General features: G+C 58.5%; 7 protein-coding genes across 21 annotated transcripts; 4 read left to right on the top strand and 3 right to left on the bottom strand.

Moving 5' to 3' along the window:
* The first annotated feature begins 2,651 nt into the window (after positions 1-2,651).
* Positions 2,652-8,200, top strand: CDHR5 (cadherin related family member 5). Its single transcript, XM_063095207.1, has 15 exons — positions 2,652-2,736; positions 2,817-2,992; positions 3,358-3,408; positions 4,578-4,670; positions 4,779-4,880; positions 4,970-5,080; positions 5,173-5,343; positions 5,446-5,536; positions 5,700-5,797; positions 5,932-6,132; positions 6,224-6,337; positions 6,417-6,501; positions 6,622-6,979; positions 7,420-7,644; positions 7,813-8,200. Exons 1-15 carry the CDS (start codon positions 2,652-2,654, stop codon positions 8,198-8,200), a joined length of 2,349 nt encoding a protein of 782 aa, XP_062951277.1.
* Positions 8,201-9,101: 901 nt separating this feature from the next.
* On the top strand, positions 9,102-12,376 carry IRF7 (interferon regulatory factor 7). Of its 2 annotated transcripts, XM_063093885.1 has the most exons (11): positions 9,102-9,137; positions 9,348-9,702; positions 9,784-9,946; positions 10,037-10,244; positions 10,573-10,631; positions 10,717-10,897; positions 11,179-11,268; positions 11,341-11,427; positions 11,505-11,894; positions 11,983-12,101; positions 12,172-12,376. In XM_063093885.1, the coding sequence occupies exons 2-11, from the start codon at positions 9,683-9,685 to the stop codon at positions 12,325-12,327; spliced, it is 1,473 nt and encodes a 490-aa protein (XP_062949955.1). In that variant the 5' UTR covers positions 9,102-9,137; positions 9,348-9,682; the 3' UTR covers positions 12,328-12,376. The 2 variants fall into 2 exon arrangements, with proteins under 2 accessions (XP_062949955.1, XP_062949956.1); XM_063093886.1 differs by lacking the exon at positions 11,179-11,268.
* A 611-nt stretch (positions 12,377-12,987) lies between these two features.
* PHRF1 (PHD and ring finger domains 1) lies at positions 12,988-40,833 on the bottom strand. 6 transcript variants are annotated; one of them, XM_063093550.1, is made up of 18 exons: positions 40,804-40,833; positions 37,292-37,407; positions 36,771-36,890; positions 32,846-33,051; positions 30,899-30,982; positions 29,209-29,327; positions 26,754-26,839; positions 26,294-26,472; positions 25,319-25,448; positions 21,605-21,732; positions 19,502-19,683; positions 19,072-19,188; positions 18,290-18,444; positions 14,975-17,632; positions 14,618-14,760; positions 14,227-14,487; positions 13,851-13,979; positions 12,988-13,370 (listed from the first exon to the last, which is right to left on the bottom strand). In XM_063093550.1, exons 2-18 carry the CDS (start codon positions 37,383-37,385, stop codon positions 13,173-13,175), a joined length of 4,989 nt encoding a protein of 1,662 aa, XP_062949620.1. In that variant the 5' UTR covers positions 37,386-37,407; positions 40,804-40,833; the 3' UTR covers positions 12,988-13,172. The 6 variants fall into 6 exon arrangements, with proteins under 6 accessions (XP_062949620.1, XP_062949616.1, XP_062949617.1 ...); XM_063093546.1 differs by having other exon boundaries at positions 19,072-19,191; XM_063093547.1 differs by having other exon boundaries at positions 19,072-19,191; positions 26,294-26,466; positions 36,771-36,893.
* Positions 40,834-50,468: 9,635 nt separating this feature from the next.
* RASSF7 (Ras association domain family member 7) lies at positions 50,469-54,825 on the bottom strand. 2 transcript variants are annotated; one of them, XM_063094493.1, is made up of 5 exons: positions 54,800-54,825; positions 52,213-52,343; positions 51,318-52,030; positions 51,052-51,180; positions 50,469-50,977 (listed from the first exon to the last, which is right to left on the bottom strand). In XM_063094493.1, coding segments are annotated over exons 1-5 (1,086 nt in total). In that variant the 5' UTR covers positions 54,802-54,825; the 3' UTR covers positions 50,469-50,866. The 2 variants fall into 2 exon arrangements, with proteins under 2 accessions (XP_062950563.1, XP_062950564.1); XM_063094494.1 differs by lacking the exon at positions 54,800-54,825 and adding an exon at positions 52,932-52,997.
* Positions 54,826-55,257: 432 nt separating this feature from the next.
* Positions 55,258-59,010, top strand: LMNTD2 (lamin tail domain containing 2; the record flags this gene model as incomplete). The annotated part of the gene is made up of 11 exons (XM_063095208.1): positions 55,258-55,403; positions 55,767-55,854; positions 55,937-56,092; positions 56,411-56,482; positions 56,566-56,654; positions 56,905-57,190; positions 57,446-57,808; positions 57,889-57,960; positions 58,043-58,239; positions 58,467-58,659; positions 58,830-59,010. Coding segments are annotated over 11 exons (1,794 nt in total), but the record flags the coding sequence as incomplete, so codon positions are not given.
* LRRC56 (leucine rich repeat containing 56) lies at positions 58,963-77,387 on the bottom strand. Of its 6 annotated transcripts, none has more exons than XM_063095921.1 (14): positions 77,074-77,387; positions 73,702-73,775; positions 73,402-73,540; positions 73,017-73,199; positions 71,657-71,744; positions 69,777-69,837; positions 63,583-63,679; positions 63,310-63,510; positions 62,340-62,523; positions 61,780-61,956; positions 61,635-61,699; positions 61,247-61,389; positions 60,958-61,076; positions 58,963-59,870 (listed from the first exon to the last, which is right to left on the bottom strand). In XM_063095921.1, the coding sequence occupies exons 4-14, from the start codon at positions 73,191-73,193 to the stop codon at positions 59,542-59,544; spliced, it is 1,641 nt and encodes a 546-aa protein (XP_062951991.1). In that variant the 5' UTR covers positions 73,194-73,199; positions 73,402-73,540; positions 73,702-73,775; positions 77,074-77,387; the 3' UTR covers positions 58,963-59,541. The 6 variants fall into 6 exon arrangements, with proteins under 6 accessions (XP_062951991.1, XP_062951989.1, XP_062951990.1 ...); XM_063095919.1 differs by lacking the exon at positions 77,074-77,387 and adding an exon at positions 75,131-76,306; XM_063095920.1 differs by lacking the exon at positions 73,402-73,540.
* On the top strand, positions 76,621-79,901 carry HRAS (HRas proto-oncogene, GTPase). Of its 3 annotated transcripts, none has more exons than XM_063095924.1 (6): positions 76,621-76,704; positions 77,777-77,913; positions 78,158-78,336; positions 78,470-78,629; positions 79,365-79,490; positions 79,638-79,901. In XM_063095924.1, the coding sequence occupies exons 2-5, from the start codon at positions 77,803-77,805 to the stop codon at positions 79,482-79,484; spliced, it is 570 nt and encodes a 189-aa protein (XP_062951994.1). In that variant the 5' UTR covers positions 76,621-76,704; positions 77,777-77,802; the 3' UTR covers positions 79,485-79,490; positions 79,638-79,901. The 3 variants fall into 3 exon arrangements, with proteins under 3 accessions (XP_062951994.1, XP_062951997.1, XP_062951995.1); XM_063095927.1 differs by lacking the exon at positions 79,638-79,901 and adding an exon at positions 78,721-78,802 and having other exon boundaries at positions 79,365-79,454; XM_063095925.1 differs by lacking the exon at positions 76,621-76,704 and adding an exon at positions 77,554-77,636.
* The last annotated feature ends 32,863 nt before the right edge of the window (positions 79,902-112,764 follow it).

Here is a 112,764-nt window from a genome sequence, read left to right on the forward strand (position 1 = left end):
ACGGCCGCGGGGGACACGGCCAAAGGGGTCACGACCGCGGGGGCACGGCCAAGGGGGACACGGCCAAAGGGGACACGGCCGCGGGGGCACGGCCAAGGGGGACACGGCCAAAGGGGTCACGGCCGCGGGGGACACGGCCAAAGGGGTCACGGCCGCGGGGGACACGGCCAAAGGGGTCACGACCGCGGGGGCACGGCCAAGGGGGACACGGCCAAAGGGGACACGGCCGCGGGGGCACGGCCAAGGGGGACACGGTCAAAGGGGTCACGGCCGCGGGGGACACGGCCAAAGGGGTCACGACCGCGGGGGCACGGCCAAGGGGGACACGGCCAAAGGGGACACGGCCGCGGGGGCACGGCCAAGGGGGACACTGCCAAAGGGGTCACGGCCAAGGGGGACACGGCCAAGGAGGACACGGCCAAGGGGGACATGGCCAAAGGGGACACGGCCAAGGCGGATATGGCCAAAGGGGGACACGGCCAAAGGGGGACACGGCCAAGGGGGACACAGCCAAGGGAGCACGGCCAAGGAGGCACGGCCGCAGGGGGCACGGCCACGGGTGACACGGCCGCGGGGGCATGGCCAAGGGGGACACGGCCAAAGGGGACACAGCCAAGAGAGCACGGCCAAGGGAGCACGGCCGCGGGGGCGGGGCAGGCCGGGCACGCTGCCCCCACCCGAGACGTCCCCCGCCGACTCCAGGACTAACTCTGATCTGGGGCCGGGGCAGCGCGCAGGACGCGGGGAATGGCACCGGCCGGGTCCCTGGCGCCGAGCGGCGGCTCTGCCTGCTGTGGTCGGACGTGCCCGTCCCGCGGGCCCGGTGAGCATCGCCCGCCCAGGACCCCCTCCAGATCCGCCCTCCCGCCTCCCGGGGCCCCGGGGTCAGCACGGGTGACCAGAGGAGGCCGTTTGGCTAGGTGGGCTGGGACCTAACGTGCTGGTCTCTGCAGGATGCCCCTGAGGACCCTTCCGGACCTGGCCTGGTCTATCTCGCTGCCTCCTGAGCCGACGTCTGAGGTCACGGTTTCCGATCCAGCCAGCACCACTGCCCAAGGGTCCCGGGGGGCCCAATGACCCTGAGGAGGAAGGACCCTCCCCACCACTGAGTGGACAGCGAGGGGGCTGGGGGGAGAAGGGCAAGGGGTTGACCTTAGCACCAATAAAGGAGGCGTTCAGACCCTGGCCCCGTGTGTGCGCCTTCTCAGCACAACCGCGGCTGTCGTGCACAGTGGGGCTGTCAGATGGCAGCAGGGCCTCATCCATCGATTCTAGGACCGTGACCACACCCAGCTGCCCTTTAAACTGGGAGGCCCGGCCACCCCCTTCATATCTCCTGCCCCCAGACCCAGCTCCCCTGAGCCCTGCCCCACCCCTTGTCCACCTAGCAAACATTTAGGGGCTCAGGGGCAGCTCAGGACGGACTGGTTCCTGTCCCAGGGGCCATGTGGTCAGTGTTTGTCGGGGGGACAAGGAGGCTTAGGCTGGGCAGGAAAAGGTGACAGGTGGGGGGTGCCACCCAGGATTCCACTCCAGAGTGGGAGAACTTGGTGTGGTCTTGGCTCCCATATGTCCCGGTTGTGTGGCCTCAGATGAGAGGCTTGACCACTCAGAACCTGTGAAGCAGGGACGGCAATGACACCCACGAGGGCAGAGGGGTTGCAGGATCACGTGGGCACACTGCAGGGTCAGGAAATTGAGGCAGTGTTATGCAGTCTCCAAAAAGAGAGACCAGGAGCTTCAGGGAAGGTGTTTCAGGCACAGGGAGTGGCAGGTGCAAAGGCCCAGGGGGCAGCGGGCTCCACTCCCCCATCACAGCAACCCCTTTCCTTCCTCCTGACCCTACCCAGTGGCCTCTCCCCAGCTGCTGGAGGTTTGGGGGGCCAAAGAAAGGTCAAGGCAGGTGGGGGCCTGCACTGAGGAGCCTCACCAGGAGCCCCTTCTGTCAGGCACTGGGGTCCCCCAGGAGCTCCCAGCTGCCCGCACAGCCGTCTCCTTCACCATGGTGCTGCCCAGCTAGCTCCACCCAGGGAAGCCAACTTGTTTTCAGGGCAGGCAGGGGGGTCCCCAGGACACAAAGAGCCTTTTCCTGCAGGACTTAGATGATGGGTGCAGGGAGAGAGGTGGACTTGGAAGGGAACACGTGGGGTCTGAAACTCAAGGAGTAGCCCTGGGAACTTTGCCCTAAGGAGATTCTAGAAAAAGAGCCAGCAGAGGAGCAGCCTCATTAGGGGGTGGGTGCGGCACACCCAGAAACCAAGGGCTGGGCCCCTTCCCAGCCCCGAATCCCCCAGCCTCTACCCTCAAGCCCCTGCCCATGCCCCAGCGTCCCCCACCCCCCAGCATCTAGCCCAGGCCATGACAACCAGGGCACCTCTCAAGCTCCTTTCCACCCTGTGTTTTGGTGTCTGGGGCTGAGCCCCCAGTTGACCCCTGCACATGGCCCAGCTCGGGTCAAATGACCACCCTATGTCCTGCTCCTGATGTGGGCTGGGCCCTGCCGGCCGGCAGGAGCCCCCTTGGTGGAAGTCGTTGTAAAGGATCATAAAGCAGGGCGGTGCCTGGCAGGGGCGAAGGTCGAGGAGGGAGGATCTGCGCCAGTCCTGGACGCAGACCGGCTCGGACCCTCCCGCCAGGTGACGGCCGCCAATATGGGGGCTTGGGCCCTTCTGTGGCCTCTCCTGCTGCTGCTGCTCATCGAGCTGCTGGGTCAACTCCCGGGGGCCCAGGCCCAGGGTACATGCTGGACAGAGGCAGGTGGGGGGCAGACGTGGCTGGGGGCTGGGAGGCACCAACTCTCCCCTCCGGCCTTCCAGCCTGCACCGTGAGTGAGAACTTCTTTGAGGTCGAGGAGAACACGAATCTCACCGAGCCCCTGGTGAACATCTCCACCCCGGAGGGCTATCAGGTGACCCTCGGGTCCTCGTCCACACCCTTTGCGTTTCTGATCCTGAGGAACCAGCTGTTTCTCAATGTGATTCCTGATTATGAGGTGCGGGAGACAGGTCGGGGTGGGGCGTGCCCGCTGCGGCACATGTGCCGCTTCCACACTCCCTCCCTGGAGAAGGGCTCTCTGGGGATTTTCGGATCACAATTTCTCCAGAGGCTCTAAGGGCTCTGTGCCCCCAAGACAGCAACTGACCCCTCTTGGGCCAAGCACGAGGCTGTGCCTGGCCCCAATGGGGCAGGGCCATTAGGGGATTAAGCCGCCCAGCCCCGATGCCCTCAGGACCTCCTGCCCACAACAGGGACCCTGGGCAAGCACCTGCCCCTCCTGGCCTCCAACCCCACACCTGTGGATGGGACAGTGTGCTGTGGCCATAGGGCAGGTGGCTCCCAACACCCATCTGCCCCCAGGAGAACTCGATACTGCAGGCTGAGCTGGAGTGCAAGCGGGGGGAAACGCTGGTGAGTCCTGCCCGTCCCCGGGACCCCCCAACCCCCCCCATGTCAGGCCACCCAGGGCTTGGGCCTCAGGTGATCTACTGTGCCGGGTCCAGGGCCACTCTTGGGTGACTTCACTCAGTGTGTGTTTTTAAGCATCCCCCCTGCGCTGCTGACGCCCACACTCCCTCCAGCCCAGACTCTGCCCTGAGCTGCAGACGCACTGACAACTGCCCAACAGACACCTCCAACGTGCCAGGCGTGCCCCACACTCCCCCATGCCCCGCCGCAGGGGAGGCGTCTTCACCCATCGCTTGGCCTGCTCAGTTCTTGCTCCCGACCCACATCCCCCCCTCAGCAAATGTGCTGGCTCTGCCTCGGGTAGACCCGGATCCTGACCTCCATGTCCCACCAGGGCCTCGACCACCTGCTTCTCCTCTCTGGAACCTTCCAACTGATCCTCTTGCTCCCCTCCTGCCCCTGCCCGCCCATCCCCCTCTCTGCATGGCAGAGCAGCTGGACCCCGAGCCCCCCTCCCCAACACCACAGCACGACATCCACGATGCCCCAGCGCGTGCCTCTAAAGGACCCTTCTTTCTGGGACGTAGCTGTTGTACCAACATCACACCCCAGAAAAGCAGTAGCTGCCACCACCCTCTGACATCCGGAGCGCTGCCTCTGCCCGCGGCCGCAGAGGCGTCTGGCACAGCTGCTCGAGTCGGGATCCAAGCCAGGTCCACAGCCTGCAAATGGCTGACGATTCTCTCAAGTTTCTGTTCGTCTTCAGGGTCCCCTTCTCTCTTTTTACTTGGAAATTTGTTCTTTTTTTTTTTTTTTAATACAAACTTTCTTATTTATTTTTATTATTTTTTTTACCATTAGCATGTTCATTATTACATATCATGATTTGGAGATTTGTTCTTGAAGAGCCTCGATTGCTCCGCGGTTCTCCCACTTGAGGTTGTGCTGGGTGCTTCCCGGGGACCGGTGCTGTCTTTCTCGCTGTACCCAAGTCCCCTTTCACGTCCTGTCTGTAAGTCCCCGCCAGCGCAGGAGTCCGCAGGGTTGGTCTCTTACGATCACGTCCTGGCACCTAGAACTGAGACCCCACTCGCTGGGCGCTCACCAACGCCATTCAGTGAGGGGGCGCCATCGGGGACATCTGCACAGCCGGACGATGACCCCCTCCCCAGGTGACCCAGCTGAGGGTGTTCGTGTCTGTGCTGGATGTCAACGACAACCCCCCAGTGTTCCCCTTCACCACTAAGGAGAAGGCCGTGGAGGAGGTAAGTTGGGGGAGGCCAGGGCCGTCTGGGCTGGGGTCTGGGGACTGCGAGTCCAGGCTGAGGGGCCTGAGGACAGAGAACTAGTGACCCACCCTCCTCTGCCCCCAGGACACCAAGGTGAACTCTACCGTCATCCCTGAGGAGGAACTGGAGGCCGAGGACCGCGACAAGGACGACATCCTGTTCTATACCCTCCAGGAAGTGACCCCGGTCAGTGCCGCCGCGACCCTGGCCCCGCACTGGCCCGCACAGGCCTCCCTGTCCTCCCAGGGTCTCACACTGTGCCCTCCCCTCCCCAGGGCATCAGGGACTTCTTCTCCCTGGTGGGTGCAAACCGCCCCACCCTGAGGCTGGACCAGCGTCTGGACTTCTACAAGTGGCCGAGCGTGACCTTCCTGCTGCTGGTGCGGGTGAGCAGGTCACTCTGGCTCTGAGCCCTGGACACGGGAGGCCCCAACCGCGCTGCCCCAGGGCCTGATCCGGCAGGGGCCGGCTGTTCTAGGACACTCGGGAGGAGAACGCAGAGCCCAGCCACACGGCCACGGCCACCGTGCTCCTGGAGGTGCTGCCCGCCGACCTGCGGCCCCCTTGGTTCCTGCCCTGCTCCTACTCGGATGATCACGTCTGCATCGAAGCCCAGTACCATGGGGCTGTGCCCACGGGACAGCAACTGGTAATGGGGAAGGGAGGGCAAAGGCCACCCAGGGTCAGGCTCCAGTCTAAGCTAGGGCAGATGCACCAGCCCCATGTCCCTCCTGCTCCACTGTCCCTGCAGCTGCACCCCCTCATCCTGCGTCCCGGGCCCGTCTACGCTGTGGATGGAGACCGAGGCATCAATCAGCGCATCCTCTACAGCATTTTAACAGGTGACTGAGGACCAGCCCTCGGCCCCACACACTAGACCCCACCCCGAGCCTCACCTTGCGTTGAGGAAGCCCCAGGGGGACCTGCCACGTGGGCAGAGCCAGCTGGGAGCTTGGGCCTCAGCGGGAGGGGACCAGGGGCTGAAACTCCCACCCATCCTCCCAGGAAACGTGAACAACACATTCGACATCGGTGCAGACACAGGCAACCTCACCATGAAAAGTAGTGTCCCCAGCCCCATGACCTTCCTTCTGGTGGTGAAGGTGGGTGTCAACACAGGGTGGCCGGGCAGGGGTCCCCTGGCCAGGTCCTCACTGATCCTTCCCAAGCCCCCGGCTGTAGCACCAGCTTGACCTTTAAGCACCCGCTGGTCACTGCTGCTTCTGCCACCCCCCAGGGCGAGCAGGCCGACTTTGCCCGCTATTCGGTTACTCAAGTGACGGTGGAGGCCCGCGCTGCCAACGGGAGCCTGCCCCACTTCCCCCAGAGCCTGTACCACGGCACCGTGGGGCTTGGCTCCGGAGCAGGCGTGGCAGTCAAGGACGCAGATGACCCCTCTCAGCCGCTGAGGATCCAGGCTCAGGACCCAGAGTTCCCGGTACGTGACACCGCTGGTCCCTGGGTCTGCTTGGGTTTGGGGTGGACGCTGAAGGCAGCCCTTGCCCAGGGCTCACCGTGGCCATGTCTAGGACCTCAACTCTGCCATCACGTATCACGTCACCAACCACTCATACTTCTGGATGAGCGGGGAGACCATGCTGACTGCCACGACCCTGACAAGAGCAGAAGTCTTCTATGCAGAGGTGAAGGGCGGGGCAGGGCTCCCTGAGAGTGGGGCTTAAAGAGGGGCCTAGGAGGGACGAGCCCCCCTCCTTGCCCCAGGTTGAGGCCAAGAACACAGTGACCTCGGGCACAGCAACCACAGTTGTCGAGATACAAATTTCAGAGCAGGAGGCCCCCTCCACAGGTGAGCCTCCGGGGATCCCCCAAATGAGCCCCTTTGGGGTCCCCCCGGGCAGGGTGGCTCCTTCCATGGGGTTGGTAGGCTGGGAACAGAAGCAAGCCCAATGCTGTCCCTGGCCCCCAGGGCCCCCCACATCCCCAGAGGCTGGAGGAGCAACTGGGCCCACGAGGAGCACCATTTCGGAAGCCCCCAGACCCCCAGGGCCTTCTCAGGGACCCTCCATGACTGCCTCTGGCGGGGGCACTGGCCCTCACCCACCCTCAGGCACAACTTTGAGGACACCTGCGTTGCCCACCCCTGGGGGGCCCCCCAGTTCAGGAAACAGCACCTCCCCTCCACCAGCCACACCAGGTGGGGGCTCAGCACAGACGCAGAAGCCAGGAACCTCTCAGCCGATGCTCCCTGGTTCCAGCAGGAGTCCCCCGCCCTCAGGTAGCACCCCACCCCTTTTCCTGGAGCGCTTGCTGACTCAGGACGCCGGGTGATCTGGGGAAATGCTGTACAGGACAGGGTCTGCCTCGGGCTGACCTGGCCCGGCCATGCTGACCGTGAAATCCCAAGGAGGGAGGCTGTTCTGATCAGACCGAGACAGTTCCAGGTGTGGGGGGGGGGCAGGAAAGAGGCCAGATGTGGGATCTCGCAAACCCCACAATTCTCAGGGCCATTCACCCCACTGGTTCCCAGTGCCCTTGTGCCCTTCCATTGCACGTCCTGCCTGGTGTTGGCAGCAATGGCCTGTTCCTCTTCCTGCGTTCAGCAGCCTGGCCTCCCCAGGGGTCCCACGGGCTCTTGCTGGGACACACAGCTCTGTAGTGCCCGCTCCCCAGAACCTTGGCTCAGAAGATGGCTCAGGCCTGGCCTGTCCTCAGGGTGTCCCAAGCCCAGCGTAAGTCAGCATGGGAAATGCTTGGCGTGTTCTAGTGGCAAGTGGGCGATGGTGTCTTTGGCAGGGATGCCGGCAGAAGGCCTTGCCCAGGACCGGCGCTTCTCAGTGGTGGACATGGCGCTCCTGGGCGGGGTGCTGGGTGCGCTGCTGCTGTTGGCCATCGCTGGGCTCACGGTCCTGGTCCACGAGCACTACTGCCACCAGCTCGGGTGCTGCTCCCGCAAAGCTCCTCTGGTGAGGCCCTCAGCAGGGCGGGCCAAGTGCGAGAGCAGAGGCTGCACAGGGGGGCTGGAGAGCGAGGGGAGGACAGGCGAGGACAGGCACCAGGGGCGGGGGACGGGCCGGGGGCAGGACAAGGCCAGGCCGAGAGAAGGCGAGCTGGCCTGGCGGGGAGTCAGAGCCCTCGACCCCCCATCCCAGGTCGACAGCGAGGCCTTCCAGACCCACGACGAGGCCAACTGGGCACCGGCCCCCAGCCCGGAGCCCGGCCCCGAGTCCACGGAGGCACCGCCCGCACCCGCGCAGCCCCCGCCCCCCACCCGTGCCCTTGGACCTCCCGCGGCGGCCCAGGCTGGGGACAGCCCCGCGGCCGTGCGGTCCATCCTGACCAAGGAGCGGCGGCCCGAGGGCGGCTACAAGGCCGTGTGGTTCGGCGAGAACATCGGGGCCGAGGCCGACGTGGTCGTCCTCAACGCGCCCACCCGGCACGCGGACGGCGCCAGCGACCCAGGAGGCGAGGGCAGCGGCGACAAGGACTCGGGCCAGGGCGGGGGTCCCCACGAAGTGCCCGGCGCGCGGGCCCGAGACTACATCTAGCGCGGCCCCGCCGCCCCCCGCCGACCCCCGGCCGGCAGCTCTCGGCACCCCCCACCGCACAAAATAAAGTGGCTCCTCCGAATCCGGACCCGAGGCGCCGGGCGTGCGAGCGAGCCCAGGCGGGGGGGCTCCGTCCCCGCGGGCCCCTCGGCGCACGCGCGGCCTGGCCGGGCCGTCCTCCCCCCGCGCGGCGACACTTCCCGTAAACCACCTGGGCCGGCTGGCGGCCGGAAGTCCCTCCTGAGCGCAGCCGGGGACCCCGCGCCGGGGCCTCAGCTCCCCGCCCCCAGGCTCGCAGGGGGTCGGCCACAGCCGCCTTCCGAAGTCCGGAGGCCTGGGGGGACAGTGAACGCCCCGGGCGCCGGCGCGGGGACACACGGGGAGGGCGGCGCGTCCGGCTGCGGCGCGAGGAGCCCCCCCAGGGGGGAGGGGACAGGCCTCCTGCACGTGCGCCACTTGCGCGCCCCCCGGGCTGCACTTCCGTCCCGACGGCCCTCGCCCTGCCTCTCGTGGGTCCCCGGCATTTGTCCTAATGACAAGGGGCCATGAATTCCTTTCCAAACGTTTTCGAGTTCTCGTCCACACGATTCGCTCGTTAACGATCCGCACGGTGCGGCCGCCGCTCTGACGACGCCCCCCCGCAGCCACCCACCTGCGCGCAGAATAAGGGTCCGGTTTTGTGTGGGGTCCCCGGCCCACCCCACCACGCCCCGTCCCCAGCGCGCAGGGGTCTTCCCTGAGGGCCCGGCGGGGACACTCGACCGGACGCCCCGCCCCCGCCCCCGCCCCCCACGCGCCGAGCACGTGACTCTGCCGCCCCGGGAGCCCTCGGGCCCCGCCCCTCCAGGCCCCGCCCCCGGCCCCGCCGCTATAAATGTGCCGGCTGCGTCCTCCTCCGGGAGAGGAAACTTCCCGTCCCGGCGGCTCCGGCTCCCAGGTATGCGGGGCGCGGGGGCGCTGGAGCCCGCGCTCGCTCCAGAGTGGGCGGGGAGGGCAGAGCGAAGGCACGGGGCGGCCGAAGTGGAGGCCGGGAGGGAGGGTCCCGCGGGGTCGGGGAGGCGCCTGCTGGTTGGGTTTCGTTTCTCCGGCGCGCGGTTTCGTTTTCCCCGAGGCCGCCCCCACCCGGCCATTCCGCCTGTCTCCGCAGGGTCCAGCCTGCGACTGCCTGTCCAGGCCCGGACGCTGGCCCAACACTTGTGACTTCACGTGTGCGCGCGGCCACATCTGAAGTCACACTTACAGCCACCTTTGCCAAAGAATACACTTAGGCAACGTCAGTGGCTGCACACGCTCAATCCACATCTGTGACCCCCAACACCTGTGACACCTGGGTCACACCTGTGACACCTGGCCGCACTACCTGTGGCCACAGCCTGACACCTGCAGTGACACACGTGTCCTCACCACCTCACCTGTCACAACGCCCGAGCTCCACCTGTGACCGCAGCCCCTCACTGCCCGGACAGTCCTTACAAAGGAAGCATGGCCTTGGCTCCTGAGAGGTGAGAGCCAGGCCGCCCATCCAGATGTCCGTGCCCATTCCCCTTGCCGCCGGGCCCTGACACCGTGGCACTTGCCTGCAGGGGTGCCCCGCGCGTGCTGTTTGGAAAGTGGCTTCTGAGTGAGATCAGCAGCGGCCGCTACCAGGGGCTGCGGTGGCTGGACCAGGCCCACACGTGCTTCCGCGTGCCCTGGAAGCATTTCGGGCGCAAGGACCTGAGCGAGGCTGACGCGCGCATCTTCAAGGTGGGACCCCAGCTCCGCCCCGATGGGGGGACCTGACCAGGACCCGGAAGACCCTGCCCCGGTACCCACATCTTCTGTCCCCCACCCCAGGCCTGGGCGGTGGCCCGCGGCAGGTGGCCACCCAGCAGCAATAGAGGTGATCGGCCACCCCTGGAAGCTGCGGAGCGTGCAGGCTGGAAAACCAACTTCCGCTGCGCTCTGCGCAGCACGCAGCTTTTCAAGATGCTTCAAGACAATTCGGGGGACCCCACCGACCCGCACAAGGTGTACGCGCTCAGCCCAGAGCTGGTGTGCAGAGGTGAGGAGCACCTGGGGCCAGGGAAGCAGGTGGATCCGGGCAGAGAAAAGCCCTGCAGGGGGCGCTGGGGCTCTGTTCGCTGGCTGGGTCACATCTGTGGTTTTAGAACATCAGGCCCAGGGCTCTTGGAGCTCTGCCCCACCGCCCCACCTAGACCACAGTCCTGGGCTGGGCGTGGTGCTAGGTTGTTGTGGGGGCAGGGAAGGGAGTTTCAGCAAGGATGCTGTTGGAGGCTATTGGGACAAGTGAACCGGAGGGACTACTCAGGTATTCACAGCCAGGTCTCTCCTGAGGTCCTAATGCATCCCCCAACTCCATTCTCCTTCAGAAGGCCCAGGCATGGACCAGGGGGAGGAAGAGGCCCTCAAACATGCCCCACCCACACAGGTACAGTCTCTCCTCACCTTGCTCCCAGGCGCCACTTCCCACCAGGGCTGGGGAGCTGCTCAGGGTGACACTGTCTTCCCTGCAGGGCTGGCCTCTGAGTCCATTCCTGGCAGGAGGAGATGTTGAGCCTCCAGCCCTGAGACCTTTTCCTGCCGATGACAGCGAGGCCCAGGACCTCTTGCTGCAGGCTGTGCAGCAGAGTCATCTAGGGGACCATCTGCTGGAAGCTGCCTGGAGTGGGGAACTGGTCCCCCTACAGGCTCCTGGTGAGAGGCAGGAGGGGCTGGCCCTGAGCCAGGGCTGTGGTGGGAGTGAGGGGTCTCTGCCTTGCAGGGGAATGTGCCTAGCGAGAAGCAGGCAGGACAGCAGAACCCTTTGGGGGCGGGATAGGGGGGTATTGCACCAGAACTGACTCTTGCAAAGTGGGGTACCAGAAGCAGGGCTGCAGGCCCCAGGGGTGGGACTAGGCACCAGGGCAGGGACAGTCCTGCAGGAGCGTGTTGGACTGCTGAGCCAGTTCTCCTGCTCACTGTGGTCCTGTCCTCAGGCCCTGGGCTCCCCACTGGGGAGCTGTATTCCACATGGGAAGTGGAGGCTGCCCCCAGGCCCAGGCCCCAGCACCCAGTCCTGATGACAGGTGAGAGGGGCTGGGGCCCATGGTGGAGTAAGGGGGTGGGCACATGGTGCCAGCTCAGATTTTGTTCCCCAGATGCAGGCCAGGGGCCAGCCCCCACGCCCCCGTACCAGGGAGAGCCCCACATGGCACCCGCCGCTAGCACCTGCACCCCAGTGGGAGGTGAGTGCCCTGGAGGGTGGGAGTGGGGGAGGCCCTTCCCATCCATCTCCACTGCTCACAGCTTGGTCTGCGCATAGAGCCCGGCCTGCATACCCTGGACGTGACCATCATGTACAAGGGCCGCACGGTGCTGCAGGAGGTGGTGAGGTTCCCAAGCTGTGTGCTTCTGTATGGAACCCCCAGCCTGGCTGTCCAGGCCACAGAGCCTCAGCACGTGGTGTTCCCCAGCCCTGCGGAGCTCCCTGACCAGAAGCAGCTGCGCTACACGGAGGAGCTGCTGCGGCATGTGGCCCCCGGCCTGCAGTTGGAGCTGCGGGGGCTGGGGCTGTGGGCCCGGCGCATGGGCAAGTGCAAGGTGTACTGGGAGGTGGGCGGCCCCTTGGGCACCGCCAGCCCCTCCACTCCTGCCTCCCTGCTGGAGCGGAACCTCGATACTCCCATTTTTGACTTCGGCACCTTCTTCCAAGGTTAGTGAGACCCCTGCCTAGAAGGCTGTGCCCAGGTGGGCCCTGGAAGCACCTGCTACCCTGTGCTCACTTGCGCCTCCTCCTGCAGAGCTCAGAGAATTCCAGGCACGGCAGCGCCGGGGCTCCCCACACTATACTATCTACCTGGGCTTTGGGCAGGACCTGGCATCTGGGAGGCCCAAGGAGAAGAGCCTGATCCTGGTGAAGGTAGAGACTGGAGCCCTGGTGAGGGGAAGGCCCCACAGCCTGGCTAACCTGACAGTCATTCTCCCCGCAGCTGGAGCCCTGGCTGTGCCGGGTGTACCTGGAGGGTGTGCAGCGTGAAGGTGTGTCCTCCCTGGACAGCAGCAGCCTCAGCCTCTGCCTGTCCAGCACCAACAGTCTCTTTGAGGACCTTGAGCATCTTCTCATGGAGCTGGAGCAGCCTGCCTAGGGCCAAACCCTAGCCCGTCCCCAGACAATAAAAAGAATGCAAACCACCAGTGCTGGCGTCCTGACTGAGTGGGCTGAGGGGGGCAGGGTGGAGATGGTCCAGGCCTCAGCTTTGGGGACTGTCAGGCTCCTTTGCCGGCAGCACGCTGGCTGGACATGGCAGGGGCCTCACACCCAAGTGTATGGAGACATCCCCTGCACACTCTCCTGTCTTCACGATGGAGAGACTCAAACCACATGCTTTAGAGTCACAAAACTGCTCAAAGAGGGCAAAAGCCCTTGAGACAGCAGGCGTCAGAGAGGGCAGCTCCTGCCAGGTGTGCTGGGGAGGGGAGCATTGCCTGGGACTCCCCCAGCCCCATGAAGAGCCAACTCTGTCTGTGTTCAGCTCCTGTCCCCAGTCTCCAGGACCCGCCAACACTGCCCCCCGCCTTGCTGGAGGCAGCTGAGTTGAGCACAAACTCTAGCAACTATTCCCAGCAACACAACTGGGAGACAACACGAGGCGAACTCCCAGTTCAGAGACACGGGTGGGGGGGGCCGCTGCGAGAACGGTCAAGAAGCCACCCGACACCAGAGGGTCCCGCTGACCACTAAAGGCTTCACCTTTCAAGTATTGAGTCAACCGACAAGCTTCTAAAGATAATCCGTTTTTGATAAATTAGAACACAATGGAAACTATCTATAATATACATATAAAAAAGTTCAGTTTTCAACTGTGAACAAGCAAGTGCACAAGCCAGGAGTCACCACAGGAACCCTGAAGGGAGGAGCACTGGTGTCCCCAGTTTTCTGCCACTCCTGGCAGAGCCACTTGGGGACACAAATGCCAGCAGCCACTTGACCTCAGCCCTCGGCCGCCTGGGCCTCCTGGGCCTCCTGGGCCGCCTGGGCCTCCTGGGCCGCCTGGGCCTCCTGCGTGGGCAGCTCCTCCCCAGGCTCAGCCTTCTTGTGCCTGCGCATGTGCCTGTACTTGTCCACGTAGGCCTTCACCAGGTTGGCCACCTTCACGGGGTTGATCTCACCGCTCTTGCTGTGGCAGATCTGCAGAAACAGTTGCAGCCACCTAGACTTCCTTTCACATCCAGACATGCAGACTCCTCGCCCTGCCCTCCCACTGTAGGACCCTGGGCCATGTGGAGACAGAATGCAGCAGGCCCCCTACAAGGGTCACAGGCTGGAGGGAAGCACGGACAGAACTCAGATCCTGGGCGTCAGCCATCGATACAGATAGCCCCGCTTGTCTCTCAGGGCCTTGTCTCCCACCTCTAGGCTGGGTGTGTACTGGGCGAGTGTAGATGTCACCTATTATCTTAGTCTATTTAACACGCAACAGAAACTTCCACGTGTCTCATGGACACTGTGTGCTCTTCCTGAACATCTAATGGGTCTAACGTGAGGACTGACCCGAGCCCTGCAGCCACTATGTGGCAAGGCTGCCCCCCAGACGTCTGTTGACAAGAAGCGGTGCTGAGTGCCACACGTGTGGTGACCAGCCCCTGCGTACGGCACCGCGCTGCTCACCTTCTGCACGGCCTTACGCAGGATGTCCTTGTACTCGTCCTTGGTCACCTCCCTCTTCTGGTAGAAGGGCTTGATGGCCAGCTTCACCTCCTCCACAGCCCTCTCCTGCATGTGCAGCTTCTTCATGTACTAGGACGAAAGACAACATGTGTGACCCTGCCGGGTGGGACAACCAGGGCAGAGGCCTGGAGGGCCCTTTGGCGAGAAGCACCGGGGCCCTGGAACATCTTCTCAGCCCCAGGAGCAGCAGGGGCGGAGCTGCCTGCTCTCCACTGTCCTGACCGGGGCCCACCCACGCTGCTCTGTCCCTAAACTCAGCCTGAGAACATCAGTTTCAAAGCGGGATGAGAGCTGGGAGCCAGAGGGCAGGACTCACCTCCTCCTTTCTGGTCTTCTCTGCGGCTGCCCTGGGAGTGGCGGCCCTCTCCTCCAAGCTGTTGGCAGTGGCGGCTTGGCCGGCAGGCTCTGAGGCTGAAGTCAGGACAGTGGGCACTGGGGCCGGGCTCTGGGCCACCCCGCAGCCCGCCAGCGGAAGGCTCCCCTGCAGGATACACTGGACGATGGGCTGGCTGACTGGCACACAAGGCGGGATGCTCGTGGGCTGAGCCGGGGTGGGAGGCATGCTGGGCTTGTAAACCTGGGAAGAACAGCCTCACTGAGTGCAGAGCCCCAATGCCGGCAGCCCCAGGGCTCAGCGCTCCCTGTTCCTGAAGCATGATGGGGGGCGTGTGAGGCCTCTGCGCAGCCGCCACGACCCAGACACCCACCTGAGGGGCACCTGCGGCTGGGACCCCCAGCTCCAGAAGCACATGGCTGGGAGGAGGCGCCTGCTTGACCACAGCACAGCCCTCATCCTCCACTTCCCAGGGCTTCTGCGGCCTATGTGGTGGCGTCCCATGCGGTGGCGTCCCTGAGGGGAAAGACAGGAGGTAGGTGCTCAACGGCCACCTGCAGACCTGCTCCTGAGGAGTGGTCCTCCAGGGAGTGGAGCCCAACCTTGGGAGCCAGGGGGATGGGCCACCTCCCTGTCCCTCCCCAACCCCGACATCAACCACATGGGAGGCACACAAGTGGTCCCAGACAGCCCTGGAAGCATCCTCGCAGTGGCCAAGACCCCTACTCACTTGGGACTCTGTCCTGGGCCAGGGCACTGCCCTGCGACTCTTGGAGGTTCCATGTGACTCTCTTCACGAGGGCTCTGGACCGCAGCAGGGGGGTCTGTGATCCTGCCTCCTCAGGCCTGGCCACCTCCTGTGCCCTCCCACTCACAGAGGGGCCGTCCTCCTTTCCCATGGGCACTGTTGTGGTCTCGGCCACATCCTGCCTGAGTGTGTGCTGTTCTTGGGTGCCTTCTGCCTGGGCTAGGGGCAGCAAAGTGTCTTCACTGTGGATTAGTGACACCTCCGTCTGGATGACAGGCATGGCCAGGCTGGCCTCATGCAGCTGGCTGGCAGGGGGCAACGCGGGGACTGGCAGGAAGTCTCGCTCTGGGGAGGAATCTGTGCTTTCAGGAGAAGGTGGTGAGCTCATGTCATCAAGCTGGATGAAGACAGCCTCGTTGGAGAGGTCCTCAAAGATGTGGCCTGCCTCCACGGACGCACCGTAGTCCAGGTCCTCAGCCTCACATTTGGCTGGCCCCTCCAGGACAGAGGGAACCTGTAAGGCTGCCTCGTCAGCCACAGCCACCTCTGGCGAGGTGCCCGCTTCTGTGGAGGCCGGTGGCCTGGCCGGGTGGTCTCTGTCCCACCTTGGCTCCCCCTGCAGGGAAGGGTGTGGGGAAGCCTCCCTCACAGCCCTCTTCCTCTCTGGGGAGCGAGACCGGGGCTGCAGCTGCTTGTCACGAGAACGTGGCCGCCAGGACTCCCGTCCCCTGTGCTCTGAGCTCAGGGACCGGGATCTCCACTTCCTGCTCTCTCTGGGCCTGGCCGCACCCTCCTTGTCCAGCCGCTCACGGCTCCGCCCGCGCTGGTGCTTGTGCCTCCGGACCCTCTCCAGGCTGTGGGGAGAGCACTCCCTGCCCCGAGACCTGGGCCCCGACCGATGCGTCTTCTTCCTCCTGCTCTCGCAGTGCTCGTGGGGGGAGCTGCCGGGGCTCCCTGAGCGTGAACGGGGCGCCCTCCAGCCGCGGCCGCAGGAGCCCCGCCTCCGCTCCTTGCTCCTGCCCTTGGCCTTCTCCCTCTTGGCTCTCTCGCGGCTGCTGGAGCGGTCGCTGGAAGACCTCCGGCTCCTGGCCTTGGACCGGTGCCTCTTGGTGTGGTGCTCACCCACCGATGGCGACACTGACCGCGAGCTTCTGTCCCTGGAGCCAGAGCGGGACCCAGAGCGCGTCCCGCGGTGCTCCCTGGCTGCCCTCTTCCTCTTGGCTCTCTTCCTGCCATGGGAGCTGGAAGTGGAGCGGGACCGGGTTGGGGACGGCAGTTCCACAACCCTGTGGGTGGCTGCCCGTGGCACACCTGGGCTGGGTGGGGCGTCTGGCTCCAGCACAGTCACACAGGTCACCGTCCTCTCAGAACCAAAGAAGATGCCGTGGGATACCCTGTCTTCATCGTCCCAGGGCTCTGGTGGGGACAGGTCCTGCGCCCGGGCGGCAGTGCCACAGCTCTCTGCCGGCTCCTCCTCACCTAGCCCCTCTCGCTCGACGTCAGAGGCGCCCTCGGCGGCCCCCTCACCCTGGAGCCTGACCGTGCCAGAGGAAGACCCGCGAGAGGGCTCAGGCTCTGTCCCAAAGACACCCTCCACCGTGTAGGAGGTAACGCAGCGCACAGCCTGGAACGTTGGTGCCTTGGGGCTGCTGATGGAGATGGTGCGTGTGATCTCAGAGGGCAGGAGGCCGGGGCCGAGACTTTCGGGGCTGCTGCTGGGGGGGCTCGAATCGGAGCCAGTGGGGTCAAAGGGGTCGTAGATCTCACTTTTGAGCTGCTTTGTCTTTCTGATGGAGAAGAGGGCTGAGGGGCCGTCCTTCCTCTGCAGCTTGCTGTCCACAGGCCGGAACGTGTTACAAAAGCCGGGGCTGCACAGCCTGCCAGGATGTGCTGTGTTTCCAGGAATATTGATCCTGAAGCTCTCGAAAGTCGACCCAATACTCTTCCCTCTTGAGGGTCCCAGCGGGGCCAGGCTGCTATGGGAGCTGGGGGCTGGGGGCTGGGGACCACCCACATGTGTGCTGGGCTCCTGTGGGCCCCTGCTGCGGGGCTCACGCTCAGCCTGGACTCCTCGGCCTGGCTGCCCAGGCCCGCCCCTGCCTGTCAGTCGGCTGATGCAGGCGCTGGGGATCTGGACGCTCTGCCCACGGGCTGGGGCTGCATCTTGCCCGCAGCTGCCTCTTTGGATCTTTGGTATCCTGGGCAGCTCAGAGATGGCGGCTCTTCTGGGAGCTGGTTTCAGGGGATGTCCTGGGACAGTACCTTTAGGTGGAGAGTTGGAAGAGCTGCTGGCGATCTTTGACAAAGTGGTGCCAGGAGGCAAAGTGTGCTTGGCGACACCATTGAGCCGTGGGCTGTCACTCTGTCCTAGGCCGGGCCTGCTCCGGCTGCACAAGTTCTCAGCCTGGCCTGACCCAGGGGTTGCTGATGCATCCAGCCTCACGGGTGCCCCTGGCATGCGGGCAGGGATGCAGGATGTGGCCGGCCTGCCCTCGCAGCTCAGCTCCACACTCTGTGGCCTGTTTCCTGACAGGCGCTTGGACAGGCTCCCTGGTGATGCTCCAGGCTGTGGGCAGGCCCTGGACCTGGGCCCTTCCCCTCTTGATGGACCAACTGAGTTTCGCTGAAAAGAAACTGGAGCTAAAAAACAAAAATCCAATGGCAATCATTTCCCACCCACTTCCAAAACGTGGTACTGACAACACCAAGGCCACGGGTTCAGATCCCTATATAGGGGTGGCCGGTTGCTCACTTGGGAGAGCGTGGTGCTGACGACACCAAGACAAGGGTTGAGATCCCCTTACCGGTCATCTTTAAAAAAAACAAAAACAAAAACAAAAGTCGATGATTTGTTCAACTTTTATCAGACTGACTTTCTCTTACATCATGCATCTTAAATCCCCCGTTTGCTGTGGAGTGGACACGTCTGTGCCATATCCACGCCTGAGGAGCTGTGGGAGGGGCTGGGTGCCACCCAGGCCCCCCTGTGCCTTGTGTTTCTCCAGGGCTCAGCTGCTGAGGCAGGTGTGCTTTCTCTTTTGCTTTCACGGTGACACTATTTGTGAATCAGAAAGTACCCATGCCAGTTACCAACACTTCACAAGGGTTGGGGTGGCATGGGGGTGCTGCCTGACTTGCTGGCACCCCGTCCTCCACTGGTGGAGATGCCTCGAACCCTGCCAGGACCTACAGAATTTGCCAGAGGGAGCACATGATTGCTTCTGGGGGAAGTGTGTCTCCATTTCCAAAACCGTAGAAGAAGGGGCAGTGTCCCATGGGCGGTATGCGTCACCTCACCTGCCCTCTTGGCGCTGAGGGAGCCGTCCCGGTGGATGATGATGTCGGCACTGCTCATCATCAGGAGGCTCTGGTCCGACAGGATGCTCCCCAGCAGGTCGGGGACAGGGGCCTCGTCTGCATCCAGCACCGGCGCCACAACAGGGAGCTGCCTCCTGAGGGCACAGATGCAGGGCGGGGCTGCCACTGCTGCCTACTGACCCACAGCTGGGAGTGTCAAAAGAGCCCGGACTAGGCAGGTGCCCAGCAGGGCAGGGGGGCCGGGCCCTGGCTGCTGTCCTGAGAAGAGGCCTCTGCAGGGCCTTCTGCAGGAAGGAGGGAGCCCCCCCAGCAGCTCCCACTACAGGGAAACCAGGGGTCTGGGAGACGTGACCTCCGTTGCTGCTGCCGCCCCGACCCCCCGACCCACAGGCAGGAGGTAGCATATGAGCATCTCTACCCATTTTGTTGGTTTAGTTTTTTTTTTTAAGATTAGGCTGTCGTTAGGGCCGAGGGGTGACTGGCCCTGACGATAGCCTGATTCCCCAGGGCTGCAATTCCCTTTCCAAAGACCTGCCCCTTTGCGGGTGGGCTCTAAGGCCATTGTGGGCAGGAGGAGGCCTCAGCAGCTGTGGCCGGCAGCTCCCCAGCCCTGGTATGCACCTGGCTGCAGCCCTCCTTCACGCAGAACAGGCTTCACGGTGCAGAAGCAGAGGGCCACAGAGAGTGCCAGGCCTACAATGGCCCAACTGCGACCCCCGCCCCTGCCCTTGTCCATCCCAGAAGACCCTGCTCTCACGCACCTGGAGAGCCCCACGGAGACGGGCCTGGCCACGGGTTGGTGAGACTGCAGGGCCGACCGGGACAGAGCCCTCCTCTTGGCACTCAGAGAGGAAGGAGGGTTTGTGGAAAGTTCTTCACTGCTAGGGGGAGGACACAGGCCAAAGGGCGCAGGTGACCCCAAGCCCCAAACTCAGGGAGAGGTCTCTGGCTTCGGGTGGCCACGACAGTGCTTGTGAAGGGTGGCCTAAGCACTGCCTGCAGGGGTGGTGGGGCGGGGTGAGCTGCCAACAATGCCAGGGTGTCACAACTCTCTCTGCGCTCGGGACGAGGATTCACAGAGCTCCCTGCTGCACCACCCAAGTCTAAGAACATCTGAGGTAGGGAGCATGACCCCCTCACACGTGGCCCTGGACTGGGGCATGCCGGTGCAGGACCGCCCCGTGCACTCACCTGTCAAAGGGGTCCAGCTCATAGGGGTCTCCAAAGAGAGACAGGGAGGCCGCTCCAACCTCTGCTCGCATTAGCCCCAACGAGGGGTCTGCCGGCTTGTACACCGCAGGGGTGCAGGTTCCGCGGACAGGCCTACAGAGGCCCAGCGTCCGCGCGATTCGAGAACGAGCTGTGGCTGTATTCTGAACCAAAGTAACAAAGAAAAAGAATAACTGAAAGATAGGAACGAAACTCAAGGGTTCTAGAAATGCCACAGGGGACGTTAACTGACAACATTGCACACAGGTTAAGTCACCCTAACCCAAGGCCACGGGGCTCTGTGTGTGTTGGTTATGAAGTCTCAGAGGTGACACTTGGCCAGAGTTGACAAGGATACTCAATGTCACACCCATCAGCACAGGACCCACTGCAGGTTGTCGGGTGGCATCACATGAAAACTCACCAAGAGGGAAACAGAAAACCCAGCTGATGACTGACAGTTGTACGCTAAACCCACTCGAGGAGTGGCACAGGTCTTCAACCTTCTCAACTGTGGTTACTCCTAAATTACTAAAAATCATAAAAGGGTTCCATGCTACTACTGCCTTGTGATCCTAGGCACAGAGGGGACAGACAGACACCTCCCCCGCAGCTGGACCACATCTGCACGACCTGACAGCAGGCACCAACCCCTCCCAGGGGAGCGTGCCCCCCACCCACCACTTCTGTTTGCCACTCAGGCAGTAGTCCCAGAACACTCTGTCTGCCAGAAGAAGAAAGAAACCACAGAAAAATCATCTCCAGCCAGATGAAGAAGGTAAGCTCAGGACAGAGCCCAGGAACATTCTGGAACATTCTGGGCATGGGGATGAATGAAGAGGAGGCACATGACCAGGCCCCACCCAGGCTCAGGGAGCAAAGGGTTCTGTGCAAAGTGAAGCGAGCCCTGGTGACCACAGAACTGGGAGAACATAGGCCTTCACCCAGCAAAGGTCCACACGTGGCCCCAGCTTCATCTACTCCTCTCTCCAGAGATTCTGTCTGAACTAACAGTCAGACCAGATGTTCAAACACTCCACTTAAAACTAGAGTACAGTTGGGCCGGCCCCGTGGAACACTCGGGAGAGTGTGGCGCTGGGAGCGCAGCGGCGCTCCTGCTGCGGGTTCAGATCCTATATAGGGATGGCCCATGCGCTCACTGGCTGAGCGCGGTGCAGGTGACACCAAGCCAAGGGTTGCGATCCCCTTAATGGTCGCAAAAAAAAACAACCCAAAAACTAGAGTATGGTTTAATGTGAACATGCATCATGTGAACTCATATCCACTAGGAAGCGAGGGGAGATCTCGACCACAGATCCACGGGGGACGCCACAGACACTTGAGCAATGGCTGCAACCCAGCTGCTAGTGTCTCACAGCTGTGCGCCACTGATGACAGGACACGGTCTGAGCTGTGTGCGCACCCCTGGATGGGCAGCCTGCTGCACACCAAGGCTGTATGGAACAGCCATCATCATCTGTGGGACCACTGTGGTATATGCGGCCTCTCGGAGATGGAAGCGTCATTATGCGGTGCACGGCTGTGCATTAAGATGTTTTAAACGTCCGTTCCAGGACCGCAAATGAGGATTAAGTGCATGGGCAGAGGCCTGCACAGTGCAGCGCTCACATGCACGGAGGGGCACTCCCAAGGCCCAGTGAGGGCAGAGCTGAGGAAGGACAGTGTCCAATCCGACATCTGCTGGCAGCACCTAAGCCAGACTGGGACCTGCTGCACACGCAGGGAGCCTCTGCTCGGACGACTTCCACTCAGCCCAGTGCACCCCTGGATCCTGTTCTCAGGGAACCGTCAACCTGCCACTCTGACCAACAGTGACGACAGGAAGGCAGCTCAGCCTTCTGGCCCAGCCCGCAGGCTCCAGGAGGTGCACATGACCCCTCAGGACTTCCAGCTCCATAGGGCCTTCGAAAACACCTCGTCTCAACCCTGTCTTCAGTCTACACTGCAGAAATGTATGCTTTTATCTAAGTAAACACATAAAAGAAGCTACTAAGGCTCCTACTACTTAATCACACAAAGGGACTAAAACTAGCAGAACGTCTGATCGATACCGTCAAATTTTACCTTTATCTTTTTCCCTTTTCTCTTCTTGACACGATACTGGCGTTTCTTGGATCTTGTCCCTGAGCTCTTACTTTTCACAGATGACCTGGAACGGGTTTTCTTTCTTCCCAGAACCTTCTTCCGTCTTCCTAAAAAGAAGGTGTTGAAGGTCTGTGCCCACCTTGTGCTGGGCTCTCCCACCCTGTACCTGGGGGTCCCGGCCGAGAGGCTTGGTGGGAGACGAGGGCCCCGCAGGACCACATGTACTGGCCTGGGTTTTCTAAAACGGAGAAATAAACCATAATTTAAAAAGAATACATCCTTATGAGGGGAGAGGAGGCACGCAGGGGTGCGGCTTGACTTTTCTGAATATACTCTGGTTTGTAGATCTGACTTTTAGAACCACTAAATACTTTATATACTTACGAAACGAAAACATATCTACTTGGTGGTGTAACCACAGAGAAAACTCTCCCAAGAGACATTAAAACAAATGAGTTCACTGTGCATTTGTAGTAACACATACTCTAAAGATAAAATAAAAAGTATTTTAACTGCAGAAACACAGTGTTTCAATCCCAGTCAGCAGTGCTGGGGTGTTGCCGGTCTGGTAGGGATGAGCCAGGCGCAACCGTACGAGTCCTCACTTTGCGACCCCAGCACCCAGGACATTCACCAGGAATCCTGGCATGCGAGGGGGATGCCAATTCAGACTGAAGAGATTAGCACTTGAGATGCATGTTAGTAAGACACACCAAATATATGGAAATTCATGAGCTTATCACAATGCTAAACCCCAGTAGATCGCTACTGGAGAGTGCTATTAAGCAACTCAATTATTTTGAAAACTGGTAAGTCAGAAAGACCAGGGTGGGGCCGAGCCCGTGGCGCACTCCCGCCGCGGGTTCGGATCCTATATAGGAATGACCAGGGCACTCACTGGCTGAGTGCCGGTCACGAAAAAATGACAAAAAAATAAAATAAATAAATAAATAAATAAAATAAAATAAAACACTCCTTGTTAACTGAGCTGAATTTCTTCCTTTGGACTTGATAATAAAGGTTCTTAAAAAAAAAAAAAAGAAAAAAAAGAAAGACCAGGGTGTTACCCTGCTCTGTCTGTTCTACTGGGTAAGTGAGCAGTGGACAAGGGCAAATTTCTCCCTATAGAAACGTATAGCTAACCAAAGCAGTTACAGCGGGACAATGTCGCTTTCCAACATCAATGCATTGATCGGTCTGAGTGGTCACAGCAATGGCTTTCTGATCTGTGCTTTCTGATGGAACAAACCAGAACCCGAAGGTGCCCTTGCAAACAAAAAATCAGACAAATTGAACTCACACCTGACCCGAGCAAGCCTCTAAGCTCCAACTAACAATCTGTAGACTGGAGCAGAGAACGGGGACCTGCTGACTCTGCAGAGCAGTTGGCAACACTGCACTGATGACTCTCCAGGACAGACAGCCAAGAGCAAGGAAGGAGGGACGCCTTGCAGACACAGCCACCGGTCCCAGTACGGGTCTTATTTGAATCTTGATTCAAATAAAGCATTTCTTTTATTTCATCACATTTATGACACAGTTGGAACTTTTAGCACTGACCAGCTACTCCATGGTGCCCCTTTCCTCAGGTCTAACAATGGTACTATGGCTGTGTTTGAAAAAGACTCCCTCTTTTGGGAATATTCCAAAACACTCACAGATAGTGACGATGCTGTGAAGGACCGCTGCGAAATGACGGCGCGGGGCGGCGGCTGCGAGAGGAAGCAGAGCCAGCCACGTCCGCTAACTCGGGTGCTGGGACAGGGCCACTGTTTTCTCCCTACATTTACACAGGTTTGAGTTTGATGTATGGCTAAAAATGTAAACAATCACTGGCAAAGCCAAAAAAAAAACCCCCCAAATCTCAAGCAAGTGAATCAAACCACGCAAGCGATGCATACACAGCATATACTGAAGAACTCTCTGTCATTCGTGCGAGTGACCTTGGCTGCGTCATCAGTGGGACACATGTTAGCAACGACAGGAGACAAATGTGCCATGACGTGGCTGGTGTTGAGAAGCGGGACTTCTGATGAGAAGAGACACAGATGTGCGGGAAGCTGTGCAGAAACCCCACAGTCCTGAATTTTACTCGCAAGTATCAGTAAGACCTTCCGACGGATCTCCTCACAGCATCACCAAAAAGGCCTAGGGACAACGGCCATCCACGAGCACCCAACAATCACAGAGTTCGGAGTGTTTTCTGGAGCAGTGCTGGAGCCACCGGAGGCCACACGAGGTGCGGGAGGATGAGCCCGGGACCTGTCACCACACTAGAGAGCAGCAGAGCCCCCAGCACCACGTGCAGGAAACAGGGCCCACCCACCACAAGGTCCCTGCACATGCCCACGCGAATGACAGAAATAAAAGCTCCAGTGTTCCGAGTGCTGGTGAGAGTGTGGAGTAAGCAGAACTCTCATGTATCGCTACTGGGAGGACAAGATGGCACAGTGGCCTCGGACAAGGCTCGACAGTTTCTCACGAGGTTAAACATACATTCCCCAGACGACTCGACCGCTCCACTCCTGCACACCCCAGGGAAGTGGGAACGTCTGCCTGCACAAGGGCCCGCGCCGCAGCGCGCACAGCAGCCGTGGTCTTGGCAGCGCACGCGGGCAACAACCCACGCAGCACCCACAGGCACGCGGACGGCGGCAGTCCACGCGATGGGACACTTCCCAACAATACGAAGAAATTAACCACAGACCACACAGCTACCTGATCCAGAAACGCCGTGCACGCAACTGGTCAGAGCACCTGCAGCCAGGCCTTACTAGCGACTTGTTACAGCAAGTCCAAGGACCGGCAAAACGACGCACAGCGATCAATGACACCACGGCTGCCTGGCGGGCGCAGGAGGGCACAAGCTCCAGTAAGTGGCCTACACAATGGCTGGGGTGCCAGCCACGTTTGCCAAAACTATGCAGACATTTGTCAAACCCCGCTTAAAGGGGGGGCATTCACTTTACTGTGCGTTTATCTCAAAGTTAATTTTTAACAGACCACAGATTATAACCCACGGAGTGAACAGGAATCCGTGAGTCCACACTGACAAGAAATAACTGAGTGGGAGAGGGGAGGTCGTCCGCAGCACAGGGCGCTGACTGCTGCACACAGGAGGGGCGGCTGCACAGGGCCCCCGGCGGAGCCAGGCCAGCGAAGAGCCAGACACACATGCGCGCCCGCAAGTTTCTCCCCAGGCGTTGCCTGCTGGTCACGAGGGAAGACTCGTAACCTCACAGTGGATACCGCTTAACCAAGTGGCCGAAGGTCACCAACATCAGGATGGACAACATTACCAAAACTAACAGAGAGAAGGATTAGGAAACCTGACCAGAACTGAACAAGAAAAGAAACTGAATCAGTCACTTAAACTCTTCCCAAACACAAGCGCAGGCCCAGAGGGCTTCGTTGGTGAATTCTGTCAAACATTTACAGAAGAAATAGTAGCAATTCTTCAAAAAACCCTTCCAGAACACAGAGATGGAGAGGGCACTTCCTAACTCCTCAAGGCCAGCACCAGCCTGACACAGACGCCGGAACAAAGCACCACCCAGGCTCACAAATCCAGCCCAGACAACACAGCCTGGCTCCCTGTGGCACTTCGGGATAACTGAGAAAGCTCAGCTGCGGGAGGAGGAAACGGAAACCACCCCTCCCCGGGCTCCGCACAGGCGGCTGTGCCGGGAGTACCTGTCTTTCTTCTCCGCTTGGCGGGGGCTCGAGGGGCCGTGGGGCGCTGATACACGGCACTGCTCAGGCCGGTGGCGACAGCCTCGATGGTGTCATCCAGCAAAGAAGACAGGAGGTGCCGCGGCACATGCTGCAGGGCAAAGGGACAGTGCTGGCCAGTGGGGTGACCCAAGCAGAGCCACAGCGAGGGGACAGCATCACGCAGCCCTCACCCCAGCTGGCCAGTCCCCACCCCCTTTCCTTCAACACAGGAGGGGCTGAGCAGCCCACAGTGAGCCCCTCAGGGAAGAGGGTCTGGGAGGGCCACCCGGAAGCAAGCTCAGTGCGAGAATGTGGTGGAGGCTGGGCAGGCACTGAGGTGCACAAGGAATCCCAGGTGGGAGGAAGGAGTGGCAGGCGTGGCCTGAGGCGCAGCAGAGCCACCTGGCCAGCCTGGGGCGGGGCCTGCAGCTGAGGGGCAACAACAGGCATGGAGGAGGGGTGGAGAAGCCAGAGGGATAGCAGGTGTCTGTGGTGGGACTGGGCACAGGCAGGGCCACAGATCCCTACAGACTCCCCCTGCCCAAACGGCTGACTTCAGAGAAAAAGAAAATGCCACGCTGCCCCTGCCTGCCTTGCTTTACAATGCCTGCCATGGAGAACAGCTAAAACTGGGTCCCAGAGCAGCATGCGAGGACCGTCCTAGGTGCCCACCAGGAGGAGAGGGGGAGCTGATGTGGGGCCCGGGAGCATGGGAAGGAATGTCCAAGACCCATTGGTCCTGCCCACCTTGGGCCAGGCCCCCACTGTCTGGCACATTTGACATGAGCTCATGGCACCTGCTGCTGAGAGGCTCCTAGGGCTCCGTCCTCTTACCCGAGTGACAACAGTGCACCCACTTCCTACACCAGGCTGCCTGTACCAGGGGCCTCTGCAAGCCCAGCCTCTCCCACCCTCCCCCACTGCAGAGACTGCTCTGGGCAGCAGAGTGCCCACCTGGACCCTGTGTGCCGTGGAGATGCGGTTCTGGTTCACAGTTGCTCGTACTCTCTCACTCTGCCGGGTCCTGGCAATTGCCCGGGTCCTGGCAATTGCCCGGGGCCGGAGCCTGCTGGTGGTGGGCTCCACGTCGGCCAGGAGCAGGGACACCTCCTCTTCACTCGTGGAGCCTGCATCTTGGAAGGAAGAAAAGCCTGGGCTGTCGTACCAGAGGCTCACAGACCACAGCCCTCACACCCAGAGGCTGCCCCACGTGGAGGTCTGGACGGCTCCGAGGACCAGACGCATTGCACGCAGCCTCAGCCCCTCCAGCTGCCATGCAGGGTGCATCAAAAGGCCATTCTCCTCGATCGAGAGTCCCAGAAGCCCTCCCACACACCAACCCTGACCCCGTGGTCCTTCTGGGACTGTAGAGCCGGTCGTGGAAGCACCGCAGTACCCCGCAGCAGCATGTTACCAGCAGCAGGGCCAGCGCACTCTGGGCAGAACCACTCGTCCACCGGCACCTCCTGGAGAGGGGGGTCCAAGCACTCCATGTGGTACCTGCAGGAGCAAGAGGGCATGAGCATGTCCAGGCTGCTGGTCACACAAGCGACCCATCTCAGTGCCCAAACCCTGCGCCGAGCAAGCTGCAAAGCAGCATCCAACCATGCCCAGGCTGGCGACAGGCCAGTGACGGACTCAACTGACCCCAGCATGACTGCACTGGGAGGGGACCGCTAAGGAGGAAACCAGGGTTAGATGAGGTCATTGGGGTGGGCCCTAACCTGACAGGACTGTGTCCTTATAAGGAGAGGAAGGACATCAGGAGTGTGAGGACACAGCAAAGAGTGGCATCTTGGACTTTCAGCCTCCAAAACTGTGAGGAAAACAAGTCTTGTGGTCTAAGCCGCCCAGCCTGTCACAGCGACTGAGCTGACCAGGACACAGCCCCGGCTGACTGCAGAGCCCATGGCTCCCGCCTTCCCTAGACGCTTGTCCTACACACCATCAGCACGCGGAGGGGCCGCGAGAGTTTCAAGTGCAGGTGCCTCACACTGGCTAATGAACAAAGAAGAGGGTTCCTGCTGGAGGCGAGTGACAGGTCGCCTGGCCACAGCCTTGCTTCCCAATCGTTCTGTCGAGCCTTTCAGGAAAGCAGTTCGGGAAGGGCTTCTGCTGGCTTGGGCCATCTGTGCCAGAATTCTTTAAACTTCACCCCAAAGACCCCAGATGGCCCCGAGCTAGGCAAAAATAAACAAGGGAGGGAAGCCCAAATGTAACTGAGATTAGCTACATTCACTAATCACACTGTCGAGCTGTTCCAGGGTCGGAGACACAGGACTGAGCCAGGTAAGACCCACTGTCCCATGAATCCTATGTCTACGGGAAGCAGTGGGCTGTGTGGCCTCCACTGGGACCTCACATGAGGAAGGGAGGTGACCCCCCCAGAACACAGCATGCCAAGCCAGGCTGGCACCGAGCACTGACAAGCAGCCAAGAACCCTCAGCTCAAGATCCAAAGACCAGGGGGTGGGGGAGGGAAGGGGCAGACTAACAGGTACAGAGCTGCGCTGTCTACCCCAGGTGACTCGCTGTGCGGTGTGTGCATGTACTGAAACAACACCCTGCAGCCCACAAAAATGCACAAGTAGATATTAAAATAAAAACCACTAGTACTACACAGTCAGTTTTGGTTAAAGCTCAGTATATCTTTACAAAAAAACTGTAACTCTTCATCCTCTTTGTTAGGTACAAAGTTCTAAATAAATCTTAATTGTTATTTTTTTAAAAAAAGATCTTAATGCTAAGAACTGAGCAGTGACTTCTTTCAGAGGATGCCAAGGATCCCACATGGTCAACTGATGTCCTCCAGGCTGAGCTCCAGCAGCTGGGAGAACTGCTTCTTGACCCCAGGGACCCAAGCCAAGGTCACTTCTTCATGAGAAGGGGCCACCAAGGGCCAGGACAAGCCTGTGTCCAGCACAGCTCACTCCAGAGAAGAGGAAACCAGCTGCAGATTCCAACACAAGCATGTGGACCAGGGGAGCCATGAGACCCACCAGTTCAGTGCCAAGGTCCCGGCGCAGCCACAGCAGCAGGGGAACAGCGTGCTGCATGGTGAGCTCCTGAACTGTTTCCCTACTGAACACACACTTTTAAGTTAGGTTGTAATTTTTAAAAAAAACTCAGAAATAATCTGTTTCTTATTCCATGTAACATCAATATATACAGCCTTATAATTTCATTTTAAAATAAATGAGTACTTTTAGACTTGTGATTTTTAATTTGAAAGACTTAGCTATAAGAAAACTTAGCAGACTGCAAATATTACCAGTATGGGATGTTTAGAAGGATGACAATCACTACATTTATCAGTTTTAAAGTTTTAGATCCATCAGGATTTTTATATACTTAGGATTGCTTTATCCATTAAATAATTCAAGTACATAAAAATCAATATATTAAATTTATAAATGTACCTTACAATAATAAAAAACTTTAATGAAGTTGCAAAAATCCCCAAGAGTCACTGTTAAAAGTTACTAGAATTAAAAGCAGATACTGATTCTAAAAGTTAATGGAATTAAGAATTGTAGGCTCGATGTAAAAGCTTGAAGAAAAAACTGGGCTTCACAAGGGAAATCTTCGACAGCCCCATCAGCACAGGGTCCTGCGTCCAACAGCGGAGCACTCTGACAGCAGTGTCAAAATAGTTTTTGGAAAAGTGCGGAGGTGTCTGTGCTAATTACAGAAGCCTGTGTGTGCGGTGCCTGTGCCTGTGCACGGAGGGAGCTGCTGAGGGCAGGCGCACTCAGCACCCAACGCTGGGACTCCTGTCATGGACGGGGTGCCTGATGAACCTTCCCCGTGCTGGCCCACGCAGCCGCAGTGCACCGCAGGGCATGTGCACAGGCCCCGATGTCCCTTACCCCGCATCACAGCCATCGCAGAGCAGGAGTCTGTCCTCACGGTCACTTCGGCCGCAGACCTCACAAAAGGTTGGGTCCTCCTCCTCATTCCTGTGGGCTTTGGGGTTCTCCACTGGAATCTGAAGACAGAACCATTGCTCACATACCAAAATAACCCAAAATGCGAGTGGCCAACTCATATCAGAATTTGCAGTTAATCCCGACAGATCTACCAGCTTAATTAAGATCTATACGGGATGCATAGGCCCAGACGTTCTGAGTTAACATGTGCACAGTGGTTTTCATGTTTTCCACCATTTCAGGTTAGTTACCTAAGAGGAAAACAATGATTCAACAGACAACAGAGTATGACACATGAAAGAAGCAGGGAAGCCCTGTGGCCCTGAGACATGACACCAATGCTGGCAGGGAGCATGTCTGAGCACTGTAGAATGTGGTGGCAGACACATGGGACAGAAAGGCAGAACTGAAGTGGCGTGCTTTCAAAGACCCAGAGACACACCTGCCAAGAAATGACACTCAGGTGTGCTGCTCTCCTGAGACACTGAGAACACACCCCGCCTCAGTCACTCTCAGGGCATGACTGGTCACCAGGCATCAAAGCCTCCAAACGTGCGAGGTCTGTGGACACGCCTCGACTACCCGCCCTGCTCAGTTCTGGCAGAACGCTGCCCCCAGAGGTGACTGCAGACTGCCTTCACTCTGCGGCGAGGTGGGGCTGCGTCGTCCCTCCTGCACTGTGTCTCCTCGGACGCTTCTGCAGAACTAGCTCGCTGTCATTCCGCCTCTGCGGCTCACCTCACATCTGCCTTCACGCAGAGGCAGAGCTCAGGGTCTGCATACTTAATCAGCAGCTCCTTCAGGTAAGTGAAGATTGCCGACATAACAGGAACGCTAGCGGAGACTGCCAACGCATCCCAGAGGCCTCAAGCTGCCCGGGCAGAGTGCATAGGCAAGCAAAGAAAGGCCTGCGTCGGCAGAACCGAAACTGCCACACAGCGCGAGCCACAGGCCATGGTGCGGCAAGGAGGCTGCAGCTCAGGAAAAACACACACTCGATGGCCTGAGTCCCAGCACATCTGCGGCTTCCCGTACTTTGTAGCTAAAATCAGCAGGTGTGTAGCTCCATACTGCCCTTTCTCGACTGTCTCAGGCACATTCCTAGGGGTTGCCCTAGTGCTACTCATAACAACAGGAGAGGTGGGAGGCCTGCAATTCTCTCAAAAGCAAATGAGCAAAAGCAAGAGCACAGAAAAACACCTTCTTACTTCCAGCTGTAATGGTGAATAGTTCTGCTAAGCATTCTCTGAGATGTGGTCCCAAGAGGACTGGCCTCCACTCCACCCCAACCCAACCTTCCAGAAGTGCTCCCCTGTGGCTGTGCGGCTCAAGAGCAGAGGGGCCAGAGAGAAGCTCCAAGATGTGAAGGAGTGTGGAGTGGAGTCGCAATCAAGTCCCAGGACCCGCCAACATCTCTGCACCGCCTCCCACCCGAACCCACAGCCCCCAGAACAGGCTGTAACTCGAGCTCGGGGCCCTGCTCCCGGCTGCAAAGGGCACTCTAGTCGGTTTCTAAAATGCTTTTGACTGACACTCGCTTCAGGAGAGCGAGTCACCTTGAAAGCATGCTCTCCCACAAGACAAGGGCACGGTGTGGCTGAGGCTTCTCCACAGCAGCATCTACACTCACCTTCTTTAAGATTTTACCACCAAACTGGGCTCGGACACAAATACACTTAAATATAGTTCGATCAACTGGACAGGAATTGGCATTCTGTAAGAAAAAAACTGTGTAAGAATCCTATAGAATCACTTTCACTATTAGACCTGCATTTCAAAATTCACTTAGAACTCAGTTAAGAATGCACTTAGAGGTCAAATCAAACATTTACTGAATGCCTGTGTGCTAGGCCCTACTAGGCTGCAGGGACACAGCAGTCAGGAGACAGACAGGAGCCAGTCTGCGGAGCCACCGTCCGGGTGTGGAGGAAGGAAGGAAGGCCAAAGGAACGCATGCACACGCACGCAGCGTCCTGCTCATGAGCCAACACACACACAGAGCTCTGTAACAGCCAGCTCAAAAATAAAAAATAAAAGGAGAACAGGCAGCAGTGGGGTAGGGGCATCACTTCAGCCAGCACAATCCATGTTCACTGCTGTTCTGGGGCTCCTCTCCCGCAAGCCTCTGCTTAAATCCTTCGTCAACTTTTCCATGAGACTTTTGGGCACTTCCTAGTAAGTTTTTAGAATTTCTTCTCATAGTATGGACACTAATCAAATATGTTGGAAATATTTAATTCTTGCCTTTATTAACAGTGTTTTGACACACAAGTTCTTTGTTTCAAATTGCCTTTATTGAGGTGTACTGTGCACAAAATCCACTCATCTTAATATAAGTATATTTCAATGAGTTCTGACAAATTTATACCATGTAGTCACCACTCGGAGTCCCCTGGACACCACCCCTCCACGGCCCTGCTCCCATCACTGCAGGCCGTATGGCCAGTGCGTCCTCCCTGAGTGTCCTGTGAATGCACTCACAGCGTGGACCCCGCCCGTGGACCCATTTCTGGGAAGTGGTCTTTTTTCGTTAGGTCACAGCTGTTTTGGAAAAGCTCCTTAAATGATAAACATTATCTGCAAATGCTTTCTCCCACCCAACACTCATTCCTTTATTTTTATTTTTATTAATCCAATAAACACCCAACAGAGAGGCATGGAAATGCCCCATCTTATTCGTCAATTTAAGTGAAGGTTTTGCCAAAAGAAAGACTTAACCCTGAGTGTAATCTGGGCCATAGGTCCACGACAACACAACAGGAGCAGGAACTACCAGAGGCAGAGAAGCACATCAGGTGACATCGCAGCGTGCTGTCACCAGCAGCATGAGCAATGTCTTGGTCCTACTTCAAACTAACTGTGCAGGGGCATTTCTGAGCTCTCTGGGGAAAACGGAATGGAGTAGGATGGCACATTAGAGGACACGGTCACTGCTAACCCTGGGTGAGATCCTGGCAATGTAGAGCTCTGCTGACAACACATGGGACCCGTGTGAAGCGGTGGGGATGAGATAAAACGAGAAGGGCCGAGTGCGGACGGTGTCCTCAGCCGGGTGACGAGTGGGTACTTCCACTCGTCCTTGCACTATTCTGCTTCTTGGGAATCTTTTATGATAGGAAGTGTTTTTTCTGGTTTTTTGTCGGGGGGGGGCAGGTTACTGCTTGTAAAGTTTCATTGTGAGATATGAAAACACTGTGTTTATGGTGAATTTCCTTCATTGCTGGTTATCATGACTGAGAGCAGTCATCTCTGCCTCTTCTGTATCTGCCAAGACCATCGTGCATCAAAGCAGCAGACTGCCCCAGAGCTACGGCCCACGTGCTCCTCGCATGTCATGTAGGGCTTCTGCAACTGGGTTCCAGGTGCCCAAGCCCTCCTCATCAGCACATCACAGACACACCACCCACAGCCTCAAGGCCAACGGCGCAGGATGGAGCAAAGTCCAAGTCAGGACTCAACCCTGTGGCACAGCAGAGAGAGCCAGAATGCCATAAGAGGCTGACGCAAGTTGGGTCACATATAAACGATGAGGGGCCAGCCCAAAGGGAGGAAGAAGCCCAACAAGAAGCCGACTCACCTTGGCCCACTCCATGATACAGTCCAGGCAGAAGTAATGGGCACAGTGCTCCGGCGTCCCCACGGCCTGGTCTCTGAACACATTGAGACAAACTGGGCAGCTCTCCACAACATCATCAGAGCTGAACGCGCCACTGGCCTCCATCTCCCCCTGAGCATCCACTACCGCCACTGATGTTTCTACATCGTCTTCAGAATCTTCAGAACCTTGAGAAAGAGGAGACCTTACCACCTTAGTGGAAAGACAGAAGTGGCTGTGAACTGGAGCACGGGGCAAGCGGACCCAAGCTGCGTGCAGGTCCCACCTGCTGGTGGGCACACATCCTGCCGTCCACGCTAGCAGCGTGTCCATGACCCTGAAGTGTCCCTCCCTGCAGCCTGCCAGGTGTGGCCACCACTGCGCCTCCCTGCAGGCTCTCCCACCAGTGGCTTCCATGCTAAGGAGACAGGGACGCTGCTGAGCAGTCACTCAGCAACTCAGACCCAACCCTCAGAGTAGGGCCAGCGCCCCCACGAGGCACAGCAGTCCCAAGAGCCTGCACAGGGGCCAGCGCCAGCAGGTTGAGCACTGAGCCTCTGTGTGCCCCTCAGCACAGCAGCCCCGGATGCCTGCACGTGTCCCCAATGCCCTTTTCTCAAAACAAGATGACAACGAACCATGTGCCTTCAGACGAGGCCCCCTTTCTCGGTCTCTTATTCCTCTTGCAGGGTGCAGAGTGCAAGTTCCTAGCTGGGCCACTGGCCACAGCAGTCCCAGTCACCTTCTGAGCTGTTCTGAGGCTGGGGTTTGACCAGCACAAATAGTAAGGAGACGCTTGCAGTCAAACACGGCAGGGTCAACATAGGCATTTATTTTCTCTCCCTCCCAAACTCCACTAACACAACACTAAGATAAGAAGGATATTAAGTTCCCATAGGCAAGAGAAACAGACTCAGAGTAGCAGGCAGATTCTTAGCTCCCAAGACTCCCACCCTTTCTAATCCTGAGTGTGGGCAGGACTGTTGACGAGGCTGGGACGTCAGTTCCAGAACCCTTTTGTTACTTGGCAAAGGAAATCATCCCAAGTTGGCCCAATCTCATTACGTGAGCTCTTTGAAAGCACAGTTTCTCCAGCTGGTTGCAGAGAAAGAAGTCAGAGAGGTACGCTCCTACAGTTCTGGAAGAAAGCAGAGAGCTAACATGCACTGCTGGGGACGGTCCCAGCTGACAGCCAGCCAGGAAGAAGGGACTTCCGTCCTGACTGGTGAGCTTGGAAGACCCCGAGCCTAGTTGGAAGCACAGCTTGGCTGAGGCCTGGCTATCTGCCTGGTGAGACCCAAGCAGAGGACCTGCCGACCGGACCCAGACCCCTGCCCATGGAAACACCAAGATGTGTGTTGTTGTTTTTCTTTCTTTAAATGTGCTGTTTTTAAGCTACTAAATTGGTGGTAATTTGTTACACAAAAGAAAACTAATAAAGAGATATCCACATAATTTTGGAAGATGGTATGTGAGAAGCTGAATGACAACCGACTTCAGCTTCCTGCTCTGCTAAGGGCTTGCAGCAGCAGAGGCAGGCAGAGGTCAGGTGATTCCATGGAATTCAAGAAGGCAGAGAACAGCCACCTGAGGGTCAACAGAGCTCTAGACAGTGCTGCGGCCACAGAACAATGCCTCTGAAAGCTCTGAAGCACAGTGACCCCAAGCAACATGAGGGTGGACAAAGACAGGTACAGGTGGGCAAGGCCCTGAGCAGCCCCCCTGCCCCCACCCTCATTCCGGGGCTGCTGGAGGGCGCCCAGAGAAATGAAAGACCACACCAGAGGGTGCAGGCGAAGCCGGGCTCCCAGGGAGGGCATGCCTCACACAGGGGCTGCTCTGCAAGGAGCCGGGAGCCCACGGGGCTGAGCCAGAAAGGGCTGTCACAGCAGACGGGCTGTGCATGAGGGCTGAGCGCTCACAGCAACGCACAGACAGAAGGACAATGAACAGTGTCTGGAGAGGCTGGGAGAGGCAAGAGCCGCAAGTGCAGGAGGTGGCAGGGAGGAATTCTGAGCTCTCATCTTTCACAGTAAGATCTGAAGAGACCATGTCTAAGGTTGGAAACACAACAAGCAGCAACATAAGCAAGCAATTTTCAGGAGTGAACACCAGGGCAGGAAAAGTACCAAGAGAGAAAGGCCACCCCGGGAGGGCCTGGAGAGCACCAGGCCTCAGGACGCAGGCAACGGCCCGTGAGGGACTCCCCTCTCAACAGCTGACTGTACTTGCCACAGCTAAAGAGACATGGCTACTTCTTCAGGTTTCAAAAACTGGCACTGGAGGAACAAAGTGGGTGTTCAGTGATGTTTCACCTGCCTGCGGGCTGCAACCAACACCTCTCCAGTACCTTCCCAGCCCAGTCCCATATCCACCTCTGCCTGGCTAACTCCTCCTGTCCTTCAGACTGCAGCTGAGATGGGTCTTTCTCTGGAAACTTCTCCTCACCCTTAGGCCCATGGAGCCTTCCCCTCCGTCTGATGCTCGCTGTTCTCAGACTCTATTGCCTGGTATCCTGCCTGCTGCTTTATGCTGCCTTTGCTATTAGAAGGTGCACTTGGGGACAGGGGTGACCCCCACTGAGCTGGCTCCCACTCTCACTCCAGCCCTCAAAACATCCAGTGGGCCCTCAAAACCTGAAGGAATAAATGGCAGTGAGTCACCTGATAGCACCCGACATCCTCTGCCTTCGGCTCTGGCAACACCAGTGGCTGTGCTGACACCTGCTGCAAGTAAGCCAAAGCCCCTACTCTATGCTGGGAAAAAAGCAGAGAGCCATGTCTAGGACCTGCAGACCCAGGACAGAGCCTCGCATCCACACTCAGAATTAAAAATCTAACTCGGGAACAATATGCGCTTAGCACACACAAAGCTGCAGACTCGCACAGACTCAGGCTGGGTCACTCCTGGCCCTTCCTGAGCACTGTCCCAAACATATGGGCTGCCTTTCCGGAACATGTGAATGCTAACAGGCACAAGGCTATCTTGAAAGACTGTGATATACCGATCATGATAGGTGCTTTAGGACCACATATCTCCTGCCCTAAGGACTATGTCAGAAGAAAAGTAAGCGGTCAGCCAAACTTCCCAAGTAGAGCTGAGCCCTCCCCGAGGAAGGTGGCAGTAGCTAGGGCTGGGCCACCAGCCTGGGGACCTCGCAAACCATGCACCAGCCAGGTGGCAACGAGGAACATGGAAGGAGGCACCACCAGTGTGTCTGAAGTAGGTCTGCCCTTTCAAGCACTGCTGCCTGCAAAGAAGTTTGAGGGCCCGCGCACCGACAGGCACAGGCGGGCCAAAACCTCCTAATGAGACCACACGGTGCGCCTGCTGGCTCTCTCAGACCAACAGGAGGACCAGCCACAGGACACAACTGCTGACATGCCCCAGGTCCTAGTCAGGTGGTCCAGGGCCACAGCAGCCTCAGATCATGCTAAACCTGTCCTGTCCTTGTGCACAAAAGATGATAATGGCATGCCCTTACGAGGATGTGGAGGCAGGGCCTGCCAAGACCTTTCTGCTCATTCTGCCAGAAATTCCAGTCTGGTTATGACCTCCTTAGAAACACTGCAGTCCATGCTGTTCAATGTTCTCAGACATTTTAATCTTCTGTCCTCACCAGAGAAGAGACCTATTGAATGTCCTCCAACTTAACTTTGAAATGCAGACCTACAACAAAAGGGAGGCACCCTCCCAGCTGCAGTGAAGGCTCACCACGGGGAATGCCAGGGGGTGTGAGCTGGGACACGGAAGCTGTGCCAAGGGCTTTCTCCTCAACCTTTACCACACCTCACTTAGGCTGGTTGTGGGCAAGGCAACCACTGTCACAGAGGACGCTTGATAAAAGGCTGTCCCATCACAGCAGGAGGAGACACAAGGACGCCACGCTGGAACCTGGCCATCTCACCCGATCTGTCCTGCAGGTCTTCCTCCTCAGACGCCCCCTCCTCGTCCTCTCCGTCTGTGCCGTCTCCACCCTCACTGCCTGTGTCCTCCTCGGAGTCCACACTGTTACCATCACTGCTTTCTTCTAGAGCACCAGGGACAAAAACACAGACCCCCAGGGCAGCGTCACAACTGAGACAGCAGATAGCCAGGGTAGCTTTGCAAATGCAGAGAGGTGTTGAAAAGGACACCTGCCACAGGGCTACCAGTGGCTGCCTTGGGCTGGTGAGGTGGGGCTAAGGTGGTGTCAAATGTAGGAAAAACCTGCATCCTTTTTACTCTGTGCTTGTGTTGCTTGCATTAATAACGAGACAAAAGAAACAAATGTACTACTTCTGCAATTTAAAAATCAAAGAATAATTGTTTTAAAAGATTGAAAATTTGAAATCAACACACAGAGACCACCTCTGGAAAAGAGCTGACAACCTGGAGGAAACCCCAGGTGACACTGGGACACCGCCCTCCCAGCACCAGGCAGCTCACCAGCATCACTGGCCAGGTCCACAGGGCTGACCCTCAGGTGTCCATCCAGCCCTGGGCTTCGAGCCACAAGCTCATCCAGGTTGTCTTCATCCATGGCTGCACATTGGAGTTCAGATCTGAAAGAAATCAGAGCCAGGTAATTTCCAAATTGTCCCAGGCTACAAAACCCCCTCTGAGTGACGATCACACCCTACATGTCACATCCCTGAGGTCGTGTCCATTTCTATAGCACCTGGAGATTGAGTTGTGAGATATCACACACACAGAGCAGCCCCAACCACAAAACTGTGCACAAGTATAAAAAAAGATGCTGATTCCTATTCATGGAGCTATGTTCAAAGCCAGATCCCAGTTTATAATAACTGATGACATTTTTGTACAAATGGGCACCTGTGGCACCTCAACACCCCCAAGGAATCCTGACACCAGACAAGAAAAAAACTAACTTAGCCCGAGCTGAGCAGAGAAAGGCTTTTCCATTGAGGGCTGGTCACCAGAGGGCCTAGGTGATGAGCAGGGCCTTCTCCCTGCCTCGCCACTGGCACATTACTCTCAGCCAAAGCTGGCCAGCCTGGCCTCCACTCACCTGACCACTACCAGAAGGCCATAAAGCTTAGCTGAGGCTCCTCTGATCTCACCCTGAGCATGTCCACCAGGCCACTGCTGAGTCCTTGTGGTACCCTGGGCCACGGAGACAGAAGGAACAAATGCCAGCTCTGCCTCTCAGCTGCAGAGTCTACCTGCTCTTGGGCTCCCGACCTGTCGGACATTTGCCCTGCTCACTCTGCAAGGCTAGCACAGAACATCTGCACAAACAGCCTCAGAAGCATAGCTCCACATGATTCTCCTTCTGCACCAGGGCCTCTGACCCTGGTTCCCAAATAAGGGCCAACGTTCTTAGACATGCACATAATTCGTCTTGTCAGGGCCACTCACCTATTTCCCAGGTAACCCTTAGAGGACACTCTCATGAAGGAGTCACTCAGGAATTCAGTGAGGCACAGTGAGGCCTGCCCTGTAGCACCACACGCTTCCCCGTGGTGGGGCTAAGTCCAGCTCAGAGCCCAGGACTGCCTCAGTTCCCCACTGGACAACAAGGCACCACCTAGCCCCAGGTTCTAAGACGGATGTTTTCTGAAACAGTGAGAGCATGTTAATTTGACGAAACTGACAACGGCTATATGTTGCTACTACCTGGAAATATGTTTCTCAGTAAACTGAGAAGTAGTTTTGCCAAATTACTAATCTTTCTTCCACCTGCTGCTCTAAGGTTGAGATAACTGGCCATGATCCCCACTTAACTGAGTCCGCACCCCCATTGCCTGGTGGAACTCAACAACTCAGCAGGAGCTCCCTGTTTGTCCTGTGCTCAAGTCCTGGCCATGACTCCTGCTGGAGACACTGCCTCTAAAAGGACGCACAGACAGATGGTACAGTGCCACCACCGCCCATCCAGGAGGGTGACGTCTCTCCCATGGGGTGCACCTAGATCAGACCTTACGGTGGACATAGCTCTCAAATAAGGGAACTTATAACTCTCTGGCCATAGCTGTGACCATTCCCACAACTGGATTCCACATCACCTGGAACACCTGCTGCAATACCTACTCTGCCCCTACTATGTGCAGCACAAGCAGAACGTGTAGCCACTGCCTTGCAGAAATGCAGCTGAGGGAGGGAAGTCAAGACTCATACCCATGAATCTACCAGGGAACACTTCAAAGTCACCAGAAAACGTAACCCCCTGAGACCACCTAGGAGACAAGAGAACAGGGCTTGGGGGAGTTCTAGGATCTGACTGCCTAAGTGCAAACTCTCACACTGATGATGTGTTTCACCCGTGAAAAGTCAAAAAGATAAACAAATAACTCCTAGCTTCTCCCTTGATGCACCGAGACTGAGGGCCACCTGTAAGGGGCAGTGCAGGGCCTGCCTCAGAGGGCTGCCATGAGAGGTCAGTGGGGCAGTGAGGGAGTCAGACACTTTGGAGCTTGCCAAAAACACCAGCTCAGGAATGTCCCTGAGTTCCAGGTGTCCCAAGGCCCTCTGTTGGGCCTTTGTATTACTCCACCAGCACTGGTGAGGAAAACCTCCAAAGCCGTCTTGCCCTCCCCTGCCACGGCTGCCGGAACCCACGAAGCTTTTGAAGGTGGCAGAGCAGGCACCAAAAACAAGACCATGATTTGGGACCTCCAGCATCTGCTTTCCCCATCAGGAACCCCAGAGTCAAAACACCGTGTTAATGAGGATGCCAGATCCCACCAGCAGCCCCAGCTCAGACATGCCCTGATTCCCCATCCCACCTCTGTCACATGTCCTAGTCCATGGGCCAGGAAACCATTTCTGCAGGAATGCCCACAGCCCTTCCCGCGGCTGGCTGCCTTTGGCAGAGCTGGCAGAGCTCTGGGGTGAAGCGACTACTGTGGCTCTCCTGCTCAGCCTCCAGGTTTGGGGAGGTTGAAGGGGAAAAGGAAAAGCAGAAGGAGTATTTGTCTCTGTGTTCAAATTCAGGGGAACCAGTGCACTTGCAATTCCACCTGTTACCAAAGACCCAAAGGGCCTCTGGTGCATGGCAGCTGCAACCCTGCCAGGACCAGGATCCACGCGCCATCGGAGCACTGAGCCAGCCTGCAGCAAGTCCAGCATCTCAATTTGGGCTGGCTTTGTCATTCCTTGTTCATCATCTGCCACATGGACTATTGTGAGACCTCAAAAAAGTATAAACTGCAGTGGAAGTCAAAAAGCGAGGGGCCCACCTAGGCCTCCTCAGCGCTGCGGAGAGGACCTAAGCCAGGTTCCTCATGTCAAGGCCTTGCCACCAAGCAAAGCACCGTGCTGAAAGGTGCTATCTACGGTTACTCTGACCCAACACTCTTCATAGAAAGAAAATCGAGTGGTCCTGGGGCGGGGACAGGTATGCCAAGTCCCAAATCAAGCCTCACTTCAGCCTCACAGCCTGTCCGGGAGACTACCGGCGTCCCAAGCAGACTGCCATGCTGCCGCTGCGGAAACAAGAGTCAACAACTCTGAAGTGGTGACGGCGCAGCGGGAGCCTCCCTGGGAAGAGCGCTTTGCCACTCAGCAGCTGTGTGACGCCGCAAGTCGCTTAACCTCTCTGGGCCACCATCGCCTGCTCTGAAAAACAGGAAGGACGGCGCCGCTTCTGCGAGGCTGCAGCGAGGCCTGCAAGAGCCCAGCAGCACGGAAACCACGCCGTCCGCCGCGCGGGCCGGGGAGATGCCGACGAGGCGACGGAGACGCGAACCGGGGCTGGAACACGTCAGCGGGAGCCGCCCCTTCCCCGCAGACACGGCGGGGCCCAGTCGCCCGGGGCGGGGGCGTCACAAGACGGGGCCGGAGGGAGCCCCGCCACGCCCGCCCGCACCCCGCGCCCGCGCCCCGCCGAGCAGGACGCGCCCGGCCCGCCGCGCAGGCCGCAGACAAAGCGTGCGGCGCCCCCAGGCGGCCCGGGAGCGGCGGGGACCCGGGGGCCGCGCGGTCGCCGCACGTACCCGGGAACCGCGTGCTCCGTCCGCTCCCGTGCGCCCGCCACCGCCACCACCGCCGCCGCCGCCGCCGCCGCCCAGCGAGACCCCGATCAGGTCCTGCCGCCGCCGCCGCCGCCGCCGCCGCCGCCGCCGCCGCCGCCGCCGCAGCCGCCCCGCTCTTCGACCCGGAAGTGCACGGCGCTGGCTTCCCGTCGGCAAGAACCACTGGGACAAGGGCGGGGAAGGAACGTCTGACCGGAACGAGGGCGCCCCTCCCCGGCCGGGGGCCTCGAGGCGTCGAAACGGCCCTCCCACCTCGGAAACAGTTTAACGCAGGACGACCGCCCAGGAGGAAGCCTCCCGCCGGTGCGTTGGTCCAGGCCGTCCCCCGCTCCGGGGCAATGGTACAGCCCGACCCACCGCCCTCCGCCCGGGGCCCGCCCCTTCCCGGCTCCGCCCCCGTGCAGCGCGAGCCCGGGGCCGAGCGTTTAGGGCGCGGGCCCGGGGCCTCCTGGCGGCCCCGGCGACCAGCAGTTTTGCTGCGTCTTTCCATGCGCGGCCAGACACTGACGGAGCCCGGCGTGCGCGGGCCCTTCGGGGCGCGGGGCCAGCGGGAGCACCGTCGATACCGAACTACGTGAGCCGTGGGAGGGTGATGGGCGCTCTAATAAAAAGACAGAGCAGGGCGGGGCGGGGGACACCGGGGCCTCGAGCAGGGGCAGGCGCTGGCTCACAGGGCCCCTCGGGCCGCGGCGGGAGAGCGCACCGTGAAGCGGACGCAGTGGCTCGGGCCCAGGCGAGGGCAGCGCAGCTGTGGGCACTGATGGGTTCCGGGAAGATTCCAGAGACAGGGCGGGCAGGGCTTACGGAGGGCTCGAGTGTGAGGTGCGAGGACAGTGAGACGGGAGCCCACCCAGGGGTGGGGAGGCTTGGAGGGCCCCTGGGGACGGAACGCGCCAGAGGAGATGTTACATGAGCAGAGGCTGCATGCAGATGGAAATGCGGGAACATTGCGGCGTGCAGGGGGCGGCGGGGGACCGGTGCCTGGACCCCAGGCTTCCAACCTCGAGGTCGGAAATCTGCAAGAGACCAAGAAGGAGCGTGGGGAGGGGGGTCTGGAGAAAAGCCAGGAGAGGGGCTTCCTGTGAGGCATGTAGGAGAGGGGGCCTGGCTGGAGTGAGAGGGTCCCAGTGCTGAGGATGGCAGCCCTGGGGGCAGGGGCTGACGGGGGAGTGCAGAGAGGCCGGGAGGACAAGCAGGGACAGTGAGCACCAACAGCTCTTCCAAGTCATTTTGCTGCAGTGGGGGAAGAAACTGGAGGTAGCCGAGGGTTTTGTTTTTCTGTTGGCGTTGGGAGAGGTAATGTAGTGGATTGAATTGTGTCCCCCCAAACTCCCTGAAGCCTGGATTGTGTCCCCCAAGTTTTATTTAATAGAAACTTGGCCCCCACTGTGACTGTTAAGAGGGTGGGAAATCCTATTATGGTCATTGGAAGGTGGAGCCTTGAAGAGGTGACTGGATTGTAGGACGTGCAGTAGTGAATGGATTAATAATGGTGGTCAGGGGTGTGGTTCTGAGGGCTTTAAAAGAGAGTCTGTCTGTTTCTCTCTCTCTCTCTGCTCCACCATCTTGCAGTGTGCGACCCCTGGGTCACTGTCGCCACCACCAGATGGACTTTGGACTTCCCAGCCTCAGAAACTGTAAGCAATAAATGTCATTTTCTTGATAAATTACTGAGTTCCATGTGTTTTCTTATAAGCAACACAAACGGACTAATACTGGTAACAACACACTATGAGCTCGGGAAAGGGCCCTGCAGGAAGGAAGAGCAAGTGCATGGTGCCAGAGAGATGGGGGCTCGCTAGAGGGGCAGGATCAGTAGGATGGTGGGTGGCACAAGTGTCATCCAGGTCAGGCACCTGAACCCAGGCTCTTTTGAGTTTGACTTCTGACCTCAGGCAAATTTCTCAACTCTTTGTGCCTCAGTGTCCTTGACTTTAAAATAGGGATGTTGATGATCATAGCTACCTCTTAGTCATCGTGAGGACTGAATGGGTGAGCACAGGGAGAGTGCTTTAGGTGGGGTCCAGCATAGTAAATAGAGTCTGGGGTGCCACCGCCCACCCTGCGCCAGCCTCCCCCCCATCCCCCCCACCCCAGCCTGAAGCTTTGCATGTGCTGACCCTTCTGTGTGTACATTCCCACTTGCTCAAGACTATTAGATCTAGGGTCACCTGCAGACACACAAGCTGAGGCACCTGGGAAGGAAGAGGACAGGCAGACTATGGTCAACTTAGAACCCATTTGGAGAGGGGACTGGGGGCTGCTGCCAGTTATCATAATAAACACATGCACCCACGATGAGACATGAAGAACACTTTGTCAGCAAGCACCCTTGGGCAGTGCACAACCTACCCGGCCATGCCAACCATGCTCAGGAATCAGAAGTGTCCCCAGGGAGCTGCCCAGGGAGTCAGACTGGCCTAAACTGAGCATAGGTGGCAACTTGAGAGCATAGGTGCATATCTATACCTCCAACCTACTGATGACCCCTCCCACAACACCTGCTCACACACCAGCAGGCACAGACACCTCCCCTGTGCACCTCCACACATCAGTACTGTTATCTCCCAGGCACACTTGACAAGTCACCCACCTACCACTCACGATAGTGCCAGTGTGCACACACACCCCTCACACAGACCTGCAAACTGAGGCCCCTGCTGGCTTCCTGGTGTGTGCTGGTACATGCTGCTCCTGCCCTTGAAAGCACAGACAGGCAAAGATGTGGTGTGCCTGCTCCCAGCACTCACAGGGGGGTGAAGCTGGGCTGGCACCTCCCTCATTTCCATCCAACCCAAGCCAACCTCTCCTGGGGGATAGGGGGTTGGGTGGGGGGGGGGCTGTCCTGCCCCACCCCACTGGCAGCAGGGAGTCTCCAGAACCAGGTGAATGCCTGAGGGAGGCTGGTATGGGACAGGTGGAGGGGATGGGTGGGTGAGAACAAGGGAGTCAGACTCCCAGAGGTGGGGGAGGGACAGACAGGGCAGCATTCTCCGACTAGGGAAGGCAGGTGTCTGAGTGTCTTGGGGCTGCTTTAACAAATGACCACAAACCAGGTGGCTTAAAATGACAGAGAGTTATTTTCTCACGGTCCTGGAGGCCAGAAGTCTGAGATCAAGGCTGGTGGGGCCACATTCCCTATGGAGGCTCTGGGGAGGACCCTTCCTGCCTCTTCCAGTTTTGGGGACTACTGACGTCCCATGGCTTGTGGCCACAACACTCTGATCTCTGCCCCGTCTTCATGTAGCCGTCTCCTCTGTGTGTCTATGTCTCTCTGCTGTCACTGATAAGGACACTGGTCATTGGATTTAGGGCCCACCCAGGGTAATCTGGGATGTTCTCATTTCAAGATCCTTCACTTAATCACATCTGCAAAGGCCCTTTTCCCATACAAAGCCCCATTCACAGGTTGCAGGGTATTAGAATATGGACATATCTTTGGAGGGGCACCATTCAACCCACTACAGAGAGTGAGAAGGGGGGCATCAGGAGTTGGCAGGAAGGGGGCACAGTCTCCCTGTCCTCTAGTCTCTGACTTCTTCCCCCCAAATCTCTGCCCTGACTGCCCATGCCTGCTCCCATCCTGCCCTGACGACGTGGGCCTCCTCAGGGGTCCCATCGGTTCCTAGGAGTTCCTTCAAGACCCACGTGATCCATGCTTGCTGACCCCCAATAGGTCTGAGCTGGCTCCTGGCTCCTCAGTGCTCCTTCCCCAGCAAGGTGGCCACACCCCTTAAAACTCCCGAGGTCATGGGCTGGGTCACAGGCCTGGGTGGGGGGCTACCAAGGCAGGATGCGGGAGGCCACTAGGAGGACAAAGCAGGGCAGTGGGTCTAAGGGCGGAAGGGCAGCCAGGGAGCCAGGGCAGCTGAGGCTGAGGTGGGCCAGGTCAAAGGGGTCCTTTGGAGGTTCCTGGAGCAAGGAGGGGGGTCCCCCAGGGAGAGCCAGACTCTTAGGCAGGTGGGGGAAGGAAGGGCTCTCGCTTACCTTGGAGGGGGGTACGGAGGGCTTATGAGGACCCCTCTGTCAAGAGCCAAAGGAGAGTGGGCACCTTCCTGTCTGATTGAGGGCCAGATGCCCCGTGATTCTGCCTCAGGGACCACCTTGGCCACAGAGGGGAGGGGACTGTGTGGCTGGGGGGGGCCAAAGGCCACACCTCCCTTGGCTCCCACTCTGGGGCTCCACCCAGCAGCCCGATAATTCCACTTTGGAAGTTGGTCTTACGCGTCCTCACAATGGCGGAGCAGTCCACTCCCCGATCTGCACCTTTTCCATGCCCAGCCTCTCTCTCGCCTTGTCCCCGCAAAAGACAGGGGCAAGCCCGCGCCCTTGCGGCGCCCCCTTCGGATTCGGACTTCCGAGGCTTCCGCGGCGACCGGTTCCACGGGGGAGCCCGGGACCTGCCCGCGGACATCGCCTGGTAAACCAGGCAGAGCCAGAGCCCCCTCATCGCCAGCCAGACTGGGCCGGCCGTCCTCGGGGACCTCCAAGCGGCCCGAGCGTGGGTGCGGGGCGGCGCGGGCCGTACGTGCGTCCCGAGCGCGCCGTGTCCGGGCCCGTCCAGGCCCCTCCCGGGTCGCGGCCCGGGCTACGTGCGCCGGAGCCCAGCGGGTGCCGGGGGCGGGGCGGCCCTCGGGGCTGGGGGCGGGAGGAGGCGCGGGGCCGGCGGGCCGGGCCGTACCACGCGCCGCGGCGGAGGGGGCGGCTCCGTGCTCGCCCGGGCCGGCCGGCCGCCAGGGCCCGCCTCGTGCAGCCGCCCCACCGCTCCAGGGCGTTCGGAGGGCCGGGCGCCCCGACCGCGCGCCACGCCTGCGGCAGGGACACCCCGCGAGCCCGGGCTGCACCACCGCGCCGGGGGGGACCGCCTCGGGCCGATCCACCCGCCCGGCCCCGCCCGGCAGGTGGCGGCCCCGCCCCAGGCCGACGTGCGGAAAGGAACGCGCCGGCCTCGCTCGCGGAGGGCGGCGCGGAGGTGGGCGGGGCGTTCCGCCCCCCCCTCGCTCCCACTGGCTGCGGCGCGGCAGGGCGGGCCCGGCGCGGCCGGCCATTGGCTGCGGGGCCCGGTCATTTGCATGCTGGGCTGGGCGCGGGGCGGTGGGGCCCCGGCCGGGGTTCGCGGGGGTCGCGAGGGTGGCCTCGGCCGTCGCCGAAGTTGGGCCGGGAACCGGTGACGAGGTCGCAGGTGACGCGCGAGGGGTCCCAGGCCGGTGGGCGGGGGCGCACCTCCGAGGCCGCGCTCCCCCGGGGCTGCGGGGGTTTGGCTGGGTAGGGGCGGCGTGGCTCGGACGCCCAAGTTGGAGGGGACAGGGGTGGGGGGCGACCCCTCCACCCGTCCGCCGCCCGGCCGTCCCTCCAGGCGCAGGGCAGCCACTGCCCACCGCACACTGCGCTGCTCCGGACCCACTGTGCGTGTGACAGCGGCTGATCTGTCTCTGGGCAGCGCGACCCCCTGGCTCCTCTGCGACCCGGGTCTGGCGGGTGGCCACACGGGGGCGAAGGGCGCGCGCTAAGACCCACGGAGGCGGGGGCAGCTGGCCACTGCAGGGGGTAGGGGGACGCCCCTATGGACAGGGTCTGCCTGTCTGTGCCCAGCAGGGACGGGTGGGTGGGGAAAAAGGAGACTTTCAGGGGTTTTCGCTGCCCTCTACTTGCAGAAGCTGAGGTTGGGGCAGACGCCCTCTTGGAGGGAACTTTCTTTCCCTGTGTGCCAGGGTGCCAGGCCGTGCAGAGTTCCTGGGGCAGCCTCCTTGATGTCACCCAGCTGAGGGGCAGCCCTGGGCAGGCACGGGTGTTGTTGGATCTTTTGCCAACAGGACTGGAGCCTACATGACCAGCCTCCTGAGGGCCACCTCCTCTGGGACTTTCTGCAGGAGGACAGTGACAGACTTGACTCTTCTGTGTTTCTGCCACTTCAATGAGGCCACTTGGAACTATTCGTGTGGCTCAGGGACATGTCCTCCCAGAGGCCTTTCTGCTGGGACTTCTCAAGTCCACCGTGAAAATCTGGATGAGGAGTGTGTGCAGAGCAGCCTGCAGGCCAGCAGGACCAGGACAACTGTGGCAGGTCCTGTCCCCTCTCCCTGGGCTGTGGGGTTTGATGGCTGGAGCCAAATTGCAAGGGAGAGGCAGACTTCTTCAAGTCCTCACAGGGATGTGGATCAGCCTTTGGAGGGACCCTGTCCTAACGAGATTGCTTCTGTCATCACAGCACACTGAGTGTCACGCCCAGCAGGCTTGGCAGGGGCCAGGATCTGCGGTGAAGGGAGGCTGTGTGTGGCCTAGGGGTCAGCGACCTGCAGAGCTGACTTAATGCAGGACAGTGACTTACTGTGTGTGACCCTCAGTGAATCATGGTGTCCTCAGCCGGCCCTAGAGAGCACTTCTGTGCTGGGGATGAATCCTCTTGCTGGACCTGCGCAGGTGGGTATCGAGCCACAGTGACTGTGTACCCCCACACTTACAACAGGTGGGTTCCTGCCCCAGCATTGCCTGTGGAGCTGGCCTAGCTTCACTTCCCTGGAGCACTGAGGAGCACTGAGGAGCCAGGAGCCAGCTCAGACCTATTGGGGGTCAGCAAGCATGGATCACGTGGGTCTTGAAGGAACTCCTAGGAACCGATGGGACCCCTGAGGAGGCCCACGTCGTCAGGGCAGGATGGGAGCAGGCATGGGCAGTCAGGGCAGAGATTTGGGGGGAAGAAGTCAGAGACTAGAGGACAGGGAGACTGTGCCCCCTTCCTGCCAACTCCTGATGCCCCCCTTCTCACTCTCTGTAGTGGGTTGAATGGTGCCCCTCCAAAGATATGTCCATATTCTAATACCCTGCAACCTGTGAATGGGGCTTTGTATGGGAAAAGGGCCTTTGCAGATGTGATTAAGTGAAGGATCTTGAAATGAGAACATCCCAGATTACCCTGGGTGGGCCCTAAATCCAATGACCAGTGTCCTTATCAGTGACAGCAGAGAGACATAGACACACAGAGGAGACGGCTACATGAAGACGGGGCAGAGATCAGAGTGTTGTGGCCACAAGCCATGGGACGTCAGTAGTCCCCAAAACTGGAAGAGGCAGGAAGGGTCCTCCCCAGAGCCTCCATAGGGAATGTGGCCCCACCAGCCTTGATCTCAGACTTCTGGCCTCCAGGACCGTGAGAAAATAACTCTCTGTCATTTTAAGCCACCTGGTTTGTGGTCATTTGTTAAAGCAGCCCCAAGACACTCAGACACCTGCCTTCCCTAGTCGGAGAATGCTGCCCTGTCTGTCCCTCCCCCACCTCTGGGAGTCTGACTCCCTTGTTCTCACCCACCCATCCCCTCCACCTGTCCCATACCAGCCTCCCTCAGGCATTCACCTGGTTCTGGAGACTCCCTGCTGCCAGTGGGGTGGGGCAGGACAGCCCCCCCCACCCAACCCCCTATCCCCCAGGAGAGGTTGGCTTGGGTTGGATGGAAATGAGGGAGGTGCCAGCCCAGCTTCACCCCCCTGTGAGTGCTGGGAGCAGGCACACCACATCTTTGCCTGTCTGTGCTTTCAAGGGCAGGAGCAGCATGTACCAGCACACACCAGGAAGCCAGCAGGGGCCTCAGTTTGCAGGTCTGTGTGAGGGGTGTGTGTGCACACTGGCACTATCGTGAGTGGTAGGTGGGTGACTTATCAGTGTGCCTGGGAGATAACAGTACTGATGTGTGGAGGTGCACAGGGGAGGTGTCTGTGCCTGCTGGTGTGTGAGCAGGTGTTGTGGGAGGGGTCATCAGTAGGTTGGAGGTATAGATATGCACCTACGCTCTCAAGTTGCCACCTATGCTCAGTAGACTGGAAGTTGCAGAGAGCTCCTCTCCCCACACCGTTGTATTCAAAGTACAGTTTAAAAATCAAAAGTAAACTTTTCAGCAACACAAGGTTTGCTTAGTGATCTGAAACTCTGGCAACTTTTGGGGGCGGTGGGACTTTGCTCACCTGGAACAGCCAACAGGGAGGAAGGCTCTACCCCCTTCACCGCAGAGCACAGAGGCTGCCTGGGGGCCCCCTTCCTGGCGGCGAAGAGGACTGGTTAGCTTCTTCATGGCCAGCAGCAGCAGACCATGGACAGATACCTGGCAGTGGCTTCAAAAGGAGGCCACTGAAAACAGACACAGGCAGAGTGTGATGTGTATTCTGCCAGCTCTGTGCCTGCTTCCCCTAGGGGGGTAGGGGACATGGGAGGTAACCTCATGACCCCGGGGAGGACGTGGCCAGTCTTGCCACGGCCGTGTGGGGAGTGGTCTCTGGATGGCACCTCACATTGGATGCTGCTGGCCTGTGTGCTTAGCCTGGAAGATGAACCCACGATGGGGCTTAGGGCTGGTGCCCAGGGGTACATCCCTCCGCCTCCAAGTGTGGGTAGAGGCTCCAGATAGGGGGAGCAGGCCCCTTGAACCCTAGCTCTCCCTCTCAGGGCACAGCCTGACTGGACTTTGCACTCCAGGCTCCGCCCTGTGTGGCCCTATGCTTGACCCTGTCTGGGGGCACAGGTCAGGCAGATCCAGGCCCCAAAGACCTCCCAGGGACAGGTGGCTGTTAGCTGGGCAGCAGCTCAGGAGGAGGAGACAGGAGTGGGTTTGGGTGGGGGTTCCTGCATCAGGATTAGGAGCCTCCCTCTGCTGCCCAGCCTCCCCCTGTTCCCTGCTCCCTGCTTGAGACAGGAGATACCCAGCCCTAGTTACTCCCCACAGCAGTGGGCTCCTGGTGGCCCTTGTCTCTGAGGAGCCCTCCCTGGCTCCCATGGGCAGCTTCCATGCTCCTCATGGTTAGGACTTCTGTGTCCCCTATGGTCTTCCCCAGAGAAAGTAGGCAGCCCCAGACCTGGTTCAGGGGCCACCCCAAGAGAAAGCTGAGTCCACCCCAAACTTGGCAACCCCTCAAACCCAGCATAAAGACCCTCATGATCTAGGGTACCCCAACCCATCCCCCAATACCACCCATGGCTGTACCTGGCATCAGAGCCCCCCAGGTTCTGCTCATCACAAAGATCTCTTCTCCAACCCCAGCCACAGCCCTTGGGGCTGAGAGTGTGTGGCCCACTCTGAGGACCAGGACTGGGAGAGGTGACAGCCAGTGCAAGGGCCAGGCAGGGGCTGGGCTGAGGATGCCATCCTGTCCCAATTTCAAAGCTGTAGGCTTGCAGCAGAGGCTGCACGCCCACCTGGGAAAGAGGGGGACAGCCCCTGCCCACTCTGTGCCCACACCCTCCCTGGGGCTGGCAAAGCTCCGCAGGTGAAGCTCCCTGGGCCTGGCTGGCCTAGGAGTCCAGGACTGCCCCCAGGAGCTCTCAGAAGACTCAGTAAACCTGACAGGCGGGTCTAGCTTGTCCTGCTGTCCCCAGTTCCTGCTGCTGGTGGGGCCAGGCCAAATGAGGGGAAGCCAGGTGGAATCCAGGCCAGGGCTGAGGCCCCAGAAGGAGAGCCCCCGGGGGATAGGTGGGGCATGCAAATGGAATGTGGGACCCCAGAAGCCCCAGCTTTGGAAGAACCTCATTCTCAGGAACCCTGGCTGTAGCCAGCCCAGGGAATGTGGAGTATGCCCAGTGTGGATCCTCAGGTTCTAGACACCACAGACCCTGCCCAGTGTAGCCTCAGGACATACACAAGCCACTTTGGGAAATTTATTGAGGTTTTAACATCGGGGTAGGGGAGGTGGCACACATGTGTTCTTACTGTGTGCACACGCAGTGAAGGACTTCTCCCACAGGCAAGCACGTATCCACTGTCCACGCACATCCTGTCCCCAATGAGGAGTGGTGGCCACTGGGGCCTGGTGATCTCTGAGCTGGCTATGCCCCCTGCTTCTCCACGGAGCTTGGCAGACTTGGCAAGGACAAGGGAAACCCTCCCCAGCACCCCCACACCCCAAGCAGAAACCCCAGGGTGCCAGGGCTTCCCACTGCACAGGAGCAGGAATCCTCTGCAACTGCTGACTCTCCCGTCTTCAAGGCTGGCGCGTCTCACGGCCATCACGGCTCTGTCTTCACCGCCTGGGGCAGAAGCTGCTACCTCCAGGAGTTCTGCCTCATGGGACCAACTTCAGGGCTCAGGCTGGGCACGAGACCAGGACTTCGGGGGGGTACTGGGAGGGGATCCTCTCTGGCTGCAGGAAGGTCCTGTGGAGAGAGCAGGTCAGCTTGGAGCTGGGCTGTGCCCCCACCATCTTGGCCTCCCCCAGAACCACTCTGACCTGTGTGATAAGGGGGGCCCTGTCTGGCCGTGGGGGTGGCGGTAGTGCAGCCCCCGTCTGCTGGATGAACTGCTGCAGATTGCACTGACGCAGCTCCCGGTTCAGCTCCTCGAGCTCCTGAGCCTGGGCCTGGGGGCACACAGGACCCTCAGGGAGGCACAGCCATGGGGCTTCATAGCCCTCATTCCACACACAGAGTGCTCTCTCTAGTCTGCCCATGTGTCAGGGAAGGGAAGGTGGCAGGGGCTCGGGTCACCTCGGCTCACCTGCAGGGCATGCTCGGCAGCCTCCAGAGCCCGGCTCACCAGGGCCAGGCTGCCCTGCACCTCTGCACTCTGCCGCTCCTGGACAGCCAGGTCCTGGCGCAGGCGCTCAGCAGCAGATGCTGTTGGTGAGGGGAGACCAGGAGCCTCTGCAGCCAGCCGCAGCTCAGCCTCCAAGGCATGGGCCTGGGCATCCAGGGCCTGCAGCCGGGCTGCATGCTCAGCAGTGGCCGCACTTAGTGCCTGCAGGCGTGCCTGCCCCTCTCGCTCCCGAGCTTGCTCACGCCGCAGCTCCTGCTCCCAGAAGGCCTCGTGGCCCAGCTCCTCAGCATTCCTCTGCACCCTGAGCTCCAGGCCCTGCAGGTCTGTGCAGCAGCCTGGTGTGGGTGCTACAGGGGCTGTAGGCTCAGGGGGTGAGGGGCTGGGGGCCAGCCCGGGGCACCTCAGGGTGAAGGTCTGTGTTTTGCGGGGCTCACGGCCTGTCGCTACCCGTGGTTTTGGGGGGAGGCTGGCACGGACTGAACAGCGCTCTGGAGGTAGGCAGCTGTCCGAGGAGGGCCTCCCAGCCAGGCTGGGCCCTGTCCGCCTCAGGACAAACTGGACATCGCTGGCAAATTGTCCGCAGGTGGCCTGGGCGCCCACTGGACACTCCTGTGGCAGCAGCTGCCGTTCCTTCTCCCTAAGACGCTGCACGAGCACAAAGCGGCCAGTCTGGCCTGAGGAGGAGGGGAGAGGGATCAGCCCATGTCCCCACTCTGTCCACCTGGCTTGAGGAGTTGGTGGGGACAAGATGGATCAGCAATCAGCTCCACCCTCCTTGTGGGGGAAAATGGGGCTGGACAATTAGGCCCCAGCCCAGCTCTACCTGTTGGACTTGTCTGTCCCCCAGGGGACTCACCTATTGCTTGGGCTAGTGCAATGACCACTTCCTGGCAGGTGGTCTGCTCCGAGACCCCACAGACCACACGCTGGATGCCATCCACCCAGACCTTCAGCTCCATGGCCGCCAGCCCCGAGAGCATCACTGTCCTGGGGGGAGGGCACAGGCCAAAGGGTCAGGCCCTGCCTGGCCTGCTGGCCTCCCCTCCTGGCCTGCCCCCGGAACCGGTCCAGGGCGGCGGGCCCCTCAGGGGCGGCCCTGCCCTCCCGTGCCCAGCTCTCCTCTCAGGCCGCACGCTGCCGGCGTGGCCAGGGGACCTGCTCCAGCCCTCAGGAGCGCTTTGAGGCCTCCCCACTCCACCGGCCTCCCCCTGCCCCGCCCTGCTCCCGGAACAAGGAGAATCATTAACCAGACCCAGGATTTCCCGGGCCCGTCACCTGGCTCGCAGGAGCCCGCGAGCACGACACCCTCCGTCGCCGCGGGGACGGCCGCACCGGGCCCGGAGAGCCGGTGGGTCGCGACCCGGACCCCGCCCCTCTGGGCCGACCGACCGGGCCTGAGCAGCCCCCGCCCGCCCGGGCAGCCCTTCCCCGCTCCCGAAGCCCGTCCCGCCCGGGCGGCCCGGCTCCGCGGGTGCAGGTGCGGCACGGCCCCGCCGAAGACCGCCCCCCGTCGGAGTCGGCGCCCCGGCCGGCCCGCGCCCGCGGTCGGGAGGCTCGAGGCCCGGTGCCGCTCACCTGACGCTTGCCGACCTCCGGGCGGACCCCGGCGCTGCGGCGGCGGCGCCGCCGCGACCTGCCGCCCCCAGCGCGGCGGCGCGCCCCGGGCCCACGACCCCATTGGCCCGCCGCCGGCACGCCCCGCCCCACCGCGCTCCCATTCGCTCCACCGTGCGGGCCTCCCGCCCCGAGCCCCCGGCCATTGGCTGCCCCCGGCCCCGCCCGTCCCATTGGCTCACCGCCCCGCCCCGCCCCCGGAGGTGCCAGGTGCGGGCGGGGCCGTCCACGAGGCGGAAGCGCGTCTGCGTCCGCGGTAAGCCGGCGGCGCACCGGGACAGGTGACAGGACTGCTCCCAGCCGGCCGCCTCCCAGCCGTCCGGGGCGACAGGACATCGCCAGGGAAGGGACGCCGGTCGGGGGCCCCCCTATCGCGGCGTGCGCCCGAGGGGCAGGGGGCTAGAGCCGCCCCTCCCTTCCCGGCCCCAAGGGGCAGGGTCCCCGACCTGCTCCCTCAGGCCCCGCGCGGCAGTCGCCGGGACGCACAGGGGTCGGGGGTCACGAGCCCCCGCGGTGGAGAGGGGGAGCCCTGAGGGCCCCTACAGAGCTGCTGGGCTGAAGCTGCTGGGCGCTGCAGCCCTGCTGGGGAGGGGGCCTGACCTCCGGCTGCCGGGGACAGAGGCCCTGGCTCTTTGTCTGAAGCGCCTTCCCCGCCCCTTCCTATCCCCAGGGGGCCCAGTGCCCTTCAGACCTGTGGACTCCCAGGCCTGGGCCCTTGCGCACAGTGAAGCGAGCAAGCTGGCCCTCCGCCCCTCCCCTGCGGCCCAGAGTGGGAGAACCCAGGCCAGCTGGGCAGCGGGGGTCCCTCAGCCTCAGGGCCATCTGTGTGGAGCAGGCCCTGGAGATACCATCAGGGTGTCCAGGCCCTGTTCTGCCCCATCGGACTCAGCCGGGGGGTCCTCCTGCCTTCTGTCTCTGGTGCCCAGCACAGGATGCCCTACATGAACAAAAGCTGAAGTATGAATGGTGAGATGAAGCGGGTGGGGGCGGAGCCGGGAGTGCTGGGGCACTGTGGGCCGGGTCCAGAGCCTCATTTTTGTCCTGGGGCAGAGGGAATAATTGTCATGGTTATGGGAATGTTCCCAGGACTCTCTAGGGTGGCCCACCATGGGGAGTGGCCCAGGTGGTGGTCAGAGTGTGTGGAGATGGGCCCGGGAAGGTGAGGCTCCCAGCTCGGGGGTTAGGAAGCTGATCGCCAGCCACTCAGGGCAAAGAGGGAGGGCGGTACCACTGCCCTAGAGTTCAGCACAGCCCCTGCCCCAGCTTCTCAGAGCTGTCCTCTGCGTCCCCCTCCCCTCAAGTCAGCTCAGATCCCCAATGCCCCCAGTACCTACCAATCACCGAGTCAGGCTGGAAAGGGGCTGCGGGAGCCTCCCCCAGGGTTGAGGGTGTTGGGCACCCCATGGTGTTCTGGGCCTACTCAGGTTAGCTAGGCAGTGGCTCAGCCTCTCACATCTTCTTCAGGCTGAGCTGGCCTAGAACTCACTCAGGGACTTGGTCTGGGTCTCCCTGGAGTCTCCTGGTAACAAACAGCCCCTCCCCTTCTGGGTGCTGGTATCCGTGGCAACGGTATAGAGCCCTTCCCTCCCCAGGCCTGCTCTGAGCTCAGGCCTCAGGGGAGTGTTGGAGGTGGGGCCCTGAGTTGGAGGGGACACCAGCAAGCGTCACAGGTAAAGGAACAACATTCCAGGGGACCCTTGCTCTAGGATGAGGGCTAGGGTAACAAGGAGGAGACAACAGGGGATGTGCGGACACAGGGGGAACCTGTTGCCTGAGGTGGTGACCTCCTGCCCTAGCCTCGTCAGAAACACACAGGTGTGAACACTCACATGACTGGCAGTCAGGTGTCCTGTGGGATAGACAGGCACAGCTCCTCAGAGAGTGGCACCCTGTGAACCAGAACTGCTCCTGCTATGTGTGTGTCTGTGTGCACCCACACACGGGACACAGGGCACACTCAGCCCCGCCCCACCCGCCTCCCAGCTCCCCAAGAACATCGAGAATGGCCCCTGAATCTTCCCAGGAGGCTGAAGAGGCAGAGGAGGAGTCTGTCCCATCTCTGGCAGATCAAGAGCCAGTCAGGGGTGACCTGGGTCCTCCAGCTGGCATACCTGCAGACCCTGTGGCCCCCACACGTCCGCAGGACACCAAGCCCCACTCCACAGGGGTGGTCTTCTCTGTCAACCTGCAGTAAGGAGGGGAGGGAAGGGTGGTCAGCCTCCTTGGCTGGACCAGCTGGAGGGACGGGCCTGATCAGCAGCAGGGGTGCTGACATTGTAGGTTGGCCCCTGAGTCCCTGGACCCCCGCACTCTTCGGCTGCTGTGGGGGCAGCGAGAACTGGAGATCCAGGCCCTGCGATGGGCCATCCAGAATGGCCAAGATGCTCGGCACTGTCACATCCTGCAGGAGGTGGCAGGGTGTCTACCTGAGAGGTCAGCAGCAAAGCCCTCAGCCCAACTCAGCCCCATCCTGGCTTCTGTCTGACCCCAGCCTCAAATACTGAATCTGACCCTTACCATGACCTTTGCCTCTAACTCTAGTCCTTTCCTGACCCTGACCCTCTATCCTAACCCTGAGTAAATTAAGGTGCCACAAACCTAACCCTGACCCTGAGCATGTCGATAGGCACTGAACCCAACCTATATCCATGCCCAGACCTGTCAGAGCCTGAGCTGTCTGGGTCCAGGTACACTGTGTGCCCTGGTGATGGCAGTGGAGACCCTCTTCCTCCCCTCCTGGGCTGCTGACCTTCCTGACCCAGAGGTGAGGCCTGCTGAGATTGCCCCTCCTTCCAGGAGCCCCCGCAGTCAGGAAAAGCTCCTGCAGAAACAAGTCCAGAAGCTGACCCAGGAGCTGCAGGAACAGAAGGAAAAAGCCCAGCTGGTGAGGTGGGTGGGGTCAGGGAGCTGGGCAGGGCCCGGGGGGTCTGCAGGAGGACCCCCAACCATGGGCCCTCCTGGAGCAGGAAAAGGAGTGTTTGGAGGAGCGGCTGCTGCAGACCATCCACGTGCTGCAGCAGCTGGAAACGGAGCTGCAGGCCTTCCAGAAATCTTGCCTTCTGCAGCTGGCCCGCTCCTCGTGGGTGGGCCGCATACTCCGATCCCAGACCGGCAGTGTGGAGGTGAGCTCCACCTGCCTGTCCCGAGCCTGCCCACCCACCCTCCTTCCTACCTCCCAGCCCTCCTCCCCAGCCCATCCTTGGACTTCCCCTGTCAGTCAGTGTGCCCCCTCCAGCTGGGGCCTCTGCTGGGGTGCCCTGGCTTGCCCCACTCAGGCTGCCTCTGGGACCTTGGCCTCCGGAAGGAGGAATCATCTGACACAAAGTGCTGGTGAGGTCTAAGGGGAGGGGTGCTGTGGGGGTGGGAGGGGTGTTGTTGGGGAGGGAAGGATTCCCTTCCCTCCCAGCCCCTGCCCGCTAGCCTCTGGTCTTCTTTTGCAGGTGGTGACGGCTGAGACTCTGATGGACCCCAGCGACTCCTCTGAGAATGATCAGGCCCCTGCTGCCAAGGAGGTGAGTGTAGCCTCCCATACCGTGATCAGGGCTCTGGAGCCCTGTAGGAGGGGAGGGCCACTTGCCTGTTGCTTCCTGGCCAGGGTTTCCGGCTGGAGGACGTGGACTGGAACAGCATCGCCCACCGGTACCCCAACCTCTTCACCAACTTAGAGTCCAACTCAGAACAAAAGTAAGTGCACTGGGCAGGGAGTCCCGAGGGGCCAGGCAAAGGGAGGGCTGGCCTTGGCAGAGGTGGATCAGGGACACTTTAGTGTCCCTGGACAAGTCACCAAAACCCTCCAAGCCTCAGTTCTTTGACCTGTAGAATGTGTTGTACTGGGAGCACAATGTGGGGTGGCCTGCTACCTTGGGGAACCCGGATCAGGGCAGGACTGGGGTCTGAGAACTGGAGCCCTGAGCAAGAAGAGAGTGTCCTTCAGGCAGCCCTGGCCCACAACGCTGGACATGCCAAGCTGGGAGTCACACCGCCAGCGTGTGGAGGGGTCTCACAAGAGCGTTGAGTGGAGCTCCCTGCCCTGTGTGGGTACCAGCAGTTCGGGGGGCGTCGACTCCAAGTCCGACTCCAGCGGCCACCATCTGGCCGTGCATTCTCAAGTTCAGAAGGTGACAGGGCACCCACCCCGGGAGAGGCACTGTGCTTCTGAGCAGATGGAGGCCCAGGCGAGGAGCTTCAGTGGAGACTGGTCCTCGGGGACAGAAGGTGGAGTGGGGCGGGTCTCCCCTGGTTACCCTTCGCTCACCCTCCCACCCTGGCAGGGCTGTGATCTCCCGCCAGAGCCTTAAGGGGTGTTTGTCAGTCCCCAGGGTCCAGCCATCCCTCCCGCCCCAACTGCCCCTAGCGCTGCTTCCCACCCACGCCGACCCTCAGGCCGCTGCAGGCCCGGTGTGGCCTCGCAGGGGACATCCCCACTGGACACTCCATACAGGGATCCTCCTCCCCGAAAGGGCTCTTCTCTCTAGATCTTGGAAAACTCCGCTCAGACCGGACGGGCAAGACCCACCTGGCGCCTGAGCCCCGCGCAGACCCTGAGCACTGGTGTTCCCCGCACGGGCAGCGGTGAGGGCACGGGCGGGAGCGGGACCCCTGGCCGCGCGCGGGAGGGCGGCCGTCGGGCGCATCTCCGCACAGCGGCCCCGCCCCGCCCCAGCCTGCAGATCGTGGCCGTGAGCCGCCGCGACAAGTTCGTCCGCGTCGCCAACCGGTCGCGGGAGCAGACGGCCGACCTGAGCGGCTTCGTGCTGCAGCAGCGCGTGCGCGGCTTCCCGGTGTGCGCGTTCCGCTTCCCGCCCGGCTCGCTGCTGGCGCCACGGCACCACGTCACGGTGCGCCCCGCTGTCCGCGAGTCCGCGCGCCCCCGGCCCGGCCCGCACGCCGCTCACCCGCCGCCCCGCGCCCTTCCTAGGTTTGGGGCGAGGGGCCCAGCGGCGCCGAGCAGCGGCCGCGCGTGACCCTGCTCCTGAGCCCCCAGGGCGAGGTCAGTGCGCGCCCCAGCCGGGGAGGGCTGGGCCGGGCCCCGCGGGCGGGCGGTGACCGACGCGCCCCCGCTGGCGCTGCAGGTCCTCAGCGAGCACCGGCCCCCACACCGCGTGACCCCGGTCTCGAGCGTCTTCGCCGACCTCACCGACGTGTCCATCGACCGCTTCCCGCTCTCTGAAGCCGGGCGGGACGCGGACGCCGCCGAGCAGCCGCGCCGGCCTCGACCCCCGCGCAAGGGCCGGGTGCGGGAGGCCCGGGCTGGGCGCCGGAGGCCGCGGTGGGTACTGCGCGCCCCTCGGTCCCTGCCTCGTCTCCAGGCCTCGCCCCTGCGAACGCCGTCCCCGGGATCCCCTCGCTAGGAGCGCCCCACCTTCCCGGGCCCGGCCTCCTGCAGGGCCACTCGGCGGGACCGGCCCCCTCCGGGACCACCGCCTGCCTCCCCGGGTCCCGCCACGCCTGCCTTTCCGCGGGCGGGCTGCGGCCCTCAACCCCCCGGCCCTCCAGGACGCGCAGCATCCTGCCGCCGCTGAGCTCCGGGAAGCGCCCCCAGCCGCGGGAGGCGTCTGCGCCGCCCGAGGGCACCGAGACCCAGACGCCGGCGCCGCTGCCCGCCCTCCCGGGTGAGCGGGGCCGCACTGCCGGCCTGAGCCCCTCGTCATTGTCCTGCGCAGCGGCCGGGAAGGAGCGCAGGGTCCGGGTGAGTGCGCGCCGGCGGCCTGCGCGGGGTACCCGGGCCCCCCGGCCGTCCCCCGGCCCCGATCCCCCGGCCCCCCGGCCCCAATCCCCGGCCCCCTGACCCCGATCCTCCGGCCCCCGCCACCGACCGGCCCCCTCCCCGCGCGCCTCTCAGGCCCCCGCGCTCCCCAGGTGTGCCGGAGGAGCGTGGACCGCAGCTGCCCGATGGTGGCGCTGTCGGTGCAGAGCGCGGCCGAGAGCAGGTTCGGCTTCCGCTTCTTCAGCTGCCCGCCGCGCACCACGGACGCGCGCCGGACGACCTAGGAAGCAGCCGCTGCCCTGCACCATTTATTGAACCAACGTTGCCTGCAAAGTAAACCGCTTATCTGTACACCCGAGAGTCAAAAGTGATTCGCTTGGTTTCTGGAGCATCCTGCCCCAAGAGGACCAACTGGCAGCCCCATCCCCGTGCAGAGAAACTCACAAATCCACCAGGGATGGGAGGCCAGGCTGTGCCCTGGGCGATCTAGCGCCAGCCCCTTGACCCTTGGCCACTGCAGCCGAGGGGGTGGCTCAGAGCCCAGGGGCAACTGGAGGGATCACAAAGGGTGGATGGATTCCAGCCCCAGAGCCAGCCACCTCTGCCCAGCCAGGGAGGTCTCCTGGCTAGGTCTACCCTAGCCAGGGAGGTCTCCTCCAGGCCTGCCCCTCTGACAGGTCCTCCTGGGAAAGCAAGGCCCCATGGAAGGGGTAGGCAGCTGAGGCCTCCCAGGAGAGGCCTCTCCCGGGCCAGGCCCACTTCCCACACCCCCACCCAGATGCCCTGGGGTTTGTGAGGCTGGCGTCCACATCGGGCTCCCCTCGGCCCCCAGGCAGGCTAGCTCCACAGTGGCAGAGGGCTACACTAAGGGTGGGAATGGGCTGGGGTGATAGGGTTCAGGTGGTGCAGACACTGCAGGCCTGGGGGTCTAGCTGCTGGATCCAGAGCAGGCAGTGGGCCTGGACATCCCTGGGCTCCAGGACTTGAGCCTGAGGCTGCCTCCAGGCCTCTCAGGGCAGTCACTGCAGCCAACCCCTCACCCAGGCCAGGCCCCAGGCTGCCCAAGGCTCTGAGCCGGCGGCCCCTGGACTGCAGGTTGGCAGACCTCCAGGGGGAGCTGGTGCCCAAATTGGGTGGCATTGGGTGCTTGGGGGGAGAAGGGATCAGGTGACAGCCCAAGGTCCTGGAAGGCTCTAGAAAACAAGGAAAGAGAGAGTGTGTCAGAAAGGCCTGTCAGACAAGAGAATCATGCAGGTGTGGTCACAGGCCACCCACCTATGGCCCTGCAGCACCCATGGCCTGTCACCTCCAGGCTGCACCCCTCTGCCCCACTTCCTGTGCTCCTCAGGGAGCTGTGGCCCCAGCCATGTGACCTCTGACTGTTGCTTGGGCCGACCCACCTCTGGGACTGGCAAAGAGGACGTGAGGCGGGGGCTCTGGCTTGGGGTGATCTGGGTCCCATCCTTGGGGGTTAGTTCCTAAGCCTCCACTGTAGAGTGAGTCTCCACTGCCCACGGGGTGGGTGGCCGCAGTCACCCAGCGCCCACCTGGACCTGGCGTCCTTTGTTCCTGAGGCCCCTGCAACCCTTGTTCACTGTCGGCAGCCGCTGGCCCTCTTGACTGTCCTAGGCCCTCCCACTTGGCCTGCCCTGCTCCCCTTGACACCAGCCACCCCCAAAGAGGAGGATCACTCTCCAACCCTGGAGCCCACGCTCCTGTTGCCTCCTGCTTGCAGTGCCCCTTCTCCGGACTTGGCCACCCTGCTAGGTGAGGGTCCCCTCTGCCTCGCAGCTTGCGGTCACTCTGAAGCCAGTGTCCCTTGGAGAGGACCCTGCCTGACTCAATTCTGCATCCCCAAGCCCACGTGTTTCTGTCTGGGGGGTAAAGTGGAGGCGTTCCTCCCTGCCTTGGCCTCCTGCCTGCCCTGTCCCAGAAGGGCCAAGTGAGCACATCCTGCTTGTGGCATCCCTGTCCCCACCCCTGGGTGGCCCAGACCTGTCTGGATTCTGCTCACACCACCCATTCGTGGGACACCTTCTCTCTCTTGCATCCAGCCCAGGTGGCCTCAAGATCCCATGGCTCTGGAAAGGGGGGACTTGGGGTTGGCCCCCTAGTTTGTGAGTCCCTCAGCCCCAGAAGACCTGCCTGTCACAGGCCCTCTCAGAGCCCAGCTGAGAAGGGAGGGCTGAGCTATACAGGCTGGTCTGAAGGGAGGGTCCCCATCCCGAGGCGGGGTGTCCAATCACTCTCAGGCATGGGGGACAGGGGCAGGCTCAGTACCTGAGGCCAAGCTTGGGGGGCTGGGGGAAGTCTTGGGCCCAGCTTGGTCCTCTTGCTCTTCAGGGGCTCTCCGTGGGGCCCAGGGGGCTGCAGCCCTTTCCTGCTGGGACTCCAGGTGGCTATGGGGGAGGGGACTGAGGTCAGGGAGAAGGAGAAGCTGCAGCCCTGCTCCCCTTGACCCCATCCCAAGTGAGTGCAGAACTCTGGGACAGTCCCCTAGCCCCCAGCCATGATCCCCCACACCACAGGACATGCACAAGTAGGGCTTGGCCGGGGGAGAGGCACCCACCGCAGGCCCAGCTCCCTCCAGGCCTGAAGCCTGGCCAAGGCCAGGAAGTCACATATGTCTGCAGGGTTGGGCCCTGGGGTAGAGGTGCTGGTGACCGGGTCTTCTGGCCTGTGTGGAGACAGCTGCTCTGGGGGCACCCAGGCCTAGGGAGGAAAATAGCTGTTTTGGGGACCCCGGCCCTGGAATGGCTGTAGGGCAGGGCACTGTCAGGGTGTGAGTCCCGGATGCTGGCCCACTGTGGGGTGGGGGCTGGAGTCCTGGATGCTGGTCTACTTTGGGGGAGGGCTGGAGCTCTGGATGCTGGTCCACTGTCGGGGGGCTGGAGCTTTGGACACAGGCTGACTGTGGCTGGAGTCCTTGCCCACTTTGGGAGGAAGGGAGGGCATACCTGGCACTGGTGCCTATGCTCCCGAAGGCCTTTGGTGGGGTTCCCGCAGAGGACTTGGCCTGCACCTGAAGAAGAGGACTTGGCTGGGCCTGGTTTGGGGCCAAGGGGCTGCGGGGTTGGCTTCAGGCCTGGGCGGGTCAGTTACCATGGGTGAGGTTGCTGCTGTGGTCTTCTGGGGCCATGTCCTCAGGAAGCAGGCCTTCAGGCAGCGGGCCCCCAGGGACCAGAAGGGAAAGGGGCCAGGGTCTGAGAAGCCGGGGCAGGGTCTCAGACAGGGACAACTCAGGGTCCAAACTCCACATGGGGGCTCCAAGGGGACGATCTGCCCAAGGATCAGAATCAGAGGTCACAGAGGCCCATGCCAGCCGGCCAGCCCAAGAGCCCACCCCAGACTCTGTCCACAGACCAGGGACTTGACACCCAGGAAGCCTCGTGCCCCGAGGCCAGCCTCTGAAGTTCGTTTCCTTCCAGAGAGGCCCTCAGCCTCAGACCCTCCTCTCCCTCTGCACACGTGCTGCTCACAGAGATGGCGTCCCGGCCTGCAGGAGGACGTGCGCCGCGATGGGGACCGGGGCTCAGGGCTGGGGAAGGGTATGAGATATGGCCTTCCACCTCTGACAGGTCTGAGGAGGGCAGGGGTGGAGGCCTCCTTTGGGGTGGGGGCCCAGGCTGGTGGCAAGGTCTCCAGGTGGGTGGCTGCCGTACCCAGCGTGGGGAGGACACCATCCAGGATGCTGCCCTTCTTGATGGCCTCCTTCACCATGAGCCAGTCCTGGTCCAGCTTCTGGGGGGCGGGCAGGTCTGTGTGCGTGGCTGGCACCTCATCCAGGACCTGCAGCTGCGGGATGAGCTTCCTCACCTCCGCCCTGTAGTTGTAGCCCTGGAGCACCTGCATGGCGGAGGGCAAAGGCTGGCAGGCCTGGGTCCAGCGGGCCCTTTAGGCCAGCTTTATCCTGAGGCTCCCTCCCTCAGACCCACTGTGGGACAGGGCCAGGGAGCTAGGGGTCAGTGATGCTGGCCCACCCTGCTGGGGCTGGCTTGGTTCACTCTTGGATTCCATGGACTGCACGGACTGGACTCATCCCTCATTCTCCAGGCCAGTGGCCAGGGTCCAGTGATGCCTTCTGGCCTGTGGAGCTGCCCTGAGCTCAGGGCTGTGGCCCACTCAAGCAGCCACTGTGCACTGGGTGGATGCAGACCCCAACACGTGCACCACCAAGCCGCAGCTAGTGGGGTGGGCAGTATATGCTCTGGGCATGCACGGCCCGTGCGGGGGGAAAGTGGGCCTTTGTGCTGCACAGAGGCCTGCAGTGTTGTGTGTGTGGCACTTCCAAGCAGGGCATGCACAGGCCCGTGACACTGTACGGGAGTGCATTCCTACACAGGGTGTGCACAGGCTTGCAGGGGGTGGAGGTGGCTCTGGACGGGTGTGTGTGGGCGTGCGCATACGTGTTTGTGCATGTGTTGTGTACATGACCCTGCATGGAGACTATACCAAGCAGGTGTGGTTCCATGTGGCGTGTGTGTGGACTCTCGGGGTACATGCATGGGCTGAGGGGCATGGCATGTGTGCAGGTGGGTGCAGAGGTCTCAGCCCTCGGGAGGGCCCAGAGGTCAGAGCCATAGCGGGTCTCCCTTGCCCTGCACATGCTGACTAGGTGCCCAGCACACACACCTTGTTGGAGGGGCCAGGGGCAGGCCGCAGGCACACCAGGTTGCCCTCCAGGGTGAGCGTGTTTAGCCGCGGGCACAGCTGCAGGTAGCGCACCTGCCCCAGGTCCTCCAAGCTGTTGCCCTCCAGGTCCAGCACCTCCAGCTGCTCGAGCAGGCACAGCGGGCTCAGGTCCGAGATGTTGTTATAGGAGACGTAGAGTTCCTAGACAGCAGGGGGACCTCAGCCAGGACCTGCCTGGTGTCCCGTCCCCAGCCCAGGGTGCCACAGACCCACCTTCAGCTTTGGGAAGGAGGCGATGCCATCCAGGTCAGTCAGACCACAGCGAGCCAGCCACAGAACCTGTAGGCGGCCCAAAGAGGTGCCCAGGTCTCTGCAGAAGGCAGGGTTGGGTGGTCAGTGCCATCCTGCAGTGGAGGGCCATATCTCTGGCCTCCCTTGTGCCCAGCCACCACCCATACCTGGCTGCCTGCGGGTGCAGGGGCAGTTGTGACTGGCAGTTGTGGGTGGTCTCCCAGATGAGGCAGGGGCTCCAGAACCCCCTGGCTCCCAGCCTTTCCCTCCTTGCTGCAGCCTCCTGGTCTTGGGCATGGGTAGAGTGTCCCCTACCTTCTCCAACCCCTGGGGGGTCTGGCCTGGCCGTGGGAAGCTGCACTGCTGCTGGATGGCTTGGCTCCAGCCCTACCTGATACCCACTGCAGCAGGGCGGGCCAGTAGAAATTTATGATACATTTCATGCTGCAGGTATCATAATATTTCTAATTATACTATTAATAGCTTCGTGGCATTCACTCCGGGAGTTAGGGTCTGAAATGCTACCTGGAAGCCCCGAGCTGCTGGACACACTGGAGGGGAGGGGCTTTCCTGGAAGGTGGTCAGGTTCTGAGCTGGCTGGTTTGGGGGGACCCAGCAGCTTGATGTTGCTGTGTATGGGGACAGTTGTTTTGCACTGGTCCGCCACGTCTCTCCCGCCATCACTGGCCTCACACCTGGGGACTCTGCACCTGCTGCTCTTCCAGGTGCTGCAGCGCTTCCTCTACACCTCCCCCTCGTGAAGATGCTGCCTGAGCTTTCAGGTTTTCCGTGAACAACCGCTGATTTCTCCACGGCCAGATGATTTCTTCAGATCTGTCTCCAGCTCACTAACTACCCTTGGCTAATGTCTCATCCACCGTGTAGTCTGTCCACTGAGCTTTTAAGTTTCATTCTGTCGCCCTCATCATATTTGCTTTAGTCTTTGTCCTTTAGTTACATGGATTCATTGTTTATCCCCAGTCTACTGCCCTAAATGGTTTTTCCAATCATCTCTTAATTGGCTGGAAGTTCTGTCTAGTGATTTCCTCAAGGAGCCTGGTGGAAACGCGTGGTCTCAGACTCACTCTGCGACTCACTTGCACAGCCACCCCTGGCCACGCACAGGCACTGTTCCCCTGCCTCCTCGGTTCCAGTGTTTCTGTAGAGAAGTCTGAGGAAAACTTCACTCTTTTTGACCTTAAAAGACAAATTGATCTCTTTTCTTGGCTGCCCCAAATTTTTACCTTTATCTGGAAGTCCGGTAACTTTGTTAGGATGAGTTTCAGTGCCAGCAATTCAGTTTCAGTTTTTCCTTTCCATCTGTAGATGAAGCTCTTCTCTTACTTCTGACAAGTTTCCTTTAATCTTACATATTTTTTCCTGTTCCATTGTTCCAGTTACTTCTGCAGAGATTCCAATTGTGCATGTTAGGCCTCCTCTGTCTGCCTCCCTCTCTGTGGTTCTTTTAAACTCCGTTCATGGACAATAAATTTTGCTTATTGTTATCCTTCCTGTCGTGTTGGGTTTCCTGCAGCGTTGCTTTCAGTTTTTTCTTCATTTCTGTAATGGCATTATTGTTTGAGTCCAATTTTTTTTTTCAGAGCTTGCACACGCCTTCCCACTTGCAACCTGTGGCTCAGAACTGATCACATGGCCACAAGCCCAGCTGAAAATAGGAAACCCTTTTGTTATAGAGAAATACATATTAGGAAATAACTGGTAGATTTTGCCACACCTCATGTGAAATAGGAAATTAACAGGAAAATTACAAAATTCTCAAACTAATAACAAAAAGCAAAGTGTACGAGATTTGAGGAATCTTGCCTAAAGCTGTACATAAAGAGAAATTTAGGTCTTTACATATATTGAAAAACTAGAAGGATTAGAACAATTGAGCTAAGCATTCAGGTCAAGGAACTAGGAAAAGAAAAATGGCAGAGAGCAATATCGAAAGACAAGAAGGGCGGACACAGAAAGGAAAGTGACGCAACAACCAGGAAAGTCACAGCCAGTGTTAACGAGCCCACAACTGACTCCCTCAAAAGCTTAATGGACAATCCTCCGGCAAGAAGATCAGGGATGAAAAGAGAGACCGTGCAAATAAGTGTGTAGAATTTAAAAAGAGGAATCTTGATAGCCACGGCAGCAGTCTGAGATAACACAAGGCCTTTATAAACAAAGTGCGCGCCAAACGTTTTGAAAACCTAGACAAAGCTTGCACTGAAAGAAATAGAAAACTTGATAGACCAATACCCATTAATGAACCTCCAGATCTGGACCCGTTTTAACAGTAAGTTCTTTTTTTCTTTAGATGACCAGTGAGGGGATCTTAACCCTTGACTTGGTGGTGTCAGCACCACGCTCTCCCAAGTGAGCCACGGGCCGGCCCTTGATTTTTAAAATTTATTCTAAATCAGTGTAGTGTTTCTCTACATTTGTAACAATCAACCAAGAAATACAAGAGAAACAAGAAATATAACCTTATTCATGATCACAAAAGTACTATACAATAGGTGGGAAGTAATTTAGTTTGGTTTCAGGGAGCCATGTGATTCGAGGAGGCTGGTGTCCTAACTTGTCCCAAGTGGCAGCGGGGTGGGTGGGGGGATCCTGGTTAGTCCGAGTCCATCAAACTCCCACCCCCTTGCTGGTGGTTGGTGTGGGACAGCGTAGGCATGACGCAGTTCTAGCCAAAGCAGCTCAAGGGAGAATGCGGGGGAATGTGTCCCTTGTTCTCACTAATGCACACAAGGAGGGCATTCCTGTTATGGGTTGGACTGTGTCCCCCCAAAGTCCTATGTTGAAGTCCTAACCCCCAGTACCTCAGAATGTGACCTATATTTAGAAATAGGGCTACTGCAGATGAATTAGTTAGGATGAGGTCAAACTGGAGTAGGGTGGACCCCTATCCGATATGACTGGTGACCTTATAAAAAGGGAAAGTTTGGCCGTGGAGACACACAGGCAGGGAGAACACCATGTGAATACAAAGACAGAGATCTGGGTGATGCTTCTACAAGCCAAGGACCTCCAAAGATTGCCAACAACCACCAGAAGCTAGAGAGAGGCCCAGAACAGATCCTCCCTCCCAGCCTCAGAGGGAACCAGCCCTTCGGACACCTGCACCGTGGACTTCCCACCTCCAGAGCCGTGAGAAGACACGTCTCTGCTGTTGACGCTGCCCCATCTGCGGTACTGTGCGACAGCAGCCCCGGGAAACAAATGTACTGTCCTAGTCCACAAGTGTCGAGGACGCCTGGGGCTGCAGAAGCCACCCTGCACCGTGAGGGGACCAGCACAGGCACAGAGGATCACACGTCACACTCAGTGAACCCATCCTGCAAGTCTGACTCTGGGCTTCAGTCCCACGGGAGACAGGAGTTTGTGCGTCCTGTCCACTCACGCGTCCTCAGGTCTTGGCCTGAAGGAGTAAATAATTTCTTATGGATTAGTCTAGTTTGATACGAGTTTTTGTAACTTGCAGCTGGAAGCATTCTAACTTTACAGAGGAACAAACTTTACAACAAACTTTACAGAAGAAACTTTAAATTTCTATTAAAATATTTTTTTAAATACTTATGAATAGAGATATGCCATATTTGTGGATGTATAACCTAATAAGTAAATCCAAATCAGCACGTACATCTTTTTTAATTCTAATAAAAATTCCAGAAAGATCAGTGTGTATGTGTGTGCGGAACCCAACAAACTGAAATTCAAATGCAAGAGTAAGTGTCCAGGAGCAGCTGGGTAAGCTTGTAAAAGAGACAGCAGAGACAAGCACATCAGTGCTAGGCTTTGTCACAATGCCACACGGACACGGCAGCGTGCTGTGCGCAGGAATAGACCAACAGATGCCAGAGGGCTCGTGGAGACGCTCACACACACAGGGAGCTGCCCGGTGACAGAGACCACGCTACAGTGCATGGGAAAATGGTGTATTGCTTGGCAGGTGACGCTGGGAAAATCGACTCGTCATATATGGCAGAAAAGAAAGCCGGGTCCAACTTTGTGCTGCCTCAAAGGTGACTTTGCAGATAAGTTGGAAAGTGAGACCAGAAAGCGAATAGATGAAACAGTGGAGTATCCGTGGCCTTGCGGGCGTGGACGACTTCCTGAATAGCACCCGCGCACCAGCCAGAAGTGATGGGCCGGATCGCGAGGAAATAAACAAGGGGTTTCTGCTGAAGCCCTTCACCACGAGGTTGGCAGGAGGACACAGGGTGAAGAGTCCTGCAGCGTCCAACGTGCACCCAGAATATACCAAGAACTCCCAGAAATCAGCAAGAAAAGGACAGAGTCCACCCACAAAATCAGCACGGGCTTTATGAAGTGAGGCGCGACATCTCCAGTAGCGAGAAAAACGCATACGATTAAGTTGTACGAAACTTGTCCACCCAATTATTTTAATAGTTTCCAAATTACTTGCTGAGCTGCACAGAGTGTCAGTGTGGCTTTTTCACACAGCTGGCACTAAGCCAAGGGCGCCGAGCCCGGGCTGGCCTGCAAGTGCTGTTCCCTGTGAGCCTGGGGCTGATAGTCACTCCAGCCCGTGTGTCTTCACGCCGGTGACATTTTGAGGTGCTGAATTCTCTCTCAATTTCTGATACACTCACAGCCTCTATGCTGAAATTATTTCCTAACCCTTATAATGCTGCCCAAGATTTTAATATAGTTAATATTTCTGTGATCATCTAGGTCACAACAGTGGTGCATTGGATCGTCCTACGTAATTAGTTTCCTTTTACAAGTTTTTGTTCATTTTCATCCCATGAAGGTTTATAAACATCATTTGGCCAAGTTTCGGGATTCAATAACAGAAATAATTTAGGGGTTCACTACATACATTTTTTACTGCTGTTATCAAACAACTGAATACGATTTCATGAAATTTGTGATTTAATTATTTTCCCTCATACTTATTTTGTTTCGTTACAAATAGTTATTTATTTATTTTGGCATCCAGCCAGCACAGAGATTGAACCCTGGGCCCAGCTCTAACCTACTGAGCTGACGGGTCGGCCCATACTTTATTTCTCAATTTTATAACACCTTCTACTTCTCTTTCATAGTTAATTCTTTATTTAATTTTACGTGCTTTTTATACACTTTTATTGTTCTTTGAGCTAATCCGTCAGCCTTAACTACAGGGACTGCTGAGTTAACGCGTGTGCGCTGGGTTGGGGACGCCCCCACACCCTCCTTCTAGTTCCGCTGTTATCCGGGTGCCAACCAAGGCCCCTGTCACCTCCACCCTTGCGCTCTGGTCCAGCTCCTCAGGCTGCCCACTGAGGGCCAGTTCGTCTTCCAACTTCCTTTACTTCCATTTCCAGATCTTCACATATTTTGATAAATTTATTTTGATGTTTATTTGAGAAATAGAAGCATAAACAAGGAAAATCAAGAAAACCTTCAAAGTGAGATTGCTCAATAAACATCTTTATCACTTCATCTGGAAATAACTGGACACAGCACTTAGAGCCTGGTTCAAACAGCTGGAGGATTTTCCAGAATTTTGAGTGGAATTCCTGTGCCATGTACCGCCAGGCCCAGGCTGCAGAAAACCAGCAGTTTTTATGAAATCCACTTTGCTCAAAGCCCCCAAATAAAGTCTGATATCCCTTCAACTTTGTTGTTCCCAGTCCAATGAGATACACAAAAACCTCTGAGCTGTCTTCAGTTGTCAAGGTTGTCTTTTAAGTTAATTATTAAGACGCTTTGGTGTGAGAGCCCCAAGCTTTCTCCGCAGTTAAGGTGCATGTCCTGTGTGGGGAGGCTCAGGCTGGAGGTCCTGCTCACCGCTTTTCTCTGCATGACATCCGGGCTCTGTCACACCCTGCACGACCTGGTTTGAACCCTGGGAGCCAGGCTGACCCATGGCGTGGCCTTGTCCTCTCAATGGGGGCCCACCCAGGAGACTTCCTGCCCGCAAGAGACACCCCCCATCTGGGAGAGAACGCACACCCCCATGAATGTCCCAGACACCCCACCATGTGCCCACCGCCCTCCACAGGGTCACACAGGGCAGGCAGGGGCAGTTGCTGAGCTCTCTAGACCCTGGGGAAATTCACCCCAGCCTAACCCCTGCCCCCCCACAGCACTCCCCTCAGCCCCTGCTCAGGGACCCACCCCTGGGCCCCCTCCCAGTGCCCGCCCATGCCCCAGCGAGCACCCACCTGAGGGAACCCAGGCGGCTGCCGTTCAACCTCAGCTGGCTCAGGTTGGGCAGGTGTACCCCTGTGGGGCCACAGGAAGGAGGTTGGCCTGGCCCCTCGCCCCGCCCACCTCTCTGCACCCACCCCAGGCAGCAGCGCCCCTCAGCCCCTGTGGCCAGCCTCTAGGCAGAAGCTGGTGCTTCAATGGCTGGAGGGACAGGGTTGTACAAGGAGCTTTCTCAGGGCCCTGGCCTCCTCTGGCTGCCAGTGGGTCCTATTCTGTGGGGCCTGCTAGCAGGGTTCGGCCCAGCTGCCCTGAGCCGTAGGCAACCTCATGGCCACATGCCCCACATTTGCAGCCTGGGCCGAATGAGGAAGGTGCAGCAGGTGCACCCAAGCAGATGGGGCGGCACAGGCTGTCCCTGGGAGGGCCCGAGGCCATGAGATTCCAGGAGTTGGCCTGGAGAATGGGAGCCAGGCTGGCGTGGGTGGGACCGGTGCCCCCTGAGCCCTCAGCCTGTACCCTGCCCCTGAACTACTGCTCCACAGCCCACCCACAGGTACCCCAAGCACTCCAGACCATGGTCTATGCAACAGCATGCAGCACCTGGTGCCGAATCATAGGCACTCCCCAGCCTGTGTCCCTGCACTGCCCAAAGCTCCAGAGAAAGGCTCTGAGTTCTCAGCCCTTCAAAGGATGGGGCACCAACTGTGAGGCAGAGTTCCTGACCCGTGGAAAGAAGGGGCGCAGGGCAGGCTGGTGGGGTACAACGGCCCGAAGACCACACCTGGCGGGAAGGGCCTGAGTGAGCGCGCGTGGCTCCAGGACCTCACAGGTGCACAGAGTGGCCAAATTTTGTGGTCAAGAACTTAGCAGGCCATTGCAAAACAGAAAACAAAATCATCCAGGATGGGCCTGTTTAATATCACTCACAATGACCTGGACGGGAAGAGTCTTTCCTGCCCTAAGGAATGCTGCTGGGACAGCTGGGGAGATCTGAGTAACACCTTTGGTGGAGGACAGTGGACGGCAGGCCAGTGCAGTTTCCTGACTCTGACCCTTGCACTGTGAGTACTTAAGAGAATGTCCTCCCTCTCAGGAGACGCACGCGGAAGCGTCAGCACAGACAGGGCGTGGTCTCACCAGTCACGCACAGCCCTGGAAAAATAACAACTGCCCGATTGTGCGAGCGTGTGCGTGTGTGTGCAAGTGTGTGCTTGTGTGTGCATGCGCTCTGTGTGCATGCGTGTGTGCTGTGTGTGTGCACGTGTGTGCGTGCTGTGTGTGCGTGTGTGCATGCGCTGTGTGCACGCGCTGTGCGTGTGCACGTGTGCGTGAGCTGTGTGTGTGCACATGTGTGTGTGCGCTGTGTGCACGTGTGTGTGTGCTGTGTGTGCACGTGTGTGTGTGTGCTGTGTGTGCACGTGTGCGTGTGCTGTGTGTGTGCATGTGTGGGCACGTGTGTGTACATACATGAAGGCAGAGAATAATGTAGCAAACATGGCAGTTGTGAAGGACGCACGCAGAGTCTGGCAGTCTCTGTGCTCCTCCTGCAATGTTTCTGTAAGTTCATAATCATTTCAAAATAAGTTTTGGGAGCACCTAACACTAAGCATCAGGTTTCACTTGGCATCGTTTTAACCTTTGCTACTTTGCGGTGCTGGTGGGGGGCTGAAGGTGGGCGCTCCACCTGTGGGGGTACTGAGCGAACTGTCCTGCTGGAGGGCTAGAACCTCTGCCTGTGCCTGACGCAGATCTTGATTCTAGGTGTCAATCCTAAGGCAACAGACATACTGTCCACGATGTATGGGCAGCGCTGTTTCATAACCAGAAAAACATGGGTGTTTCAAAGAGAGGCCTGGCTGTGACCACAGCGGGGGGGGGGGGGGGGGGGGCTCACCGAAGTTCCCCAGGCTGTTCTCATGGGTATCGACGCACATCTCCAACACCTTCACCAATCGAAGGTCGTCCACCTGGGCCAGGGCCTGCTGCAGAAACAGCGGGGGAGTCAGCCCCGGGGGACTGGACGGTGGTCCTGGTCACCATTCCCTCCAGCTACGCCCATTCTTTTGTCCACGGAACTCTGCAGGGCCCCCACTGGGGCAGGAATATGTTCCTGCCTCAACCCTGTTGACCTTGGCCATGGACAGCTTACCTGGTGGAATGTGACTGTTGCTGGGGCCACTAACAGAGAAGGGCCTGCCCTGGGGGTGCTGGTCTCCAAAAGAGACCTACGGAATAGACTGAGCACAGCCTGGAGCCCAGAGCCCAGCCCCGCTGAGCAGTGCAGAGCCACAGCCGGCCTTAGCCCTGTGGCGACACATGTGCTCACACCAGGAACCACTGTGTGGGGCCCTACTGTTCTGTTTGCTTTCCTGGGTCTTCAGGACCAGTCCTTCTTAGAATGTGTGAAATACGAACATTTCCTCCCGGGATCCTGGTCCCCACCTGGTGTGGTATTAGTGGGAACCTCATGGGGGAGTGTGAAGGTTTGAATGTGGCCGGTCACTCTGAGGAGGTCTAGGCAGTGTGTGTACCTGGCGGGGTCCTCTCCCCCAGGGTGGCCAATGGTGGGCAGGTGACCCCGCACTTGGGGAGGTGCAGGGATGTCCAGGGTGAGAACCTGCAGTCAAGAGGGCTCTGTAGAACCTTCTGGGACTCAGGTGGAGGTGGTGGGGTGACAGTGAGCTCCCACCCCAGGTCTGGGAGAAAGCCTTTGCCTTCTGCTCCAGATAGTCACTGCACACTGTGTGACCCCACCTCAGCCTAAGGGCCCGGTGGGTTTGGGAGGGGGTGCAGGAGTTCAGGACAGGGCTGGCTCTCCCCTAAGGGGCGGTGTGGGCTCCTCGAGCCCCCAACTGGTACCTGGGCTCCTTCCCTCTGCTCTAGGTTTCCTTTTTTCCCTGGAACTTTGCACTTCCGAGTGCCATGAGCTTTGATGGCTTGCCACCCTGTCCCCCCACCGAATGCCAGCTGCTTGAGTGAGGGGCCAGCCCTCTGGCTTGAGGATGGCAAAGTGCTCGGCAAACCCTTATGCAGTCCTGGCCTGGCTCAGTGCTGTCACTGAGCACCTCGGGTTGTTGGTGCTTTGGGGCCTGGCAGGGGCCCCAAGGGCAAAGTGGGTGGAGAGGACCCAGCTACGAGGGCTGGGCTGAGGGCAGCCATTAGCCAGGCAAGGCCAGAAGGGGTAGGGGCAGAGGGCAGGATGGACATCAGCAGAAAGGAGGCCCCGAGACATCACCCTGGCCCCCAGCACTTACCAGTCGGGCAGGGGACATGTACTCCTCCACCAATTGCTCTCCACAGCTGCCTGCATGGCTGCCTAGACCCTTGCTCTGGGGGCAGGGGTTGTGCAGGCCCTGCCAGCTCAGCTCCCGTACCTGGATGCTGGCCGTGCTTGGCCGAGGACCATGGGATCCATCCGAGGCTGGGTCCATTCACACCTGCCATGAGAGGCAGAGGGCATAGCCTCTAAGCTTCTGCTCCTCCAGCCCTGGCACAACCCTCGACACGTTCTTGCATACAGCAAGTCCCTGACACCCACCCCCTGAGCCCAGGGAAGGCTCTGGGCCTGGCCTAGCCTGATGGTGCCCCATTCATTTGGTCTCAGCCGGCCCAGAGGTACTTGCAGTCTCCTTCTACAACCTTGGTTCTAAACCCCTGCCCGCTGGAACATCCTCCGTGTTTCTGCCCATCCGTCAGGGTCCATGCAAGGAGTGCTGGCTCCAGGCCTTCCCATCTGAGGCCCCACAGGGCTGTGAGCTGGAGGGTCTGGGCTGGCCACCTGCAGTGACCAGCAGCAAGCTGCTGCTGACAGGTTCCCTGGGCTGCCTTAGGCCCTGGCTTGTGGGCCCTTCTCCACCTGGTGGTCTCTGAGCCCAAGGCCTAGGACCAAGGTCTCAGGCGTTCTCCCCACCTACCCCTGCACTGGCTGAGCCCTCTCACCTGCAGGCAGCTGCCTTCTCCTGCTGTGGGTTAAGCATCCGGGCAAGGAAGTTGCATGTGTCCCCAGGCAGCACCTGAAAGAAAGGGTCGGGTTGGCCTTGTGGTCAGGTCACAGCCCCCAGGGCGAGTAGGTGCAGAGTTCGGGGGGGAGCTGTCAGCCCAGGGACTGGCCCTGATCTTCCTGTGACCATCTTGACAAGGCACCCAGCCCAGCTGACAGAAGGAAGACAGAGTCAGTTGGGCGACCAACACTGGGGTCCCTCTGGGTCCCCCACAATGCAAGTGCCTGGTGCTCATCCAAATCCCACTTTCCTCCATCCATGGCTTGATCCTCTCCCCGAAAGGGGTCTCAGGTCTGCCACTCTGTGCCATCACAAGATCCTCCCCACCATGTCTGTAGAGTTGCCCCCAGGAACAGGGGAGTGGTCAGCTGGGCTTTGCCAGAGGCGGTGGGAGGGAGTGTTGGACAAGCTGCCCAGGCTCCATGTGCCTCAGTGGCTTGGTCTGGAAAGTGACCCATACACTGAGAATCAAAGGAAATTCAGGCCCAGTGGAATTTCCAGCCAGAATTTTCCCTGCTGCCTGCCTTTCCCCAGTAGGTGCAAGGTACCAAGCCTCGCAGGAGGACCCCACCACTGTGCCCCTGGGAGGACACTGCCACCTCCACCCCAGGCCTGCCAGCCGTAGGCCTTGGGGAAGATATGAGCTGGCCAGGGTGATGGCTGTCCACGGATGGCATGGGCGCTATTGAGGGCTGAGCCCACCACCCTTGTCTCCTCTGTGCCTGAGAGCAGCTGTCCCAAAGTCCTGCCCCTGGCTGGGCCTCCAGTATCAGTCTGGTCTGAGGCCAAAGGCCTTGGGATCAAGGGCCAGGGGTTGGAGGCTGTGGGCTCCAAACCCAATCCAGACACTGCCCCCTTGTACTAACGCACTGGCCTGGACCTGTCCCTGCTCTTCAGGGTCCTGCTCCCACCCTGCCCTGCTACTCTGCGAGCCCCCAAGTCCCCAAGTTGGAAACATGGGGGCCTCTCTGTCTCCACACCCCAGGCGATTGCCACCCCCTGGCAGCTTGGCTCATCAGCTCTCTGGGTCCCCTCCATCCCTCCATCCCTTCACCATGGGGGCTCTGAGGGCAGAGACTGCTCTGCTCCTGTGTCCCCATCCCGGAAGCCCCCAGAGCAGAGTCTCGGTCCCTGCCGCTGACTCTCCCCCCAGGTCCTGACCCCATGACTGGGAGCCGCCGCAGAGCGGGGCCAGGGGGTTTTGGGAAGGGTCTCCAGGGGACCAGACTTGACATCTGGGGCCAGCACTGGGTCCCCCACTGGCTTCACTGCTTCACCCTCGCGCCCGCCCCTCGGCCCAGGCTCCTCCTGAGACGGGGGAGATGGCGAGGCCTGCGACCCCGACCCAAGGTGCGCTGGGCTCTCACCTGAGGGGTCGGCCCGGCTGGCCCGGGCCTGGGGGCTCGGCCCTGGGCGCTCTCCGCCGCCGGGCTGCTATTCCCGCCGCGGGGTTGTGGCGCGGACGCCGTGGCAACGGGGGCGGGGCTGACTCGGACACGCCCCTATGTGAGCGGCGGGGCCGGCGCCCACCGCGCGGGCCGCGCCCCTTAGCAACGGTTGCTAGGGCAGGCCGGGGGCGGGGGCCTCGGGCGGGAGGGGGTCCGGCGGAGGCGGGCTGCTGCCAGGCTTGGGGTGGCCAAAGCTGGCGACTCCGCGCCTGGGGTCGTGATGCACGTGCCGCGTCCCCGCCATCCAAGGGGCCGCCCCGGAGGCCGGTGCTGTTCGACCTCCGTCTGGAACCGAGGCCGGCGCCGGGTCAGACGGAGGCCAGCGGGAGGCGCCCCCGAGCACGAGGGACACGCAGACGACACCTGCGGCGGATCCGAGCGCCGCCCGCGAGGGACGCCACGGCCGCTCTCGGTTACGCGGCTCCTGCCCGTGCGCGCCGCGGGCTCTGATCCGGGCACGGCGAACGCGACAGGCGACAGCACGGGGGGCGGGGACGCCCCGCGGCCCGCAGGAGCAAGGCCTGGAGCGGCGGCCGAGCCTCGCGGTGACGCTCTCGTGTGTAATCGGGAGCACGTGTCTGTGCGTCACTTCGAAATCTTAAACAAATGCTAAGAACGTGTCGTTTTCAGTCTCGGAGCCGGGTGCGCGCCTGTGCCCGGGCGGGGAGGCCGCTCCTCCCCGCGGCAACTTCGCTTGGGCAGCCGAGAACCGCTCGCTGATGGCCCCGCGAGCGCCCGAGGGCTGGACGCGCGGCCCGGGAGCCGGTGCGCCGGGTGGTCTGCGGGGCCGCCGGAGTCGGGGGCGAGGACCCTCCTCAGGGCCCGGGCGGGGCTGCGCGGCCTCCCCGAGCCAGGCCGCTCCGCCGCGCTCCCCTGCGCGAAGGGCAGGAGGCCAGCGGTATCCGCGCCCACCGGGGGGTCCCCGGCCTGGGGCGCCCGACCCTCGACTGACCCTCCGCCTCTCCCCGGCCCCACGCCCGGTGCGGTCCGCGGCGCTGACCCCGCAGGCCCCGGCTCCCCACAGAGACTCTTCCGCGACCCGGGCCCCGCGGCTCCCGAGCGTCCGCGACTATGCCCGGGAAGCCCCGCTCCGCCCCGCCCCCGGGCTCCATCCCCAGGACGCGGCCGCCCGCCCCGGCCCCGCCCAGGCCCCCGAGGCCGCGGCCCTTCCGGCACCGCCCTCGGCGCCGCTCCCGGAAGCCCCGCCCGGCCGCGGCTCCCGACGGACGGGCCGCTCAGCCAACTGGGACGAGGCGGGCCGGGGCGGGGCCGGGGCGGGGCCCTGCCGAGCGCGTCCAATGGCAGGCCGCGCCGGGCTGACGGACGGGCGCGGGGCGGGGCAGGGGCGGGGCGTGCGCGGGCCCGGTCGAGTGTCCGCCGCCCGCGCCCCGCGCCCGCAGCCGAGCCGCGCCCGCCGCGGACGGAGCCCATGCGCGGGCCGAGCCGCGCGCCCCCCCGCCCCGCCAGGCCCGGGGCAGTCGCGCCCGCGAGCGGTGAGTGCGGCGCGGGCCGGGCGCGCGGCTGAGTGGGGGCGGCGGGGCTGGGGGCGCAGGTGAGCCGGGCGGGCGGGGGCGCCGGGGCGGTGGGGGGGTCCCCTGCCTCCCCGACCGGCGCCTGCGGGCGTCTGGGCCCGGCCTCTGCTCGCCGGGGTCCCCGCGGTGCCCCAGGCCCCGCCTCCGGCCATGGCGCTGGGCAAGGTCTGCCTCCCGCGAGCCCAAGGACCCCCGGGCGGGCGCGGGCGCCGGCGGCCGTCGCACCCCGGTGGCCTGGGGCGAAGGAGGTCTCTGCCCACCGTCCCCGCATGGGCGCCCCTCGTCCAGCAGCGCGAATCGGGGACGCCCCAGCCGGGGCCTCGGTCTTACTCAGCTGTCCCTCTGTCCTGTGGGCTTTTCCTGTCGTCAGCGTCTGCCTCCCCGGACCCCTGCCGGCTTGTTTTCTCCGGATTTCTTAGGGCCGAAGGATGGCCTGGTTCCTCTGTGGTGGGAACTGCGGGTCTTCCCTTCGGAGCGTGGCCTGAGCCTGCGCGGGCAGGGGTCCTGTCTCTATCTGCCCCCAGCCCCTCCGCCGAGCAGCGCCTGGCATGCAGTAGGCGCTCAGTAAATACTTGTTGGAGGCACCAGCATGCCCGGCAGGGTCCGGAGCCAGTTGTCTGCTGGCTCTGGCCTGCCTGGGCACGCTGTGGTGCGCTCAGCCGTGGCAAGACCTGTTTTTGGCAGGGGGGGACCGGTAACCCCAGCCCTCAGGCGCCTCCAGTTTAGGTTTTTTGCTTACCCAGCAACTTCTAATTTGGGTGCGTGGTTGGGAGAAGCTCTCAGTTGTCAGCCCTGCCTTTGGGGGCTGGCTCCCTGCTGCTTTCACACGGTCATTGAGTGCAGTCGGGGTGAGATGAGACCTCCGCCCACTCCCTGGATTGGGGGTGCCGCAGGTGAGTGGCTAGGCCACCATCCTGGCTGCCACCCTGCTACCTGGATGTTGGCTACCACTTGATGGGTCTGCCCTCCATACGGATCCACCAGCAGCTTCCCTGGGGCCCTGGTCCTGGCTGAATGTGGCCCTCCTTGACAGGTGGGGCAGGAGACCCTTGAGGAGCGATGACAGAATATAAGCTTGTGGTGGTGGGCGCTGGAGGCGTGGGGAAGAGCGCCCTGACCATCCAGCTGATCCAGAACCACTTTGTGGACGAGTACGACCCCACCATAGAGGTGAGCCCAGGTGACTTCTCCCAGGCCCCAGGCAGCCAGGCGTCCACCCAGCCGGGACTGGGCCGGCTCCAGTCCCTCACCCTGCGTGGTCGAGATGGGCCTGTCTGCTGCTTGCTCCAGACGCGGGAGCTGCTTCTCTCAGGACCCCGGGAGTGGGAGCATGAGAGGTGCAGGGGAGGGGCTGGCGGTTGCAAGCTCTTCATCGGAAGAGGGGCGGGGGTCCCTGAGCTGTGTCCTCGCGCAGGACTCGTACCGGAAGCAGGTGGTCATCGATGGGGAGACCTGCCTGCTGGATATACTGGACACGGCAGGTCAGGAAGAGTACAGTGCCATGCGGGACCAGTACATGCGCACCGGGGAAGGCTTCCTCTGTGTGTTCGCCATCAACAACACCAAGTCCTTTGAGGACATCCATCAGTACAGGTGAGCCACCTGTGTGGCTAGACCAGGAGCCCAGGGTACAGGCTGGGCCCGGACGGGGGCCTCCTGTCCTCTGTGCATGTCCGGGATGCAGCTGTGCCTACAGCCTGCCAACTGGCTCCCACCTTCTCCTCAGGGAGCAGATCAAGCGGGTGAAGGACTCGGACGACGTGCCCATGGTGCTGGTGGGGAACAAATGTGACCTGGCCGCGCGCACCGTGGAGTCTCGGCAGGCTCAGGACCTGTCCCGCAGCTACGGCATCCCCTACATCGAGACGTCTGCCAAGACCCGGCAGGTGAGCCTGCTCCCCGCCCCGCAGCAGGCAGGGACCCGCCCCGCCCCGCCCCGCCAGGGGGCAGTGCTCATCGCCCTCTCCCTCGACACAGGGCAGCCGCTCTGGCTCTGGCTCCAGCTCCGGGACCCTCTGGGACCCCCTGGGACCCATGTGACCCAGCGGCCCCTCGTGCTGTAAGTCTCCCCGGACGGCAGGGCAGTGAGGGAGGCGAGGGCCGGGGTGTGGGCTCATGCCCTGCAGTCCTGGGCTGACACAGCTCCAGGGGAGGTGGAGGTCCCTGGAGAGAGCTGCCTGAGCCAGGCCGGAGCGGTGACCCTCGGGCCCGGCCCCTGTTATCCCCAGAGTGTCCTGTGGTCATGGGTCAGGCCTGAGTCCTTAGTGGGGCTGCTGGCGACACCGGTTGTAGCTCAGACAAGAGCTGGGTGCAGAGTGGTCAAGCTTGAGCCAGACCTGGGGTCCAGGAGGTTCCTGGCCACTCTGACCCTTGGGGGGCTGATGAGGAGCTAGCTTACCTAGCAGGGGTGGCCCAGGGGGCTTGGAGATGAGCAGGGCTGGGCTTCCTGTTTGGGTGGACGTGGGGATATTGGGCAAAGGGCTGGTGGAGTCTGGGAGCCTTAGGCCAGGACCTGCTTGAGCCTCCAGCATGGAGCTCCTCACCGAGGCAGGGACCCCAGGTCTCCTTCCCTGCCAGGTCCCTAGGCCGGGTCCCGCCTGACCCAGTTCCTCCTTCCCCAGGGTGTGGAGGATGCCTTCTACACGCTGGTGCGTGAGATACGGCAGCATAAGCTGCGGAAGCTGAACCCGCCTGATGAGAGTGGCCCGGGCTGCCTGAGCTGCAAGTGTGTGCTCTCCTGACGGCAGGTGAGGCATGGGCGGGCGGGCTCTCGAGGCAGCAGCCCCCAGCGGGCCACGTTAGCCCCCATGTCCCTCTGACATCCCCGGGCTCTCCTGATCCTGCTGGACCCGGCCTGCGGTCAGCGGCGTTCTTTGTGCCCTGCCCTGGCACAGGCTCTGGACGTGGAGATGCCGGATGCCAGGAGCAGGCGCAGACGGAAGGAAGGAGGGAAGGAAGGAAGGAAACGTCGCTGGAGCCCAGCCAGCCCAGGGACAGTGGACAGAGGTGACTGCAGACCCTCCCACGGACGCTTTGCACAGACTGTCATGAACTGTCCCAAATGCCATCGGCACCCTGGCCTTTTACGCCCCTCCCAGCCCTCTTCAGGCCCCTGCTGGGCGCAGGTTGAATCACAGTAAATTATTTGATGGTCTCGACCCTGGGGTCTGGCTGAGGATGGGAGCTGCAGTGCCTGTGGCCTCGCAGGAGGTGCACGGGAACCTTGGCTCTGTCTTGTCTTCAGCCCTGCTGCGGCCTGTGCGTGGGGTGGTGGTGCTGGGAGAGGCCGGTTGGGCAACCTGGGCTCCACCACCCTCATCCCGCGTGTCCCAGAGCGTCAGGTGCTTCCTGCAGAGAGCTCTGGCGCCGTGAGAACAGGCAGGCTGCGGTGACAGTTTATTACTGTTCAGCCAACAAGGAAGGGGCTGGAGGTCAAGGGGGTTCCCTTGTCCCGGGAGGGAGACCTTCTCAGGCAATGCTCACATCAGACTGGGGACTCTGGTCACCACCTTGGAGCCTGCTTGCTCTGAGTGGGGTAGATGGGCTGAGTTGTTGGGACCTTGTGAAGCAGCTGCCTGTGCCAGCCCAGCTTCCTGCATCTCTAGCACCTGAAGCGGCAGGTCTGGGATTGTGCAAGTCTGGCCTTGGCACTGTTGGCCTGGCCTCAGCCTCTGCCACATCAGTGCCCATGTGGCCACTCAGGGCCCTGGAGCCTGGCCATCCTGGCCTTCTCATGTGGTGGCGACTGGTGGCCAGAATGCCTCCTCCTGTTACCCCCTCACTGAGGTTGCTCTTAGAGCCACCTGTGATCATGTACTTGGCCTTGAGGGGCATGTGCAGGCCCCAGGTAGGAACACACTGTACCAGGAAGGTTTGCCCTGCCTTGGCCAGATTCCACAACTGGCCATAGCCACAGATGTCCTTGGTCCCTGTCCTGGCTAATGGGGGCCCACAGCGCTCCTGGTTCTGCTCCCTTCCAAGAACTTGGGTCGAGTCCTCACCAGACCCTTCTGGATTTGGGCCTTGTGCCCTGTAAGGGGGCTCTGTCCCACAGGTAAACAGCCAGCATGAGGAGCAGTTTCCCATAGGCATTGATTTTAGATTGCTGAGGAGCCTCTGGGGCTGCAGGGCAGCATCTGTCACTGCCCCCTGAGGGGGGCCAGATGCAGGGACCACCGATCATAGGGTTCCTTTGGCCTTGACTCTGGGTCCCCTGTGGGCTGGGCAGGGCCTGATGATGGGGCCATAGTGGGGTTGCAAGGCTGGGTCCATCCCATGGTCCTGGGGGAACCCAGGGCAGATGTTGAAGGGACAGGGACCCTGCATTCCTGCTCAGAGCAGTAGTGTGGGACCACAGACCCTGACATCTAGGTCTGTGAAAAGGTTTGGCAGCGAAGTCTACTGTCCACTGAAGGAGCCATCACACGACCCATGGCCTGTCCCAGGCTGGGGACAGGCAGGCCAGTCCCTGCCCCCAGACCTCCCAGAGAGAGGCCTGAAGCCCCGGGCTTTGCACAGACCCCTTCACGCCTGGGCCTGGGGCTGTCCAAGACCTCTTCTGCTTTTAGAGGGCCAACCCATTGTCTTTGGGGAGGGGCTCCATGCTGAGGGAGGCCAGCAGAGGCCTGGGTGCCAGGACCCTCCCTCCAGGCCCAGGGCCTTCCTGGGTGCCTCGCTCAGGTGTCTCTGGAAGGAAAGCAGACTTGGTCCCCTTTCGGGACCTGCCCTAGGTGCTAGGGTCCCTAGAGTCCTCATGGTCTCTGCGTGGCCCCCGTGGTCTGCACTGAGGACAGATCCCAGAGCCGAGGGGTGTGGTGGGCACTTCAGGCTGCTCCTGGGACGTCTGCACAGGGTTTAGCACACAGGCTTTGGCCTGGCTTGAGGCTCCCTGCCTCATGCCCTCGCCCAGGGCTACTTAGAACTCAGAAGTCAGGTGGGAGGGGCCTTAACTGTCACCATCCCACTTGCCACTTAACGTGGGGGCCTCTCTCTACAGTGGGTGTGACACCCCTGGGCACTGGGCCCCCTCTGCCCTCCGGAGCTGTCCACTCCACACCAGGACTGGACCCTTCCTACCCTCAGCTGAACTGAGGTGCTGCTAGGGGCTTGCAGGCCCAGCCCTCGCTCTCCCCGCATCCTCTCTGGGTCTGGGATGCTGCATCTCCCCACTCTCTGGCTGCCAGCTTGTTGCCCTAATGCCCTTGTGTGGGTGCTGAGGAGAGAGGGGCCCCTGCTGCTCCCAGGAGGGTGTTTCGGCTCAAGCAGATGGGTCAGATGTCTCCTGAGCCTTCCAGGGGGGCTTCGAGGGCAAGAACTGGAGGGTGCGGGGAGGGGCTCCACAGCAGATGGCCCGCATCCCCCTCCCCATCTCTGAGGCATCTGTGGTCAGCAGCTGTCTGGGCCCAGCCTAGCCTTGCCTTCAGAAGCTTTTTAGAGCAGAAAAGGAGGAGGGAAGCCCAGAGAGCAAAACTGGCAGTGGCCCAGGCAGTCTCCATTGTTTACTGCCCCAGAGGGTAAATCAGGAGGGGACCTCCTGCTGGAGCCAGCCTGGTGGGGTAGGTGGCAGTTTAGCCTTCGAAGGTCTCATGGAGGCCTGAAGGTGCCTGTGCACCATGTCATCCTCTGGGCCCAGTCCAGGGACAGCGTGTCATGGAGCAACTCAAGCGTGTCATCCTGGGGCAGCTTCAGGAGCAGCTCTAGGTACAGGGGTGGGAATCAGGTCATGTGGGGCCCTGGGAAGGGGTCAGTGCCTACACCCTGCTCCTACCTGGGTCACCTTTCTCTGGGCATCTGTGGGGACCTCCCTGAGCAATACCTGGGTTGCTGCTGTGTACAGGAAGCCAGGAAGGAGGGAGGCCCGGCCAGGCAAGCGCCCACCCCCTCCTGCCTTTTATCTGTGTTGTGTCAGGGGCGGGCCCTGGGGGGACCCACACTGACCCAGGCCACTGTGCCTGGCCTGGCCGCCCCCCCTCCATGACTGGCTCCCTCGGGGCCAGAGCAGTGGGCTGTGTGTGTTCAGTGTGAGCGCTGCCCTTGGCTGGCCAGGGTCTGTCCTGCCTGACCCCCAGGCACATGTGAACTGACATCTGTGCACCTTTCCAGTGGTGTGGGCCACAGCCATGAGCAGATGCTCACCCTCCGACCGCACACATCCTAGAGCCTCAGGGTGAGCTCGAAGTGGGTCCATAGAGCAGCACGTATGGGGGTACCCAGCCTGACCAAGCTGGGGGCCGGTAGCCTTAGCTTGGCCCACAGGGCCTCTATCTGTAGTGAGGAGACCGCCAGGAGGCTACGTCCCACAGGTTCTGCCGCTCCTCATGGGGCAAACTCACCTCAGTAGGGGTGTGGATCCCAGAAAAAGGGGCTTCTGTAGGACTCGGGGCTTCCCTGGGCTCTCCCAGGATGGGTCCTGGCCGAGTCTGCCCACGATGCTGGCCCCAAGCCCTGGCCTCTGCCATGGGAAGCCCCCTCTCATGCAGGGCCTGGCTTGTCTGGCGGGCAGGGACCTGCTGTGCCTCCTGCAGGGTGGGGATGAGCTGGATCCACCGGTGGAGGCCAGACCCCTGGGCTGGGGGGCCAGGCACTGTGGGCAGAAGGGTCCCAGGCCTGGGCTGTCCCTGCGCGTCTTACCTCACCTGTGGAACACTCGGGAAGCCAGCTGGTGTAAAGCCTGGTGGTCACTCCCAGGTCATCTTGACAGAAGGAGCAGAGGCGCTCAGGGCCCCCTATTCCCAGCCCCTCTGCAGGCCGTTCTCCAAGGGGCAGAGCACCAGGTGGTGGCCAGGGCTGCCCCACCTGCCCCCACAAAGACCCTCAGGTGGAAATGCTCTCCTCAGCCTTGCTCAGCCCACTGTGACCCTGCCCGGCACCTCTGTCCCCTCCAGGTGAAAAGAAAGGAAACCAAACCCCACACCTGTGGAGGACCTCGGCCCAGGAAAGGCCCTGGCCGGCGCTGGGCCTCTGTCACCCCAGGAGGGCGCAGGCCAGCCCTCTCCCCTGACCCCTGGAACCCAGGGCCTCTGGGCGGGAATGAGGGGAGGTGGCTCACCAGGTGCTTCTGGGCTGTGGGAAGCTTTTCTTAACACCCTCCCAGGGTCTTGCAGGCTCTGGAGTTTGGGACATCCTGGCATGTAGAATCTGGAGAGGCCCCAGTCCCCCAGAACTTCAGAGCCTGCTCCCAGCGAGGTGGAGCTCGAGGAGGTGGGCAGTGGCGGGCACCCCCGATGACCAGACTTTGTCATCTTCCCACCCACTGGCTCCACCACGTGCCCACAGCCTTCAGGAGGGAGGTGGGGACATCCTCTTGCCCTGGCTGGACTCACTGCCCAACTGTGTCCTGGGCCGAGGTTCTAGGAGGCCAGGCCCGCCTTCCAGGCTGTGAGGAGAGAGGGCGGTGAATGGGAGGGCCTTGTGGAGCCGAGTCGGGCCCCGTGCAGCCATCTGGGGATGGGCGTGGGTGATGGGTGTGCATGGTCATCTCCTGGACTTGGGGTCTGGCTGGGGGAACTCAGGGTGGGGAGACGCTGCCATCTGGGCTTTGTCTGGCCATGGGTGGTGCCGGCGGCTGGGAGGGCGACCACAGGGAGGCCGTGAGGCCCTTCACTGATGGAAACAAGTGTTTGATTCAGGCTGTGGAGGTCCCTGGCCAGCCCTGGGCTGCTGTAAGACCCTCCCCAGGGGACCAACCTGGAGTCTCATAACCATTTGTGGCTGTAGGTTGCCATCGCCTGCCAGTGTGGCCATTGTTGGCTCAGCTTTGGGAAATCTGATGTCCCGTGCCAGGCCTGAGGTCACCTGGGAGAGCTGAGGTCACCTGAGAGACCTGCCACAGACCTGCCAGTGATTTGGGGTGCAGTCTCCATGCCCTTCCCCTGACATTGGGCATGAGTCCTTTGAGGGTTGAGCACATCTCTGTTTATAAGGAGCTTCTGGAGAGGCTCCTGCCATGTCCAAACTCATGTGGTCAGAAATAACAGGTCAAGGACTATGTGATTGCCCCCTCAGATGCCCGCTGGGGAGGCCGCTGTGCCTGGCTTAGGGCAGCCCCCATGGACGGCCTGGGACCTGCCATAAGGGCTGACTAGGAGACTCTGACCGCCACCCACACAGGGTGCTGGGATGGCCCAGGGCTGTGGGCACAGGAGGACGGCTGGGTTCAGACCCCACTGTGGGCAGCCCTAGGAGCCCTCCCTGCTGTTTTCTCTGGAAGGAATAGTCTGGCAAGTGGGGCAGTGCTGGGAGCAGCCACCGCGAGAATCATCTCCCAATCTGCTGCTGGCTTGTGGGGTCAACTGAATGGGAACTTTTGCCTGAAGAAGCTTGTGTCGGGTCTTTTCCATATTTCCTAAGTGTCTACTACTCTCTTGAACGTTTGGAACGTGGTTATAAAAACTGTTTTAATGTCCTTGTCTTTTAATTTCATCCTCTGTCTGTCCTATGATAAAGAATTTGACTGGCCTTTGTCCCTGTTCTTGGGAGAGAGACTCTAAATCTTTGGAATTTTCTGGGTAGTAGAAGTGTCTTTGTTATTCATGACAAACACATGGGGTGGCACCTGAGTTCGTGCTAAGAGATGAGATGGCTCAGGAAGGGGGCTGGTCACCAGAAAGACCAGCGAGCCTGGTGTCTCCTTGCTACTCGGGTGTCTTTGAGTTGAGGCTGTCTCAGCTGACAGAGCGGGGACATGCACGTGTGAGAACTCACCTGTGAGCATGTGCCAGCCGACGAGCATTTCTGCTTGCCAAGAGCTGCGTCCGCACTGAGGTGAGCATCGAGCACTTACATCGCGCCCTGCATCTATCTGGCCCTCCCCGTGCTTAGCTGTAAGACCCCTCAGCCGGCAGAGAGACGTCTCCTGCCACCCGCCGTCTATTGCTTAACTGTTCGATGCCAGGAACGTGCGGCTGTGTCAGAATCGCTAACCCGCTCTCCTGTGGGAAACAGCTTCACCAGCTGGAGCACTGCGCCCATGTGCGGCTCTGCGGCCTTCAGTTCCACAGTTGCCACCCACTTCCAGTCACTTAGGTCTCCGGCTTCCCGCCCACCTGCTTCAGGGACGTTGTTTCCTGCATTTGTAAAACAGATTCTTTCATCACATGCTGCGTTTCATCCCTGAATTCCCTGACATCCTAAATGATTTTTCTTTAATTTGCATGTATTAAGTTCTGTGGGTTTTGACAAGTGCAAAGTGTCATATATCCAAAATTACAGAATCATACACAACAGTTTTACTCCCTCAAAATCCCCAGGGCTTCACCTGCTCAACTGTCCCCTCACCCTAAACCTCTAGCAACCGCCAATCTGTCTGGCGTCTGTATAGTTTTGCCTTTTCACTTAGAAATATGTATTTAAGATTCACATGTCTTCATGTGACTTGGTATCGCCTGCCTTTTTATCACTGAATAGTATTCAGTTGCATGAGGTGCCAGGGTTTATCCAGTCATCTAGCAAAATTATAGTGATTGCTTTTAGTTCATGGTGACTATAAATACAGCTGCTACCAGCATTCACACGCAAGTTTTTGTGGATGTAAGTTTTCAAATCAGCTGGGTAACTAGGAGTGCGACTACTGGATTGTGTGCTGAGACTTTGTTTAGCTTTCTAGGAAACTGCCAGAGTGCCAGAGTGGCCGTGCCTTGTCCTGGTCCCACCAGCAGTCAGTGAGAGTCCCAGTTGCTCCAATCCTCACCCACAATTGATGTGGTCAGTTTTTTAAAATGCAGTTTTCTAGGGCCGGCTTGGGGTTGGCTCGGGAGAGTGCGGGGCTGATAGCACCATGGCCACGGGTTCGGATCCCATATAGGGATGGCCGGTTGCTCACTGGGAGAGCGTGGTGCTGACGACACCAAGTCAGGGGTTGAGATCCCCTTACCAATCATCTTTGAAAAATAAATAAATAAAATGTAGGCATTCTGATAGGTGTGTGGTGGTATGTTCTGGGCGTATTAATTGGCAGTTCTCTAGTAACGTATGACGTTGAGCATATATTTATATGCTTATTTGCATCTTTTTGTCTTCTTTGGTGATGGATCTGTTCATATCTTTTGCCCTTGTTTTAATTGGGTTGTTTTTCTTATAGTTAAGTTTTAAGCATTTATTTGTGTGTTGTGGACACAAGTCCTTAATCTGATATGTAATTTGCATACATTTTCTTCTATTTGTGATTTTCCTGTTTTTCTTTTCTTTTCTTTTTTTCCTGTTTTTCTTTTAACTGTGTCTTCACAAGCAAACATTTTTATTTTTAATAGAGATCAACTATCCGTTTGTTTGTTCAGGGATGCTTGTGGCATTACATCTAAGAACTAATTGCCACACCCAAGGTCACCTCCGTTTCCTGTAGAATTTTTATAATATTCTACTTTACTTTTAGGTGTAGGATGTAATTTTTCTGTCGTGTAAGGCCTGTGTCTAGATTCGTTTTTTAACTTACGGATGTTCGGTTGTCCCAGGCACTGGCTATCTTTTACCTTCAGCTTTGTTCTGGGACTTAGATAAGTTACCTAAACACAGTTTGGTCCTTTTGAGCCTTTCTTTTATACTTTGTTAGATGGGACTAGAGCAGCATTTAGTATGGGATTAACTTCCCCCCATTACCACAAAAGTCCCTTCTCAATGTTCCTCTCAGAGCCTTTTGAATGACGAGTGTGTCAAATAAAAATTGCAGGAGGCCGTTGTTTTGGACGAAGCTCCTGCGCTGGGCCCCAGCAGACCGGACTGGAAACCAGAATGGAGTCAGCCCCGCTCACGAAACCAAGACGTGGGGAGCGAAAGGCAGCAGCCTGGTTTCTCAGACGGCACGGCTGCGGCCGGCATGAGAGCGAGGCTCCCTCTGGGTCGCCCCCTAACCTGCTCTTTGTCGTTCCTGTCCCCTTCAGCCCTTCTCTGTCTATGTAGCCAGCCTCCTCTGCTCGGCTCACGGGAACACTTACTCTGTTTTATGGATGAGATGTGGCCCATTCTAGAATCACAACAAAGCCAGCTGAGATCTTGACACGAACTTGGTTGGAATTTTGTCTTTTGACAGATCTGGTGCCCACGAAGGGACCTGAAGGAGACTGCTGCTGACTCTGAGACCCCTTGAGGAGCACAGGAGGGGCTCCCCTAATGCCTTTGGGGGGTCCTGCCTCTTCCTCACAGAGCCCCAAGAGTTGGGAGTCCCTCTCGGTCTGAGCTCTGCTCTCTTTTGCATTTGAGCTCTCTGGCCTCTTTGGCTTTTGGGGGCAAAAATGGGCACACAACCTCTTTGTTAATGGTGACTAATGAGTCGCTGGCAAAAAAGCTGCAGTTCCTAAGGTGACTGACGATGGAGCAGCACGAGGCTACTGCTCAAGAGCCTCTTCCTCCCTCCTGTGCGCTGAGATGTCAAAGCCAAAGCCGTTTCAGCTCCAAGGGACCCAAGATCCAAACTGAAAATGGGATCCAAATTTCTAAGGACTTGAGCGCTCTGCCTTCCGCCTCCACCTGCCTTTTACATGTATAAATATTAGGCCTTGGAAGCTACAAATACTTTAAAAAAGGGCAAACCCTTAGTAAAAATCATCTAAAATGGCGATGGCCATGATGTGCCGGGGAAGCACGCTGCAGCCCCCTGCGGAGGTCGCTTTCCTGTTGCTCTTGCCCAGAGAACTCAGCCTGACTTTCCCTCCGTCGGGCACACGGGCCGCGGGCAGCACCGCCAAGGGCGGGAGCCCACGAGCGCGGCCCAGCAGACACACGGCTGCGCGGCTGTGACGACAGCGCTGCCCCCGGCTCTCGAGGCACTGTCTGAGTCTCTGTCTTCTGGCTGCTTTGGGGGCTGGCTCTGGATCGTGGAAGAGCTGGGGCGCAGGGCTCCCAGCTTAGACCCTCCCAGGGATGTTTACTGATGGTGGCAGCTTTTAAAAAGCGTCTAACAAATTGTATGGCCTCTTCTAAAAGGTTCTTTACAAATGACCAAATAAAAATCTCAAGTGCCTAATGGATAAGAAAATTAAATCTACCATTTTTTCACTTAGTTACTATCCCACCCCAAAGGTGAAAAAGAAAGCTAGAAAAAGTATTTATAAAAGTCAGGCCTTCCGGCCAGGAACTTGCACGACATGCTTTCCTCACCCTCCCCGCAAGGCTTGGCCCTGACGTCAGTGTCCAGTCACGCAGCACACTGCCCATGAGGCCACCTGTCAAGCAAACAGCCTGCTGGGTCTTTATGACGAGGGGACCTCCCTCTCTGCACCTAAACCACAGGAGCTTTTTTTTTTTTTTTTTAAAGATGACCGGTGAGGGGATCTTAACCCTTGGCTTGGTGTTGTCAGCACCATGCTCTCTCAAGTGAGCTAACCGGCCATCCGTATATGGGATCCGAACCCGTGGCCTTGGTGTCACCAGCACCACACTCTCCCGAGTGAGCCACAGGCCAGCCCCTAAACAACGGGAGCTTCTACGATGGGGAAGATGTTGGTGTCATGTTCACATAAAGTTCGCGTCACGCCTTCCCTTTGGTTGGGGTATTTTCCCAGCGTGTCTTGGCACAAATGCCTCAGCCGTAACTTTGGTTATTGAGTTCACTTGGTGGTGGCACGTGTGTGTGAACCCAGAAATGAGGACACGTGTCTGTGAACCGTGGTGTTGTGATGCTGTCAGACCTTTAACCATGATACCTCAGGCCTGTTGCTCGTGTTGTTCTGATACTTTTATGAAAGCTCTTTGAAGGCACTGATGGCTCTAGAGTGTTGTGTCCCCAAGGGCCAATGGGAGGATGACAACAGCTCGGACAAGAGCAGGTTCTGCGTACTCTGAGATCTTCCACTGGACGGAATTTCCGGGACTCTCACGGAAAAACTGGACTAAAAACTGCTAAACCAAGATCAGGCAGAACAAGAATTAACTTCACAGGGAGGCCGCCCGTGGCCCACTGGGAGAGCGCGGTGCTGACAACACCACGTCAAGGGTTAAGACCCCTCACTGGTCATCTTTAAAAAAAAAAGTTAATTTCATGGGACTGAACTGATCAAAAATTATGATTTTTAATGACTTTTTCTTTAAAACTTTGCTGATTCTTTTTAATGTTTTGTTTTCCGGATTTAAGAAAACTTTTTTTTTCTTTAAAGCTATCTATAGTATACAGCAGTTTGGTAAAGTGTACTTTTTGAAATAAAAATCTTAAAATTGCTTTTCCTCCCTGTCTGTTCCCTCCAGAAGTTGAAAACTCTTTGTTTGTATTCTTATTTTTATGGCAATATGGTTATTTGCACAAGTTCTGTAAGAATCTGTTCTCTACAACAGGATACAAATAGAAACATTGGTTACATTACCAAGGCTTTGACTGGAATGTCATATTAGAAAATGTGCATAGCATGCCAGGCCTCGAGGGTTCCCAGCCTTCCAGTGAGTGAGTAAAAACTGGTCACTTCCTGGCGGGCCCGGGAACCTCGAGATGTCAGGTGCAGCAGCAGAGTCTAATGTCTGCCTTGGTTTGGCTTCCTGACGTCGAGAGGTTTGTAAAAGGCCAGTCTGAGATTCCTTGTCAAAAGTTCCAGCAAAGCATACTTAAAAAGGACCAGAGTAAAGGTTCCGGATCCCCCTACCCGCCAGCCGCTGAGAAAAAAAAAAAAAAGCCAAAATGACCAATCTCCGTTCTTGTTGCAAATGATCAAGCCACAGTTAATGAGACTAAACTTATTTTGCAAACAAACTAGTCTTACTCTGATTATCTTTAAAGTGGCCGTGACTGCAGAGAGAAAAATTATGCTTCAAAAGAAAACTATGGTACATGGTTATTAGACTGGACCCCTGTTGTTTTGGGGCTTTTGTGATCTACCTGTAGACCGGACTAGATTCTGAATTCTTCTAGTTTTCTCTTATCCGGTGACAGCTCTCCAACCAAGAACGAGGACTGCTGTGTTCTCGAAGCCCGAGCCAAAGCGGGACAAATTGATGCAAATTTCAAGGGTCGAGTCTCATGCCTGATGTGTGGGCTACATGGAGAAGTCACTAGAAACACCCGATGCTGTAACCAGAGACAAACTGCAAAGCAGCACGAGGAGTTGCCAACTCTATGCTGTAGACAGCTTTCCCCAAGACCATCAGAACAAGGCTCCCTATCATGATGGGACTCACCCATCTTAAGCTTTACCCTGCTCGTGCCTACCTCTTCCACTTGGCAGGATAAGGCTGTGATAAGAATGTCACACTCAGTTTTTGTGGGTAACCTGATGGAGTGTTGGGTCTGTCATGTCAGACCCATTTCTTTACAGGACCTGAGAAACCCTTTGGTCTACGTGGTGGGCAACGTTAGCAACATCCCTAACGCAGCTGTTTGTTCAGACAGTACTAGTCCAGTGGTCTCTTACTTAGCACTTGCTGCTTTGATTTAATCCAGCCTTGCGGCTGGCGACACTTCCTGCTGTTCGTGGACAAGTACATCTGGTTCTGTAGACATTCAGCCGCAGAAAGTTAACTGTCTTCTTGGATAAAACGGGTAGATTCCTTGTGTGGCTCATTCTTTGATCTATTTAATTTTAGGGGTTCAGTTCACAGGAACCTTGGCTGAGGAGCATTCTGCAAACTCCTGGTATTATCCTCCTGATAGTTACAATAATAGTCTCCCTGGGTGCACTGTGTCCTCTCAAAAAGTTTTAAATGTTTGCAAAACAGCCATCTGTTGAATGTCAAATGATCTCTCTTTGGCTGGAACAAAAAAACCTCACGGAAATGCATGATCGTGAGGACGTGATAACCTATGAAGGGTGTGTTGAGACTAGAGACCCAGAGTGGTGGTGACAGAGGAGGGGCTGACGCCCCTAGTGTTGGCCACACTCTCAAGGTGGGAACCTGACCAAAATGGGGAAATCGTTAAATACAAATTATAGGAGCCCATTGTTTTAGACTAAACTCCTGCATTTGGCCCCAACAGACCAGACAAACATCAAAATGGAGTCAGCCCTGCTGAGGTTCCGTGTCACCAGACCAAAACTGAGCTGTGACCTAGCCTTCCGAGAGCCTAATTTCCCAAACAGGCCAGTTGCAGTTGGCACAGCACTGATGTTCCCTCTGTTTTAATCCTTAACCTGGAGTAACCTGATGTTAACTAGTTAATCATTTTCTGCTGTTCTGTCTCCTGTCCCCACCCTGCAAGGAAAGTAACTTTGAAATGACCCTTCCACTTTTTGTTCTCTGTTTCTGCTTTCTTTGGCCCTTTTTCTATCTATAAAGCCAAGCTCCTCTGCTCAACTCATTGGAACACTTATTCTATTTTATGGAATGAATTGCTGCCTGCATCTAGAATCTCAGTCAAGCTGCAGGGAAAATACAGGAAAATGGTCAGGGCCCCTCAGATGTTCGGAATCTTGCCGAGCAGCTGATGTAAACATGCACATGCGCCCAGGGGTTCCGTGGCTGTTGTCTAATGTAATTGCGCATGTGTGCCCAGGTGTCCTGGTTATGGACTTGCGTATAAAGGACAAGTGGCTCGGATACATGGCGCTTTTCGGGACGCTCGGGGAAGCCACTAGGGCAGCTGCTCCCAGCTCTGAGTAAAGCCTATTAATTTTTCAGCCACGGCTCCCAGGACCTTTTCCTGTCACCTGGCTCGTAGACCTGCGTGTGGAGGGTTTGTGACCCAGTCTGGACAACGGGCTTGAGGGGTCTGTGAGCCCCAGCCCTAGCTTTACACCCGGACAATACAAGTGGAAACAGTATAACTAAAATAATGAATCATTTTGGCTTTAGTTATGAATTGCTTTAACAATACAAATGCTAACCAGACAATTAGCGTAGCTATTGCTGTAACCCTGCACAAGCTGAGATCTTTAAACTAAAGTTGTCATAGTTTTGGCTTTGGCAGGGGCTGCACTCTGGCTGGCGGGACAGGCACTATTCCCAGCTCTTTGTGAGCTCCTAGGGTTGTTCCCTTGGGTCCTTTTGGGTGGTTCCTTCCCTGACCTCAGGTAGTTTCCTCCCACGCAGGTGCTGACCAGTCCTCAGCTGGAACACCCCAGGGGACCCCTGCAGGTCTGGAGTCCACTCTCCTGCAGCTCTTTCTAGTCCTGTGCTCTGAAAACTGTAGGCCTCTCAGGCTCCATGTGGGTTGTGGGTTCTGCCTCCCTCTGCCATGGATTGGCGTCTTTCCCCAGCATGAACTGTGGCAGTCACAGACCTCATTGCCTCCGTCACCCATCTCTCAGGCGCCTTCTTGCCTGGTGCCCAGTGTCTTGAGAACCATAGTTTTATGTATTTTCTCAGGTTTGTTTGTTTCTGATGGGAAGGAAACCCAGTCCCTGTTACTCCCTGTGGGCTGGGGACAGAAGTCAAGATGGTCATATGATTTGGCCAAGCTTGGAAAGAGATGTCCTTTAACCATTATTAACGAAGATAGCTGTCTTTTTCCTCCAAATTCCAGTCAAATCCACTTCCCCTAATATCTGGTGCCTGCAGAGTGGCTGGTGGCAGTTTGGGTTTGGGATCTGGGAAAGTGAGCTGGGAATATTCATTTTTAATTGCAATTTGGAGAGATGTTTTTGGAATGTTTCACTGAAATAAGACAATATTGCATGTTCCTGATTTAGATAAATATAGAGGGTGATTTCTTGGACTATCTTCACTTATTAAACAATAGAGAGAAAATTCAGATTAAAAGAAGAATCAGACCTGAAGCAGAAGCAGTGAAGGTGTGCGATGGAATGTGTGGTGTGCAGAGGAGAGGGCGTGGTCAGCTTCCAGGTGACCTAAGACCGCCAGGGCACAAGGAGACCCAAGTGCCCCAAGACGCTACAGCTCAGAGATGAAAAACTTGACAAGGTATTCCCCAACCAGCATAAGCCCGAAGGTTTACATGGCATTACAGTTACAATTTGAGAAGCTGGAAGGAACATTACTACACTCGCAGTATAAAAAAATCCAATCAACCATGCTAGAGGAAGGACAGAGTGGCTCCTTGGAGGTGGCGGAGACTGGGTGCCTTTCAAATCCCACCTGTCCCATCGTAGTAGCCTGTGCTGGGACACAGGCCTTCTAGTGCAGGTTTGAAATAACCTGCTTTTGAAATGGTTGAAAATGGTTTTCTGGCCTGGCCGGTGGCTCACCTGAGACAGCATGGTGCTGAAAATGGTTTTCTTTTATATTTTCATTATTTTTGCTTTACAAGTAATGCAAATTCATTGTAGAACACTGAAGATACAGATTAACAATATAATATCAGCAACAACAACCTGTCATTCTATGGCTTAGACGAAATCCTTATTGGCGCTTTGATTACTGTGGTTAACATTCCTGCTACACCAGGACTGTCCATCAGAACTATAATGGGAGCCACAAATGTGATGTTACTGTGTCCAATGATAGGAAATTCTGTGAGTAAAGATTTAAAGTAAGAAGAAATAGGTGAAATGAATTTTAATGATATATTCTATTTAAGCCACTATGCCCAAAATGTCATTTCAACATGTAATCAAGACAATTAAGAAAAAAAAAGAAAACCCATCTAATCAGTATTCTAAAATGACTATTGAGGGCTGGCTAGCTGGCTCGGTTGGTCAGAGCGCCGCGTCGTAGCACCAAGGTCAGGGGTTCGGTTCCCTGTACTGGCCAACTGCCAAAAATGAAAATAATTACTGAGATGTTTTATATTCTTATTTTTCTATTAAGTCTTCAAAATCTGGTGTGTATTTTGTCCTCACAACACATCTCAGTTTAATTAAGCTGCATTTCAGTGCTCAAAGCCACACGTGGCCGGTTGTGGCCTTAAGGGACCTCACAGGTGTAGACGTCTTCCTGGTGTGTGAGTGTGTGTGCGTGTGTGTGTGTGTGTGCGTGCGCATGTGCATGCATGCACACAAGCATATACACATATGTTTAAAATGCTAATATTTAACTTAGAAAATCTGTTACTTTTTTGTAATTTCCAGGAAGTAGATACCCACAAGCAGATATAAACAGGTCGAATCCAGAAGTGGAATTAAACAGGGCTCTGTTGCAGCTGACAGCGCGGGGAGGGGCCTCTGTGGCTCCTCCTGGCCCCAGGCCCCAGCTGGGCCCCTGGTTGGGCATCAGTTCCCTGGAGCCAGGCCTGGCTGCTGCAGACAGCTGGGCCTGCGGGGCCCGACTCGCCTGCGCCCTCTTCTGGACAGGGCTGGCAGCGCTTCTCTGCCTGCCCACCCTGTTGCAGTCACAGAAAGCACATCTGCAATCAAGGGCCCAATCGTCCTCCTTAAGGAACTAGACGATGAAACCCAAACAACAGTCCCACAGCCAGCAGAGGAAAGGAAATAACAAAGATAAAAAAGGATGCCAAAAAAATTAAGAACAAAAAATAAACACCACACAATAAAACCAAAAAGCTGGTTCTTTGAAAATATTGACATATTGATAAATGTCTAGGAAGACAGGCAAAGAATAGACACAATTTACCATTGTCAGGAAGAGAATCTATCACTACAAGCCACGAAGACTTAAAAAAAAAAGAGAAATAATAATAAGAGGATACTACAAACAACGCCACACACGTAAAATAGGAACTAAGATAAAATGAACCAATTCCTCAAAAACCGCAGACTTGCAAATCTCATTCAGCGTGAGATTGATGACCGGAGCAGCCCTGCAGCCACTGAAGAAACTGGGTTTACAGTTGCAACCTGCTGAAAGGAATCTCCAGTTCTAGGTGGCTTCCATGTCAACTCTACCAAACATTTAAAGAGAAAATAGCACCAATTCTGAACTGTTTCTTCCAGAAAAATAGTACAGGAGGGAAGATGTCTCAACTTACATTGAGAGAACAGCAATACACTGATCCCCAAACCTAAGACAGTATAAGAAAAAAACTGCAGACAAATACCCCTCATGAACACAAACACAAAATATCCCACAAAACATAAGCAGATCCAACTCAGTGATACTTAGAAACAGTCATGCCCCACAACCACCGGGGCTTCACGTGAGAGTGCAAGCCTGGTCCATCCATTGGTAATCTATCATTGTGATCCATCATGTTGATGGTCTACAAAAGAAAGATCGCACATCATATCCACTGATGCAGGAAAAGCATTTGACAAAAGCCCACACCGATTTATAATAAAAACTCTCAGCAAAACAGAAAGAGAAGGGAGCTTCCTCAACCAGCACGGGCTTCTACACAAATCCTACAGCTATGTCACACTTAGTGGTGAGAGACTGGATCAGGAACTAGACCAATCTACTACACTTTCCAGCATTGTACCAGAAGGCCCACCCACTGCAATAAAAAATAAAGTGCATAGGCTGTAAGGCAGAAATAAAAGGTTAGTAAGGTTTTAATAATAAAAGGTTTTATTATTCACAGATGACATGATTCTCTGTGTAGAAAATCCAAAAGAATCTATAAGAAAAACCTGTAGAACTAAGAAGTGAGTTCGATAAGGTCTCAGGATATAAGATCATGACAAAAAAAATCACAATTAAAAACCAAAATTAAAAAAAAATCATTTGCAACAGCTCTCTCAAAGTTACATAGTTAGGTATAAATCTAGGAAAAAGCAAGCACAGATCTGTATTTTGAAAGCTACAAAATCTGAAGAAAGAAATTTAAAGAGACCTAAATCAATGGACAGACAGACCTCGTTCCTGGATAGAAGACTCAACGGAGTAAATGTGTCAGTTCTCCTCAAATTGGATCTACAGATGAACTGCAACTCCAAACTCCCAGCAGGTCTTTTTGCAGATGTACACAAGGTGTTTCTAAATTTTGAATGCAGGGCCGGCCCGTGGCTCACTCGGTAGAGTGCGGTGTTGATAACGCCAAGGCCCCGGGTTCGGATCCCATATACGGATGGCCGGTTCGCTCACTGGCTGAGTGTGGTGCTGACAACACCAAGTCAAGGGTTAAGATCCCCTTACCGGTCATCTTTAAAAAAATAAATAAATAAAAAATAAAAAATAAAAAATAAACTTTGAATGCACACATAAGAAACCAGAACAGATTAAACAATTTTGAAAAACAAGAATAAAGAAGATTCACATTACCCAACCTGAAAACTTACTTTGAAGTTACAGAGTCAAGCAAGTGTGGTATTGGGGAAGCAGCAGCGTCACTGACCCAGGGAAGAGGGTGCAGAGCCCAGAGTCAGGCCCTCACAGACACAGCGAGTGGATTATTGAGACAGTCGCAGTAGCAATGCAGCAGAGAGAGCAGCCTCTTCAACAAGCGCTGCTGCAGCAACTGGACATTTATAGGCACAAAAAATGAAACCTCATAACGTATAAAGATTAATTTAAAAGGAATCAGAGATCTAGGTATAAAAATTACAACTTTTTAGATAAAAACATGGGAGAAAATCTTACTAACCTAGAGTTGTACGAAGAGTTCATAATTATGACACTAAAAGCAAAATCCATCAAAGGAAAAAAATTGATAAACTGGACTTCATCACAATTTTGACTTTTGGTTCTGTGAAAGACACTTTTAAGAGAATGAAAAGACAAGCCACAGACTTGAAGAAAATATGGTCAACCCACATGTGATGAGGACGCATATCCAGAATACATAAAGAATTCTCAAAAGAATCCAATGAAAAACAGTTGACACAATCAAAAAACAAGAAAACAGCCCAGTTACAGGAAACAAAGTCTTCGACCCAAGTGTCAGCAGAGGACACAGCGGGCAAAGGAGCCACGGTGAGACCCCTGCTGCGATGTCCAGAATAAAGCGACTGACAGCCCCACGCCCGGGCGAGGACGTGCAGGATGGAAGCCCTGGCACTGGCTGGGGAAGCCCCCGCCACATCGCCCTGACCCAGAAGCAACCTAGGTGGGAGAAAAACTGCGGTGCGTCACACCACAGGACACAACAGGCACAGGCTGTGCGCACACGTGCGCCCCTTAGCAGACTGAGTGCACAGTCCGGCTCTGGCGACCACGGGCGCGACATTGCGCAGCAGACCTCCAGGACCCGCTCATCCCCGTGACCGACACTTCACACCTGCTGAACCCAGCCCCGGGCAACCCGCGCTCTACTTGCTGCTTGCACGAGTTTGACTGTCTGGGCACCTCACATCACGGGAATCACACAGGGTCTGTCTCTTTGTGATGGTTTTATCTCCCTTTGCACAGTGTCCTCAAGGTTCACCCATGTTGCTGCAAATGGCAGGATTTCCTTCTCTTCAAGGCCGAATCATACTCCTTTGTATGGCTCGACCACAGTTTCTTTACCCATTCATCTCCGGATGGACATTTGGGTGGTTTCCGCATGGCTGGGTGGGGGTGGGGGTCGTGGCAATCAGAGGGTCCTGCTTGGATGGGGTAGCTGATGACGCATCCTGAGCGGGGATGTGGCTGATGGACGTGTGGCTGATGGGGTCTCCAGGCCACTGCGGCCCCTGTGCCCGGGTGAACCTAAAAGTTAAAGGGTAAGAGCAGAAGAGGGCAGCAGAGGGGGTGTCCTTGTGGCTGTGGGAAGTCTCCTGAGGGGACAGAGGGGCTGCAGGGACAAGTAAACCCCATTTCCTTTCAGTTTCATTTCCAGTAGCCACTGAAGATTGCAGAGGTGAGGACAGACAAGGGGCCCCCCATAACACCTGAGGGACAGATGCTGACATCTGAGAGGTGAGCCTGCCCACCTTCCTCTGGGGCTTTCCTCAGCCCTGTACCCACTCAGCAGGGCCTGCTCAGTGAGGCCTGGTCAAGAGGAACCCAGTTAGTAGCAGTCTGGTCATTCAGGGCCTAGTCCACTAGGGCCTGGTCAGCAGGGGCCTCGTCACCTGGCCACCACGAGACTTCAGGCAGAGGCTGTGTCTTTGGAGCCTCCTGGCCTCTGTCTCGGGAGGTTGTGGTACCCCCTGGAGGGCTGCTGGGAGGAGGACAGGAGAAGGCGCGTGGACTCCTGACCTGCCCAGCAGACCTAGCGCTTCGCACACTGCCGAGTCACACCTGGGGTGGACCTGTGTGCACACGTGAGTGAAGCAGCCAGGTCCAGCTGGAGAAGCGGCAGACGCAGGCACACAAGTTCACGCACACACGCGTGCTTGTTCACATGCACAGATGTGTGTGCACCCACATGCTGACGATTCAGGGGGTGGAGGATGAGGACTCCACACCCCGATGACCCGGGGAGGGCACCGTCGTGAAGGGGGTGGTGCTGCACGGTGTCGCCACTGCTAAGCTCACCCACCTCCGTGCTCTGGAGTCTGAGCTGTGCCCAGCTTCCTTTTCTAGGTCAAGGTGCAATCTGTCACAGCCAGTTGCTCAGACTCAGGTGGGTGTGACCTGCTCTCTGCCCTTCCTGCTGATCTGGGGACAGTCGCTACTGGGTGGCGCTGCTGAGGGGGACGCCCACTGCGCACTTGCCACTACCTGTTCTGTGCTGACCATGTATGTCATCTCATTCACGCTCACAGTGACTCTGTGGGGCACATGCTAATGCGCCCACTTGATGGTGAGAAGCCCGAGGCCAGAGGGCAGGTAGCTGGGCCAGTGCCCGAAGCAGCCCTGACCTGTGCGGTGCTGGGCTCAGCCTGTGACCTCACAGCCTGCCCGCACCTGACTGGGGATTTGCTCGAGATCCCGGACCCTGGTGGGGCAGCGCCTGCTGCTGGCAGGTCCTGTCTTCTACAGGTGTCTCCCTCTCTTGGCCCCAAGGGTGTTCTGGGCTGAGACGGTCCGTCTGAGTGTTCTCCAGGACCACGTCCCCCAAGTTCACTGGTCCCTTCTCTGACTGGGGAAAATGAAGCCTGTCTCATGTTGACCTGCCCAGAACTGTGGAACCCACTGTCCCTCCAGCTAAAGACGTGGGCTGGACAGCACAGAGGCTGCTTCGGGGTCCAACAGATCATTCTTATCCCCAAACCAAAACCCGTCCCGCGGCCGCTGTCGTGCCTTAAGCTGACTCACCAGCCGGAGGCAGCGAAGACTGGCGTGGAGAGCGGCGGGCACGAGCTCTTCTCTCCCGTGGAGAACCGGGTGTCCCACGCCGCGAGCGCACCCAGGAGGCCGATCCTCCAGAGACCTCTGGTCTCCAGGACCCGCTCCGCTTCCCGGTCCCGGCGCGGCCACTCTCAGTCGGCAGGTGTGTTAGTCTGTGGCTGCTGCTTATAACAGAATACCCGGAACTGCGTAATTTGTAAGAAAACAAAATTTATCGCTTGCAGTTTCAGAGGCTGGGAAGTCCGAAGTCCAGGGACACCTCTGGTGAGGGTCTTGGTAGCAACAGTCACCCAGGGGTCGCACATGGCCCAACAGCGGAGCAGAGAGACCAGCCTCCTCACTCGCTCTCCTTCTAAAGCCACCAGGACCACTCCCATTATTCCAGGAATGGATCAGTGCATTCATGAGGGCACAGTCTCCACAATCCAGTCACCTCTCCAATGCGCCACCTTTCAATGACCACAATAGGGTTTCCCACCCTCAGCAGTTAAAGTGGGGATCAAGCTTCAGTGACTTCAGGGGCCATTCAATCCACTATAGCAGGTGGACATCACTGGTCCTGTGGGACAAGCATGTGCCTTTCTCCAGCCCTTGGGGACAACAGGCCTCACTGTCCAGTGCCCATGTTCTCAAGTCCTCAGGCAGGAGCCCAACCCTGGCCAGGGGTAGGGACCCCAGAGACCCTGCAGGGGGGCGCCAGGCCTGGTCCCTTTGTCGTGGGTGTGGTGGAGGAGTAAGGCTCTGCTGGCTGGCATCTGGGAGCCTGACGGGAGCAGCTGGGTGTGTTCTCTGAAGCTGTCGGGTGCAGCGTCATCTTTGGATTTTTTTTTTTTTTTTTTTTGTGACCGGTAAGGAAATCACAACCCTTGGCTTGGTGTCACCTGCACCGCGCTCAGCCAGTGAGCGCACCGGCCATCCCTATATAGGATCCGAACCCGCGGCGGGAGCTTGCAGCTCAAACATACAGGACAGGGAGACCTTGTTGGCCCAGGAGGGACTGGACATCACTGTCAAGTGTGAGCAGGTACAGGCCAGGCTGCTCCCTAGAGGCACGTGAGTCCTGGCCTCTTCTACTGCACCTGTGGTCAGAGGGTCCTGGGCTCCCTCAGGGTACAGGGAAGGATGGGCCACCCACGGCCCTTGTGTCCCCCACCCATCACAGTGGCCCCCTCACTCTGGGACCCCTCTGGGTTGCAGGGCCACTGAGCCAGGGCGCCAGAGGAAAGTTGGGATGAACTTATCTATAAAGTCACCAACTGTTTCAGTTTTCTGCAGTGAATTCTGTCCCCATAGTGGTCACAGGATGGAGAGAGGGGAGGAGGCTGGGGCAGCTGGACTGCAGGTGACCAGATGGTATGGGAGGCTTGGGGATGCATCTGGATGGAGCAGACCTGGGGGGGGGTGAAGGGGCAGGGGGAGCACAGCCAGCTGTGATAGGGTCGGGGCAGCAGCTCTCCTGCAACTCCTGAGCCTCGGGGGACTTCAATCGGTCCCAAGGCCTCTGTACTGCCCTCCAGGGACTCTGCTCCTGACTTGCTCAGTCAACACCACAGGTGCAAGGCGGATGGGAGATGCCGAGATGGGGCAGGACAGTGTGAGATGGAGCCATGAGCCATGTGCCACTGTAGTGGGAAGGAGGAGGCTGGGGGCTGATGGCCCTGAGTGTAGCTGTGACTGGGGACGCAGCCATGGGCGATCCTGGAGCCTGCAGGACCCTCGGTCACTGCTCACCACCACTGGCATCTCCCCAGTGGTGTTCAGCAGCCTGGTTAGAAACTGGACATGGCAGGCATTGGGATTGACCTGGGGGCCAGTGTGGCTGAGGACACGGCACAGGATCTGGGATGGGGTGATGTCGGACGAAGAGGCGGTCTTGGCAGCCGGGGTGCAGGAAGAGGCAGGTGGATGGTCGGGGGGCGGGGTACCAGTTGGGACAGCTCCCAGGTACACCCTTGCTGCACCGGGAAGTTCTCAGGACAGGCCCCTGAACCCCATCTGGATGAGGAATCACTTTCTGGGGGGCTACTGTCAGGTCCCAGCCCACCCACCTTGGGCAGCACCACCCCCTCAGGACTGGACTTTCTAGCTCCCACAGACGGCACTGCCTGGAGCCCAGGAGAAGAAGCTGGGTTGTGCAGCCCGAGCCCCCCATGGACCCCAAGCAGCCCTGCCCAGCCCTGCTCTCCCTCTTCTCCTGTGTCCTACGCCTTCCTGGGTGTCAGCCAGCAGGAAGACCCCATCTGCCCTTCCCCTGTGGTCTCCCGGGCTAAGACTTGCGGGGACAGGAAGGGAACTGGCCCTTCCCTGGGGCCCGCTCAGGGAGGGGGACAGCTGCTGGCCTGGGACAGCCCTCAGTTCTGCCTCTGCTGCCTTCCAGTGACATGGAGCTGCCCCATGTTAGTGCCCTGGAGGCAAATAAGAGCTTGTCCCTGCTGTGAGGAGGCTGGTAAGTAGATGAGGGACTTGGCAGGTAGTCTGTGATGCAGACAGGACTGGTCTGTGAGCAGAGGTGGTGATCCTTGGGAGCCACACACAGTCACCAGGAGAAGCTAAGAGTCCTGCAGGAGCTGACCCAGAGTTTGAGACCAAACTCACAGGCCCCAGAACCACGCCTGCAGCTCAGGGTAGCTGGCCGCTGGCCGTCAGGACCCACCTGAGCCTGGGGGTCTATGGCCTGAGAATGTATGTTCCGGGGTCACGAGGCCAGGCCTCTGGTACTATCTGGTCAGAGGGTCTCAGCCCTGGGTCTAAGCCTTTTCTGGCTCCTCCCAGTTCAGTCACATCAGGGCCTCCTAAGCATGACAGCAATGGAGCCTCTGAGGGCTGCTCTAGAAAGGCCAGCAGCTCAGCTATGTCCATCACCTCTCATTTTCAGCAGAAGTGTCAGTTCAGATGATGCAATGAGTGGTCAAGAAGCTTAAGAACTGGGGGAAGCACAGAAGCAGCAGGAAGGTCGAGTGCAGAGCCGAGGGTCTCCGTGACCACAGTCTGCAGTCAGTGTGGATGGAGCCATACCTGTCACCTGGTGCTGCCTGCCTCTCAGGTGGTGGGACACACGTGGTCCTGACCCCAAAGGGCAACAGGCCTGTGTCCCCAGCTCTCCTGCCTGACCCTGCAAGGGTCACCTGATGCCAGGGCTTGGGCCACCCTGAGCTCAGGGGTAGGCAGGCCTCCTGGTGGCTACAAAGGAAGGACTAAGTGCAGATCCCAGTTCACGACCCTGAGCCCTTGTCCACTCTTGGTTCATGGGAGATGAGGTCCAGTTCCAGGGAGACCTGGCCTCTCCCGAGGAATCATACAAACCGAGGCTGGCATCTTCCAGAATCCTCACGCTCCAACCCCCCCGTGGTCACCCTGTGTCCTGTCTCACCAGGGCCTTCTTCCCTCCACAGATGTCTCAGCGGGTCTACAGAGGAATCCCCTGGGTGTGGGCTCAGGCCTGCTGTCTCCTGCTGGATGCCGGGAAGGTGAAGCCCAAGAACCCAGCAAATGCCAGGTACTTCCCTTCCACGCTGGACCAGAGGCAGGGGAGGCAGCCTTGTCAGGAGCCCAGCTCTCCGGCTCAGGAGAGTCGCGCCCAGGGGTGGTCACTCGCACACCCTGGGCGTCTACGGACTCCACGCCCGGCCTGTCTTGTCGCAGCCACGTCTGCCACAGCCTGGCCTTGAAGTCCCTCCCCATCTCTTCTGCCTCATTCCCTTCATGAGAAGTATGTCCCCAAGTCTGGCCCACACTCAAAAGGACAGACAGGAATGGGCTCCACCTATTTGAGGGAAGAATGTCCCATCTTAAAACCAGCCCAACGCTGATGGGTCTGGAAGGCTCAGGGGGTGGAAAGGACAGCAGGAGCCCCAGGAGGCAGCTGCGGGGAGCAGGTCACCGGCCCGTCCCCACCCGGCACGTGGGCACAGACAGTGACAGCGCACGGTGCCCAGGGTGTAGGCAGCACCCCCGCCATGACTACAGATGTAAAATTCTAAATATGACCTTCAGGGGTCCAAGGTCCCGAGACGTGAAAGGACACACCCTGAGCAAAGAGGACATGCTCCAGCAGCCAGCGGCAGGGCGACCTCGGCAGATTCCAGAGAGCCGGAGAACACAGCCCAGCAGCCACTTGTCAACTGTCCACATCGGAGTAGGAATAAACTAAATACTGTTTTTAAACTATTTGAGAAAAAAGTCAATAGTGAATGTCTTAGGGGGCCTTGAGTGGTGGAGCCATTTCATGAGAACCAGGAGGAAGAAAACATAGGTCTGTCATCTCTGCGTTCAGAAACGTGGTAGTTTTAACAAACAACCAGACAAAAGCGACTGTTACACAGATTAAAAAAACAGAATTATCCTCATTTGCATTAAAGAGCATTCAAAGTATATCGCCATATACTTGAAACCTCAAAAGATTCCACAAAGTCGATTCTAGAATGTTGGGCCCATCCCTGTGAGTGCCACATGGGCTTGGGTGATAAGCTGACCAAGTCTTGAACCGCCCCAGGCCCAGCTGTGAGGGGGTCTCCGCAGAGCCCGGGGCTGCCGGCCTCTCTCTGGGGAACTCCTTCAGTGGAGTTTGCTGCCAAACCTCCCCACAGACCTGGGTGTCAGGGCCTGTGGTCCCACACTGCCGCTTTGAGCAGGGACAGCTCATGACAATCTGTGCAAAGCGTCCCTGGGACCGTCTACAGTCCCCTCTGCCCATCGTTTCTGAGCTGGCTGGGCTCTGGCTGCACTTCCTCCTTACTTCCCACCTCCTCTCTGTGCCTGCTCCTGGCACTTGGCACCCCGTGTCCTGAGCCTGTGCTGGGGCAGGGCACAAAGGACACCGCTGACCACAGGCCAGGGGACAGGCCCGGTCAAGGGAGCCTGGTGCAGTCCCAGTGGACGCAGCAGCTCGTTTGGTGAGTCGGGGGCCACTGGTCAAGGAGCAGACTAAGACAGCACAACTGTGTACGTACGTGCGTGTGCACGGGTGTGCGCTCACATTCGTGTGCGTGTGTGTGCACACCTGTTGTACTGATTTCTGCTCTAAGACCCTGTCTGTGACCTCAGACGACCCCACGTGTGCCTTGCTTCAGGGATTGAGCCTGGCCCTGGGCTGGTGCATGTTGGACTGTGGGACATTACCCGCAGGACGTCAGAGTGGCAGAAACAAATTCCCTTAGGGTTTCCTCCCAGAAGGTCAAAAGATGTCTTACTGCTCTTCTATTTCTTTTCTTTCACTGATTCTTTTTATAGATCTTTCTCTGCTTTCTGCCTTTGCACAAAGGTGATTCGTGGTGGGGGAAGATAGTTGGTAAAAAATGAGGTACCAAGAAACCAGCGCAGGCTCCTCCACCTGGCTTCAAGGCCAGGACTCAGTCAGTGTGTGCTGGACGCATCACTCACGAGCAAAGCCCTCGCGCTGCAGACCCGGAGCTGCCTAGATGGGTGTAGCGTGAACTGCAGGGCTTCACATTGCGCCCGGGCCCAAGATGGACTTGGCTCCAAATTAAGGAAAGTGTTTTCAATTTCTGTTTTCTTTCTGGATTTTTGTAGCAGACCAGAGTTCATCAAAAAATGATGACTTTGTATGCTGAGCACAGGGCCCAGAGGCCATGTAATTACACACTCAATAAAACTAATGTTCAGTTTCAGTATGTTTACAGACACTGTAGGGATCAAAAAATAATGGAAAAATATATGAAATGCTAGGAGGAAACCTCTGTCCACCTGGAATTCTATCCCAGCTATGTGAACAAACGAGTGGATGGATGAGACTGTCCAAATGAGGACCCGACAGACCCAAGCCTGGCCTGGCCTGTGCTCCTGAAGGGCAGCGTGCAGCCTTCTGGCGGGTCTGAAAGGGGAAGCTCCTCCCCACAGCCCTGGTCCTCCTCCAGACTCGGAGGGCGAGAGCCATGTCCTAGCAGGAGACCAGAGGGGTTCTGCCTTCCCTGATCCAGTCCTGGGCCGAAGTCCAGCTGCATGGCACAGGCTCAGGATGGGTGGGACTGAGGGACAGAGGGACAGGCAGCCCAGTGGTCTGGGTTTCAGGGAAAGGTTTCATGGAAGACCTGGGACCAGATGGGTGTGTGTGTGGGTGGGGGGTGTATTCTCCAGAGGGCAGATGGTAGGCAAAGGCAGGGATACTACTTTGGGATAAACAGCACAGAGTAGGACTGAAAAACTGGGGTTTGACCCCCACCCCATAACCAGGCAGGATGTTGCACAGGGACAGGTACAAAGCAGGGAGGCCAGGAAAGTAGGACGTGGCTGGACAACCAGTGAGGGGTTGGGAGGGTGTGCAGGCCTTGAGTGATGTGGAATATTCTTAAAGCAAATGTACTTCACAGGGCCTGGTTTTCCAAAGCCTTGCAGTTTCAAATATTGACCTTGCAGAGGACAGGAAATTTTCCCCAGGCTACAGTCTCTGTTGTAAGATAAAGAATTGTGGCACAGCAAGGTTGCTGGCTCAAGGACGGACAGGTTACTGACTGATATGTAAAGATACTGGGAAATCGCTGGAAGGAGAAGGAATGTTTGCTAAGATCAAGCTTGTGTTGATAAGACCACTTAATTGCCTACTGGAATGTCATCTGGCTTGTTTCACTGAAAGTTACCAGCCTATATTGTTAAAGTATAACCACACCTATGTCTCTTCCTGTAACTTCCTGGTCTGGAAAAGAGAACCCCAATTCGGGGTTAATTTCCCAAGGAAGCGATGCCTCTCACTTGAGGGTTTCAGGGAACTTAACCACTTCACGGCTTCTCACTGCTCAGAAGAGATGGGCTTTGAGTAATCCTTTGTGGCTCCATCACCCAGGGAAGGTGGGGTGACAAATCCATGAGGGGCAAAGCAACAAAGTGACAGAGTAACAATCTGTGGGAATTGGAAGCTGCAAGCCTGGGAGCCATGGCAGGTTCTTGAGCAGGGGTGATCCCAGGTGTGTGGTACGCGGGCTGGGCAGAGGGTTCTCGGAGGGAGAGCAGTGCTGCCTGAGAAATAGTGGGAATTGGGTCCCTCCCCCTCCTCTGGGGTCTCACTGTCCTAGGCCCCCTCGGCCAGGTCACTGCCCAGGGCAGGATCAGGCCTGGCTGGGGCCAGGACCGGGGCTACACAGACCTGAGGCTGTGGCAGGACTGGCAGTGGGAGCCGCCTGGCCAGGATGGGGCGGGGAGGTCTGCATGCTCCGCCCTGTGCCCAATCTGGGCCCCACCCAGAGGTGCCCTGTGCCCCTAGCTCCGTCTGCAGCCAAGGGGTGTGTTTGTAGCATGCGGGCAGGTGGGGAGATGGAGGGACGCTCCAGGGGAGGGGTTGGGGGTCTCTCCCAGGGTGGGGACTGTGAAGGGGATGGCAGAGCATCTAGGGGTGACAGCGCCAACTCCTCCTAGCTCATCAGGAGAGCAAGTGAGAAGGGAGAGTATGCACACCCCAAAGTAAACCTGGGGCACACACCCATAGGAGTGACCCAGCTGGATGAATTCTTGAGAAGTGGGGCAGGCAAAGAAAGGGGCCCCCTGCAGCCTGGAGAGGGCAGCACTGATGTGGGCTGGGTCCTGGGTGAGTGGCCCCAGTAACCGCATCTGCTCAGGCCATTGCTTCTCAGGGGCGTTCCGGTTCCTGGCCAATCCGATGTGGCACCCCTGCCCTGCATGTGCAGAAGGGCCGTGGTCTTTGCAGGGAGTGTCTTTTCAATGTGTCTGAAGAGCAGCCTGGTCTGGAGGAAGCTTGGGACCTCTTGTTTTGGGTGGACCTAGGCAAGACACAGCCGCCGTGACCTTGAGGGTGTGGCCTACCTTCTCTGGGACTCCAGGTGAAATAAGTAGGTTGTGAGGTGGGGTGATCCTGGCCTAGAGAATGTCTTTCCTTGGGGGCATCCAGGCCAGGGCCAGATGAGGCAGGAAGCACCAGCAGATGGGTGCTCACCTCAGGGACAAAGCCAGAGAGGCTCGAGGTGCTGGACGAGTTCCCCTTCCAGCCTGCCTGCCACAGTCCCAGGACCTTTCTGGATGAAGGCGGCTGCCAAGCCCCCACACACAGAGTCCTCGATCTGGCTCACTTCCTGCATATGCCTCTGGATCCCCTGGGGCCTAGCTGGTGCAGAGCACACAGTGGGTGCTTCATAAATGCAGATGGAAAACATGAGGGCAGCAAGGAGCTGGGCACCCGAGGGCAAGAGGCAGAGTTTTGGGGTTACCCTGAGCACTGAATTTTTATGGACCCCTCATTTAGATGTGAAGGCAGGGATCAAGGGATCAGGGCCAAAGGGCTGTGCAGTGCTCAGGGTAACCCCTGGGGGCCTGGTGTCCTGGGAGCCCACCCTGACCCAGCAGCAGCTGGGAGGGGCCCTGTGTGCTGGGTCCTGCTTGCCCGAGCGACTCTGATCCAGCTGCTTGTGCTGGTGCTCCAGACAGGTGCACCTGCGACTGCTGACCCTGGAGAGGAGGTGTCGCGGTTGGGTGTTGGGGACCTGGCTAAGCCACTGCTGTTTCTGGAGATCAGTTTCCTCATCTGTGACATGAACTGAACAGCCTCTCCTTGGACTGTGTTCCCAGTGCTAGTCATGCTCTTGGCCCTGGACCCAGGGCTGCTCCCCTGGAGTGGGCAGAGGTGGCTGGGCTCTGCAGGAGCTGGGTAGATCTTCATCCTGGGGACCTCTGAGTGTGGGCCCTGCACTCTGAATCCAGAGGCAGCTCCAGTCTGACTTTCCGGCTCCCACCCCCCATCCCCACAGTTCTGCCAAGCCTGCCCCGAGGGCACGGAAAAGGACGCATCATCTAACAAGGCAGTGGCGGTGTCGGGCACCTGCAGCTTGATCAGCAGAGGCCAGAGCTAGGGTCTGGGTGGTCTCCTGCCACTGACTGGCCACAGGGCATTGGTGCAGCCCCTTGGTCTCAGTTCCCCACCTGATAGATGGGGCTAATCATACCCATCTCAAAGGAGGGCCAGGCTCGGACTGACTGCTAAGAGTGAAATGAGACCACCACACCTCCCAGGGATGGGGGACTGTGTCTTCACAGAAGGCAGCATGCTGGGAGCGCCAGGGCTGCAGGTGTCCTCGACCAGCTGTGTGATCCTGAGCAAGTCACTTAACTGCTCTGGGCCTTGGCTACCCTAAGGGACACGGATCTGTGAGCTCCTGCCTTTAAGGCCTAAGTCACAGGCCTAGAAGCCACGAGACTGCTCTGCAGTATGGCTCAAGGGCTCCAGGGTCCGGCAGGCAGACCTCCTCACTGGGAAGAGCACGTGTGACCCTCACTGTTGCCACCTCCTGGAAGCACCCCATGATCTAACTACCTCCCCTCCCCTCAGCAGGTGCCGGCTCAGACCCTCATCAGAGTCCTGCTTGTCGTAGGCTCTCCAGGTGCCCCCCGAGCTGTGAGGCGGAGGAGAGGGATGCAAATGAAATGGAATGCAGCAGGAGGGGTGGGTGACATGGCTGCCACAACCTCCTGGCCGTGCAGACTGGCTGGAGCAGGGCTGCTGGGGTGTCGGCAGGGGACAGGTGCTTACTGCATGCGTGTTGGTGTCTGCAGTCGGGAGTGTCAAATCTTGCACTCGATGAGCAGGGACACCTCGGGTGGACATGAGGCATGGATGGGTTGCCCTGCCCGGTACCAGCAGAGGAGTGGAACCCCCTGCCCAGGGCTGGCCCATCTGCCTCAGGTGCTCTGACCTCCCTGCCCCCGCCTCAGCCGCCCCCGTCCCTTCCCTGAAAGCCCCCTTCCTGTTCCTCGCACCATCACAGGGACCGCTGTTCTCATTTGTTTTCCTTGGCTTTTAATTATCTTAATTAATTACTGCAGTTAATTTTTTCTGCCCCCCTTTCCAGCCCCGGTCCTCCCAGGGTTCCCCCTCAGTCTTCTGTCACCCGCATGTCCCCTCCTAGCCCAGGGCCTGCCTGGCTTGGACAACAGCCGTGGGTGCCACCCCTCCCCCCACCACTTGGGTACCATCTTGAAGGTCCTCAAGGCCCTCAGCATCCTGCCTCACTCCTCTTTCTGAAACCACAGGTCACCCCTCTCTGAGGCAGCAGGTTGCGTGACACGTGGGACCTGCACTCTGGGTTCAGTCCCACATCCAATGTCCATGCTGTGTGTTCTGGCCCAGTCACCGTCCCTCTCTGAACCTGGGGTGCCTCACTGTTAAAACCAGGCTGGGGAGTGCATGTCCCTGCAGTGTCCTGTCCTGTGTGATGATGCCTGTCATGTGGTGGGGGCTAGTGAGGGTATGGCCCAGAACTTGGGAACCTGAACTGCTCGTAGGTTTGGGCTGAGGACTTGGCCCCCCCTCGGGGCCAAGCCATGCTGGGCTTGCAGGCTAGTGCAAGAGCTGACACACCAAAGCTTTCCTGGGACCCCCGTGGCCCTTGGACATGTCCCAGGACCACTAGTCTCAGACCCCTCGGGGCCTCACTGGGCAGCCTGAGCCACGGTGTTGCTCCCTGAGAGCCAGGCCCGGGGCCGAGGTTTCTGAAGCTTCCCTGGTGCTTGGCCTGGTGGCCTGGGAAGAAAGGCACATGGTCCCTGTGCCCTCCCAGCCCTGCCCCCTTAGCTAACAATGCCCTAGCTGTCCCCTCCCAGATGATTTAATGAGCCCAGTGTTCATTAGCACAGGGGTCTGTAACTCTCGTGGAGAACTGAGGAGAGTCGTCCTGGGCACTGGCCAAGGGGCAAAAAGGCCTCAAAGCAGCTGGTCTGGCCAGGCTGGGGAGAGTCGGAACCTCTCAGAGGGCCCCGCAGGATCCTGTTGGGCTCTTCTGCCCTGGGAGTGCCCCTGGCCCAGTGGGGGTCCCTGAATGACTGAGGGCCCCAGTCCAGGCTCCTGTTTTGTTCTGTGGTGTTTTGTGGGTGGAGACAAAAGCCCTGCTGGCCTTAGGGCAAGCCTGGGGCTGAGAACGGTGGTGCTGGATGTTTCCAGGGAAAGTGGGCAGGCCGGCCCTTCCTGTCTGAACTGCCCAGGGCTCGGGAGGGGATGCGGCTTGCCCCCATCGACCTCTGACCTGGACTTACTCTCTCCCACCCCTGGCTGGCCCCTCCCCAGCGGACTCTGCAGCTCATCCCAGGCACTGGACGCTCTCTCTGCAGGGCATGGGGACGGAGGAGGCTTGGGCAGAGCCGTGGTCCGCCCTGAGGAGGGAGGGAGGTCAGGAGGAAGAGCTGAAGAAGAGCCCAGGCTGCCCGAGGACTCAGGTGCCCACACCTGTGCTCTCGGCCCATGTGGCAGGATGCAGTGAGTGGAAGATGGGGATTGCGGCTTGGGCTGGACCCGAGGGGCTGGAGTCCCTCCTTCTTCTAAAATTCCCAAGTCCCCAGAGCTGGCGTCAGACCAGAAGCAGGAGGGGAGGAGGATCTGCAGACTGGAGCTTCCCTCCACATTCAGGGTGGGCCCTTCCTCCCCTCCTGCTCCTGCCGCCCCTGGCCCAGGCGCTGGGGAGTTGGTGGCTATGGGGTTCTTGCTGTTCCCATGCCTGCTGCCACCAGGATTCTGGCTTTTCCACCAGGGAGGGGTTGGTATCACAGAGACCCTGCTTCAGGAGACTCAGGCCTCCTGCGCCACTGTTTCCTTGGCTACAAAATTTGGCCCTACCCTGGGCAGTGGCTGAAGTGACAGCTTGGGGGGAAACAGTGGGGCTGGCCGGCCACACCGCCAGCCCCTGCCCCTGGCACCAGCAGGAGAGTCTGACTGTGGCCAGAGGCCCAGGCCACACTGGGGGCCGAGGCTTACCCCCAGGACTGAAGCCATGTTGGGACCTAAAGCTGCCTGGGCTGCAAAGGGGGGAGGATTTTAAAAAGGACAGTTTTTTTTCTGTCCCCTCTTGCTTCCCATCCCCTGACTTTCTTATCTCGCTGGCTAAGTAGGAAAACAAGGCCGAGAAGCTAATTAGTACTGTGCAAAGCTAACAGTTCTTTCTTTGCGACTTGTAGAGTTTTGAGAAATGATCAAGGCCAAGTGACTGAAGCTGACCTTGGGCACCAGCCAAGTACACGGGCACAAATCAAAATCTTGCAGGGTCCTGAGATAACAGCGAAGGTGAGAACAGAAACCAGACGAGGCCTCGGCAAGACCTTGTACCTGACTCATAAACATGGACCCCTCGTAACTCACGTCTCCTGCTCTCCTGCTTTTCACCTCCCACACTCCATTCCCTCAACCCTTCCTTTAAGTCCCCCTCAGTAAATGTAAATCTTTGAGATGGGGCAGCTGCCGTCTCCTTCAGCTGAATACATCTGCTTTTCTAACACCAACCGTTTGACTTCTGAGTTTTTTCCCCTTTAATTTCAAAGAGGTGGGCAGCTGGACCTGAGTCCGGTAACAGTGGGAGAGGCACCAGGCTGGGCACTGAGACCTGGCATCCCGCCCCGTCCAGTGCTGCAATTGTGGTCACCCCACCGTTGGCCTGCAGTTCTTGCTAATGAAGTGGGCAGCCCCCGAGGTGAGGTCTGCTGCCCCCAGCCCTGCCTGAGTGACCATCCTCTGCCACCTGAGGAAGTGGGGCTAGATCCCAGGCCTCCAGGCTCCCAGCTGAGCCTACAGCTTCAGCTGCGGGGCCTGAGCCTGGGCAGGTGCAGTGTGTGTCTGTGCCAGATGTGGCTGTGGGTAGAACACTGTTTGACCAGCCCTGCATCAAGTGACTTCTCATCTAGTTCTTACAGCATGTAGTGGACTGAATTATGTCTCCCCAAAACTCCCTGAAGCTTGAATTGTCTCCCAAGTTTTATGTATTAGAAACTTGGCCCCACTGTGACCGTTGGGAGGGTGGGAATCCTGTTATGGTAATCGAAGGGTGGAGCCTTGAAGAGGTGATTGGATTGCAGGACCGTGCAGTAGTGAATGGATTAAAAATGGTGGTCAGGGGCGTGGTTCTGAGGGCTTTAAAAGAGAGGAGAGTCTGTCTCTCTCTCTCTGCTTCCACCATCTTGCAATGTGAGACCCCTGGGTCACTGCTGCCACCATCGGATGGACTTTGGACTTCCCAGTCTCTGAAACTGTAAGCAATAAATTTTGTTTTCTGTATAAATCACCCAGTCTCAAGTATTTCTGTTATAGCAACACGAAGTGGACTAATACATAGCACCTCCTGCAGGTGGGGAAGCAGGTTCAGAGAACTTCAGTGACATCCCAGGGGCTCATGTGTGCCCCAGGTCAGAGCCCGGCTGGACCCGGCTGCCTCCCCAGGACTC

The sequence above is a fragment of the Cynocephalus volans genome, chromosome 4 (assembly GCF_027409185.1).
Source record: "Cynocephalus volans isolate mCynVol1 chromosome 4, mCynVol1.pri, whole genome shotgun sequence".
Classification (NCBI taxonomy): Eukaryota; Metazoa; Chordata; class Mammalia; order Dermoptera; family Cynocephalidae; genus Cynocephalus; species Cynocephalus volans.

Coding starts and splice junctions, on each gene's coding strand:
- RASSF7 (XM_063094493.1), bottom strand. Junction 52,031..52,212: donor TGCACTAGCCCAAGCAATAG/GTGAGTCCCCTG, acceptor CCTCCTCCTCAG/GCCAGACTGGCCGCTTTGTG. Junction 51,181..51,317: donor CTGCCGAGCATGCCCTGCAG/GTGAGCCGAGGT, acceptor GTGTGCCCCCAG/GCCCAGGCTCAGGAGCTCGA.
- PHRF1 (XM_063093544.1), bottom strand. CDS start 37,385: ATGGATGAAGACAACCTGGATGAGCTTGTGGCTCGAAGCCCAGGGCTG. Junction 36,894..37,291: donor GGACCTGGCCAGTGATGCTG/GTGAGCTGCCTG, acceptor CTGGTGCTCTAG/AAGAAAGCAGTGATGGTAAC. Junction 19,192..19,501: donor GAGCTGGACCCCTTTGACAG/GTGAGTGCACGG, acceptor TCCTCCCCCTAG/CAGTGAAGAACTTTCCACAA.
- IRF7 (XM_063093885.1), top strand. CDS start 9,683: ATGGCCTTGGCTCCTGAGAG. Junction 9,703..9,783: donor ATGGCCTTGGCTCCTGAGAG/GTGAGAGCCAGG, acceptor ACTTGCCTGCAG/GGGTGCCCCGCGCGTGCTGT. Junction 11,269..11,340: donor GCACCCAGTCCTGATGACAG/GTGAGAGGGGCT, acceptor TTTGTTCCCCAG/ATGCAGGCCAGGGGCCAGCC.
- CDHR5 (XM_063095207.1), top strand. CDS start 2,652: ATGGGGGCTTGGGCCCTTCTGTGGCCTCTCCTGCTGCTGCTGCTCATC. Junction 4,881..4,969: donor CCCTCCAGGAAGTGACCCCG/GTCAGTGCCGCC, acceptor TCCCCTCCCCAG/GGCATCAGGGACTTCTTCTC. Junction 5,081..5,172: donor CCTTCCTGCTGCTGGTGCGG/GTGAGCAGGTCA, acceptor CGGCTGTTCTAG/GACACTCGGGAGGAGAACGC.
- HRAS (XM_063095924.1), top strand. CDS start 77,803: ATGACAGAATATAAGCTTGTGGTGGTGGGCGCTGGAGGCGTGGGGAAG. Junction 78,337..78,469: donor GAGGACATCCATCAGTACAG/GTGAGCCACCTG, acceptor CCTTCTCCTCAG/GGAGCAGATCAAGCGGGTGA. Junction 78,630..79,364: donor CGTCTGCCAAGACCCGGCAG/GTGAGCCTGCTC, acceptor CTCCTTCCCCAG/GGTGTGGAGGATGCCTTCTA.
- LRRC56 (XM_063095920.1), bottom strand. CDS start 73,193: ATGGACCCAGCCTCGGATGGATCCCATGGTCCTCGGCCAAGCACGGCC. Junction 62,524..63,309: donor CCCCTGGCCCCTCCAACAAG/GTGTGTGTGCTG, acceptor TCCGCCATGCAG/GTGCTCCAGGGCTACAACTA. Junction 61,700..61,779: donor CAGCAGCAACCTCACCCATG/GTAACTGACCCG, acceptor CCTCTTCTTCAG/GTGCAGGCCAAGTCCTCTGC.